Source organism: Vigna unguiculata, chromosome 6 (assembly GCF_037176805.1).
Source record: "Vigna unguiculata cultivar grain cowpea cultivar isolate G323 ecotype 2 chromosome 6, ASM3717680v1, whole genome shotgun sequence".
NCBI classification, from domain to species: domain Eukaryota; kingdom Viridiplantae; phylum Streptophyta; class Magnoliopsida; order Fabales; family Fabaceae; genus Vigna; species Vigna unguiculata.
Window position 1 is genome coordinate 47847472 of NC_140797.1, and position 136024 is coordinate 47983495.

The window sequence follows — 136024 nt, forward strand, 5'->3', positions numbered from 1 at the left end:
TATCCTTGTTTCTTACCTATATGGTTCATCCATCTATATATTTATCATATATGTGAAGATAATACTATAAAAAGAAAGTGACAATTGTTAACAGCTAAAATGTGAATGTCAGAGAATTAAGTGTATTGAAAAAAAAAAAAAAAAAAACCAACCATGAACTGTCTCTACAATTTCTTAGTGATTACCTATTTGTACTTTGTGGGCTTGGTGGAGACAGAACATATTAAAAGGAAAAAGAAAAAATCATATTATACTCCTCTGTTCTAGTGATTAAGGCCTTAGTAGGTAACCTTGTTATTTGACTGAGAATGCCATAACAGTTTAGTGTGCTGGTTTCTTAGAGCCAATCTTAAGTAATATATGACATATTAACTAATATGCGAAATTGTAGATCTTTTTGTTTCGATCGAAATATATTTAGTCTTGAAATATAATGATTTTTTATATTAGTTTTTATTTAAATTTTGTTTATTTTAATCCTTAAAACTTTAAAAAAACCTGTATACATCTAGGTTTTAATAGAAATTTATCATTTTTTTATTAAATGTTAAATATAAAGACTAAAATAAATAAACTAAAAAAAATCTGTATTTTTAAATACAACACATATAATAAAATCATTTTATAGGAATTAGAAATGGACAAGATTTATAGTCTTCAGTAACTAATGACTTCTGGACACAGTTAGCATCTTCTATTGAGAATTGACAATGCCATTTAACACACTGATTCATGCGTGGTTTAGTATCATTTGGTTTTGACAGAAAATATGGCTGGCTATACTACACTCTTACTAATAATACAATCATGGATGTAATGGATTTTAATGTAATGAAGAAAAAAAAAAGTTATGTAGAGATTTTCACTGCTGACAGTGATTACAGAGATATCATTAATGTTTAAAATAAAAACTAAATTGTTATTAAATATAGTTTATTTATTTTTTAATGGTTAAAATAATTTTCTTACTTCAAATTGATATTCTAAATCAGAGAGAGAGTAAGAGAGCAACAAGTAATTTTATAATCTGATCGAATGTTTCATGCATGTTACTTAATACAGATGGTGGTGAATTTTTGAACCGTTCCAACCAACAAATTAAACTAGTCCTATATGCCATTTATAATATCTTGCAACAAATCCTTGGTTTGTTGAATTTCAAGTTTTTCACCATCTCTGTCCTGAACAATATGGAAATCACAGTTAAATAATTGAAGTGAATATTATATCATTGTCAAGATTTGGAAGGTACATGTGAAATATTTACAGATGAACCAAAGTTCATCTTCAAGTATCTTATTCTACCTATGATGAAATCATATTCATTGAGAATCAAAATAGTAGTTTGAGTCATATCTTATCACCTGTATACAACTTGTAATAAGAAAGGCTCCTTTTGTGGTTGTGAGATTGGTGTCTATGAGTTCAATGCTGAAATTATTGAGAGCTTCCATCAATTTTCTGAATCTTCCTTTTCTCTTCTCAATGATGATCTTAACCCACAGTTTATTACCGTCTATCTGTGCCACTCTAACTTCTTCCTGCAGAAACTAACAAAACAACATTAGTAACTAATAGTTGTACAGGTTTTTTTTTCAATCAAATCATATATGACCTGTATCCCCAAATCCTTCATATCTTGTGCAGCATCAATTTCATCTATTTTTGTCTCTGCTGTTTCCTCTGAAGTTGCTTCTATTTGGTGAAGCTCTTGGCTGAGACTCTGGACTTTGTCTTGAAGCTTCTCAATGTAAGTGATAGCATCTTCAATGATTGTGGCTTTGTTCATCTAAAACCAAAATTAGAGTCTATAATCAGGTTACATTGCATCCCTAAAATTGAATGAACAATGAGATCAAGAAGAAGGATCATGATATAAGAAAGTGAAGAGTTTAGGTAGTTGCATTTGTGATGATAGGCACTATAGCACGCAGCATCAAGAGTCTGCTACTGAGCTTCTCCCTCCTCCTCCTTTCAGTCTCAAGATTCTTTGATTTGAACTCTCTGGTCTCATCATCATAGTTCCTCTTCCTACCCATCCCTTGCTTGCTAGAACCATTTTCAGTAGCAAGAGAAAACTCTTCCATAGTAACACATAACCAATCCTCATCTTCATACTCCATTTGTGGGGGTGGAGGGTGGGTTTTGATCTGAGGAAAGGGATGTGTTTGAAGGCTTTGTAAAGTGAGCATTTGTTTGTGGCTATATAAGTGGTTCTCATAGAGGCATCATGTCAGAGGAACAGAAGAGAAAGAAAGTACATTGATGCATGTTTTGAGGGTATTCTTTGGGTGTGGTCCCAAGTTAGTTCTGGTATGTTTCTTATCACACATATTTGTGTTAGGCTGTTTAAATGTTTTTTCTGCTTTTTAGAATCTTTCTAACTGATTTTCTTTTTCTACAATCTTCCTAACAGAGTGTGAAAATGCCACTACAAATGACATAGAAAGTCTTCCTAATTTTTTTCGTTGATTTTCACTTCTTATTTATACTGTGGTGGAATCCAAAATGCTTAAATTGGTTAAAAATAATAATTTAAGCATGTTCTGCCAAATAACAAATAAATTTGGGTATATAACTTTTCTTTTGCGATTTGTAAGGCCTTTTGAAGTTGGGCTTTCTGACAGAAAATGAAATATCACGAGACATGTTTAATTATTTAGGACTAATTTTATATCCTTGATTGAATTGAAGTAAAGTATATTAAGTTTTTCAAAATGATAGTTTTGAGAACCAACGCAATACACAATGTGATGTTTTTATGATTAATACTTTATTCATTCTAACTTTTGTATTTATTGCTGTCCTCATTCCATAGATATTGTATCTTTTTTCTTTGTTTTCAATTCTCTCCTCTTTATTAGATAACTTTACTCCGCACTTACTAATTTTCTCACCATAAGGGTGATATAAAAATTTACCTCAATAGTTTAGTCTAGTTCTTCTATTAATTAAAGTGATAGTTATTGACTAAAGTAAATTCTGCCCATTCGATAAGAATTTTTTGTACAGAAATAAAAAAAATACAATCTTAAAAGAAATGATGTGACATGCAAGATGAATCCGACAAACTAAAATAGAATAAATTGAGTATTACCGATCTTTTCAATGTATCTATTGGGGAATCAATGTCTTTTATAGACCTTTTCGGCAAAATTATTGGTGATGTCCAAAAGAACACTTAGACATGAAATGAGAGAAACCAATTATTTACAAGCATAAAAATGGAATGTCACAAGAGTGGTACATACTAAAATCTAACAGCTTATCCACTAAAACCTTTTTGCTGTTATTTCTTTCTCGACAAATTCCTCGATAAAATTATTAGTATGATAGAAGAAAATAAAGAGATGAAATAAAATATTTTTTCTTACATGTTAAAATAAATGAGGTTTATAATTGGTTCTGAATTATTAAAACAGACCGACTCTTTTTTACTAATATTGTGAAGAATATACAAAGAATTAATAAAGAAAGTTATATATGAAAATAATGATAAAAGAAAAATAAGACGATTCAGAAAAACACATATAAATTAGTTAGGTAGATAGAGAGTGTTAAATATCTACATTTTGAAAATTTTGAAATTTTTTTAAATTTTTTAAATTATAGGTAGTATATTTTATAAACGGATGAAAATTAAATTATTTGTCTTTTTATTTCTTTTATAAAATACAACCAATTAATGTTAATAGATAATAAAACATAAAATTAAATATATAAAGAATAAAAATATTTAGGTTTAATTAATATTTTAGTCACTATTTTCATCTAAAAATATCAAGTTGGTTCTCAAGTTTTTTCTAGTCTCAATTTGGTTCATACTTTTAAAAAATTGATGCAATTTGGTCATTTTTCTTAAATTTATTAGAGCGGATCAAGGATTTTCATCAAGATTGATATTGAGATTATGTTAATTACACAAACAAAACAAACTATCTTTATTTACAACTTTTAAGTTTAATGAAAGAACATTTATGTGTTTCAAGAAATTTAATGAATATAATCAAATTGTATCAGTTTTTCAAAATTCAAAACCAAATTGAAACTAAACAAAATTGGAGGACCAACTTAACATTTTTGAACTAAAACAATAATCAAAAGAATAATTAAACCAAATATTTATTATGATATTTTTTATGTCATTTCTTGTTGTCTTGTTAGTTTTACAAAAATTGTACATCATTTCTCACTCTCATATATATATTTTTTTTAAGAAAAAAGATAATTATTTTTTCTTTTATTTCTCATTTGTCTTATTTCTTTTTTGAAGAAAAGAAAAGTAATTCTCTTTTATCTTACTTAATAATGAAATATTAATTTAATAGTTAATATTGTTTTTTTTATCAGCCTTTGGTATATTCATTTTTTTTATGAATATAGAAGAAAAAATAATGTATTATGTGTTTTTTCATAATCAATTTTTAATTGTGACTTAACTATACTTTTTTTTTTCTTTAATATTTATGCTTCTCAATTTTTTTAGTAAGGTATGATAAATTATTTTTAAAATAGGTATATTGATGAAGAATAAAAGAATAGATTCATTATTCAAAAACGATAAAAGTGAAATTATTCGTGAAGATGGAAACAAGATAGATTATATTTCTTACAACATTAAACTAAATATTAAATTATTCAGTTAGAGGAACCAATTTTTAAAACATTATAGTAATGATCCAACAATTTAATGATCAAAGAATTATACTATTTGACCCCTCCAAAACTTGTGGTTAAGATCCGCCACTAATTATGAGATTCCAAATTAATGGAGATATCTACTAATTTAAGGCATTATATAAATTGATATTAAACATAAAACTACATAAGAAGAATGATCAAATTATATTACACTATTCCTCTAAAGTATGATTTGAAAGTATTTTCTAAATATAATGTTTATCAAAATCAAGATACGAAGAATCATATGTAATTTAAAACAAGTTATAAAAACTAGTTGTCTACACCTACTCTATTCCTGACCATGTCTCTGTTAGGTTCCTCACCTGCCGTATTCTCTGTTTCCGTGTACACACACAATCATAGCAAAAGAAACACATTAACAAACAAGAGCAAACTAGTGTATTTAAAAAGAAGCAATGTAATTAAATTCAATAGTTAAAATAAACAAGTAATGTATAACAAATTCATTAATCCAATCCCATAAAAATATTAAAACATAATTACTAACTCTGAAATTTTTTATGTATAGAGTCAAACCCAAAGATTTTGCCATGTCATAAGGATACCAACAACATTTTAGCTTACCGAGCCATGGCTCTACCAAACTTCCTAAATGAGAGAGTTGGTTCACCTATGTCAATAAAAAATGTTTTCAAAACAATTTTCGTCACAGGAACCTCCATTGACTCTCGTTAACTAGATATATTACGCAAGTAGACTACTTTCACTGTTGAAAGCATTTCCACTATCATCATACCACGCCCATATCATCATATATTCTCATATCAAATTACAACAACCAACACATCTCTATATCCGTCTAATTTATCTTAAAAAGAATTTCATAATTCATACAATTAAATAACCTAAATAATCTATTTCTTGTTGGATGACATTATGGCTCGTCCAGCGAGCAAACACCGGAAGTAACTACTTCAAATATTCGCTTAGGAAGGGGTTGGTTGGCTCAGCGAATAAGACCATGGGAAGGAATTCACATAAATTTGTCTAGTAAATCCTATCTTGCTCAACAAATAATGTTCTTCATGTTCTCCTATATTTCTAACTTTCAGAAAAATATCTCTCGCATAGTGATGAGTCACTCGCGCAATGACCCATGTCATTAAAATGCATTAGAAGATCATAAATGAATGGATGAGCATAAAAAAACTAGGGTACATGAATAATTTTATATATGGTATAATTTGTTTTTCTCACCATTTCTCACCATTTTATATATGTAAATAACATTTACTTTTGTTTTTGTGTGAACAGTCAATAGTGCAACACAAACATAAGTAAAAAAAATCGCAAAATACAAGTTTTGATACACAAAATTGATTTATTTTTGGGAATTATTTTTCTTACTTATTATGCCGAAAATACTGTTTATTTGTTATAATTATGTTTTCTAGTAATGTTGTGAAGAGTGTATAAAAAGACATTCTTATTCATTTTTACAGGCATGTTATAATGGAATAATTAACAGTGTCTTAAAATCAATTCCTTTTCAATTATTGGTGGGAAGAATGAAAGTAAAAACATAATGTAAGAATGCCTATTGGGATGGATCACATAGTAGATAGTCTATCATTTAACAATTAAATCAAACAGTTTATAAGGAGGAAGAATTGATAAAGTTGGAATTGACATGACCCGAGATATACCTAGCGATGAGAAACAAAATGACATTCAATGTAATTAAACTTATCTAACAACAATACATTTAACAAACTTATGTAGTTTCTTCCTAATCAACCACAAACAACAGTTATGGCATCTCTAATTATTGGTGAAGCAAAGGATGACCATAGATATTACATATGGCCAGAATCCACATTATGCACCATTTTTATTTGTTCCCTTAGTACGGAGAGACATGGATTATTGGTGGTGTAATGATACATCAAAGGTACCATTCTAGCTGCATTTAGACAGAAATTGGTAAATGATGATGGCAATTCATTTTGGGTCAGAACTTGTTCATTGAGACGTTTCCATTCAGATGAAATCAAGTGGCAAACATGGCTTTGTACATCTTCAGCAGAAACGTGTTGGTGCTCATTCATGTAGCAATCAAGGTATGATCCATCAACTCCCTTCTGATCTTGTTTCTACATTTTTTTTCAAATCTTTAGTTAGGATGTCACATGTTTAGAATATAAAATAAATACAAACACTTTCTTGCGTCTTTACCTTGAATCCTTCCAAATCATCAGATAGACGAAGAATTTTCGCCACTGAGTAAACAATCTGCGGAAAGTTATCCATGACAGCAACAGTTTCCAGATTTATAGAGTGATCGAAGAGGAAGAATGCATGGAGAAGAACCACAGGCACTCCTGTGCTCACGATTCCGATGTTCAAGTACTCCTCTGACCTTGGCAAATCACCACTCCTCAACCAATGTGCCTCTTCTGTGAACGCGTTCAACAACCGCACCCACTGTTTCATACATATAAATATTTCATTTTTACATTTACTGCTACTTTAAGCAAAAAAAAACTTGATGTGACATGCAAGATGAAATCCGCCAAATTAAAATAGAGTAAATTGATTATTACCGATCGTTTTAGGGTATCGATTGGGTTTAATCCATGTCTTTTGTAGACCTTTTCGGCGAAATCATTGGTGATGTCGAAAAGAACACGTAGACACATTTTCATGAAATCTGGAAGCTGCTCTGTATCAGCCAATTCCCATCTGAAATGAGAGAAACTAATTATTTTCAAGCATAAGAATGAAATATCAAAAGAATGGGACATGCTAAAATCTAACCTCTCATCCACTAAAACCTTTTTTTTGTTATATCTCTCGATAAAATTATCAATATAATAGGAGAGAATAGAGAGATAAAATAAAATATTTTTTCTCTTACAAGTTAAAGTAAATGAGGTTCATAAATTGATTTTGAATTATTAAAAAAAAATCTGATTACTTTTTACTAATATTTGTATACACATAAGTCGTATCATTAAACGAGAACAAAAGGAATAGAGTGAAAATTAATATAGATTAAGAAATTTTTATGTGGGAATAATGATAAAAGAAATAAGATGATGCAGAAAAAACAAATGAGTGAGGTAAATATTTCGTGAAATATACTTCTAGAACATATTAAATGGAAAATTATTTTTTTAAAATGTTTTTTTGACAAACTTTGATAATGTTGAGTTGGAGGAAAGAAAGATTTAGTGTAGTTTAAAAACGAAGAGAAAAATTTGGTATAACTTGAAAAGAAAAATTTTAACAAAATTTATTAAAAAAATTATCAAAATATCATAGTAATATTAAAAAATATCTTATTAAAATATATATGACCGTCAATGTCAGCATCAAAGTTTTGTGTATTGTTTTGTGAACTATAGTCAGAGTTGTGTCTAGTCAATTGTAGCATAAAAGTAGATTCCTTCTCTTGCTGGTTTTATTGTGCAGAACCTCACTAGTTATAGTTTATGTGGGCAGAGAGATCATTGCAAAAATAATTTAATTTGATCAAATGTTTAAAATATAAAATTATAAGAAAGATACGCATCACTAATTAAAAATAAGTAATAAAAATAGTAGTCAAGAGTTATGGGGAGAAGATTAAATTTAAAAAGAAAAATACTCATGTTGTAGCTGATTAAGATTTGAAATAAAAATATATAAATAACCTAAAAATTAGCCAAGTAAAAGTTATAATTTAAGATGAAAAATATTTATAATATACAAAATGAATTTTTAGAAATATTTATTGGTTTGATATTTTAAAAAATATAAATAAAAAAAAGTAATTTAAGAAAAGTCATAATGACTTTCTTTGTAAAGGAAGTTTTGGTCCTATACGAAATTAGAATACCTGTTGACAGCATCTCTAAATAAAGTAAGTTGGTCTAATGTCCCATAAACGTCGAAGATGTCATCGATAATGTAGATTAGAGAGATGGATTTGGTGAGTTCTATCCTTTGATCTGAAAAGCTTGGATCTGTGAAGCATGCCATTGGCCAAATGTACCATTTCAGGGGTTGATACTTTGCGAACTTCTCCTCCTTCACCATTCCAAGATCTTTCCACCATCTGTTAATGCAAAATGCTGATTACTATATATTGCTAAAATGAACATTCAAAGTGTGGGATTATAAGTTATAACACTCACTTGTAAACTTGAACGATTTCATTCTGGTTCATCATCCTAACTATGCAGGAATTTATCTCAGCAAGTTTCTCTAAGCATGTCCATTCTTTCTTGGTCTTGTAATAATCACTTACAACTACACTTGCGTCCCTGAATCTTGATAAGCCATAGTGAAGTGGATCCTCAAGAGTGCTAGCAACATGTATAGCTTCATGATGTTCTCTATGTCTTTTCAACCATGCATGAAGAAGTTGGCAGCTGAGGTACCCTGCATCATCAAGACTATCTTCTCCTTCAATACTTAGCTGGGTTGCTTCATGCAGGGCAATAAGACTCTTCACATCTTCACCATATTTAGCTATGAACTCTCTTTTATTACTCTTCAAACACTCAAATACATCTGCACAGTTAATATGTACACAGTGAGGATAAAAATAGATACTTTATGATAACAAAAAAAAGAAGATAAAGATGAATAAAGAATGTGAATTAAATATGTACAGAGTGAAGATAATTTGAACCTGGTGGAACGTGATGACCTCTTTGTCTGAGTAAACGGAATGTAAGTGCAAGTTCATAAAGTTTATGGCCATTCACAAAATCACTTAGATGACTGCTAAATACGGAGTGTTGCTTCCGAAGAAGGGCTTCAATTTCGTGTTCAAAATGGTGTGCGATGCCAAGCCTCTGGATAATGTCAGTGACATATAAACTCTCCATGGAATCTTCACCGACAAGTTTCTGGAATGCATGCTTAACTTCCTTCAACACCAGAGCTTGTTCGATATAAATATCATCCTGAAAATGTCAATGAAAGTGTCAGTTTCTAAAAAACCTTGGTGGGATGAGAAGATGATTAAGAGAATTAGAATTTTAGATGTGTACGTACAGAAAAATCCATTTTTACAGTGGATTTGCCTAAGAGTCTTGGTTTGGCTTCTATCTGTAAATGTGAAGAAAGGAATAAAGAAGAGTGTATTTATACCCCCAACAAGAGCGTTGCTTTGGTTTGTTCTCTATAATGGCTTACGCGAAGTCAAAGATGGCAGGTGACGAGGTAGCGTGTTTCACGATTTTTTCATTGTCTAATAAGCCTTTAAAAATATGTTTGCTTCACACTCCTTGTAAAACAACATTCATTTCAGAACATTCTGTTTTGCAAAGTATCACTGCTTGCGTTAAGAACAAAAGTATGAAGGTTAGTATTTGTAACCGTATCTACCATAAGAGTGTGAAAATCAAATTCAGATTCTTTACTGATTTTTTTTATTGTCTTTTACTGATTTTTTTTAATGTCTTTTTTGCTGTGCATTAAAAACAAACTGTATTGATATTTTAAATATTTATTTAATATATTTTAAAATATCAAAATTAATGATAATCAGTGTATTATAAAAATACAGTAAAAAAAAATCTTAAAAAAAATCTAAATTCAAGAAAATGCCATAACACAATAAAGTAGAGATTCCACACATCATGTTCTTCTCCACATGGCTTACCGTGTGACCACTTCCAGGTACAATTCTAAAATCTTTCTACATCACAATTATCAAAAACTCTAATCTCTAATCTTAGCTGGTAGAGTAATCTAATAGCAACTAAAAATATAAATAAATAAATAAATTTATAAAAACTGAAACAATAGAATTTTTTTCATTATTTCTCGTAAACTGAGTATTATGAAAAATAAATTAACAATTTTTAATCATCTATAATTGTGCTAAATAAATTAAATTAGAATGCATTGAAAAAATCACTGTTATATAGTCCGTTTACATTGCATAAACAATATTAGTTCTCTAAGTCAAAGAAATGAAGTGTGAATAAGGGATTAAATAGACAACAACCATCTTTTTGTTGGTTTTTGGTTTATGAAAAGTTAAAGCTGAAATTTTTTCTTCAACATATGTACTAATCTCAATCTCGTAGTCAAAATTTCCACCTTAGTAGGAATCTCCCAACATATATTTTGAACCACAAATATTTTATCATGCAATACTAGAATATCTTGGGTTTTTTATTCACAACTAAAGCAATTATTGACGAAAATAATATATGGAGACAACTACCAAATAATTCTTATAAAAGAAAAAATAGGAAGAAGAGAGAGTAGCGAATATCAAAACATGAGATTGATAATTTTTGTGTCTATTTAGTTTTTAAGTGTTGCTATATTTTGAGCCTTAAATAGTTTGTCATGCAACACTGGTTTTTTTTATTTTTTTTAATAAAATGGTATAGTTTAGGAGAGATATTATGGAAATGGTTGTCTTACTTGAAGTGGTGCTTTCCAACCACATTTTTAACCTTTTCTTCTTCTTATTTTTTTTCTCGAAATCGTGCTTGATAATATGATTTAGCTTTTTTTTTTAGAAATCGTGGTATCTAGCACTTTTTCTGTCTTTTTAATTTTTTTTATTTCTATTGGTGATTTTTTAGAGAATGAAACAATGATTTTGTGTTTTTTATGTTTTTATGAATTAAGACAATTTAATAAATATTTATTTATTCGTTAGTTGAATAATTTAAAATACTAATGTATAAAATATATTTAATTGAATTTATTTAAAAAGTAGTTAAATATATAACTCTATTAGAAGGTAGGGAGCAATTACATCAAGGGAACAGGCCCCCACCTTTTCTGGTTTGCAAACTAACTGCAGATATTCTAAAACTATTTGTGGGCAGCATCTTCCATTTGAGTATTTTTTTTAAAATAAAATATTATTTTATTGTAAATTTTATATATATATATATATATATATATATATATATATATATATATATATTATGGAAAAATATAAATAATACTCTTCAACTAAAAAAAATCATGTTTACAGAATTCATATTAAAATAGTATTTTTATTAGTAATAGTCATTTTATAAAAAATATGATGATTGTTAACATATACACGTAAACCGGTGTACGGAAGGTAAAGAGGGATATCTAGAATTGTGTGGTTTATACTGACTATGTTTTTCACATACCTCTGTGGCCACAGAAGATAATGGAATATCTCAACTAGGCTAGAGATAAAAAAAAATTATTCCCCAATAATATTAATTTATATTTAGATCCATAAAATTATTATTTTTAAATATTTATTGTTTTATTACAATACAACTTATCTAAGTTTAACTTTAGGAAGATTTTATTACAGTAATGTTTTATTATAAAATTTTATTTAAATTAAACTTTAAAATTATTTTTATTTAAAAATAAAAAAGAAAAAGATAATAGGTATCTACAATCTATGATGTATCAATTATAAATCTCAGAAATGAGACAGGTGAAGATTTTTTTAGACAAAGAATATGTTACTAATAGACACTTCTCATCCTTACATAAGTTTTTGTTCAAAAGTCATTTTTACTTAATATTTAAATAAAATTTTCTTGTTATTGTTTTAAAATATAAAATATTAAAATTATTTTATAAATTATACTAAAAATTAATATAAAATAGCTTTCCTAGATTAGTTTGAGTATTAACTAGAGCTGACAGGTAATCCGGCCCAACCCGGCTCGATCCATCACGGGTTGATGATTTAGTGAGTCAACCCAACTCGGTTCATTTTTTAGTGAGCTAAAAAAATTCGAATCCGGCACAGCCCACCACGGGTTGGCTCACGGGTTCACTTAATTAAAAAAAATTATTTTTTTTATTTTTTCAGTCAAAACTAAATTGTAATTCTAATTAAAATCTAAATAAACTTTAATATAATTCAAATACAAACCAAAATAAAAAAATACAAATTATTTATGTGTTGGATAAAAAAATAGCCTAACATGACCCAAATGTAAAGCTCAACTTAATAAAAAAAATAAAAAAACACTTGTGTGACCCTTTTATCTGCGGGTTAGTTCAACCCAACCCGGCTCGAACCCGTGATGAGCCGGGTTGGCTCGCGGGTTCCAACCCATTTTGACAACTCTAACATTAACCTTAGTATATACAATTACTAATTTATTTTAACTGAGTATTTATGAAAAAATTAATTATATCTATAATAATTTAAAAGGTAATAATATTTAGTTGAATATATTAGGTTTCTTCTTCAAAATAGTTTTCTTTAAAGAGGAAGATCTTATCCATATACCTTTAAAACCACATCCATGAATGCCAATTAGTTGGAAAATTAGGAAAAAGTTGGAATAGTTGTGTTTAATGATGATAAGGGAATTATATATTGTTTGTATGATTCAACAGAATTTGGATTAATATTAAAAATTATCTAATTTTATAATAATAAACTTAAAATAAATGATTGGTATGAATTGGTATGAAATGAGATTAAATAAAGAGAATTTAAAATATGTTAATATTAAATACAATATTTTTGAAATAAGAAAATTAGACTTTACTTCTTGTTTCATTAAATTTTTTCTTTTATTTATCGTCAAAGATTTTTATAATTTGAAAATTTATATTATATCATATTGACATGGAACTTAATAGGATAAACTAGTATTAAGTTTAAGATTTTAAAATTGTTATAACTTAAATAGATTTTTCATTCTTCTATTAATTTATCGTTGATTAAGTCATAAGAAACAATCAACATAAAAAGTTAATCAGTTATGGAGAAAAGAAATACAGAACTATAAATAAATCAAAATCTATGATTTTGGTGATTTCATCTAATTGAGGAGTTATAAAACAATTATTAATGTAGAATATTTTAAAGTTCATAGGAATATTTTTAAATTCATATGTATAGTGTCTTGTTCACCATAAAAAAAAAAAAAAAATCATATTTTTGTCCTATTTACATACATTAGTAATTCAACGTTTATGCGGGGTGTTGTAAATTTACGTTGAGGATTGTATCTCAAGTACCTAACGTAAATTTATGTTGGACCTTATAATAGTTTACATAAAATTTTCTTTTTCTTTATAAAATAATTGGTTTGGGCATAAAAGTTGAACTTGAAATGAAAAAAAAAAAAAATTGTAATGATTTTGTTAAACACAAAGGACAATAGACAAAGAGATAATTACAAAAGAAACAATCATGCATTCTCATTATTAAGATTCTAAAAACAACTACGAAGATTTAGAACACATCAATAATGCACATGACTCACAAAACTCCAATGTAATTGGAGCAACAACCACAAAACACTCACAACACCATGATGAGAAACACATCAACAATAAAGGGAAACATCATTGAGTTCTTCAAAAATAATCATGATTTCAATGTAAGCAAAGAAGATTTTAAACAACTAAGATCGGTACAAAATACAATGCAGTCAAACATAACCATTCCCCACAAAAAATTATACACAAAGATGAAGAAATGGAGTTTTTACCATATCCATGGTCGCCATTAGAGAAGAGAGAAATTGCGTGCTTTAATTTTTGGAAAGAAGAAATGAGAAAAAAAAATTACACACAAGCTTGATCTCTTTGTGATTAGACTCTAAATTTAGAGTGGACTCTTGTAGTCAAACATAAATAAGACTTTTTACATGTGACCTATAGTTGAACGAAAAATGTTGTTCTTATTCTGATCACAAATACATTATGGAGTAATATATATAAATTTTTATGTCACAATATATTTATTTTTTCATCTATTGTTTCAAAATATTTCTTAAGATGATAACTAATAAAATAATTTTTTAAAATTTTCTTGATATTCCAAATTTTCCGAGTGTTAAGGATTATTCTTGTGAAATTAACCCTCACGTCATTTGAGACTAATTATAAACACATAAAGTCGTTTACTACATATGTAGGAATCACAAATATGTATCGATTTATTTCATTTATATTATTTAATTTGTCTCACTGTAATATTTTACATTATTACTATTTACTAAATTTTATTAATTAGTTTTTTATATTATTAGACGAATTACTTCTTCATCAAATTAAAATATTGTTGGAAATAGTCCAAGTGTGAGTCATAGTCTCACATTGGATAGAAAAGATAAAGTTAAACACTATATAAGAATAATAGCCCATAACATCATTATCTTTAAGGTTTTTGTGTAAAAGTGGTGTCAGATGTCTTATATATGTAAGACTAATGTAATATAATCATATAGAACCACAATCTCTCAATGACCATAAATCATATATATATGTGAAAAAATATAACCCAACAAATATGTCATCTTTGAGTACGTGTGATAGTGAAATAATATATATTTTTAGTTACGAAAATATGTCCACTAAAATATCATAAAGAAAAAAGTAATTTTTTATATTTAAAAAATAATTAAGTTCCAAAATACCATTTTAGTTCATATACATGAAGAATTTGAAAGGAAATATAAAAAGAGAGATGATACATTGACAAAGTTTTTTTGACAAACTTTTTGACAAATAACTATTTTTAGTAAAAAAACCCTAAAATTTTATTATTTTATTATCTTAACTTCCATTAAAAAATAAAAAACTTACTTTATTTGATAAGTTTGTCAATTTTGTCAATCAAATCTTTGTCAAAAAATTATTTTCCATATAAAAATAAACTGTGATCTGTCATATCTCAGCACGAACATTATGAAGCAGTGTCTTGGCCTGTTCCTGCATTATTGGTGGTGTAATGATACATGAAATGTACCATTCTAGCTGCATTCAAACAGAAAATGATGATGGCAAATCATTTTGGGTTAGAATTTGTCCTCTGACCTTGGCAAATCACATGCACTCAACCAACCATGAAAGCATTCAGCAATCGCACCCACTGTTTCATATATTTAAATACTTCGTTTTTACATTTACTGCTACGTACTTTCACAAACTTTCTGCTACTTATTGAACCAAAAAAGTTGATGCCACATGCAAGATGAAATCCACCAAATAGAATAAATTGAGTATTACCGATCTTTTTAGGGTATCTATAGGTTTAATTCATGTCTTTTGTAGACCTTTGCGGAAAAATCATTGGTGATGTCGAAAAGAACACTCGGACAGACACATTTTCATGAAGTCTGGAAGCTGCTCTGTACCACTCAATTCCCATCTAAAACGGCAGAAATCAATTCGTTGTGAGAATATATATATAACTTGAATTATAAATCAAATAATTGTAAAATGCCAATTTTTGAAGCAGTAGAAGTTGAAGTTTGAGGGAAAAAATCTACATAGAAAAGAAAATTTTAAATTTGAGGCTCTTTAAAATTAGGACAATGATATTTTGACTACTAAATTTTGACAACTTTCTCTTACAACGTGATGTGTCATCTTCTAAGTGATTTTTGAATATTGAGAATGAGAAAAAAAAAACGACTTATTAGAAGTTAACACCTGAGACTGTAAAATAAAGTTGTCAAGATTTAGTGATAAAAAATCATTTTTCTATATAAAAGAACCTAATAATAGCATCTATAAATAAGGTAATTTGGTCTAATGTCCCATAAACATCGAAAATGTCATCAACAATATAGATTAGAGATATAAATTTAGTGAGCTCAATCCTTTGTTCTGAAAGGCATGGATTTGTGAAGCACGCCATGGCCACATATGTATCATTTAAGAGGTTGATAACAATGGAATTTCTCCTCTTCGTCATTTCAAGGGTTTTCCACCATCTGTTAACGTTAAAAAGTTACTGTTTACTGTCAGATCTATACAAGAAGTTTAGGGTTTAGGGTTTTCCACCATTTCATTAAGAAGATATAATACTAATGAGACATGAGTTCAACTACATAAGACATTGACATCATTTTCAACTCAAAATCTTAAAATGATTGATTTATAGATCTTTAGCTCATGCTCAAATTTCTCATTTTTACAGTATGAAACTATGACATATTTAGATTCCCAAACATTCATAAGTATTTAAACAGCCAACGAAAAGTCAACACGTTACTTCTAAAGGGATCGATAGCTACGAAACTTACAAACTTCAATGATTTCTTTTTGGTTCATCAACCTAACCAAGCAGGAATCGATTTCAGCAAGTTCCTCTAAGCAGATGATCCATTCATTATTGGTGTTGAACTCAATTGGAAAAATGTTTCCATCCCTGAATCTTGATAATCCATGATGAAGAGGACAGTGAAGAGTATTTGTAACTTATATTAGCTTCAGGATGTTCTTCATGTCTTGTAAACCATGCATGAATTGCAATTCTGCCTTGAATCGAAATAATTACCAATTTGGAAGAATGGATCGAGTATCAACCAAGTGAATGTAAACTTTGTCTTCTTATATGAAACTAATGAACATATATATATATATATATATATATATATATCTCAATTCCTAGGTTTTAACTTCAAAGTTAAGTCAAAGTATTTAAATTAGAGATATTAAAACAGACCAGGCTTGCTAGCCCGTCAAGAAAAGTGTGGGGGTTTGAATTTTCAATCCGTCAACTTGCTGTAATCCGGCCCGCCTAACCCGCCAGTTTAGCGGGCCTAAACGGCCAGCTCGCTCTAGACCGTCAACCCTTTTTTTATTTATTTTTTATGTTTAAAATTAAAAATAATTAAAAATTAATATTTTTTTATATTATATTATATATATATATATATATAATAGATTTATAAACAAAAATTTTTAAAAAGTCAAGAAAAAATTATAAAAAAATACAAAAAGAGGCGGGCTAGCCTGCGGACCTGCCTGGTCCGGCCCGTTTTTGGCGAGCCACGGTGGGCCGAGCCAAAACAGGTCAGGCTGACCCGTTTTGTCACCCCTAATCTATAACAATATATAATGAGGATTCTTTCTTTTGTGTCCACATTTCAAAATACCAATTTTACCTTTTAAAATATAATTATTTATAAAAATTTTGAAAATTAACCGTTACTTTTTTTACAAACTTTTTTTTATAAAATCGTCTATCTCTACTTTTCTCTTTTTCTCTATTTATCAACAGTTATTCTCTCATCTTTTTTGATATATTTCACTTTATTTTTAATAAATATAATTTTATTTTATATATTAACTTAATAACATTACATTATCATTACTTATTAATATAATATCACGTATATTTAAAAAATGCGTATAAACTAGTTTAAACTAAAGAATGTTCTTTATTTGTTTGTAGATTTTTTTTCTTATGTATTACTTAACTTATTTCTTTTATTTTCCTATTAACAATTATATTTTTATGTAAAACAAGATGATTTTATCTTATTATTGAATATGATTACTATTTTTTTTCATTTCTATTAAAAATTTAATTAAATATGATAATTTAATATTTCTCTATTAAAAAAAGTTGTTATTTAATTATTTAAAAAAATGTTTTCAATATATATATACATATAAGTGTGTGTATGTATATATACTTTTATTTATTTTCATATACATTATTGGTATTTGATTATATATACGAGTTTATTTATTTTAATTTCAATATTTACATATTTTAATCACAAGTTAAAAATGAATAAAAACGTTTAAAAAAGGCAAAGGGATGATCAAGTAGACTCTAAACTCAAAGCTTAGCAATTGTGTCATCCAAGTAAAAGTAAATTAACATAACCCCTTACAGAAACAATTTAATGAATATAATTGGAGTAATAGATTAAAAGTGAGTAAAAAAAATGAGTTAAAATATAATTATTCGTTACTAAATATGCTTATAAACAGTAAATTCACTTGACATTTCTTCCCTCCAAAGATAGCAAAAATAACGTTTTAGTTTGTCAAAGTTGATGATATTATTGAAGACAGGGACTTCCGATTTGATTACTGATTAGTCTCACTACCATCATCATCTTTAGACGTTTCCATTCACATGAAATAGTTAATGTAAAACAAAAGAAAGGATCATTATTTTTGAAGAACCAATTAACAAATCATTAAAAAGAGAATTTGGGTAAGAAAATTAGGAGTTTCTGATTGCAATTATGGGATACCGAATTTACTGGCATGTACGCGTCGAGTATTTTTCCTTTTAGCATAAACTAGTTCATGTTCTCAACTTTTATCAGTATATACCTTTTTTTCCATTTCAGGATACATTTAATTGAAGGAATCTAAAACGTGTTCTTCGTGTTTGTTTCATTTCCTGTACATATATTAAAGGTGTTTTATTAGGGGCATTTCTGGACATTCATATGACTCAGCAGACAGTTATTATGGACCCTAGAATCGGTTCCAGATATTTATGACATGTAGGGTACCAACTATGAAAAACTCTCACAATTATTCAAGGAATTTCCGTGACCCATTCTACCCAAAATATTGAAACATTAATAAGAGGCTAAAACATTATCAGATGATTTAATAGCCCAAAACATAATTGAAGTCGTAAATTTTTAATAAGATTGATTGATGCATGTAATTTTTCCAAATTTCTCTATTATAATAATTTCGTGGAATAATTGAACTAGGATGATAATTTTTTGTCCAATTCGACTCCCAGGGACCTTATAATAACACTCACTACTCGTTACTTTCTTCATTCTCATAATGTTTTTTTGTTACGCTTACAGCAGTTGAGTACTATGTCCAGTTGTAGTGTTTCTGACACATTCAAAATAACAATGACTACTCTTTACTCCTTTTAAGATACTCAAATACTTTTCAAATTATATCTTTTGAATAGCTTTTGAAACCGTTTTTATATGAAATTTGTAGTTTTCTAAAAATTATATTTCATGTTAAATATTCTGTTATATTTTTAGACAATGACCTTTTAAATTAAATAAATTTAAAATAGAGTTGTACATTTTTATAATTAAAAATATTTTAAAATAGATAACTCCGAAAAATAGAAAAATTATATAAGATATTATAGTTTTTATATTTTTATTTTATTGGATAGTAGAAAAAATATAAAAGTTCATTATATGAAACCATACACGGACAAAAAAGGAGTAAGTAGGGTCTATTTACTTTTTGTATGATTGGTTTGAGAAGGAGGGGTACATGAATTTTTAGAATAAATTATCAGTTTTTCTTTTTAAGAGAATTAAAGATATTATTAATTATTAATTGAATTGATGTGATAAATTAAAAAAATATTTTAATATATATAAAATTAAGATTACAAAATTATCCTGTAAAAGGTAATAAAAAGTAATATTTAAATAAGCTATATTTATTTTACAAAATTTATCTTAAATACTGAAATTAAAAAAAATATGTATAATAAATAAATAATACAATATATTTTTGATAATGAATTATATTTATGCATTAAGAATGAATTTTACTTGTTGTAATCGATTATCAAATAGATATAATCGATTACATAAACTTAAGATTATAAAATATATATCAGTAGTCGATTACAACACATTATAATCGATTATAAAAGAACAAATCTCTCTACACGATTTTAAATCTAAAAACGTGTATCATCTACACAGTTTTTTCAATTAAACGTTTAACCATCCAAATTTAAGAAAAATATCATGACAATATAAATTTATTTATACAAAAATGTGTAGAACTACACGATTTACCTACTATTATAATTATTTTAAAATGTGCCTATCTTCTTAATAAAAGAATTAGATTTGTATATTGTGGGAAAAAACCCAAATCCACCTGTATGAACATCCTATGAAGATCCACGTGTATGAACACAAATCTCACCCCTAATAAACCATCATCATATCCCACTCAATAATTACTCACTCGCAAGTGAACACGAGTCGTAGAATAATATGTTGTAGACATTTTCTCAATTGAGGATTGTATGACACACAAATTTGTTTTCCCCTCCCAAATCATTGGGTCGACTTTTCTCTCCCAAACAAAGTAGTTTGAATTTTCTGTAGTTCATTTTATAAAAACATAATCATAACATCTTTTAAATATTAAAATTGCATTTTTATTTTTAAATATTAGAAAAATAAGGACCCAAAAATAATATACAAAAATTAACATCGAGCATGTGAGTATCTGCTTGTGAGAATTTGACATTTAGTAAATATTTTTTTACCTTAAATATTTTATTAATATTTTTTAGTTTTGACTCTCTTCCTTCCTGTCATATTCTCTCTCTGTATAACTAAAATAGTTTATAAGGTCATATGAGTCTTTCAGTTAGTTTTCTACATATAATTAAATTTACGTTGTTTACACACATTACCAGCAAATAAAAAATAGTTGATAAATGTCTGGCAGCTCTAAACTAAAATATATGAGATTAATTATCTACATTAAAATAGTAACTAACTAATTTTGATATTGTTTTCATATATTATGAATAATAAATTTATTTTACTAGTTTAATTAATTATTAATTTTTCACAAAACAATATTATTTAAATAAGGTAATTACATATATTTTTTATTTAATGTTCAAAATAAATTATATGTATTAATCATTTCATACTTAGATCTATATTTTTTTTCCATTAGTTACTCTTTAAACTTAATTTATTGTGAAAGTTGTTAATAGGACATTCGATCATTTTATATACAAGTCGATTTATTAATTGTTCTATCATTTAAAAAAATATGTAATTAAAGATTTCATGAATTGCTTATCACAAAATAATATGCATTTATTCATGGATCATAATTTCTTTTTTAATAAAAAAAAATGTACAATCTTGTTAGTGAATGATTTAACAAGGTTAAATAAAAAAAATTAAATGTTTTTATTTATACAAATGTGGAATGTTTTTTAGTGCCTATAAGATATTTAATTTAACTTTATTAGTATTTAAGTTTAAAATTAATTGTTATATATATATATATATATATATATATATATATATATATATATATATATATATATATATATATATATATATAAACTAATGTAAGGGCGAAGTGATTGCACAGTGAAAACCCATAAAGAGTGGGCTTATATTTGTTGCACCGAGTACAATTAAAAAGACCTATGGCTTCCTGCACCTCACAAAAATAGGAAAAGACTTACATTTTTTATCACCGGACCATATCACTGTTGTCACGGTTGCTACCTTTATCGCCTTTTTTAGAAGGAAAATTATACTATCATAATTAAATTTTTACAATTTTTTCTTATAATTTGAATTGTCTATTTTTAAATGATTTTTCATTTTTTTTATATTTCAAATTCACTTAAAGTATATCAATTTAGATTATAAGAAAAAATTATTAAAATTTAATTGTTATAATATTATTATCCTTTTCATAATCACCGCTTCCTTACAGAAAGAAGAAGGGAAAAATACTAAATAGGTAGAAGAATTAAGAAAATGCGAAACAAAAACTAGTTCTGAAAACCTTTTCTGGAACTCATTTCATGTAGCTGAAAGTCTATTTCAAAACATATTTTACGTAAGAGTATTTCGAAAAACTCATTATATACGTTCAAAATTGTTTATTCAGCAAATTCTTTTATGGAAAACCTGTTCTAAAATTCCAGAAATTTTATTGCGAGAATTTTGTTCTAGAAAATTTGTTTAAAAAATTTTATTTAATAAATTCTGAAAAACTTGTTCCAGAAAAACACGTGATAAGAAAATCACTTTTACTTGAAAATGTGGGCGTACACAAAGAAATTATGAGGCTGCAGGAAGTAAAAGCTTTAAAGAGAATTACTCTTCGGCCCAAATAAAAAAACAAGTAAGTGGGTAAATTAATCTAATTTAATTGTCTTAAATTTGAGATCCCATGAATAAAAAAAAAACTCAGGAAATACTTTATCACCTAATATTTTTTTTTCCTTTTAAGGTTTGCAAAGAAATTACACTATTATTTATCTGTAAATTATTTACTAGCCCTACCATTTTAATATATCTATGTAAAAGCTACCTAATTCCATAATTGGAAGGGTTAAAGTGTCACTCTGGCCTAAATGTCTGTCTCACCAAACAAATCCTTGATCCGACCAACCCAGTTTTTCGTGGTTGCATTGCATGACATCTCAAATCCTATACTCTATATGCATTAGTTATTTACAGAAAAAAAAAATCTATTTTTAATTTATTTTTTCAATCAAACAAATTCTTACTCTATATTTCATATTTTTTCTTATTTAAAAAAATCTTATTTACCTTCTCCTTCTCTTCGTTTTCTCTTAATGAAAGTATAAGAAACATCTTATATTTTTAATAAGTACATGTATGTAGAACAGTACGTAGAAGTCTCTGGATTGGTTATAGAGATCACATTATAAACCTTTCAGAACACGCAAAAGAAATAATCTAAGGTAGATTTTGTTGCAACTTGCACTTTACAAGCTGTTAGTATTATTAGTATTTGTTCTAAAGCGAATTCCAAGGATTGCTGCATGGAGAAATGACTAATTAGCACAAAAATTTGTTGTTAAGTTAAAATGTAGCAAACAAGTGATGATGCTGAAGTGACAGTAGGAGTATTGTAGTTAGGTTGACACCACAATCATTCCTCGTAGCTGCACAAAGCAAACAACTGACATATTTTCTTGTATAAAAAATCATAGGTGAAATCTGTTACATAGAATATCATATCTGTACATGATTTGCATAACTTTACTCCTTCAGTATTTGAAGACTACTACATACATACACAGAGATGAACACAAAATTCAGGGTCAAATGTGAAACAAAACATCATGAACAGAGTTTTGGCAGGTACATAGCATTGCTCATAATATGAGTCCCTGACCTCTTTAGTTGGGTCCCATTCTGAATTCCTTCTGAATCTCCTCTGAGCTCTTCGCCATCATAGCTTCTGTTTTCAACATCCTCTCTCACCTCTATGTTCTTGAAGCTTTTACGAAATACGGATTCAAAAAAGTTTTTCAAGTGATCATTTTCCTGGAGCAAGGTTTTCATTCGGCCTTGTTTAGTAACGTAAGCTCTGGGTTTTGCCTCTGAAGGAAACACCAAGTTTCGAGTAAGATTTCTCAAAAGTTCTGCTGACAGCTTCTCGTGGTTCAGTGTACGACAGATACTTATCTTCTCTTTCTCACTTAATCCTGCATGGACCTATGAATCTATATCAATGAATGAAACACACTACTACACATTGATAAAAAAAAAGAAAAAAAATAGTTGCAGCAATGATCAATTAGAAGATGCAAGCTTTCTAAAGTGAAAAGTTGCATTCAACTATCATGTCTTGCAATCATAGAACAATGCAAAGTGGTAGTTTACCTTGAGATACATGTCCATGGCTAGGTATAATTGATCATGAGATTCCCTTGCAGTATCTGGGAGCATGGTAATCAATGCTTCGAACTCACAAGGTTTGAGATGGGGATCTGGAGCAACTTCCACAAGGAACAAATCCATCATTTTCGCAACTCTCTTCAGTCGATTTGAATTTACCTCAGAACTGTGTCCGAAGAAAAATATGCGTACGAGTCTAAGGACAAAACCAACATCATATGCTTGACCCCTCCCACGTGGAGATGGAAGAAGTAGATAATCAATTGTTGTTTGATCCAGAAGAGGACCTATAAGACTTTCTATCTTGTCTATGAATCCTGTGCTCATTTTCAAACCTACAGCCATTCGATTTAGATTGAACAAATCCTTGCAAGAAATTGAGCTCAAATCTAGCAGCAAAAGAAGATTGATAACAACCTCTGTAGTCTCAATCTTCTCATCCTGTACAGCACCAAGACAAGTTGAGTTGTGATAGTAGAACAGGAATCTAGAGACCACACCATGATCAAAATCATAAGATAGCATTGTCCTTGTGACCTTGTCCAACAAATCAATCTTCAAGAACAGAAGATGTTCAAACCACCATGTGACCCCAGAGCAGTTATTTCTCAGGCTGTTATTGCTGCTTGTATCACAAGAAAACTGAAAGCTGGATCTGTTGGAGGAACATGTATTAGGACTTGTAATGCCTGGTGATGCTAGCCTCTCTATCAAATGATCCATTATTCTGTCCAGAATAGCCAAATAACCTCTGAAAGACAATAAGTCTTGACACTGTTTCAATGCTTCAACGAGCTCAGTCCAAGTCCAGAAACGAATTCCTTCGAGAAACTTTTCAATGTGGGGTTTCAAGTTGGGTGTTTCAGGACCATCATCACATTCCATCTCCATGAAATGAGCAGCAGAACACAGCAGGGACATGTTTGATGGAGATGGAGTTGCCTCCATACTGCTGTAGTGTGTAGCAAAGTCGTGCTATGAGCTAAAAAGCATGTGTACCCATGGAAAGTCGCAAAATAGAACTTTCACTCCCACATTTATGACCAAGAGTAACCAAAAAAGTTGCTAAATTCACGGCAGAAAGGTGAAAGAATATTCTGCAAAGTAGAAGCAGAAGTATTGAACACTATTTGATTTCTTTACCAAAGAAAGTAAAATAGTGTGCAGTGTATGAAAGTCACAAAATAAGGCATACAATTTTCAGGAAAACAAACACAATAAGCTTTTTCAGAGAACATGTGTATGTTCTGTGCTATATTAGATTAGAAAAATGATTCTTTGTGTGACAAATTGACAATGATAATTTTTCTTTATTTTTCTCTTGGTGTGACATTCTGTGACTCGTAATAGGAAAGAGCAAATATACCCACAGAAGAATACATAAAAAAGGGTGAAACAGAAGATATTTTAAGAAAATATATGATGGGTGTCATGTTTGTAAGAAGGGAAAGACATAGGTGATGATGCAGTTCGTGCAGAGCATGATGACAGAAAGGGTGAAGCTAGCAGGTCCACATGTCTGCCACACTTTAAGGTGTAATTAAATGTTAAGTGTTTATTTCTCATGCTGTTGGGATTAAAGACCATGCGCATGCTACTTAGTCACCAACCCTTCCACTCAAAATTACTTCAAAATATAGAATAAAATATAGAGTTTTTTCACCTTGTTCATCATCATGAAAGTTTTATCTCCATTGTGGTATTCACTTCAAGATCACAGCCACTGCAAGCTCCCATTAATGAGTGTGCATGCCAAAGATTCATTTGAGGATTATGAAGTTTGGGTGGCATGGCATGTCTGTAATGTAAATGACAAAAGACCAATCCGAACAGGGAACTTCATGGGAACAAAAGAATCATTAGTAAAAAAAAAAAAAACAGAGACCGATTATGTGAATAGAAAATGCTAAAAGGTTGTTTTTTTCTGATCATAGTCAACAAAGGAAGCGAGCATGTTGGTGTTTTTTGAAAAAGTAAAAATAAAGGGAAATATTGGTAACATTAGAGAAAAAAAAAGTTGATGACACTGGACGAAAATAATAAAAGTCAACGCAATAAATAGTGTAAAGGTTTGATTAATTCATTTATAAATAATAGTATAATAGCAAAGGAGAGATTTTACTACATTAAAATTGAATCTGCTAGCACCACTTTTCATACCAAAGAATCTAGTTTAGCGATTTGGGTGTAATAAGTTATTATAAACTTTTTTTGTTATCTAATTTCAGTATGTATGAATGGTTAAACAAAAGACTTTTAACAAGTTGTGTTTGGCCACCGAATAAAAAATGGAGACATGTTTGGAAGAAACACAGAACACAGAAACAAAGAAGATATAATGGTAATTAAAGTGAGCCAGAATTCAAATTGAAGAATGTGTCGTTAACGTGGCACTTTCCTTTTTCCGTTACTCATGCCACCAATTTTTAGGGTTGTAACTTCCTTTGACCAAAATGGATCCCACTCTTGAGGTTCAACAATGGCAAAATCAACGCAATTCACAGATCTATTGACTTGGTTCACTGTTTTGGAAAAATAAAATTATAACTTAACTGTCAATTTTCTAGTTACTTTTTTTTTTTTTTAATTTCATCACAAATAATAATAATAATAACATAACTTGTGCCTTAAATTACTTGATTTCGATGTCTATGGGGTATCATCATTTTCAACACCATTATTAGTACTAGGACGTGAATACCAACTCACGCCATTGATATGGATTATCTTACTATTAATTTTTTCTTTGTTCTCAATCAATCCATGCATGATTTGGCATACCATAACAAATACAAGGAGTAGTACTCTGGATCTTGCTTTAAAATATGAATTGAAAGACGAATTTATTCTATTTTATGACATGTTAGGTCATCTTCAATCTATTGATCATTTCAAATTCTCAAATGGATCTTATATTATACACATCACTTGTTTTTACTGATTAATAAGAACTACAAAGAAAGCAACGAACTCAATCAGCACACGGGTAATCATGTGTATGCCTCATGTTTCTAGGATCAGAATAATGGTCCTCACTTTATGTTCATCAAATTAAAAAGAAAAAAAAAATCTTTTTTCTTTTACTAACTTTCTTTGTGTTGAGATATTAATATTTTTTTTTATTGGAAGAATATATGAAGAGCGAAGACCGAAGTAGACAAAAAGTTATTTAGTTTGAGAATAAAAATGGCTTGTGAAGTATCCCTCTACCTTCCAAGAGTGTTGTTTGTCTAATGATGTACAGACAAATATATAGTAAGAAATTATGTGAAACGCGTCGTTTCTATTTAAAAATAAATAAAAGGGAAATGATGTTGGCTTACGAATCTTAGGCCCCCTCCCCAAAGCATTAAAAAATAACACATCAGAAAATTTTATCAATTTTATCTCAATATACCAAAACTTAGATATCAGAAATACCATGTGATGCCTTTGATAACGTCAATGGGCTTACTTTATTATGAAATTACTCAAGTTCTTCAGATTTTAGATTATGTTTAGATTAAAGTTGAAAAACCATTTTAAAAATTGGAATGTTCAAAATAAAATAGAAAAAGAAAATGATGTTTTGAATACAACAAGAAATATGTTTGAGTGTGGGAATAGAATGGAATAATTGAATCTTAGAAAAGAGATGATAGTTAATATCCCTTTATAATACTTTTCTAATAAAGTACCAAAAATTAAGAACCGCTCTACACAGTAACACAGTACAATATATAACAATTCGTAATGTTATTTTTTTATTTATCTATTTTATTCTCGAGCTTCTTTTTTCTCTGTATTTTTTTTTTTTGTGGTTTAAAGCAAAAAGGTTATACAGATAATTCAGTCTAGTAAATATGGCGGAATTTGATTTTTTTTTTTGTTAGAACAGAAGAGCGTGGGCATTAATGATGATGATGGGAGTGTTTAATTTGATTAATAGGTGGCTAAATTATTCTCACTCATTTCCACAACAACATCACTTTCCTCTTAATCACACCGGCCACCACTCTTGTCGGCCTACACCCCATAAATCATAACAGGCCCTAGTTTTTACCCTTTTTTTATATTTTTTATTTTTACCATAAATAGATTTCAATTGCAACTAAAGAAAAATCATTTTTTGAATAGACACATGGAACAAAGTTTCCGTCACAATATCTTAACAGTATGTAATGTGTTACTTTGATTGGATGCACCTCACCAGTGTAGTTCTTAACTTCCCCTCCAGTTTTATATTCAGTGGGGATTCATTCCCACCATATTTCTTTCCTTCACTATACCACCTTATAAAATAACATTTTATTAAAAAAAATATATTTTATTAAAAATGTAATTATATAATATATGTATTTAATGAATACTGATGTCAAGATATATTTTTTCATTCAGCCTCAAGATTCAAAATCACGTATAAACTGTTCCAAATTTTTATTTTAGCTTTAATGCTAGTCTTTGGAAATACTAATGTATTGTGCATAATTTTCTGATACAACAATCTTGTGTCGATAACTGAAATTTCAATATTTCACCATTATTTTAAGAAAATAAAAGAAACTTTATAACTAAATTTTAATTTGTTTGATACATCAACTGAAAATTAGCACATCTAGATTTCTTTCGGTAAAAAAACTAGTTTCGTAAAACTAAAAACATGTACTCTGTAACTGTTAGTTTGTTTACTCAGAACCCCTTGTTCGATTCGAAAAACTAAATTTTTGTTAAACATTAATATCTTAAAATCATTCCGCAAATTGAGCCAAACAAAACTAATTAATTATTGAAACATATTCAGCAGTTGTTCAAACCCACCCCCCTTTTTCTTATAATGTTAATAATAATAATAATATTCTGAACCTTTACCTTTTTGGCAATAGGTTAAAAAAAATGCAGTTTCTGCGGTAATGATAAACACATATGATATGACTAACAAAATTTAATATGAATTCAGTCAAATATAACAAATATGAGGGTTCGAGCCGGCCATAATTCACGCATACGCAGTTTCAAACTTCATTTACCAACTACGATGCCCTAAAGTTTAGGTCAATAAAGCAATTACTAAAATCAACATATAACATATCTAAGAAATTGCTTTCTACATGTATTCTACATTTTGACTCACAAATACCAAGATAAATAGTATGTATACATATCAACCACACTAATACTGCAGCCGGAGACCGTAATTGGATTTCATGTCACCTATACTCGGGAAAAAGTCAAGAAAAAAAAATATTCCATTATAATTATATTTTGAAATATCAAAGAATTTTCAGTTTACCCTTGGCCACAGAATCCTTAACAAGTTCCATATGGCAAGAAGCTTTCTGAGCTCCAGTCAAACCAGAACAGGTGCCGCTGGCCCCCAAAGTAACAGCAAAGTAAAGATAAACAGTACAGAGAAGAGTTAGCAGAACAAGAGCAGATAAGAGGAAGCGATGCCTCTGCACAAGTGTGGACCAACTACCCAGTTCATCCTTTGTAAACTGCCTCCTGAAAGAGGGAGACTTCAGTCGAGGAGAAGACAGTATGGAGTCAAGAACCATGGCTTCAATATCAACCTTTCCAAATCCCTGAAGCTGCACGTCATGCAAAAACACCAGTAAAATTGTTACTCCATGTAAGTGCAATGTAATATAAGGCTTAAAAAATGACATCAGTATAGCAATCCAGTGCGTTTTTTTTTCCCTGTTCTACACAATCACGCATACATGCTAACATATTTTTTGGCTTCTAGAAAATATTCGATGGGTTTTTGATGTAAATTAACAGCTAAACGTGACTAGAAGAGAAAACTTCCTGAAATCATGGTCAAATATCAGTTCAGAGTCTTCCGTGAAACAAAATTTAGACCCTCACGGCTAATAATCCTTCAAAAGGAAAACGTGTCATAAAACAGCACCCTCGCCAAATCAAGCCACGACCGCAAATTCAAAGATCCAAAAGGAAAAGCTACCTAGGTTTTAAATAACAATCCGCAAGCATGGCTTTGGCTACGGCATCTAAGGTTCTTGTACTATCTGCAAGAGCATCGCTAATTGCGGCCACATTTATCGCCAATTTTTAACAATATCCAAGATCGCAACAAACAGTGACTGTACTCGCCATTTAAAACCCTAAACACTGATAACCTCACAAACAAGGGCACGTTCATGATTTCGCTCTGACTACAGATGAAACGAAAAGAGAATAACAACCGTCGACAAAAACAGCAAAACTCCGAGAGCAGAACAAAACAAGATGAGCCCCTTTACTCCTATTTCAGCATGCAACCCCACTTAACAACTAAAAGAAACGTAGATCTTTCTTCTTTCCCAATTCTGACAACACAAAACTACTACACAAATATCTACAAGAGTGACATCTACTCAGCAGCAAGGAAATCAGAGAGTATAATTGTCAATTTCAAGAAGGTATCATTGATAGGGTTGCATGATAGTTAAGTCAGTCCGAAATCGATCGAATCGTAAGAAAACCGAAGCAGATTCAAAAGAAAGAGTGACACGACAGCAATACGGCGAGGGAGGTGGTGAATCTGAATGGGTTAAGTTTCAATCAACAACAGTAGCAACCAATAGACAGTTCAGTGGAATCGAGAAGTAACAAGAATTAATGATAGTACGCAATCAAAGGAATAAATTGATGTAGCGAAAGATGAAAGAAAACTCAGATCTAACGATATAGTAAAAGAAAAAGACAGAGCAATACATACCTTTCCCCTTCAGCTTAGAAGAGGTGCCTTGGATTTGAGAGAAGAGAGGAGATGAGATAAGACAGTTGCCGCAGAATTTGCAAAATAATGTGTGAATCGCACGCCATTTCCTCTTCTTATATATACAACTCCAGAACAACTATAAAGGTGCCTAAAATACGCGTATACAACTCACACTCTTCTTATCCTACTAATCTCTATTTTCTTTTCCAATAATTCTAATTTGTCCTTTGGATTTTCAAAAAGTCACACAAACATAGGTTTTTTACTTTTTATTTGTTAGGTTGAAATTAGCAGGTCCAGTTGCCGATTTTTTTGTTGAAAGACATTGATACATGTATTGATTTGGGAACACTTTTTGGGCACCGCCCATTCAAGTCTAACAACTACTCTCTTGTCATGGTCAACAAAACAAAGATACCGGGAGCTCCGTCTCATTAATTGAATCGATGGGCTTCACTACCTAACACTCCTTGAGCCCACTTACTCACCCCTCTAGCCCAATTTCATCCGTATACTGCCTCCAATTCAACTCCCAATGTGGGCCTTTCAATAACAATCACCTCTTAATGGACCCAAAAAACCTATAAACCATTTTTGGTAACAGATAACACCGACCACCTCGTATGTGAAGGGACCCGTTGGTACAGAATTTGGCACCCGTGCTTTGCGGGGATGTTTTCATGAAAAATAAGAGAGATGAAAAAGAAGAAAATTAATATAATTGAAAATAGCTTTTAAGTAGGTTAAAATATTAATTGCTGAGGAAAGCTTTTACTATCGAAGATTATGATGAGTCGAGATTCAAAGTATAATAAAATTTGATAGGAACGGGTTCAAGAGTTAATACTAAATTTTCAAAATAAATATTTATGAAAAATTAAAGGTTTTTATGGAACGTGAAATGATGGACAATAAATTTTTTAATATGTTCAGAATTTTGTCCGTTTTTAGTATATAAAGGTCAAAGTATGGATAACTTCTGTGAAGATAATATAGATTTTTTCATAATAGATTTTTTTTTTACTATATTTGCCACGTAATTTTATCATGGTGTGATGTATTTTTCGTACTTTTTTTTTCTTTTTAATAAAATCTTCGTACAATATTTAATATGAGTTTATTTTGAGAAAAAAAATAAAAAAATAAATTTAAATTGGGTAGTAAATAAGTGAGAAATAAGGTAATTTTGTTTATATTTTTTAGTAGTTTACTATTGTTATTATAAAATAATTATTTTAAAATATTTTCAATATAATTTATTATAGTGAAAAAAGATTCAAAGTGGGTTATTTTTCAGTAAAGCCTTTTAATTGATCATGTTTTATTAATACCTATTATTTTTAAATCAATTCATCTCATATTATATATATAATTAAAATAGTAAATGAAGTCATGAGAACTAAACCTACACCCTAAAATTATACGAGTTTTTTTAATTAAATTTTCTGTAAAAAATAATATTTTACGTTATAATAATATGAATTTATGATTAATGAAATTAATTACATTTAAATACTATTACTCTTTTTCTATATTTATGTTGATTTATATACAAAAGGAGGAAATAAATAAGAAAGGTCTACCTAAAATAAGTTTGAAGAATGACTTAGAAGAATCACTACTGAAACAGGTGAAGGTTGTTGGTGTTAAAAGCTACCTATCCTTAAGCTTGGCCCAACCCTTCTAAACTTTGCTGTTTGCTGTTTGTAGATTACCACAAAGCAAGGTAGAAGGGCTCTGGGATTTAACACGTACAGTTCCTCAACATCTGAATGCCCATTTATCTTTTCTGCCAATGAATCAAACTCTGAATCAGCCCTTTCTTCAATCCCTTCAAGAGGGCTGCAAATTCTCCCAGCTATTACTCTGCACACTATGATGGATTTTCTCGAAAATGGTCTCTCATGGGATGTCATAATGGAAATGGATTCAAAGGCTTTCCCACTTGTGGAAGTTGTGTAAACCCCCAATGCACCTTTGAATTCCTTGTTGCTCGAGAACCCGTGTCTCAGAATTTGACATATACCACAATAGTCTAAAGTGCACAGCCTGTAACAGCTGTTTATGCCCAGAGAGCATGCAATGGTTGTGCCGTGGAACCTTAAAAGTTCGTTTCCATCAGCCACACAACGAGGGTGTTTCTTCTTTTGTTTCTCGGCCTTTTCCTTCACCTTTTCTCTGTACTCCTCAAAGCAAGCAAAGGTTTTTGGTATATTCACAACCTTTAAGATGCAGTCAATCTCACCCAACATGCTTTCGGAGTAAACCGAGTTTGTTCCGCATATTGTTTCTATGATCTGTCTCGACGAATCTTCCTCAAGCTCAATCACTGGAAAAACAGAGTACATGTTGATGAACTATGTATGTTTTAAGACTAAATTCATTGATCATTTTATTCAGCAAAGAAATGGCAAAAGAGTTTATGGCAACTAACTGAACCATAACATGAATAAAACAAAAACAAAAACACAAGATTTAGAAAGAAGCAGCTCCGTAAATTCTTGACCCTTCAATTCAATTTAGGAAATATTAGTCTGTTATTACCTGAATGATTGGAGACATTGTGTGCTTCTACAGCAACAGGGTTTTTTAATTTCTCGCCACATTTATCACATGTCAATGATGAAAAAACATCAGAATCCATCTGAACCAACGTTCTTGTGTTCGAGGGCACATTTGCTTCATTGTGATCTAGAGGATATGCTATCCTTGAAGATGTCTCTGACCTTCGTGTTCTGCGAGAAGCTTTATTGCTGCTATTGCTTTGAGGACAAGGAAAACGTCGACTAGTTTCATGGTTTGAGCTATCAAGAGTAATTTCGTCGATTATGGGACCAGTGATCTCAATGTCCCCTTTGAAACTTAGGGGATTTTTGGAGTGCCTCTTGCTTCCTTGGATGAAATCTTTGGTATTTGAATTCTCAAGATTGCCCAACTTTGTTCTCTGGTTACCTTTTTGCTGCCTAATAGTCTTTGGATCATGAACATGATTCGGGTGTGGTTTGCACTGAAGGGTCTTCTTGAGAGAAAGCCAAGCCTCAAACATTCTCTCTCTTTTTTCGTTATGCTCTTAAAGGATCAACATTCAAAAGGCTTTTGGAGAAGAAATGTGTAGAATATTTCCACGTACCAATAACCTCCAATTCCAAAAGAAAGAAAACAATCAAGGAATCTTGTCCCTCAACTACACAGTTCCTTCATATGCAAGCTGTTTTTTCCTTTTCAGTAGAACGTTAAAATATTCCATGTGCAACACAATACGCATTATAACGATTTCAGTAATTGAATTGCCATAAACATGGTAGTTTGATTTTGAAGCCTTATAATAACTTCAGAATCTCCATTTATTATTCATGATTCAAGCAATCTCCAACAAATTTATATCATTTAAGGTTATCTGATCTTTGAACAATCAACGGACGAGGAAGCACTAACAGGGATCACAACCATCCAATCATTTTTTATTTCAAATAAAATATTGCTCTGTGGAATTGAATTTATCAACAAGGAAATATATATATAAGGAGGTGACAACGTCATATAATAAGATAAACAACTTTAAAAGGTGCTTTCAGAACTCTTAAGAAATTTATCAACAGTTTTATCTCAAAAGTCAGTAATGTGTACATGAGCTTCACGCAAACAGTTTGAATTCTTGGGACCATTTCCTTCTTTAATTAATTATTTGTGTCACAATGATTAGGACTGATTAATTTATTCTTTCAATAATTATAAACTTGTAGACCAACCACAGGAGCTCTTGGAGATGTCCATATTGTAGATTGTCTTTGGTTTCATCAGTATTCAGTGATTTCTAGCTGTGAAAACCCAAGGTAGTACGATTTGTAATATTGTTAATATATAATAACTATAATCACTCCAAGAGCCGTTGCTCATCCTCGTGCAAGGTTTTTGAATTTCAAAATCCGATAAAAACCGGTTTGAAAGGTAAGGTTTGCAACCACACATATATACTTTAAATTAGGTATGTTGAGATTTGCATACTCTAAATATAGAGCGTACTCTAATATGTTAAAGGTGGGATTTAAGTCTAACTCAAACCCCACTAACCAGCTTGTCATAATAGGTTTTACCTTTACATATATACTCTAAACTTGTTTTGTATGTGGGGCTTCAACATAAAGTTTAAATGCATTTATATTAATTACCTTTTACCAAAACTATTGCCAAAGAATAAGTTATCGTAAGGAAGGAAATAGTTTTGAAGTAAAAGTAAAGAGATTGGTTTGGAATACTTGTTGGCTGCTTTCCTTGCCCCCAATGGAACGAATCATAGAAAGGAAAAGACAATTAAACGAAGAATAAAGTAAATTGTAATGAAAAATTTGCAGCTTTAATTCATTTCACGAATCACGATCACACTTAATATTACATAGTTCTTTTGCAGACATGTATCATTCACTAATGACAGTTACGTTAAAATCAGGTAAACTCCCAACATATAACGAATGTCCTCTAAGTGTTTAATGCAATTACATATTTACAACGTCAACTTAAAACTAGCGGTTAAACTTGTACAATTTTATATATGATCTCATATATGTCTATATATATATATATATATATATATATATATATATATAGTGTAGTGCAATAAAACATGCATAGCCCTACTTCATCTTCTTCTTCTCTAGAGCTTCTACTGTATTAGAATCATGACCAAAAACTATGGCTTCCTTATCTGCATACTTGTGATGGTGTTGGATGTTGTTGCTGGCATACTTGGAATTGAGGCAGAAATAGCTCAAAACAAGGTACTCTAACTAGAAAGACCCTTCTGCTTCATAAAAGTTGAGAAAAACTGAAGGGTTTAACACGATTCTCTGATCCTTTTGGGATGAATTAACAGGAGAAGCACATGAAGGTGTGGATATTTGAGTGTAGGTACCCAAGCTATCATGCTTTCAAGCTAGGTTTGGCAGCTGCCACTCTCTTGACACTTGCCCATGTCATTGCTCACTTGCTTGGTGGCTGCATTTGTGTTTGGTCCAGAGAACAGTATCGATCAGCTTCAGCAAACAGACAATTAGCAGTGGCTTTTCTCATTTTCTCTTGGTAAACTCACTCTTTCACGCATCCTTCTTAATTTGTTTTTTTCTTTTACAGTTTCTCACTATTAACTTTTGCAGGATTGTGGTAGCTGTTGGGATGTCGATGCTGATCATAGGCACATTAGCAAACTCAAGATCACGAAAATCTTGTGCCATGTTCAGCCATCGGTTTCTAACCATAGGAGGCATTATGTGTTTCATCCATGGATTGTTCACTGTTCCCTATTACGTTTCTGCCACGGCCACCAGAAAGGAGGAAGAAAAGATGAAAGAAAACGCCACCCAAAGCGTGAGACGCACTTGATCATCTTTTGTTACCAAAACCAGAAGCGATTACACCTAGTGTTTTACAAAGTGTACATTTTTTTTTTTTTGTGTGTCCTTATGTGTTTCAATGCTTACACAAATTGCTTGATTTTCAACGGATGCATATATAAACAATTGTATGATTAACTGCAAATGCACAACAAAGTGTAGGAACTGCATAATTTGAGAGTGAGAGAGAAGTAATTTCTCTGATTTTTACCTAAACTCTACAACTTAAGATACAGTACCTAATAAAACAACATATCTTTTTTGAACAATGCTAAAGTAAAAGCGACATTTACGAGCGAAATCATAAAATCAGATTTATTTATAAGAGTAAAACAGGGATGGATAAAGAAAATCTACTGCGTGTCTGTTCGGCTTCGAAATTGATTATGGGAAGGTACCACTTTTTAAATATATTAAATGCTTAAACATTCGTCTATAAATAAAATCATGTTTTATCACATCACAGTATTTCATCTTAGATAAAGATATACAGAACTTTTCTAAATGTATTCTTTTATGTTCAAAGAAAATGTGTTAATTTATGCTTTTAATAACTCTAATTTTTATAGTGATGATAATAATAACATGATAGCAACAATTGTGTCTCAGAAAAAGTTCATAATTGATTTTCAGCTTATTATTACAAACAAATATTATACAAAACTTATTATTCCTCCGTAGCAAGTATATTTTATTAGGGTTTACCAAACCTTCTCGATGACCGAGGGGAGCCATGCCCCAGTTTATTTTTTAAATTTTATATATTAATAAGTTTTAGAGTTTTTTAAAAAATTTAAATTAATATACAACATATATTAAAAATTGATATAAATTAAATTATGTATATTTTTGTTTATTTTATAAAGCATAACGTTTATAATAAAATATAAAATTAAATATATTAAAGAATAAAAATATTTACTAACATTTTTTTTCATTGTTTTTTTAACTTTTTTTATCTATTGTACTCATATTTCACTTTTAATTTTTTTGGTTTTTGAACAAAAAAAATTAGACACAAACTCACTATTTTTGTTCTCATCTCTCATGTTTTATTCTATTCTTGAAAAATATATCTTTATTTTGTCTTATTTAATCGTGAAATATTAGTTTAATAATTAGTATTTTTTTATTTCATGAGTCTTTGCATATTTATTTGTTATGAATATAGGAAAAAAATAATATATTTCATGTGTTTTTTCACAACTAATTTTTAATTGTGCTGTGATTACTAGAGTTTTCTTTGTAATTATTTCTCTAAATTTTTATTAGATTATGATCAATTTTTTTTTTCAAAATATAGGTATGTTGATGGTGAATAAAAGAATGAATTTATTTTTTTTAAGTAATAAAAAGGAAGTTTCATATAAAAATAAAAACAAACATATTCAACTTTCTTACATCTTTGAAAACATGATATTAAAGATCTAATTAAAAAAATTAGAGGTGAGAAATTTGATAAATTGTTTGGAACATGATACAAAAAACATTCTCACATATGAGAATATCCAATGAATGAAAAATATCAAATTAGAAAAATTTATTTAAAATAAAACATATATCAAATACAACTTAAAAATTATAAATATTAAGTTTATTATTTGACCCCTTAAAATCATAGGTCAATATCCTTCGGTGCTAAAAGTCTATGTTTGTTTCCAATATGGAAATTTCATAAGTAAAGAAAATGCAATAATATTTCAAAATCCAATGCAATAAATTGCAACCAAAAAAAAAATAGACCTCCATTTTTGGTTGTTCCATGTGAAAAAAAAGCACATAAAGTTATTTTTTCTAATAGATTGAGATACACTAAGTAGTCCACTACTTATGTTCTATCCCTTGTTCTTCGCGGCTCATAGACTTCTTGGTATTACCTGGAGGCAAATACCTACAAAAAATATTATAATACTCAAGTTAGTGTTTACTTCGGACAGTTTCGGACAATAGCTTAATGGAAAATTATCTTTTGACAAGAAATTTTTTGACAAAGTTACTATAAATGGAATTAAAATAGATTTTTATTTTACTTTTTAACCAAAATAAAATAATAAAATAATATTTTTTTACTTAAAATGGTAATTTGTCAAAAGTTTGTTAAAAAGAACTTTGTTAAAGTATCACTTCCCATGGCTTAATAGTATATTGTAGAAAAACTCACCTTTTGTCATTACTATTACTATTACTTACTTGTGTTCATAGGTCGGTCCAAGTATATTTTAATCATGTTTTAGCACTAATTATCTCATGATGATTGTTTTTCCGTAATTATTCAATTAGAAAAATATTCTTATTTATAAATAGGATGACAAAGATGAGACTAGTATGGATTTGATTATGTCATCCTCATTTTCAATTAAAATCCATATTCATTTTTGTCTTGTCATCATATTTAATGGGTGTGAATTATTTGTGTTGCATCCCCATTTTCATCATAAATCAGTAGTCCATGTTTGTAATTGTCTATTAATCTTTTTAGAAAAACAAAAATAATAAATGTCTTTAGTTTCAAATATCAATATAAAAATTAATTATATAAATACCAAATTATCAAAAGAATTATAAAAAAAATTATTAGTATATTAAATATGTTTTGAAAGTTTAAAATAGAAACATAGAAAAAGACAAACTTATACGAAAAACCGGAGAAATGTCTACGTATTTTTTCTTAAATGAAGGCAATAAGGTGAGAGGGACTAATAAATAGTAACCGAGGGAGGAATAAATTTTGTCTCCTTACCCCAAGTGTTTTTGCATACATATTAACTAATAAATCACACTGACATTTTTCAAATTAAACAAAGATTTCTGTCTATCTTTTTAATTCTACACAAATTTCTTCTTTATTTTTAAATATATATTATATTGGTATTCGTTTAGAGAAAAGGAGACATGACGGCCTTTATACATTTTGAAAGATAAATTAAAAAAAAATGGAAACTAAATTATAAATAGTAAATAGTTTGTGGTATATTATTAAAAAAAAAGAAATAAAATATAATGGTGATTAAATAATAAAGGATGTGAAAATGTAAAATTTTTCAGAGAACAAAATAAATGACGATGAATATAAGGAAGTAAAGAAATAGAAAACTAAAAACTAAATAGATAAGTATATTTATTTACAAGTAAGATCAATGAATAAATAATTTTTTTAAAATGATCTTCTCTGACCAAATTTTCAAAAACCGGTTTGAAAGGTAAGGTTTGCAACCACACATATAAACTTTAAATTAGGTATGTTGAGGTTTGTATACTCAAAATAATATGTTAAAGGATGGATTTAAACCTAACTCAAGCCTCACAAACCAACTTGTCATAATAGGTTTTGCTTTTACATATATACTCTAAACTTGTCTTGTATCTAATTAATGTGGGATTTCCAACATAAAGTTAAAATGTATTTATATTAATTACCTTTTACCAAAACTATTGCCAAAAGAATAAGTCATAGTAAGGAACGAAATAGTTTTGAAGTAAAAGTAGAGAGATTGGTTTGGAATACTTGTTGGCCACTTTCCTTGCCCCCAATGGAACGAACCATAGAGAGGGAAAGACAATTAAACGAAGAATAAAGTAAATTGTAACGAAAAATTTGCAGCTTTAATTCATCTCACGAATCACGATCACACTTAATATTACATAGTTCTTTTGCAGACATATGTATCATTCACTAATGACAGTTACGTTAAAATCAGGTAAACTCCCAACATATAACGAATGTCCTCTATGTATTTAATGTAATTGCATATTTAGAACTTTAACTTAATACTACTGTTCCCTATTACGTTTCTGCCACGGCCACCAGAAATGAGAAGAAAAAATGAAAGAAAACGACACCGAAAGCGTAAGACGCACTTGATCATCTTTTGTTACCAAAACCAGAAGCGATTACAACTAGTGTTTTATCAAATGTACAATTTATTTTATTTCATTTTTTTGCGTCCTTTTGTGTTTCACTGATTACACAAATTGCTTGATTTTCAATGGATGCATAAACAATTGTATGATCAATAGTATATCACTGAAAATGCACAACAAAGTAAAGGAACTGCATAATTTGAGAGTGAGAGAGAAGTAAATTTCTCTGATTTTACCTAAAGTCCACCTCTACAACGTAAGATAGAGGTGTTACCTAATAACATAATAGCAATAATTATGTCTCACAGAGAAAAAAAAATTAATAATTGATTTTAAAATTACGAAAAATGTATTATACAAAACTAATTATTCCTCCTCAGCAACTATATTTTATTAGGGTTTACTATACGAACCTTAAATATATGTTTCCTTGTATGACACTTATTAAGCAAATAAATTTGATGATATTTCAAAAAACAAGGCAATAAATTGCGAAAAATTTAAAAAAGAAAAAGTACACCTCCATCTTTGGTTGTTTCATGTGAAGAAAAGCATAAAGTTCCTTATTCTAACTGTTTTCGATATATAGGAATAACAAAGAGACAAGACTAGTGTAAATTTGACTATGTCATTTTTATCATCAAAGTAAAAATGCATCTCATTTCATCTTGTCATCATATTTAATTTATTTAACGGGTATAAAATTCTTGTATCTCATCTCCATTCTCATTAAAAATCAGTTAAGTTATAGTTTACGTATGTAATTTTGTCTATTTTCTATATCAAAAATAATTAAATAATATTTTAGAAAAACAAAAAAATTAAATGTCTTTAGTTTCAAATGTCACCAAGAAAATTAATTATATAAATATTAAATAAAAATATCAAAAGAAAAGTAAAAATCAATAATAAAATTGGACTAATATATTGAATATATTTTGAAATTTTAAAGAGACATGGAGAAAGACATAAACTTATATGAAAAACTGGAAAAATATCTGCATATCTTTCTTAAATGAAGCTAATTTGGTGAGAGGGACAAATAAATAGTAACCGAGGGAGGAATAAATGCTGTCTCCTAACCTAAGTGTTTCTGAATACATATTAACTTATAAAATAAATCACATTAACATTCCTAGCCTTTCTCAAGTTAAACAAAGATTTCAGTTTTTCTTTTTTAAATTCTACACAATTTTTTTAAATATATAGTATATTGGTATTCGTTTAGAGAAAAGGAGATACCACAGCCTCTTGAAAGATGAAAAATGGAAATAAATAATTGGTTTGTGGAATAGAGAGAAAGAATAATATATGGGTGATTAAATAATCTATAATAATATATAAATATATAAAGAGATTTTCTTTTTTTTCTTTTGTGTCGATATTTTATATTTTTATTTTTATCTTTAATTATTATTTTAAAAATTAATTATTTTATAAATAATTTATTCTTAATTGTTATTTAAAAAGAAAATTTAATCGTTATTTTAAAAACTTATTTTATCTTTAATAATTATTTTAAAAACATTTTATTTATATATTTTTTATTTTATTAATTAAAATCTAATAATTATTTTAAAAATTAATTATATATTATTTATTAATTATTAAAAAAATTAAAAAAATGCGAACACATGACAGTGTTATTCACTGATAAATTATAAATAATATAGTTTGTGGTATATTATTAAAGAAGAAGAACATATGGATGATTAAATAATGAAGGATGTGAAAAGGTTATAATTTTTCAGATAACAAAATAAGTGATATAAGTAAAGAACTAAAAAATTAAAAACTAAATAGATAAAAGTAGTTATTTACACGGAAGATCAATAATAATAATAAAAAAAAATGAGAGGTGGTTGTGTCATGTGTTTGGGTTTGTGTGGTCTCATTTCGCAGAGGCTTCCCCAAGCGCTAAAAGTTGTGGCTATGAGTTTGTTTTGTTTAGTTTGTCGTACGAATTTTCCACGCAAGTCATTCAAACCCCAGTGTTTCTTTCTCACCAGAGGCGCCACCAACATCAAGATAGAAACTTTGGACTTTTCTTGGTTTCAGAGTCCCTATTTATCACTCCTCCCTCTTCACTTCACCAATTCATTCTTTCTCTCTCGGTCCTCTCACTGCAATTCTGTTCTATCATTTCATCCCTTCTCAGTTACCACCTCATACGCACCAACCATCTTCAATTCAACGCTACTTTCCAATCGGGTTTGTTAAACTACTTCTTTTTTCTTTTCCAAAACTCCATTTATCACTGTAAAATTACAATTTATCCCTCTCAAGCCGGGAGATCTTAAAATCTACTGCCTGCATGACAAATTTTTTATTTGCCAGCGTCTTTTGGTTTATGAAATTGAATTCGTTAGCATGTATGTAGGTCAGAGACTGAAAACTAGAACTGTTGAAGTATATTAATGTGGTGAGTTGCAATAGCATTTAAGGATGAAATTTGTTTTTAAGAAAGTGGAGAAATATTAGTGAAAGGATGTTTCTGAGCGTAAGTGGAAGAATAAGAAGGTAATAGAATGTGGTTTTTATTGTTGTCATGGTGTTCTACCAACATTTACAGCAGTTAACTTTTCCACGTAGTTGGTGTTTTGATGATGGAGAAATCCAAATTAAGCTCGATTGAATTCCATTTTTGTCAGAAAGTAAAGGTCTATGTTGGTGTTGATGCAGGAGGAGTTCCTAACATGACAACTGTACCTACTGCTGATCTAACTGATGCAAATACAGCACATGTAGGAAGTGGTGATTTGAGGGTGCTGCATCCAGTGTTCAGGGTTTATGGTCAGATCACGTCGTTCTCTGGTCCCATTGTAACTGTGAAGGTGTTTGAAGACAACGTGTTGGTGAGGGAAGTTCTTGAGACGAAAGGGGAAGGAAGAGTGTTGGTGGTTGATGGAGGGGGAAGCTTGAGGTGTGCTTTGGTGGGAGGGAATTTGGCACAGATAGCATATAGCAACGGGTGGGCTGGAATTGTGGTGAATGGATGCGTTAGAGATGTAGATGAGATCAATGCATGTGGCATTGGCGTAAGAGCCTTGGCTTCTAATCCACTCAAATCCAACAAAAAACGCACTGGCGAAAAGAATGTCCCTGTTTACGTTGGGGGAACATTTATTCGGGAAGGAGAATGGTTGTATGCAGACAATGACGGCATCCTCATATCAAGATTTGAGTTGTCAAACTAAAAACGAGGTTAAATATTGTTGCCATTGGGATGCTTTATCATGATAAGTTTGGTTTAATTTATGATGGTAGGTGGAAATGCTGTGTGTGGATAGTATAAAACTTAATTTATTGCGTGAACTGTTTATCTCTTCATTGTTTGGAGTTATATTTCTTACTGAAGGGTGGAAAAAAAAATATTACTTTGGGGCAGAATCAAGAGAGTGAGTTCAATAGTATGTGTAAATAATATCATTACTCTTAATGAAACAGCAACTGCTATTTCAAATTACAACGATTACAACATACAGCAGTGACAGGTAGAACACTTAATCTAAACATTACGAGTCTTTCTGGTAGAACACTTAATCTAAACATTACGAATCTTTCTCCCTATTTTCTGGCAGATGTTGCTGCTAAGGAGCATGCATGCCCTTCAAAGACTTTTGCGTTATATCAACAATAAATTCTAACCGCTTTTTGGTTCATAAAAAGATCTTCATCCTTTATTGGTGATTCCAGAATTTGAACAGATAAACTCAGTCCAACACTAAGGAGGCTACCAGTCGTTTTATAAAGGGTTCACAAGGAAGAGAGATAACACCTGTGTAGCCACACAACCACCACTTCAAAATCTGATAGAAGTCATCCCTTTTAACCTTCAAGTGGTCTGTTCATCGCAGCATGCAACTCTCTATCCACAACCTTCTTGAAGGATTGCAATGAAATTTAAATCTTCATAAATCTATTCAAACCACTCACCCCTAGCCCAATCTTAGTGGGATTTAAGGCAGCCCTCTATACAATCAAACCCAGAATGCTAAATTTATATCATGTAACTAAGGCGTTGAATTAAAAAAAATAATTAATATTTTCTTCATTTAATCTATGAAAGGCAATACATAAATTCAGCAGCAGCTCAGTGCTAAAAAGAAAATTTCTCCAAGGACGGCAGTGACGATATTGAAATAAAATGCCTGTCCCCTTTCAACATGTTAAAACACCTATCCAAAAAAGTTGTGCTTAAAGAGATAAAAGGGTTTTGAATTCTTGTTCTGGCTCCCCGATATTGAATAAGAAAGTTGGAAACAGAGAAATGTTAAAGAGAAATAATGCAGGAACCAAACTCAGACACCGATCAGTTCTGAAAGAGTACTTCATGCAAATTTCTAAAATCATACTGAAGATTTTCACAGCAAAGAATATAATGTTAGCAGGAAACAATCATATTACTGCACTCATTAAGGAAACAGCTCTGCACTTAGACAACTCTTCAACATCAATAGCCATTAAAAATTAGAAATTTATAAGTTAGACAAGTTTTCTGGGTTGATAGCTTTTCGATTGAAGATTGTAATTATTGATAATAGGATTGAAAATGATCAACTCAAAATAACGATGCTCGGCTGCTGTAATAAGATTTTCACTTTGATAAAAGCATTATCACAGAAGGAGGATTGTCCTTATCATCCAATGGAATTTAAAAAACAGACTTCATCACGACAGAGGACATAACTAATGAATCGATGATCAACATAGAAAATACATAACAAGTACAACAGCAAATCATTTAACTAACGTTATGAATATAAAACACATCATACCTTCCTGAACATACAGGTATTAAAAAACTGCCTTTGGCTGTTTGTTTAGCCGCTAACACGCGTTCCAAAGCCATGTTTATGTTGAAACAACACTATGTGCATGAGTGGCGTTGTAAGCTGTAACATCAGGGATAACAGTCTCCTAACGCAAAATGAACATCATGTCTTGAGCCACATTGGCACGTCACCAACAGGAATATAAAGATAATATCGTAGTCAATCTAGAATTACTTAAGAATTTAGAGTAGACTAAATTCCCAAAAGATCATGCTACAATAAAAGATCCGATAGAAAATAAACTTCGTTAAACAAGAGAATCGATTGTCACAAAATATGCAGAGAACTTAAGAAGAACACTTTCATATAGCCAAAATAACTAAACAACATACTATACTACCGAATCAAGACTATACCATAGTCACAAAATTATAATGCATAGCAGATAGATCCCCAAAACATGTGACAAAGTACCAAAAAAAGACAGCAAACAACATTGACAATCCTAATGGTTGGACGACCGAAGTGCCTCAACTATCAATTTAGTCTGCTCCCCAATCAGTTCAGAGCGATTAGCAAACAGTTCCAATTCAGTACGTTGTAATTTCTTCCACTTTGCCCTCAACTCTGTCCTCTTCGATTCACCAATCAATTCCAACCCCTTCTTCACATCCTCCTCGTCCAACCCACAAACACCCAGACCCTCTTTAAAGTGGGACAATGCATTCAAAAACATACTCACTTCACAATGAACAGGCTTTTGATCAATGTTCATCTTTTCAGATTCCTTCAACTCAATGCGCGTCGCTGGCACCGTCTCCTGTTTCGGTTCAGGTTTAGCTTTCTTGGCAGAAGCCACATTCCGGCTACCGGTTTCCTTCTTCTTCGGACTCTTAGCAGCATTCCCGTTAGCCTTGGGCTTTTCCACTGTCCCATTGGCCACTCCACCATCTTGCTCACTTCCCCAAACTTTTTTCGACAATTCAAACGTTTTCTGATCGTGCGGCTTTGCAAATGTAAGGCCATCAGCGCTATTCCCTCTCACTGCAGCGGTCTCATACTTCTTCTTCAGTCTCCGCGCCTTCTCCTTCAGCTGGTTGCTGGTAACTTCCACATGCAGCGACTTCTTCAAGAAATCATGGAAAGCATTGCCACCCGCAAACTTGAGAGGGTCGTGCCCTGTTTTTGAGGTGAACTCAGCCAAGCCCTTCAGAATGGCGAGTTCGTCCTCCTCGCTCCACAGCCTCTGAAACTTCTTCATTTGATCGCCGGACTTCTTCCCGTCCTCCATCTCTTCGTCGGAAGCGGCAGGGGAAGAAGAAGAATCGCCGGATTTCTTCTTTTTCTTCGCGACGTGGGCGTTGCTGTTCTCGGCGGGGCGTTTCAGAGCCGGTTTAGGCGGCGCCGGAGAAGGTAGCGCCTTGAGCTTTTGGGCCTGGTCCATGGGCTTGGTCGCGAGAGGCTTTACCGCCTTCGCAGGAGTGGATTCAGTTTCTGACTCGGTCTCTGATTCGGATTCTGTTTCGGAATCAGAAGATGAGGGTTGGGGGTGAGGGTTGGTGGGAGGGGGTGGAGGGTTGGTTTTGGTGATGGGTGGTGGAAGATCGTCATCTTCTGCCTCTTCTCCGGATGATTCATCTTCCTCTTCTCCCGACGAAGCTTCTTCCTCTTCTTTTCCATGCCGCAGAGAAGATGGTCCTTGTGTTTCTTCTTCCTCGGAATCTGAAGAAGAAGCCGTTGGTGGCTCATCGAGAGGGGAAGGACGCTTCTGCTTTTGCGCCATGGACGAGAAGAATTAGGGTTAGTGAATATTTGATTAGGGTTTTGAAAACAGGCAGTGAGAAATATAAAACTAAATAAAACTCGGTACAGAACTTAATATGAATATATAAATGACAAAAAGAAAGAAAGGGTAAAAAGGTATAAGTGAGAGGAAAAGGTCAACCGTTCAGCACACCAATGAAATTTGGCCATATTTACTTTATTCAAACCACCATTGATATCTTTCTCTCGCTACTTCTCAACATTTCAATTATTAAATTTATTTTTTCTCCATATTATATTATAATCAATATAATTCATGAAAAAAAATACAATCATAGTTATCCTATGTGGAATAATAAGATTATTTTTAATTATTGAAAGTTTAAAAAATATATACATTTAAATATAAAAAGTGATAGAAGAAAAAAGACATAAGTAATTAAAAATTAAACATATGAACAATAACCAAAAATAATTTAATAAGAATCCAGATTTATAATATAGTGCTAATAAATAAGTCTCTTATGTCGTATGTGGTGAGACCAGTAGTATATCCTAATCTTATAATGTATTAGACTTAAAGTGTGAGTAAAGGTAATTAATTTTGTGTGTAATCGAGTTATAACTCTTTGAGACTAGACTCTAATGTGTGTTCTTTTGAGATAAAGGATTAGAAAAAGAGTGAGAGAAAGAGATTGAAAATATTGAGGGTGAAGTTGGTGTTGTTTCTTTTAAGTGATTCAAAGGTAATTTTAGAATGGATTAGAGAGTGAAGTTTGTGAAAGTGTGTAATGTATTGACTTATGTGATATATTAAAAAAAATTAACAAAAAAAAAGTTAGATTACCAAAATGATCATATTGTTATAGGTGATATGAAATTATATATAAATAATTTAAAATTATTTCATAAATTTTATTGAATGATTAAAAATATAAAAAAAATATTTATAAAAAATGAATGATACAATATATTTTGTATAAAAATAAATATAATATATAAGATGGAAAATAATTAATGTATACGAAAACTTTTTTTTCTTTTTAATAGTAATTGTAGAAGTAATAATTTTTTATTATAACCATAATAAATTATTATTATCTTTAACATAGAATTAAGAAAGTAAACTAATATCATGTGTATTGATTTTAACTGCTAAATCACATTTAACAGAAATTAAATAATGAAAGGTAATTTGGTAAATTCAGTTGTGTCACCCTCTAATATCACTATAAATGGTGAGATTGAATTTTCAGTCAATTCCTCTAATCATCTCCTCCCATCACCTTGTATCACCTCCAAAAGAACACGCTACTCACTTCTTAATAATCTCGTACCATTCATTGTGAATAGTACATCAATTCAAAAAAACATAGCCTAAGAGTTTAGGAACCATCATAGGTGCACACCTCTAGTGTACCTTATGTTGTAGACATGTATCCTGATAATTTAGTCTAGTGTAAATTGTTTGTGTGATTATTTTGTGTGATTATAGACTTAAATATGTTTTATACAATGTTTTATATATGAATATTTTTTTTGTATACTAACTTATCATATATTGTGTTTTTTGGTTGTTCGTCTCTTTTTTTGCACAATGATCACCTATTTGGTGGGAACAAATGAAGTTGTAGGTATAGAGACACCTCTAAAAAATAAGGAGTTATTATCAGTTAGAGTAGTAGAAAGTCTCAAAGAGATTTAGTAAGTGATTAGTTTTGTATAGGATTTGTTAGTTTAACTTTGAGTGTATAAATGATAGTGATATTAGTTTAGTAACTTTTTTTTATAATCTTATCCTTTCAAGATTGGATTAATATATTGTATACTTTGAATTAAATATTGAGCGTTTTGAATACTTTTTAAATATTATGATGAAACTTATTATTTTATTTAATTTTAAAATACTAAAATGAAGTGTTACATCATTTAATATACATGAATAGAAACTATGTTATGGATTTCTTCACGTATAAATTCTATTTATGGATTCAAACCTTCATCTATACATTGTATATATTTTGGAATGTTCATGTTGTTAGACCTTCGAATCATGTATCTAATAATTTGAAAATATAATAGTAACTGTATGATTTTGTTCATCTTGTGTGTGTTGATTTTAGGTGTTACAAGATGTATTCTTATATGCACAAAACACATACATCATCAATCCGGAATACTGCATGGTAAAATACATACATCTTCCTGTACTTTCACTTTCTCAATAAATCTTTAAATGGAACCCTACCAAATATTTGTTTTATTGATCGAATCTACGTGACCCGTAAATATTTGTTTGTCATGGAATCCAAAGATTTAGGGTCTCTTTACTTGAAGAGATAAATTTGGAGAGATAGTAGATGGATGTGATAAGATATCCGAGTGAATTATGCGTTGTTTTTTTTTAAAAGATTTGGAGATAATGGTAAATGAATTTAAAAATAAAGTTTTTAAGTAATTTGATTGATGTGATAGATAAAAAATATTTTAATAAATATAAAAGATAATCTTTTATGTAATTAATATTTGTATAAGTTTATATTATTATTATTATTTTATTATTATTATTATTATTATTAAACTGTTTTCTACTAATTATTTTTATATTTTTATAATGGCTTAAATAGTCATTTGGTCCTAGTTTTGGTCGACTTTTTTCACTTTGGTCTTATTTTTGAAAATGTTTTCAATTTGGTCCTACCTTTCGTAATTTTTTTTTCAATCAACTCATTTTCGTTAACTCCGTCTAAATCGTTAACGGAACAGTGCCAGTGTGGTGATTTTGTGTGACGTGGATACTATTCAGTGACATGTCCGTTTGCACTATGCTGACCATTTAATTGAAATTGCATATTCATTTTAGGGTTTAAGTTGAATTAAATTGGGTTTGGGTTTAGGGTTGTTTATGTCGAATTGGGGATTTGGGGTGGAATTGGGGATTTTTTCGTCGCTCTGTGAAATTCTGGAATTTCGCTGTTGAGATCAATTTCTGGCATCCAACTAAACCCATGTGAAATTCTGGATTTTTTCTGGCATAAACAAAACCCTAATCATTAACACTAAACCCAATCAATACTGAGCAAAAATGAAACCCTAAAGCAGGACATACCTCCGCGATGAACACGTTTTTCCCTCCGCAACGATTGTACAAAGATGAGCGTAAACCTTGGATGCCAAAAATTGATCTCAACGGCAAAATTACAGAATTTCACGGAGCGACGAAAAAATCCCCAATTCCACCCCTAAATCCCCAATTCGACATAAACAACCCTAAACCCAATTTAATTCAACTTAAACCCTAAAATGAATCTGCAATTTCAATTAAATGGTCAGCACAGTGCAAACGGACATGTTACTGAACAATATCCACGTCACACAAAATCACCATGCTGGCACTGTTCCGTTAACGATTTAGACGGAGTTAGCGAAAAGGAGTTGATTGAAAAAAAATTACGAAAGGTAGGACCAAATTGAAAACATTTTCAAAAGTAGGACCAAAGTGAAAAAAGTCGATCAAAACTAGGATCAAATGACTATTTAAACCTTTTATAATTTTTTTTCTTTACTTCATCCTCTTTACATGTAACTCCAATATAATTTCAAATAATAACAAAGTATTTAAGTAAAATAGATTTTATGAACTATAAATATCATCCAATATATGTATTTGGACAATGATTCATGTATTTTCAATTTCTTAAATCCATTTTTTCAAACTTTCACAAATTAACATAAATGAATAAAGAAAATCATCTTCGTTCGATCAACTAATTCTTGAAAGTAAAGAATGAACCAAGAAAATCATCTTCCTTCGATCAACTAATTCTTGAAAGTAAAGATACCCTTAAGATAAATTTAGCAAAACTTACGGTAGAAAACCCTTAATTAGCGAGGTTCATGCAAAGAGATAGAAAATATTCGTAATGTTTTTGAACCTTGGTTTTGTCCATTCATACACAGTAATAACGTCAGAAAGATAAGTAGTACAGTCCAGAACACACTTTTCTCCATTGAAAAATATGGTAGTAAACTTCAACGAGGGAACCTTTTTTCCTTAATTATATAACCAATAAGTAGACAAGGCAATACAATTGGTAGTCGATTAACATCATAAGTCTGACAAGACAGACAAGAGAATGTTCTGGAACTGTTTTTTTTATAAGGAAATAGAATAAAATTTTATACAAGTTAAGAAACTATAGTTCTTTTTATTTATTTACATTTCTCTCACTTTTTTTTTTCTCTGGGAAAACAAGAAGAAGGAAAGAATCAGATTTTGTTGTTTGATGTATCAGCCGTCCAACCAAAAACAGGGGACCCCATATGTTGATGAAATGATGAATTATCAATTGAATTTTCTATATAAAATAGATTCTCCAAATTTTTTCTTTAATCTCTTTTATTGCTTTTCTTGAAAGCATTTCTTTTCCATCTATATTTTTCATTTTGTACTTTTATGCTCTCAGTATATAAAAATTATATTGATAAATAAAAAAACATAATGATTTTTCTTCATCTCTATCCCTGATAAAGGAACTGTATTAGAACTTTTTTTTTTCTATCTTTTTGCATGAAATTTTTTATGATACATTATATTAATTATTTTTAACCAAAATACTCTTTATTAATTTAGTTTACAAATAAAAAATCCTATAAATTATTTATTTTATAAAAGTTGAAAAAGATTAATCTTTTCTCATACATTATAAGAATAACTAAATAAATTACAAATACGCATGAATTCAATGTTATTAAATAACCCTTATTAATAAATATGAATTATTTATACATGTCATATATTCAGTCTGCAATTTTAAAAAAATATTTTAATTAAATAAATACTTTTTTTAATATGTCTGTTTGTATTATTTTTTTGTAAAAAAGTGTTTTTTTATAAAATAAATAGATTTATATTTTTAGAGTTAGTTTATAAACCTATTTTAACAAGAAAAATTAGTTTGAGCATTGTTTAAAAACTACTTATTTTAGTTCTAAACAAATTCTCATTGTTTAGACAAGAGGTGTGTCTTATGATAGAAGATTTTAGTTTGAATTAATCATATTAATACTTTGTTTTGTCACCGAAGATCCTTGTCTTGTAAATCAAGTTGGGGTGAAAAGAGTACTTGGTGGGTCTTCCTAATCCATTGAAGATAAATTATTAAAAGCCAATCTTATCTTAAAATAACCCTTCTTGTACAGACAGATTAATATATTTATTCTTCAACTGAACCGAGGAATCTGCAAAGTTCCCTCCTTTGGAGCACAGTCAATTGGGTGAGAGAATGGAAGCCTCAGAGCAGAACAAACCAAGGGTGGTGGTGATTGATTCTTTGCAGTCATGGGATTTCTATGTCACCCAGGCCACTACTCAGAATTGTCCTGTAAGATACTCATTATTTTGCCAAAATTGGGATCTTTTGATTTTTTTATTTATCGTCCTGGTCTGGGAAGAGTGAGCCAAAGGGGTATTTGGGGTTTAAGTTAATTAGAAAGTTCACTTTGGTTTTTCGATTTTGATTTTCTAGGTTTGTTTTAATTTGGGTTGCTGGCTTTCTTTATTGCTCACCCTGGTAGATAGAAAACTAGAATATAATAATTTACTTATGACTTTATATGTATTTTGTGGGATTGATCGACATAGGTTGTTGTTCACTTCACTGCTTCATGGTGCATACCCTCGGTGGCTATGGGTCCTGTTTTTGAAGAAGTGGCTTCAAGCTATCCGGAGCTTCTGTTTCTCACAGTTGATGTTGATGAAGTCAAGGTAAAACCCCCTCCCCCCTTTAACCTGATGCTTGTGGACCTTGGATTCCTCGTTAAATGTTTCTAGGTACATATTTTTGTAGATGCATACTCTCTTTCAGCTTACATATTTGACCACGTCAACATTGGTTCAATAACTAGACAACAGTTCATGCAAATAAGATAGGAAGAAAATGGAGAACAATCTGTTATAAGACGAGTTGTTATAAAAAGAAAAAGGTTAAATTGTATCTCTTAGTTAATTACTACTTTCTGTTTCTGGTACGTTTTTATGCCTGGATGAATGTGATGTGGGATGTAATCTCTTTTGAGATTGATATCAAGAATTTTCTTATCAGTGTGAATTGAAGTATTTATGAGCATTCCTCTCCATTCACACTCACTAAAGAAATGCAGAAATTGAATGACAACCACCACATCTAAGCCTTTCTTCATTTGGTAGGTCAGCATCAATGATGCCGTAATGTGGGGATTTTATTTTTCCATGTTATATTTTTAAATGGATAATCGTTGGTTGGGATAGGACAGTAAATGGAGGAACGTGTTCAAGGTTAGTATAACTTATGGACCGCCATGTGATTCTTGTAAAATGTTTGTTGAATGGGGTTGTTCAACCTACTTCATGTAAAAATGGAGTCGAACAATCCTGTAGAAGATGATAGCTGCTATTAAGAAAATTGTGCCATCATTAATAATAATGTACATAATTAATTGTACCAATAATCTTGTACGGGGTTGTTTAACCCCATTATTGGTTGGGGCAAGTTGACAACAACTTATTGAATAGTGTAATATATGCAATATGCATTAGGAATCCAAGTATGTTTAAAGTTCCTCGATGAGTAAAAATGAAAAAGTTGAGTGACATACAAGAAAAAATAAAACTTACAATCATAGAGTCTTAAAGTTTTATGTGGCGGGTGGTATTAGGTTTTTTATGAGAAATTCATTTCTTTGGTAAAAAAGTTCCAACAATATGCATCCTAAAAAATTTATCTAGTGCCATATGGATCAGGAATATGGTTCAACAATTGGTTCTGTTAATGAGCATTGTGTGCTTTTAGCTTTTAGCTTCAGCTTCGAGTAAGATCAAAAGGGTAGAATTCTACCTGCCTTGTACGTTCTATTTGCTCTCGTAATCCTTAAGATAGATTTTGATTACTGACATGTATTTGAAGCACTGTTTAACATTTGGGGTTTTGCTACTCAACAAACAACTGTATATATATTCTGCTGATCAAAATGTTAAGCCTATGTCATTCATGTTGGTAATTGACTGATTAGATATCATAGCATACTTTTGGCATTATCATATTGATGCTTGGAGAATTGAAACAAGAAGTGAAGTGTTGTGTGATTTTCTCTAATGGTTTTGTTATTGTTTGATTATGGTAATTAAAATACATTGAATTTGTTTGTGGGGGGTCAGGAAGTGGCCACCAAAATGGATGTAAAGGCAATGCCAACATTTTTGCTGCTGAAGAACGGTGATGTTGTGGACAAGTTGGTTGGTGCGAATCCAGAAGAGATAAAGAAAAGGATAGACGGGTTTGCTCAGTCCAATGGTGCCTCACTGGCATAGTTAACATCTGTGTGATATTCTATATTCTGCTGTTGCAAATTGCTAAATATGCACTTGTGGTCCTGCACTGCCACATGGAACCCGAGTCAAAGCCTTTTGTGATGTTGTATTTTGAATACCAGTTCAAGTGTAATTTGGTTAATGCTTTTATATCCACAGCTTTTTGTATCAGCCAAATTTTACTTTCTGTACTTTCGGTTGTTGTGGTTTCATGCTGCTCTTCCCTTGTATGTTGTGAATTCACTGGTTCCTTTGCTAATGAAATATACATATTAATATTTTCAAGGTATTCTTTGTGTGAAATTGCGTCTTAATCGTTGAGTGGGTAGGATTATCTTTAAAACAGTTTAATCACAATCTTTAGTTTTTACACTAAAAAGTTATGTTTCTTAGTTTGTATTTGTATATTTTTTAACCCGTTTTTAGTCAATGTAATCTAAGATTGTAGACTAAACTCAATTAATATGTAAGTGTATGTGTAGTCACAGATTAAAGAGTGTGAGACTTATGTGAGACTAAAATATGCTGATTCTGTAATACAGGGATCAAAATATCATGAACCAGAACTTGTTTGCAAACGAGCCAATTTCTTTGCAAAATAAACTTACCTCCACCAAAACTGAACACTTGTTTCGAGTCATTGCTTGAATTTTATGTTTACAAAGGAAGTGTAAAGTTCGTAATTCCTGTGTTATGATGGGGCCAGTGAAATTGGAAGGCCCAATACATATTATTATGCATATTTTTGAGGGAAATATATATAAAATAAAAGAGAATGTGAGTTTGTGGTGGGAAGTGATAGTTGGATGGGTATTGATGTCGCAATGTGAGTCTCTCGTATCAAACACCACCTTCTTCCATATATTTTTGTTTTCTCTGTTTACCCAAAATCGCTCGTCACATCTTTATTTGTTCTTAACTCCGGCAACCCTTTTGGGCGGAGATGAGTAACAGTGATTGGGTGTTGGATTATGATTATCTAGACAACATTTCTTTCCCCACTCTTCACCCACCCAATTTCTCTTGGTCTTCTTCCTCTCCTCCTCCCACCTTCAGGTTACTCCATACTTCAACCATTTATGCTTCTCTTTTCTATCAACAACTTTTTTGCAAAGCCTGCACTTGCTTTTCACATTTACACCACTGCCTACATTACAATTCTAACAGTCTTTTTGGGAAGCAACAACCTTTTACTCATCCTAAAAAAACATAACCTTGTTTTCTCTCTGTTTTAAGATGATACATTTGCCTCTTACTTTTCTCATTGTCCTTAAAAATTTCCTTTCCAAAACAAGTGAGTTTTTTAATGGTCATTTTGCAGTGCGGAGGTAGATGACCCATTGGGAATTTCGGATGGTTTCAAGGAAAACGGGTCAAAGAAACGGTGTGCTATTTAAGATAAGAGTTTTTAGTGACTTTGATTTAAATCGTTATTTTGGCTTTGCTCTGACTTCATCTTATCAGTTGAAGAATTTGTTTGTTTCCATAAGCTTTGGATAGTCGCTTTTATTTTCATATTATACTATTAACTTGTTTGGTTATTTCATGCTACAATTGTTCTCGGTTTTTATTTCATGCTTTTAGCTAGACCCTATTAGACATTTGGACATGTAAGTCAGAACTCAAGGTTTTACCCAAAACTTATATGAAAAATTTGTGTTTTTATATGCTTAAATTTTAAAGTTGCATGGCTTTTGAAATCGACCCTAGTTGACATGATTTTCTTAGTCAAAAATTGAAATATTAATATTAATATTTTTTTTATTCTGATAATTTACAGTGCTTTCTTTTTTAAGTGTTTACACAGTTAACATTTATGAAATTCTATAGTTACTAACAAATGTTTCGTGTATCATTAAATGAATATATTTAAATTTTAAATAAACTTCGAACATATAAATAAAATAAAAACATACAAAGGAAAAATATCATCCTGATGAAAGCATTTTATTTTTATATATTTTTCTTAATGATAATAAAATAAGGAATTATACTTTTTCAAAATTGATTTTGAGTGTTTGTAAGATTGAAATCTTTTAAGTAAAATGATTCATGTTTGGACAGTAAGTTTGTTCTAAAATTTAGGTGTAAATTTTTCACTTCCATACTTAAAAGTTACCTTTTATCATTTGAGATTTTGGAACAAAACCAATTTACATGGGTTAATAACCAAAAACATCTACATCTTTATAAAATCAAATTTACTTACTGTCAAAATCTATTCTGATTATTATTAGCATCAAACCAAACACAATTTTCTGTTCCTTATATATGTATCTATCTTTCATTCATGAGAGATCATTTGGTTCTTCAATCATCTCAAGTTTGTCTTTAAAATCTTATTACAGTTTGAGGTCACCTGGTTCCAAAGCATGTAAAGAGAAAATGAGAAGGGATAGACTCAATGACAGGCATCTCTACTCTACTACATTTTTTCATTCATCCTCCTCTTATCTGCATTTTTCTTATGTATGTTTCTTATTTGATCTATAACTCTGATGTGACTTGTTCTGAACACTGTTTAAAGGTTTTTGGAACTGGGGTCTATCCTGGACCCTGCAAGGCCTCTCAAAATGGAAAAGGCTGTTATATTAAGTGATGCAGTTCGAACGGTGTCTCAGTTACGAGAGGAAGCTCAGAAGCTACAAGAGTCCATTAAGAATCTACAAGGGAAAATCAATGAATTGAAGGTGTGTAAGTGTAACTGCATAACATGGTACTTCATACTGGCCATGAACATTTACTTGATAAATGATAGCAACACTCTTTGTCTGATTCTATCACATTAATTTGAACACATTTTGTTTAACAAGTTTTCACTTATAATTTTTATATTTTTAGATAAAATTTAATTAATGGTACCCGAGTGTTTTGCTGTATACCACGATGGTTAACCTTACCTATGACTATAAACTTTTGGTGTTTGTATAGGCTGAGAAGAATGAGCTTCGTGAGGAGAAGCAGCAACTAAAAACAGAAAAAGATAACCTTGAGCAGAAGATTGAGGCCTTTAACTCAAAACCTAGCTTTCTTTCTGCAGTTCCTGCACCAGGACAAGTTGTTGGTAGAAAGTTGGTGCCCTTCATGGGCTACCCAGGAGTTGCCATGTGGCAGTTTTTACCACCTGCTGCTGTTGACACCTCACAGGACCATGTACTCCGTCCACCGGTTGCATAACTTGTCAAAGTCACTGTTTTTTTGGAGAAATGGAATTTATCTTCACTTTTTGTGTATTGCTTTTGCATTTGTGAAATGTAGAAGAAAAAGTCTTACTGATTATAGAGGCAACTTTATGATAACTAATCAGCTTTCGGTGAATGCTCTGTTTAAATAAATTTCTCTTTAAAAGATGAACCTAAAGATTTAAAATGAATTAAATCTTATTAATCAACCTATGTACTCTAGCTACTATAAAAAAATCAACTTATTAATCATGAGAAAGTGTTCGATTAAAATACAAAGACCAGTAGCTATACAAATAAGGATCTATATATTCCCTTGATTTATAGTCTGAACAAAAACTTTATGCTCCAAAATTAGAACATTGCTTGCAAACATCACTAAAGTTAGACTTGAAGTTCATTTATAAGATTAGCCGTATCCACCAGTTACTTTACTTTTGTATTGTTTTTTGCTTTAATGAAATGGAGAAAAACGTGTTCTTGATTGTAAAGGCTATGATAATTTCGGTAACAAAAGTTCAAGCATGTCCCGAATTCCAACATTAGTTATGAATACCCTAGTGATAAGCATGTGGTCATACAAAATAAGGATTTGGATCCTCTCTGGTTACTTTGTCAAGTAGCACATTTGTCCAAGGTTATTCTCGATTCATGACTACCTATGATATTGATGACATGAAAGGATTCAGAAACCGGTCTAACAAAACTGTTTTCAACAGGGTAGTTTGAACCCCATATATTCCCCTGATTCATAGTCTGTCCAAACCTTTATGGCTCCAAAGCTAGTCATTAGAACATTGCTCACAAACATCACTGTACTAACCGAGAAAACTATTATAGAGGCTCTTCCATACTTCCGAATTGCTCTCTGTACCACTAATAACCCCAGAAGTGATGCAACAAAACACATTGTGGCCAAGATTAGTGCAGCTTCTACATGTTCCATTCCCAGCAGCAGATATTGCAATGCTGACATGGTAGCAGAAAAGAGAACCATGAAAGAACATGTTGCTGCTGTTACCTACACACAAAATTTGCTTGGTAAATACTAGTAACTAGTTTACTTGACAGTGTAAATGACATTTAACAAAGCTTGTGAACTTACCTCAGGTTTTATTCCAACCTGAAGAAGAAGTGGACTAATCAGCATTCCACCACCAATTCCAAAGACACCACCCAATATCCCTGCTAATAGTGCCATTGATGGAAAAAGAAGTATATTTGATGGTCTATTTTTGGTGAGTGCTGGCACCTTCACATCAGTTATCTGTAAGAAGAATGAAGATGAAAGAGTGTGTAAGCAAGTGAAGATTAGTAAAGAAAAAACTACTTTTTCAAGCTATGGTGCTTAAGAACCTCTTGCATAAGAGTTCGGTCTCTAAGGCTTTCTTTTCTAAATACAATCCACGCAGTGAAAACCACAGCAAGAGGTATTTGAACCGATGACAGAATCCAGTATCCCACACCGCATGGCTCCATTTGAATGATTCCCTGCATAGTTTGAACAACTATGAATTTTTATAATCATTGCTTTAAAATTATATCAAGTGTGCTTAATTTATTCTCAATGTAATTAGTGTATCAAAATTAAGCTCCATTTAAGAATTTACACAGATCTGAGGATATGTAAGTATCAAAAGTAGATGAAATGGAATCACTCTTAAGAGAATGAAGTCCAAGTTGATCTATGCTTGTCAGGAACTAAGAAAGAAAATAAAAAATAAAAAAGAAGTTTGAAATTTAAATTAAAAAAAAAGTATTTACTTTTAGAACTCAAATTTTTCCCTTAATTGCTACGAGAAAAATTATCAGTGTGTTGCTCGTCTTATTATCTGATAAGTAAAACTACAGTCTCGACTCTTCCATCATGGAAGGGACGTTGAAACTAAAGAAAAGACAAGAAAATAGCACATACGAAGACCAAACTTTGATTTGGTAAACTTGGTGAGATACTTCTTCTGTACCTAACCACACCTTTACAATAATCACTACTCCATATTAGTGCAAGTTTAAGAAATTTATTATTTTATTAAGAAAACAAGCAGTCTTCGAGCAACCCAATTTAGCAGATAAATAAATAATCTCAGTTTAATAGTTCTTACAATTTACAAATATATCAAAATATCATCAATTAATATTTTTTACCAATAACTAAAAATATTTATTTTACTATTGTAAACTTTAGAATCAGTGAAGAAAAAAGAAAGACACTTCACCTGTCCATATCTGTTGCCACGGAGAAGATAGACAGAGAAAAAAGAGAACCAGATCAGAAGTAAGACCACCAATTTCAACCAAGGGATCCTCACTTTCCTATTTCCTTGAGGAGACAGAAGAGGCACAGCCACCTCAACATTTTTTGGCTCATTATTTTCTTTGTACACTTTTCTTTCTTCAACAGTCTCGTTTTCTAGCAGCCCCTTCTCAAGTTCGTCAACTCCAATTTTCTTTATCTCATCCGATTCAGCCTTCCAAAGCATTAACCCACTTCTGCAAGTTTTTGAGGTAGACCATGCAAGAAAGATGGCAAACAGTACTGTGATCAACCACTCTGGGAATACAAGGTTACAGATAACTCCAAGACTCACTCCCAACAACATGCATGGCTCTGATGAAAGAGCTATGTCATAGTCAATCAATGACTTGCCACCAAATTTAAGACTTGTGATGCACATATTGCACATAACGTTGGCGATTGACCCTCCTGTGACCATGAAAGCTGAGAGACTTGAAGCAGTTTTCAAGTCTAAACCTGCTATAATAGATAGTATAGGTATAAAAAGACCACCCCCACCTATTCCACCAGCACTAGATATAGCTGAGGCTATGAAGCACAGAACTCCAGCCAGTACCAGAGGGCCTGAAATAAGTATCTGGGATTGTGCTTCACCTCCCCACAGATAAATTTTGTCCAGAAAATTATCAATATTGATCGAAAAGGGTTGTTCTTGTTTTGCATTTGAAGGATTGAAGGCAATGAAGCTCAGAACTAGAAATATTAAACTTCGAGTATTCATTTGATGAGAGTTTGTTTCAGCTATGGTGAGTACTGAGGGATATATCTGTGCTTAGCTGAATGACTTAATGACTTTATATAGAGACATGCATGAACTGTGTTAACAATGCTTGTTGGTGGAAAGCAAAATGCATGACATTTATTTTTTTTGTATACTAAAGCTATCATATATCATCTTACCTATTTTCTCATTCAAGAGAGAAAAGTATACAATAAAACGTGATTTATTGCTGAAGTGTAATAATAGTATTATATAAGTAACATTGTTAGTAACATCATGTTCGACAGTGAAACGCACAAAAAGGGTGTGAGGAAAGGACAAGATTTTAATTTAAAGTAGTGCTAATGCAAAACAAACAACAAAAAATTTAAATTGGATACTAAAGCTCTCATTTTTTATGCGAAAGACAAAGCTCTTTATATAGTTAGTCATACATGTAAATAATAAACTACTACACCTTTTAGTATAGTAGTTACAATTATTTTCTCCGTGAGAGTTCATATTGCGTGTAATCCATCTCCTATTTTTGGTTCCTACCAGCACTTTCTGTGGTCGTGCTTACAAGATTAAGAGATAATAATATAAGTTTTTCATATGAAGATTATTATATGAAATGTTTTTTAGGTTTAATTTGTGGTTTGTAGTAGTACTGCTCATCCCACAAAACAAGACACAACTTAAAAAGAAGGTGGCTCATGGAAATTGAAACGTGGCACAAAGACAAAATTTCAGATGTTCGTTCTCACAGCTCATCATCTGTGTCGGGGATTCGGATGAAAACATGTAAGAGTTTTATGGTATTTCTCAGAAGCAGTTCTGCATCGCTGAATCTGACTGTTGAAAATAATTACTGAATCTGATACAAATGTTTGGCTTAATTTGGGAAAAATCAAGATCACGTTCTCTTTCCCAATAACTCTTCGTTTCCTGTTCCTGTCTTTGGTCTATTATATTCTCACGCATGCTACTTCTGCAGTCAACAGTGTTTCCCACTGCAAATGTTCATCTTATTAACACCCTAAATTAAACTCTGTCAGGGTTTCAAATCTATAAATCCTGTCTCAAATCTAAATGTCACTGTAAAATATAATATAATTATTGAAATCTATTTTAATAATTAATAATTAAAGCGAGGATTAAAAATGTATATTACTTATTTTTTTGGTACACTTTCTTTTGGGTATATACATATTGAAAGATAACACAACTCTGTTATTTGTTTTTCATTGGCTTTTTGTAGACACACTAGATTCAAAGTTTTCTTTTTGAAAAGAATAAAGAAAGATGTGGATAAGATTTGAGCTGTTAGCTTCTTTCATTCTTCTGCTTATCCTAGACATCATGATTTAATCATCTGTTCGTTAAAAAATTATTAAATGAAAATTAGGGGTGACAAAACGGACCAGTTCAACTCGCATGTGACTTGTCAAAACGGGTTGGATTGGACTAGTCCGCTACCAATAAACAAGTTGGATACTGTAACCCGTCCGTCTTAGAACAGATTGACGGCCAACAGGCTGGCTCGCCTCTTTTTTGTATATATATTTTTAATATTTTCTAATTTTTTGTTTATAAATATATTGTATATATAAATTTATTTATATAATATAAAAAATATTATTTTTTAATTATTTTTAATTTTAAACATAAAAAAATTAGAAAAAAAAACGAGTTGGCGAATCAGGACAGACTGACCCGTTTTGACCCGCTAAACTAACGGGTTAGGTAGACCAGATTACGGCGGACGGGTTGAAAATTTCAACCCGACCTGCTTTTTTCTTGACAGGTTGGTAGACCAACCTGACAAACCTAACCCACTTTAACATCCTTAATAAAAACTCGTTATCAGGTAATTATAATCCATCAAAACAAGATTATATTTTATAAACTTGTCCATAAAAAGTCACAGACGAATTTTATAAATTTAATTAGTTCTTTTGAGTGTGCAGCTATTTGTATGACATTGATGTATGGCCATATAGGAACTTTATTGTTTTAATATTTCCATGGCTAAAGCTTTTGTCACACTGGAGAAAAAGATGACAACAAAAACTTTTCAAATAATAACTTTACTAAGATGGAATATTTGTTCAGTTTCAACTTAATGTAAATAATCATTCATTAATTCTATTGAGAATATACTCCTGAGTAGTTGAAAAGAACCCAAAAGAAAGCTTAAATATATCAAGTTGCAAATATATATTTTTTTAACCAAAGCAGATATCATTTTATGTTCCATGTTAGTTGAATACTTGTGTTTGTGTCTGATAGTATAGTATGAAAGTTATCCACACGTATATATATATATATATATATATATATATATATATATATATATATATATATATATATATATATATATATATATATATATATATATATACTGTATCTTTCTATGATTACTTGTATTATTTTTTATAAAGTAATCTTAAATGAAAAAGCCTTAAATACATTTATGATAATCCTTGGAATATCAAGGATTTTCATTTTATTTATTAAGAAAACGTAAACTGATATTTTCACTTTTTATTATCATCACAATCATTATTTACTTCTATATTTAACAAAGGGTTATCATTCGAGATGATGCTCACAGACATCTATAACTATATAACACTTTTTAAAAAACCAAAAAATTAAAATTTTAGATTTTAGAAAAAAAAATATTTAAAAAATTAAACCCATTCATTTTGTACTAAAAAGTACTTACGAAAACATAGAAGGTAAAAATTACTAATTGAAATACGTTTATTCTATAAAGAATACAGATATATTTGTACTTCATCTAGAAACTTAGATGGATTTAAACTTAGGCAAAAAGATAAATGCTGGTAACCGAAGAATGGGTCAAAGTTAGGTTTAACAATCTTTGGAGGGGTGCTAGTAGAATTTCCACACCCAACTTTCTATTAAAGTTTTAAACTTCCAAAAAAGTTGAAAGCAAAGTTCATGACCGATATTTTTACAGAGGAAATGATATTTTGATTTCATTATTTGGCTTATTTTTGACCTCACACGTATTTTTATTTTAAAACAGTTTTAATTTTTATTTTTAATTATGATACTAACCAATTTCAACACATAAAAATCGGAAAGGAAGAGAGATATCACTTCATTTGAACTAAAAAACACAAAAAAAAAACTTATTTTTACAAAAGTAATTAATTGAATCACGACCCAGTTAATTATTTTATATCATCTCTGACATATATTTAGAAAATTAGGTTTTTTTCGTGTTTTGAGTTCAAATGAATTAATGTCTCTTTTCGTTTCCCATTCTTATATGTCAAAATTGGACACTCTCAATAATTAAAAAAAAATCAAAATTGTTTTAAAATAAAAAATAAATTATCCATTAACATTTCTTTATCTAAAATAGACTCTTAAGTTTAGATGTATATACAATCTAATCAACCCATCCATATTATAATATAATAATATATGCTTAACAAAATGATTGGTGTGAATTTCCATACATTTTTACATTGCTTGGTGACTCGACAGTTTTTGTTCTTGTTTGACAAATGTCTTATACTTATAGATTGTCCTTATATAATCACCATCATACTTTGATCTCGAAATTTAGAAAGTAACAATATCTTAATCACATGATGCCAAATATTGGAAAACCAGAACCATCCTACTTTAATCATCAACATCATATATCAACATCACTTAACTTAAATAACTAAAAAGTAATCTTTATCTTATATAAAATTTGAGGTTTGAACTTTATAGATTAAAGATAGTAACTAAAGGAAACTTATCTGAATTAATTAACTGAGACTTATTGTTATGAACTACCAAAACCATGAATTAATTTTATTTTAAGACTCCAATTAAGTTCAAGCAACAATGAATAGGAAATTTAATTAAAAAATAGACACCGATATTCTTACATATTTTTTTTATTATTATTTGACATTATCTTTTATAATTATTTACTTTCTTTTTTTCTAAAAATATAAAAATTAACTTTTGTTAAAATTATTTCAAATATCGTCACTAAACAATTTTTTTTCTTTAAAAAAATATTCACCGTACTCCGAATATTAATACATATATACTTCCAAAACAAAACTGTAACAGGTGCCGAGAATCTGATAAGATCAAAGAATGTTGGTTGATCACATCATGTTGCAGTAATTAAACTGTTTATTTCCTTTGCATAGTTCGAGTCTATCCCTGTCTTTATCATCAATATATTTCAAATCGCATCCAATTCTTCACCCACATCAAATCAATAACAATTCAAATATTTTTGGTGTCATATGTGAATGATAGAATTTATACTTTATAAAACTTTAAAATCTATAAACACGTTTTGAAGATTGCAATCGAGGTTCTATATATACACTTTTTCATTTTTTTACTATAATTTTATTTTGTATCTGTTAAAAAGTAATGAGTTTATGGATTTTTATTCTTATATGATATGCTCCACTTTCTCATTTTTAGTCCATATATGACTTAGACATACATCAGAAATAAAAATACTTTCTAATATAATCGTGAATGTAGACATATACATTATACGCCATAACAAGTCAAATTTCCTGTGTCTATTTTTCTCGTATTTATTACTTTATTCCTACCCTTATTTGCAGCCAATATAACAAAAAACTTTCTCAACAAATGTTCTGGCCATTATTCCTCATGAAACATACTTTATATAGCAACAGGCTATGGTGTTCCTTCCGAATGAAACCTAATTCGTCGTGATCGACAAAGAATGGTAATAGAGTTTTGTTCTGAGTACTATACATTCTCTCATTAATCAATTAAGATACGTGTTAACATATCAGTAGCTGTTTGTTAGTGTGAAACCTCTTCATGCAGATAGTGACTTTAAACTCTTTAACATAATTTGTTTTCTTTCAAATATTCACGATTTGATCAAAAGAATAACAAGATTTGATCTTCGCTAAAAAGAAAGGCAAGATTTGATCTTCATTTTTTATTATCTATGTTTTATCCCCTGCTGTTATTATATTGCACTGTATAATCTCACAACTTCAACACTAATTTTTTCTTAAACTATGGGGACCCACTACTAATACTGTAATATAAGTAAGCAATTCCCAACAATTTTTGTGATTTTAAACCGAGAAAAAGTGTTAGCTTGTTTTAAAACTTCTATAAATAAATTCAAGTAAATTCTTTGAAATAATGTTAATTTGTTGTGGTAGTGTTTCCTTAATTGTGGTAGTATTACAGGAAAAATATTGCATAATTCATATTGTGAAACCTTTGGGGCCTTTGGAGCAAAGGTGAGACCTTTTTGGGCTTTTAGACAGAGTAATCGAACCCACAAAAACGAAAGCTACATAGATTGTACAACAAACAATCACATTTTACATTGTTTTATCTTTCTCATTGTAATAAGACCTGTTATACACTTTATTATATAAATAATAAACAGTTCTCTTTAATAATATCGAAAGTGGATTATGTGGTTGACAATGTTGTATCTAATTACTTTCCGTCAACCCAAAAATAAAAATTGACGAGCGTGCCGTTGCACATCTTTTCATTATCTAATGAGTTTTAGGAAAGAAATCTCATTGTGACCCTATTGATTAGAAATCGGAACTATTACTCATTAGAGTCACCAATAACATCATTTCTAGCCAAAGTGGAATGCTCCTTTTCACAATGTTTATCCAAATGCTAATGTTTTATACATGTAAAAAGTTTCATACAATATTTACCTTGTTAGAACAAATTATTGCTCTAATTAACATGAGAAAACACTAATGTTAATTCCACTAGTACTTTTAACAAATAATATCTCTCCCAAATTCTGGAACTTAGTGCCAAAGTTACCAACTCCACTGAAAATTCTACACGAATCAAGACATATGGTTCAAGAATTAGCTTGTTTGTGACTTGTTTGAGGCTCTTGATTGTAATAATCTAATCTGAATGGATATCCACCACAAATTCAACCACTTAATTAACGTTTAGTTTGTGTTTCCGAGGTTCATAAGTATAGATTAGTTAATCACTAAACAAAGGTTTAAGAAATTATTGACTTGTAATAAATTGTCGCGTACAACTTTATACATGATCATTTGCTTGTCACTCAAGAGTTGACTTTGCACACTTGCACTTAAAAAAACTGTTTATTAAAAGGTCAATATTGTGGCAACGGATAAAAGTTCAATATTTTGCAAGGTTGGTGACACACTCTCATTACTTCTGATCATCCTCGTCTGCCACAGAAAAAAGGATTACAAAGAGATGCATACATTGTACTTGGTTGTGGCATGTGCTATCTTCCATCTTTTTCTCTTTCCAAATACCTTTTGCCTTGCTGATACCAACATGAAATCAGGTTCTCAATGCTCAGAAGCTGATTATTCTGACAGTGATAGCACATTCCAGACCAATCTGAGGAGTTTGTTGGATTCCCTTGTATCTAACGTAGTGGAACACCATGGTTTTTACCAAAACGTTGTAGGAAAAAAGGCCAACAGGGTTTATGGTACAGTGTTATGCAGAGGGGACATATCTGCTACCAATTGTTCTGATTGCACCCTTAATTCGACCAGAGAAGCCACAAATGATTGTCCTATGAGGAATGATGTTACAATTTGGTTTAGATGGTGTTTCCTACGGTACTCAAATGAGAGCTTCTTTGGAGATATGCAACAGAGAGCTATGACAGTGACGAATGAAACCGACTTTGATGAGCCGTCAGTGGTCTCAGAAGGCCTTCCCTTCATGAGTAGAGTGGCGGCTGAGGCTGCAGACAAGTCATTCATGTTCCACACAGCAGTACTGAATACAAGTAAAAGTGGGAAGAGGTATGGCATGGCTCAATGCACCAGAGATATCAATAGGGAGGATTGCAGAAGGTGCTTGGATGCTCAGTTGCTCACTTTCAGAACTGTCATTGGAAACAAAAGAAGATGGGAAATTTATGGATCTAATTGCTTTATGTGGTACAATGACTATCAGTTTTATTCTAATGCCTCTACACTTCTGAGTGGTGAGTCCTTTGCCACTTCTTTACTTTTTTAGCCATTGAAATTAGAACAGAACTACTCAAGAATTTTGTTTTGTTCTTTCATAAGAATTGAAGTTTTACTTAGATGATCTATAATGCCATTTATGGATATGTTTTCTTAGGTAGATGAGTGATATGAAACTATAATTCTTGTTGGAGACAACACTAGAAACACCTGAAATATATCTCAGGTTTTGTGTTTGAAGTTGTTTCACTACTAAAACCGTTTATCCTACTGATTATCTTGCTTTGTGGTACAGCTGCTTGGAGGCCCTCTTCTTGCACATCATTAATGATTGGCTTGACTCTTGCTGTCTCGGCTGCCCTTTTGGTGTTTTTTTAAGTATCATGTGATCCTTATTTTACAAGTTCTTTTAGAATGTCAAGAATTTGCAACGGGTGATTATTTAATTCAATTTTCATTACTTCTTCTGTGGGATTTGGTTTTTTGAGAGATGATTTAGGACTGCAGATGCATATATGTGCTGCAAAACTTCTCTTATTCTGTATGCCTTCCTTATTATTATTATTTTATTTGTTTGTCTCTTTATTTGAGGGCTTTGTGATTAATATGGCGATCATTCATTTCCATTATCACAAACTCCCCCCTTTTTTTTTCGATTTACAGATTAGCTAATTTGCGTTCTTCGCATAACATGCAGCAAAATTTCTATCTGACAATATGAATTTGTAATATCATCACTACTCTTTTCTAAAATAGACAAGAACGCAATATAGTGATATAATCAAGTCTCTAAGAACTTTCATTATAAGAACCGTTTTCTAAGCCATGGTGCTGGATAGGAAATTAATAATGCACTCAGTTTTAGAGTAACAAATGATGCGTAGGCTCCATCAGTAATCTTCACCAACCCACCGTGTTTTTCCTTTTAGATAACTCCTATTTTTCATTACAGCTATTACATCAGCACCTTTGATTGTTGTAATACTGAGCTACTACTACAGTACTTCTTCTATTCACACTCATTCTATCTAGATCTCTTCAACTTCATTTGCTACCTCAACCAGCTTATGGTCAAAACTGTTCTATATCCACTCTTTCTAAGAGGCTGGTCACTGTTGATTTTCCACTGCCACTTTCTCCAACTAAACAATGTAACTACACCACATGTTCTCAAAGAAAGTTTATCTGTACAGCCCAAAAAGCTTAATTGAGGTCTAGTTGGGTAATTGAAACTGATGTTTTAAAGTTCAATAAACTGATGTTTATACCCTCATTGCTGCTGGAGTCAGTGGTAGGTGTAGTGTCAAGAATGTTAAATATTGAAGCTGCGGAATCTTTGGCTTTATTAGTGTCTGGGGCAAAGGCACTAGTCTTGTTAAACAAAAAAAACCTGCTCAAATTTGTGGTGAGAACTAGATCAAATGAAACAACATATAAAGAGGGAGCATAAGGTTTTGGTTGACCTATTTCACCTTGAAAACCTCTGGAAAAGTTGGTTTCCCATGTTGCACGAGAGCCGATCCAAGACAGAAAAAGGTAGCATTACTGCATTACAGAGCCAGAACAGAGAAACCAAATCCTGCACCACTCACAAGCCCCAACTGAACACCTTGTTTTTCCGGCTCTAGACATTTCTTCCTGTGCACGTCCAAATGTTAGGGAATGAATTTCTTGATGCACAACCTTTTCAAATGTTAGGGAATGAATTCTTTCTACTAATTTTGCCGCGGCAGCAATGCTAAAGAAGTAATTTTGCACAATCATGGCCACGACAGAGTAACTGAACTCAAACCCACGTGTAGAATGTCCAGAACCTAGAATCTTTGCACTGTTTTTCTGGAGGTTCAAAGAACATAGATATTGCTGAGGAGAACAAGAAGACAAACATAGGGAACACAAGACCTTGTATTATCGCAGCAATGTGACTATCAAATTACTTGACTTCTCTGCTTCAGAATTGTGTCTATCTTCTGCTTTCTTATCTCCTGGGTCGTTAGTTAATGATTGAATTGCCAAGTCAATACTTGGTCGTTAATTTCTAGGCTAATAACTGGGTCGACCTCTGTTCCAACTACCCGGTCTTAAACCGTCAATGTACTAGAATTTCGGTACAAAATGGAGGACAACGTTTTTTTTAAATAAAAAAAAAATAAAGGATCAGTCCACAAACCCAACCTCTAACGAGACAACATTTCTAATCCGTCGTCTAGTTATGACCAGCCAGTTTGTTCGGTCATGTTTTAGGTGGGTCAACGGCATCCGCACCAAAACAGGCCCAATTCACCGTTTTATCAAATTTGAATGAGATTGAAATCTTAATCGATTAACCAGTAACGTTAATTAGGTTATCACCCTCAATGTTATAAATATATTATGGCATGCATGTAAAAAATAACAAACAAATATTAATTTAATTGGCTTAGTGCTATATTTTTTGATTTCTTACTCGGTTTTAACAGCCAAAATATCTAAATTATCGCGATGACCGGTTCATAGTTTTGATTTTTCTTTACTTAATAAAATTACTGGATAAAGACTCGTACCAATTTTCTAGAACTTCAATTTGAATTTTCGCCATGCTGGCCCACTCAATGGCTACCCACTGCCAAAGTTGTTTTCTTTAAAATTAGTTATCTCTATCATCGAGGCTGCTTAATTAACATTTTATTAGCGGTTTTAATTTGTTTACTATTTCTATAGTAGTAGTAGACATGCTAAACTAGTTGTAACTTTAAAAATATAAAAGACTTATACAATTTACGTCAACAATAAAAAGTCATCTTAGTTTTCCGTCATCTCTCCTTTATGGATTTATTTGGGATCTTACGTATCTGATTATAAGAACTGAGACTACTCTGTATTAGAAAGTGTGTGTTGATTTCTTGATAAAAAGACAAATGACCTATTTAGTTTATAGCAAAGCTTTTATAAGTCTGGAACAATCTTTTCCACTGCAGTGTGAAGTTGCTTCTGTCAACTTTGGATGGGACTTAATTCATAACAAACTCGTCAATCTCATCATTTATGCGGACAAACAAAGAAACAAACATATGCAGAACTGCCATGGATACATTTATTTTATTCCGACAACGTGGTTTCGTAGCTTCACATGTTAGTTATCATCGACAGCATTATTAAAGGTCAATGGTAGTTGGAAGGCACTGATATCGAAAGGCCTCTGATCAATATAGTTCCCTGGTGGATCATAGTTGCAGCTGATGATGGTACTACGACCATCGTTGCAGCGCACTTTAGCACAGCCAAGGCGCACCGAGTTGCGCCACACCACCTGGGTGTAGTGTCTGCACTCTCCACCAACGCATTTGTTGGAGTTGTAATCATACTTTGGCTTCTCTCCCACCCACAAGTTCACAGCAGCTGTGGCAGTTAGGTCACCACTGCTCCACGCAAGGTTCTCCCCGTAAGGACCCCCAGAGTGTACCATGTTGCAGTTACCCTTCAGTTTGTTCACGTAGTTTTGTGCAAAAGAAGCCACTGTCGAGTCCCATTTCATTGGGCCTACCCCAACTTGGGAACGCGCAGTGTTGTGAGCGTTGAGGTAGTCTTGGGGTGAGTTTTGAGCATCACAAATTTGAGATAGTGATGATGTGGCTAAGAGAATGGCCACGAGAGGAAGCATTGGGATCATAGCCAAACACATGTTTGGTTTTTATCAATATATCACTACCTCATAATAAACCAGTATTTATACGATGTTTAGGGTTGGATAAACATGGTGGATGCAAATGGAATTAACTAACAGGGCTGCTATGTTAGATAAGAAGAAATATTTCTTTGTGGGACAGGGGCTGCTGCCTACCACTGCTGTCAACTTTCTTGCAGATAACTACGTGATTTGTGAAAAAGAAACTGACCATATATATATGTTTGCATTGACTAATGACTTTTCTAAGTCAAGTACAAGGATATATTTAGGAGAGGGCGTCCTTTCAAGCACGTACGTATTTTGTTATTATACATATTTTGTTCTTGTAAATACACAGAGAATTTTATTCAATTTTGCTGATACAGGTTATATGGTCAGCACAATCCATAGACAGTTTCAGATTTTCAGAATGAAAGCAGGGTTTGTAGCCCTCCCACATAGCTCTTATAGTTTGGTGCATGTCAACCATCCTTGGCCTTTGCTTTAAAGATGTCTTAACACAGTCACATGCAACTTCAAGAAGACCAAGAATTTTATCATCAAAACCCTTCCCCATTATAGAATCGTCAATGGCGTCATGAAAGTCAGCAGGACCAGTGAACAAGTTCTTACTGATATAGTTCATCAAATGCCCATTAATGCTGTCATAAGAATCAGTCGATGGACTTAGTCTTTTCCCCGTTAAAAGTTCAAAAAGGATTATTCCAAAATCATAGACATCCTTCTCAGCATCACCCCTCACTCCAACTCCATCAACCAAAAACAATTTCATCCTCACATGATCTTCAACCGTCTGGTTTACAAATTTTGCCTTGCCAAAATTGGAAATTTTTGGCTCAAAATTCTTGTCCAGCAAGACACACTCCGAATCTAAATTGAGGTGGACTATGTTGCACGTTTTGTGGAGCCAAGATAAACCTCTTGCAAGACCAAGTGCAATGTGAATCCTCTCAGGCCATTCCAATTTTATCGGTTGATGCCCCTCGTCAGATTGTAACCAATCACTGAGTCTTCCATTAGAAATGTACTTATACACCAAAACCCTTTCATGTTTCTGTATGCAGAATCCATGCAGTGGAACTATGTTTCTGTGTCTGTGTCTTCCCGGAATCATTATTTCAAGTAAGAATCTCCACCTGTACTTATCACCATCATACAGTCTCTTAACTGCAAGAAAACAGCTTTTGGATACCTTTGCCTTGTACATAATCCCTGTCTTTCCTATCCCCAACACGTTATCTGTGCAAAAGTAATCAGTTGCCTTGCATAATTCCATGAAGCTCATTCTAGTAATAAATCTCTCCAACAATATTGGTAGCTGTAGATGATGGAATGAAATTAATGTAACATGCATGACAGTTAAATTTTGAAGGTAAATATGTAATACATATATACTACTTGATATATATGAAAACTGCAACTAGAATTTCTTAATTAATAAGAAAAGTGGTGTGACACAACAGTTAAAAGAGAGAAAACCTCTTTGCTTCCTTGCTCTTGCAAGACAAGTGGTAGCAATTCAGCTTCATGTTCAGTGTTCTGCTTCTTGATTAAGGGATGAATAGCGTTACTCCTTCTCCTCTTTTTGAATTCTGTCCAAGTTGGATAATAGTACATGACAGATACTAGAACAGAAGTAGCTGAACAAGCAAAACCAACAATAAAACTATACCAGAACGATCTACCAAACAAGCTCTCATCACAGTTTCCTAGTATTCCCCCACAGAGTCCACTATTATTTGCATAGCTCAAACTCACATTAAGATTGCTCACAAAAACGGGCACTGACCCTTCCAACAAGTTGTTCGCAACACTAAAATTTCTCAGCCTGGGAAGCAACCCAAGATCTTGTGGGATTTGGCCTGTTAACTGGTTGCCATCAAGTAGAAGGGTAATTAAGCCTGACAAATTTGCAATACCCTTTGGAATTTCACCAGAGAAATAGTTATTTGAGAGATCAAGTGTGGTCAGATATGGCAGCTTGGCTGATATATCGTTTGGGATATATCCAGAAAGCTCGTTGTGTGAGAGGATCAGAGTCTGCAACCATGTGAAATCTTCAACGCAACCAGGAAACTGGCCCTTCAGCCCCATGTTAAATAGCCAGAGACTGATTACTCTATCTTCCACATAGTTGCTGCTGCATTCAACACCGCTGAATCTGCATATGCCACCCTCAGTGTTGCTCTCGAAATCCCAGCTAGATAAAAGATTAGAAGTGTCCATGTTCTTGATTGTTTGCAAGCAATAGATGTCACTTTCAGCACCAAAACTCCCCATAAAGAGACAGAATAATGACCCAAATAAAACAAGAGGATAATAATTTCTTGAGGTAGGCTTCATTTTTGTAGACATATAAGAGTACAACAGAACTAGTAAAATGGACAAATTGAAGCATGGTTCATATTTAAGTGTTCACTTTCTGCCGAAGTTTGCCTCCATTGAAATCACAAAGATCAAAGAGTTAAATGATGACGTGCATGCCAAAAACATGGGAATAGAATAGTTTATGTCTATTGTATTTTCCTAGTAAAGTGTTTATCATCAGAACGAAGACTTTCCAAACGCCTTGACTGCGTCAGAATTTCAGTTTTGCGTTACAGAAATAAACTCATTCATGCATTGAAATTTCCCAGAAGTATATTTGATTTTTCTCATAAAAACTTTGACTCTATAACATTAATTAATTATACTGCTATATTTGTACATTCTAAGTTAAAAATGTATAATTAGAGCCAGATTTCTCATATGAAAATTATAGATGTCACTGTTTCTCTTATCCTTTTATTTTGTTTTTCTAAGTGGTTTTACTAATCCGGGGATTGTATGACCAAGTAAGGCTAACCAATCAAATGAGCTTTGTACAACTCACTCCTATATAATATAGTAGACAAAAATATTTTAATATTTAATTTTTATTCTTTGTTCTCACAGTATATTTAAAAGCATTTATATTTTGACACATATTCATATTTTAATCATGTATTTTTATTTTTTTTCCACGTTTTCAATTCCAAACATAAACGTTAAGTAATTAATTTTACACGTCTGTTCATAAACGAAATCTTTTCCACGAGTTTAAGAAACTAAATTAAAATACGAAAGATGAAACAAAATCAAAACCACTTAGGAACGAAAATATAATTAATCTTAATTTCTATTAGTGTATAAAAAATATTTTATTGGAATTTTCAGAAATAAAAGATTTAAAATATTTATAGACTTGAACACTTGTTTTTTATAAATTTTTAAAAATAGATTTTAATTTAATTACCTTTGTTTATAAAAATAATAAATATTTTAATTTTTATGAAAGTTTATTTAATATCGTAATTTAAAATATGTATAGTTATAATTTATTTTTAATTTTAGAAAAAAAATATTCTATTTAATATTTAATATTTGATAATATCAAATTTTTTATCATAAATTTTATTTTTTATAAAAAAAAATTAATATTGAAAAAATAAAGATAATTCTATTTTAATTAATATTAATTAATAGTAAAAGAGAGGTGTTTGATGAATAAGGTCTGAGGTGATGAGTGGCCTTTATAGGGATTTTAACATGGAAATTTTGTTATTAGAAAGTGTAGTTTGTGGACTAGAACCGTAGAATTTTAAAAATCATAACATTGTGTGTGGATGACTTAAGACTAGATAGCTTGTTTGACGTCATGTAGATGACGTCTATGTATTCTATAATAATAATAATAATAATAATAATAATAATAATAATAATAATAATAATATAATATTATTATTATTATTATATTCAAATTTAAATAAAAATTCACAAAAATAAGTAAAAGACATTTCTCAATTATAATGGAACCACATATCGTTCACAAGTTATTTTTATCTTTCTTTTAAAAACAGCTGGCAAGCAAAAAGCTATGCGTCTACGAGATGGTAAAAAGGATAATAGTATTTTAATTTTTTTTATCTGTTTTTAATTCATCATTTTAATTATTTTTAAATTATCACAATAAATAGTTGAAATGATAAATTAAAAATAATTAAAATATCTTTACTATCTAAAAAAATTAAATTATAAAGAGACGATTAACCTTCATTTCTCTCTTCTTCTTCTTTTACCTTTATTTCTTCTCATCACATGTTGTATTTATCATTTTTTTTTTCATTTATCTCTCTCCTCTTTCGAAAATGATGTGGATGTTTGAAATTTCCCCTTTATAATAATATTATGCGTATGAACATTTTCATCTCAAAATTTTTTTCCCAAATCATTTCAAGAATTACATTTTTTTTATATGAAAACAATATTTTCAAACTTTAATAGTTTTTAAGAAATAGTTTATTTTTATTTTTTCAGCTAGTACTTTTTTAACCCAATGTTTATATTTTGAAAAATATAGCTAAGAACAATTATTATGTAGAACATGTTCATAAATTGTCATATTTTTTTTGGTATGTCTCGCATTTAGATTTTTAAAATAATTCTATTTATTAGGATTTCCATTCATTTTCTTTTATAATTATTATTGTTAAATTAAAAATAATATTTTTTAAATTTAAGTTTCTAAGAGATAGTTTATTGTTATTTTTTCAACTATTACTTTTTTAACCAAATGTTTATATTTTAAAAAGTATATCTAAGACTAATTATTACATTATACTAAAAATAAATTACTTACTTTCATTAGTTTAATTAAATAAATCAAATTAGACTTTTTAAGAAACCAGCCACCTTTTTATTAAATGAGACGACTTCATTTTCATTCATTGATGAATTTTTCACTTTTCACATCCCAACCAAACAAGTGTTAGTTTCTTAAGTCCTATGTTAATCACACAAAATATATATATATATATATATATATATATATATATATATATATATATATATATATATATAATAATAATAATAATAATAATAATAATAATAAAGCGAGTGATTTTGATTTGATCCTTGCACTGTTATTTTTTATTTTTTATTTTACAGATGTCGCTTTATGGCTTCTTAAAAATGGCCTGGTGGTTTTTCTATGCTTGCCCAACTGAAGGAAAAATGCAGTACCCGATAATGTTCAAATGTAAGAAAATAAAATAAAAAGATATATAGAAGCACACCCTCATTATTATAACACTTTTTTATTATTATTATTTCAATACAAGTTACTCCATGAATTTAATAATAAGGTGGACGCGAACACCTTAAATTCATGCACGATGGATGCAGTAGTACTTGCATGTTATAGTGATTTATTCGAAAGTGGTAGCTTTTATCTTAGAGAAGTAAATGCTTAGTAGGGTCTTTGACCTTGATAGTTGCCAGGGGGATCATAGTTGCAACCGATGAAAGTGCCTCCATTGTTGCATCTTACTTTCGCACATCCAACGCGCACAGAGTTTTTCCAAACAACCTGAGTGTAGTGTCTGCACTCTCCACCAACACAAGTGTTGGAACCGTAGTCATACTTTGGTTTCTCATCCACCCACAATTTCACTGCATCTTTCCCACTTAGGTCACCACTGCTTCCTGCAAGATTTTCCCCATATTTCCCATCACCACCAGAGTGGATCAGATTGCAGTCACCTCTGCGTTGGTTTGCGTAGTTTTGTGCGAAAGCAGCAACTGTGTTGTCCCAAACAATGTTCGGAACACCAACCTGCGACCTTGCGGCGTTGTGTTCGTTCAAGTAGTCAGCTTCTGAGTCTTGACCGTAGGCTACATCACCCACGCTCACAAACCCTAACACACACAACATCAGAAATGAGATCTTGCACAACTCCATTTTGTTTGATGAATCAGCTTGGAGCTCTTGCGAGGTATTTATAGGGTTTTAACATGGAATTTTTTGGATAGGAAGGTTCAGTAAGCAAGCATATGTGGTAGAATTTTCAAAATGGAAATGCGTGGATGACCAAGAAACTAAATTACTTGCTGCTGAGGTTGTGGTCTATGTTTTTTTTTTAATCACACAATAAAAAATATATTAATCGGAAACATTTGAGTTGTTCTAACAAAAATATAGGCTCAAAAACACTAATATTTAACACAAAGAAGCTGAGGATAGAAATGTAAAGAAGCTGATTTCGTATACAAAGGTTTCGGCCTAACTATTATTAATGGATTACACTACGGACACTCTGCTTAACACCATTTTTTATTGAAAATAATAAGTTCAACAGAGAAATAAGTTGAATAGAATTATCTTTAACATCGTTGTGGAATTACATAAACATGTTTTTTATATCTATCAGTCTTTCACTACATGTGTATCAGTTGAACGGGAAAATCACAAATTTTAATTAAAGAAAAGTTAATAAAGGATGGTGGATATATATGATGGTAGATGATAAATATACACTAAATTGTTATAAATAAGTATTATTAAAACTTTCATTTTACACTAAATAAAATAATAAATAGTTTAAATTTTACAATAAGATCATACAGGTTTACAAGATATCAAATTTATTCTTATAAAATAAATTATGTTTGCAAATTTTTTTGTGAAAATATTAAAATAATACACAAACTTGAAGCTATCCACAATTTGGAATTACTTAACTAAATTTAATTATATACTAAGTTCTCTATTTTAATATATATATATATATATATATATATATATATATATATATATATATATATATATATATATATATATATAATATGAAAAAAAAAATCGTTATCAAGACAATGGATGGATGGAAAAATATCCACTGTAGTATAATTTTCTCGATATATATGAAAAAAAAATCGTTATCAAGACAATGGATGGAAAAATATCCACTCTAGTCTAATTTTCTCGAGATATATAGATATATACTAAAAATACAAATTTCATTACAATAATAACATTAAATAAACATTATATATCATATTTAAAATTTTAAACTTGTTAAAAAATGAATTTTAATACAACTCAATCTTACAATAGTTTGTATAAGATAAGGTTTGCAATTTGTCTTATGTATAGTAGATGTAAATCTTTAACAAAACTCTTTATAGTTTAATATGGTGAGTATTAAGACAAATACATTTACAAATTTATGTAGAAATACAAAAAATACACTTGTTTTTATTTCTGTAAAGATAAAGTGTTGTGAAAGAATATTTTGAAAACTATCATGTAGGTGAACTTATTAGAAAGGAGTAAAAGCCAAGAAGATCAAGATTAAACATCAAACAAAACATTATTGGTAAACTTAAATGAAATGCTAATAAGAACTCTTTGTAACAAGGTCTGACTATTCTAAAATGTTCTATAAATCTAAAAGTTTGAACAAATATGTAGAGAACATGAAGATTGAAGACTACTCTTTTGAATCATTACATGTATGAACTTTTTAAATATGGGATGATTTACTAATTATAATCGAGAATCATAATGGTATTAAACTGTTCATTTGTAGTGTAAATCGTAATCGAACATCATAGTGATATTAAAATACATTGCTCATGTCAATGTAATATGGTACTCATTATATATGATAAAAAACAAATTTATGTATAATAAAAATATATTTATTTATTAAATATTTAATATTATATATGAATCAGTTCATGCTGGTAAAAAATAAAATAAAATGCATTACCCGTATACACACGAAAAATAATATTTTAGTGTCTGAAAGACTGAAATAGTATTACAGTATCGTTGTTCTGCAAAACTTAACACGTATAATAGCGTGGTGATGTGTGCTTGTTTTTTGAGTATGACACGTTCTCAATTGAAATTAGGTTCGGATTAAGTCAACAATGTTTAATTAGCTTTAGTGGTGTTGAGTCTATATACTACTTCCACAACGTTCATTAAACGTGTGTTAGGACGATAGCTTTGTATTTTGTAGGTGTAGTTTTTCTATTACCTTTTGTTGTAGCTATGTAACTAAAATTTTAATCAATATTTCTTTACTCTGGTACATATTTTTTGCAAGACATAAATTTGACCGAGTCAGCAAAACTTTTAATAATTAATTAACTGTATTACAAATTTATTTTAAGAAAAATGTGATTTTTTCCCTTAATAAAAACAAAAAAGATTATCTAAATTTTTAAGTTTTTGTGGTCTATACGTACCTATTTTGTATTATTAGATGAGTCATGAGTCGACATTTTTAGTCTAAATAAAATTGGAATATTAGTTTATTTCACATTATAAGATTAGGAAAAGTAAAATAACCATAAAAATGAATGAGTTTTCTCTACATTTGTCATTGTTTCCACTATGTATGGGATTTGAATGTGATTGGATGACATAATGTGGACTATGATGTGCGGTGGTCACCATGACCATGGCCATACAATAATGATAATACCGCCGTGTAAAAGAAGGCAGATGGAAACAAAAGTTGGAAGATTTCTAAGATGCATCCCTTCTGGTTGGTAATTGGTGCATGCATGTGCCAAACCCTAGTTAGCTACAAAATAATAATATTATTATTTTTTATGGAAAAGTCTTTGGAATTTTTATAGAAAATTACTACAAGCAATTGTAGCAACGAAAAAACATGCAAAGACGACCTGTGATTCATTAAACACGACCAACTTGTTACATAAAACTTAGACTGAATTTTCTTCTCTTGAAAGGAAATTTTTGGCTTTAATTTTGTCACTCAGCTTCAATCAAGGCGGATCAAATGTTTTGATGATGAATTTAACAGGAAAGAAAAGTTAATCCGTGCAACACCATTCTTCTGCCTTTTTTTTCCCTTGGTCAATGGATATGCACCACAAATAAATTTCCTCATATTTTCTAATACAAGAAGAGGATATCAAATAATTATTATTAGAATTTTAATCGTGTACATGAATGGAATAACTTTTTGTATTTGATCATATATACAAATTAGTATAATTTTCTTATTCTTTCAATAAATCAAACCGATGTCAAAATTTAAAATAGAAAATTTGAATTAAATTTTCAGAGTGCACTGTTGAATGTTTCAATGAAAAATTTGGTAGAAAATTCAATGAGGAGAAACATATAGTAAACCACAAGTACGTTATCAGACAAATCAATCTTTAACGTCTGATGATATGGTATAATTAATCTTTATATTATTGGGAAGATATAATTAAGATATATAGGAAGACTTAAGGAAAAGATAAAATAAATAAATGGTATAATTTTAGAAAACTTAGGGGATGAGCAGAAGGATTTTTTTTTTTCAGAATTCGATAATTCTAAATTATTAATTTTAGAAATAACTAGTATTTTAGTCGAAAAGAAAAAACATTTACATAAGTTTCATAAAAATCATAGAAAAGATGTTTTCACTATATTTGATATCTCCTATACTTGGTCCGGAAAAAGTGGGTAAGGTCGACTTGTTCCACATGAAAAACACAAATTAATTTATTTGTCGATTCATTTTACATGATATTTATGTGGATCGGTCCTGTTCGCATAAAAAAAATCATTTGTTTTATAATTTTTTCTTTCAGGTAATATGTAAATATTTGAGTATAAGATTTTAATAACATTATTTTTTTATTAAATTTGTAAAAATAATAAATTCTATAAACTTATTTTGTAATATAAGTAATATTCACAATTTTTATAATTTTTAATTTTTAACTAAAAGCTTTTTAGAAATTTTATAGCAAATGTATATAATTAAAACAAATGAAAACTAAATTTCAAATAAGTTATCAAATAGAATTAAGAACTTGTTAAAACTTTTATCAAAAATAAATTTAATTAATAATAAATATATTTAATACTCATATAAGTGAACACATCATAAACTATAAATATATTTTGAGAAAAAGTATATATGTTTTGGGTGTAGATCAAATGTTCACTTAAACAATTTTTAAGTTTTTCACGTCTCCTGTTGTCCATTCAATGTGTATGTTCATATACTGATTGGTGTGTACTTTTTAAAAGTGCTATGATATTAAAGTCAGTGTAAAATCTTTCAATTAAAATAATAAAGGGTGTAATTAATTTGATATAAAAATTCCAATAACCTGTATGTATAATTTTTCTTATGTACTTGTGATTAGGATCAACTTAATTATAGTCAAATCATTTTTAATCAACCTTGTCCTATATATATATTTGCCCACGCAGACAACAAATATTAAAAATAGGTCTAAGTGGACGAGCGAACCAAAATAATTAACTTATTTTATCTTATTAATATCAAAGTAAGAACCAACATAAAAGAATTAGCGGTCCACATAATCTACCTGTAGTGATATTCCTAAACCGAAAGACAAGTTAAACTCAAAAAAAGATAATTTGACTATAAGATTGAGGGCTTCCGTTCATAACCTATCTTTTTTGCTCTATTAAAGTACGATGTGTTCGATCCTTCTCATTTTACTGTTTTATCTTAATTAATTATTTCTTGTGTTACCCTCTACAATGTTTATTTTCTTTCTATGAATATGAATTGTACATCTTTATGAGATATAAATCTAATTTTGATAAAGTAGATTAATATTTTATAGTTTTCTTTCTTTATTTTTATATAATTCTTCTTTTTCTTTTATGTAATAGGTTTGTTTTGTTACCCTGACTAATGAGTGGACAAGGAAGGGAAGAGAATATAATTATTAATCTATTAACATTAACTATTAATATGACATGTGAATAATAAATATTTTGGAATAACATTATTAGTTTTTTTTAAATATTAATTCTAAAGTTTCAGTTTTTTGGAATAACTAATATTTAAGTTGGACAGAAGTATTCACATAAATTTTAATCATTTCATTAATATGTTTCTCCAAACATACCATGCCATTAATTAAATTTAAAGAGAAAAGAAATTAAAGAAAAAACACAAGCGAACAAAAGACATCAAATACTCGCAACACTGACGACAAGCATTATTAACTACGTGAGTTACAAACTCACATATGAATTCTGCTACAATGAAAAACATGACGAGATCAATGAAAACTCATATAGATCACAGTGATGTTATACTTCATAGTCTTAATATGTAATAGATCTGAAATGCATGGTTGGTGTAGCAGCTACGATGGAGGAAGTTAATAGGGTCTTTCGCCGACGTAGTTGCCGGGAGGAGAATAGTTGCAGGTGACGAAGGTGCCTCCATTGTTGCAACTTACTTTGGCACATCCAAGATACACCGATTTTCTCCAAACAACCTGAGTGTAGTGCAGACACTCCCCACCAATACAAGAGTTGGAAGTGTAGTCGTAGAAGGGTTTCTCATCCACCCACAATTTCACCGCCTCTGCAACACTCATCTCACCGGAGCTCATTGCAATATTCTCCCCGTAGATGCCACCGCCACCTGAATGAATCAGTTGGCAATCTTTACGCTCATTAGCATAGTTCTTTGCAAAAGCAGCAACTGTGTCATTCCAAACTATGTTCTCGACACCAACCTCTGATCGTGCAGTGTTTTGTGCATTCAGATAATCTGCCGCTGAATCTTGAGCGTTGGCAACATCACCCACAATCGCCAACCCCAATACACTCAGTACACAAAACCAAACCTTAATGCATAGCCCCATTTTGTTTGATTGCAGAAAGTAATACTGAGAGAGAGGTGTTTGATGAATACGATTAAGGCTCTGGTGAGGTATTTATAGGGCTTAATGGAAGGTTGGTTGTTAAAAAAGGTGGAGCTAAAGAAAACTACAATTTTCAAAGTCATCTCGGTTTACTGGAAAAGTAGATAACTAGCTTACGAGCAACTAAACCTTTTTTTTTAATTATATTTTAAAGGATTTAATTAATTCATCATAACCATCATCGAAACTTCAACTTTATTACAATTTACAAACACATCTTCTCTTCATAATCAATTTCAACACTCAAATATTGTGACATTTTTTTTATAGGTTAACGTAACATAAAATTTAAAAATTTAAGACTTACATTAAATCTTTAATTATGAAAAGAATATTTATCTTAAATGCATGTATATTTATTTGAATGACTAAATAAAACATTAATTAAAATATGAATTTTGTAAAATGTTACATTGACTTCATAAGTTCATTTTAAAGATGATCTAAATATATGATATTACTGTTGCCAAAATAATGTCGTACTACATTGACAACATTATGTCGACCTCATGTAATACAACTTGGTATATTTATTTTTTTATCAGCAATAAATAAATGAATATAAAAATAAAATATCTGGAATGAAACATAAAAAAAATGTGTAAGGTATCCCATAGTACAAGTATTGATGGGTCCGGAATTTCCCACCATTAGCTCCTATTTATGTAACAAAGACATAACTAAATGCTTGTTGATGAATAACATATCCAATATTCAAAAGTCAGCTTGAAAACAAATACAGTGATTGGAAATTATCACAGCCACATGCTTGTAATGATGAACTGTATAAAGTAACTTAATCTACCAATGTTTTTATAAATATATCAATAATATTTTTATTTAATATTAACTATTGTATTTATTAAATATACTAAATTTAATTGAATCTGATATAAATTTTTAACATGTTTATATAAAGGATACTTGAACGTATTATAACCGTTATAGCAATAGCAGTTGCATCTATAATAACTTTAATGACATTTAACGAAGTATTAAATACTTTACAATAATATTCACATTTTAAAGATGCCGAATAAAATGATATATTTTTAACAAAAAGACAATTTTTTATTCCTTTAATTCAAGATATTATTTAAAACTTGATTATTTGTTATATTAGTATATTATATATAACGGTAAGGTCTTATGATCTATTATATGACTCATACAACGCATGTGGATATTCTTAGAATTATAAATTTTTATACTATTCTCAGTGAATTTGTACTTTGGATCTTGAGAATAAATATTCATATTAGTTTTAGTATTTAATTAATCATTTTATACTATCAGTAACAATAAAATTACGATATACATAAACTTTTATCAGTATATATGTCAATACCTATAATTAATTGTTAGTTACAAATAAAAAAAATTTGATTATATATATGTATATATATATATATATATATATATATATATATATATATATATATATATATATATATATATATATATATATATATCTGTAAAGTGACTTTAATGAACTCTTATTCTTGCATGCATCAACGTCATTAAGTTCATTTTGAAGGTTTACGAACATAAAAAAAAAAAAAAACCTTTTTAAATTGTATTTTATATTATTGAATTTTAATTAGTTTTATTACTTTTTAATAACAATGAAGGTGTAATGTTATAAAAAGTGTTTAACGAAATTAAGTAATTACTAAGCATATTTTGTACATTAATTATGTAAGAAAACAATATTGGAAAATCAACTTTTTTTTTATACTGACCATTTAAAATGCTAAATGGGGGCTAAGCGATAAAACACCCCACACTCACCTAAGATGTTTGATTTAAACCATAGGTTCTGCTGTGAGGGTAGGTGCATGTACATTTATGTGAATGACTAAATAAAACATTAATTAAAATATGAATTTTGTAAAATCTTTACATTGGAGTAAAGATTAATACGTTGTTTATATTTAATAAATTATTAAATATTCACATTAATTATATTTATTACTTAATTATAAAGAGACATTTCACATTAAATATTTACATTAATTATATTTATTACTTAATTGTAAAGGGACATTTCACATTAAATATTCACATTAATTATATTTATAGGACTTAATGGAAGGTTGGTTGTTAGAAAAGGTGGAACTAAAGAAAACTACAAATTTCAAAGTCATCTCGATTGACTGGAAAAGTAAATAACTAGAGCTTACGAAGCAACTAAACCTTTTTTGTTTTTAATTATATTTTAAAGGAAATATTTAATGCCAAAGAAACGTTGCCATTACTGTTTAATGCTGACAATTACAAGATGTTATAAAAGAAAATGTTTTTTTAACATCATCTGCGTTGACAATTTACTTTTAAGAATACTTTATTAAAACGATGAATTTTTATCGAGTTTGCACCATGTTTTAATTATCATTATTGTCAAAATGCATCAAATTTGTACCACTTGAATGGAAGTGATTGTTTCTCTGATACATGCTCCCTGCACCAGACCCCATTAATAAAATATTCTTTTGAAAAACAATGCCATCAACTTCTTACTTCAAAACATGCACACACCCCAAATAACAAAGTATAATAGCAAAAATAAGAAAACTAATATAATTACGATTGTACTGATAAATGTCTTCATATGATAGCTAAATATATTTGAATGTTACACATGGTGATTTCCAAACAAAGACATAAAAACAGGAAACTCTACGAGGTACCACATATTTTATTTTTTATTAGTGATAAGAAAGAGAATGAATAAGGTCGTTCTCCTTCCTAGTTCCCCGGTGGAGAATAGCTACAGATGACAAACATCAAACCATTGTTGTTACACTTAACTATTGCGCACCCGAGATGAATACAATTGCGGCACACAATCTGAGCATAATGCCTACACTCACCGTGAACACAACTATTGGAACCAGGATCATAGTTAGGCTTTTCAGTGAGCCAGTATTTCACATAATCTGAACCCTTCGTGCCGTACCCTTCTGCGAGATTCTCGCCATAGGGTCCCATAGAGTGTTCAAGCTTGCATTCAGGGATCCTGCCATTGGCATAGCTTTGAGCATAGGCTTCAAGGGTGTGGTTCCATGACATTGGACCAACGCCAACCTCGGCTCGAGCCTGGTTGTGCACCTCAAGAAAGTCTTGGGGAGTGCTCTGAGACAGGCTCAGTGTTGTTGTACACACCAAGAGAACAATGGATAGGATCACATGGCATGGGGACATCATTATTTTTGTTGTTCTTTGTTTCGGAGAATGAATGTGAGTGAAGGAGGTGTTGTTTAAAGAGGTATTTATAGGAGAGTGGAGCACTTGAGGCCACACAAACCAAAACAAAATTATGTTTTTTAATCAAATGGGTGGATTCACTGCATGTCCAACCCGAGCATGTCTAGGGCCACACTGTTTGGGTCATGTAATGATACTCTAAAGTCAAATATACATCTGTAAACAAGCAATTAATGTATTAAAAAATACATAAATATTATCTCATTAACAATTATATTTATAGTATTATTATGGATTTTTTTTCTTGTGGTCTAGATTACATAGGTCAAGACCTAAATAATCTCAATATTTAACTAAAATTACTTGTTTACTTAATCTTTGATTAGTTGTTTTAATCCTATTACGAGAAATCAATATGACCTAGATATATGGTATTATTACTGCTAAGATAATGTTATATTACATTAAAAACTTTATTTCAGCATCATATACAACTTGGTATTTTTATTTTTCTTTATCTACAATAAATAAATAAATAAATATAAAAAATAAAGTACTTAGAATGCTCTATTCTACATAAAATGTATAAGGTACCATTGTATTGATGGTCCTGGTATTTCTCAACATTAACTAGAGTTGTCAAATTAGTTCAACCCAAAAGATTTGGTCCTGACTCATATGGATTGGGACCAAAAACATTCACGGAACCAAAAAACCTCCAATTAAAAAAATTGATAGGGTCAAAAAATTCACAAAAGCCTTCTGGGTTAAGACCATCCCACAAACTTTCTTTTTAAACATAAAAAATATATATATTTTTTAAATAGATTATTAAACTTTCTTAACATTACTTGCTCTCTTTCTTTTTTCTTCAATACAGTTAAGGTTAAAATACTTCATTGGTCCACGCTTTTTACCAAAATCTCAAATAGGTTCTAAGATTTTTTTTTAGTCTCAATTAGATTCACATTTTTGTAAATGTGTAACAATTAGGTTCATTCCGTTAGTACGATGTTAACGGGGTTAAGGATGTGGCACATGTCAATTCCTCATTTTTTATTTATTTTTTATTTTTTATTTTTTTAATTTTTTTTGAAAATTATTTATGTCACGTGTCACGTCAATATTGTGCCACGTGTCAAGTCAGTATGACGACATATGTCAAGTCATTGTCTAAATCTCAATTTGGTCCATATATTTGTTATTTTGATTCCATTTCAGTTCATAATTTTTTAAAACTTTTCTAATTTCATCCCGTCCAAATTGAGATCAAATTTAACTTTTATATAAATGTTATAGTGATATTTTTATTAAATATTTTAATAATATTAAGTTTATTTAAATTTATATTTTACATTAAACTTTACCTATATTTTGTTTTAAAGTTTTAAATATATTTCTTTGAACTTGTTACAAAATTGTTTTAAATAATTTATATATTTATTAAAGTTGGTTTAAAAATAAAAATTTTATAAATGAGAAACTGACACGTAGCGCATTCTTAACATCGTTAACACCATACTAACAGAATGACTTAATTGTTACGCATCTTCAAAAATATGGACCTAATTGAAACAAAAAAAAAATCTTAGGACCTATTTGAGATTTTGACACAAAAACATGGACCAATGAAGTATTTTAACCTACATTTAAATAAAGTAAGAGCTTTAATCGCGCTTTTTAAATAAATACCATAAGTGAGGTGGATGTTGTGTAGGGACGTGGCTTAAATTTAAAAAAAAAAATTAAATTGTTAATATATATTATATTAGTGAAAATTAAGTTAGGTAAATTTTTATTTCTTTTATAAAATATAACATTTAGTGTTGATAAATAATAAAACATAAAATTAAATACAACAAAAAATAAACAATTTTTTTAGATATTTTTTATGTTTTTTTTATTATCTTTTTTGTTGCTCACAACATTTTCACTCACATGTTTTTTTGGTTTATGAAAAAAATAGGAAGTTGGACATAAACTCACACTTTCTATTCTTATTTCTCATATAATTATTGAAAATAAAAAGTAACTCACTTGAATACTAATTTAATAGATAGTATTTCTCATCTTATGATAATTTAATATATAATTTAATAAATATTTTTCTGTATATTTATTATTTTATGAATTTTTAAAAAAAATTATATATTATATATATATATATATATTTTTTTTTTAATTATGATTTAATTATCATATATTTTAATATGTAGTCTCTCAATTTTTATTAGATTTTAATAAATTATTTGGTGAAATCCACGAATTTGGGAGCATCAAAATTTCGTAGAAGTCATGTTTATTTCTATTTCTTCTTCGAATAAACGTAACCAAGGAAAAAGTTCTCGTAGAAATCATCAGCTATTTCTATTTCCCCTGCAACTAAAGGTAACGACAGAAAACACTGAGTTTCTGCCATAACATTTTCTTTATCCTCGTATGAGGTTGTTGTATTTCTTGTTGTCTTTGTTTTATTTTTGTTGTGGTATTTCTCTAGCCGCGTTCTTTAAATAAACACACCATAACACTTTCTTACTCCTCGTTTAAGGTTGTTGTATTTCTTGTTGTCTTTGTTTTGTTTTTTTTTTTCTCTATGAATGTTGTGGAATTTTCTCTAATCGCGTTCTTTAAATAAACACTGGATTTTAGATCATTCAACAAACGGTAACGTGTATACATAAGATAAACAAAAGTATTGTACTAGATCTTGATAAGAAAATTAAACCATCATCATTTAAATTATATATCGAAACTAAAATAATAAGACTCTCAAATATTAATGTCCATTAAAATTAAAGAAGGTTTCTATAATTTTACATAAGCTCAAAACTTTATATTGATATCAGAAATAATTTATTCATAATGAAGGTTTATATTGATATTTTTCATATGCAATTAATCCACAAAGTAACTCAATGTAATTTTGATAAACATACCTTATAATAAAAATAACACTTAAAATAACAATGTATGTATACTTTTTTTATTAAATGTTGTAAGTTTGACCTTTTTAATAAGATACAAACTTGATTTCCTATTTGGTGGTTAACAAAATTATATATTTTTAATAAAAAAACAATGTTTTATTTTTATAATTTAGGTTATTATTTAAAACTTGAGTTTTTCAGTTAATCAAATAAACAAAGCGAAGAAGAGCTTTAAAGCTCCAAGACTTTAGTTTTGATGATGTCCAAGGGAAGAATAATCACATGTAGTAGTATCATAGTTAAAATTGTTGTGTGATTGAGTCTAAAGACGTTGTGAGTCAAGCTAGATGTCTTAATACCATATTAATCATAACAAAATTGATTTGAAGTATCCTTGGCACTAAAGGAATACTAAACTCTGATAAACTGTTATATTAATCAATTAGAGCTACTAATGTAATCAATTGTGTAAGTCTGCTCAATGGGCAATGAATTCAGTATTGAATTAATCGATTACATTAAAATGATGTAATCAATTAATTGCGACAGAAAAATAGTTTTAAGAACCCAATGTCTCTCTAAATTGAACAAACCTAATTTTCATAATTCTAAAAGTGAAAAAGAGTGATCAGAGAGTTCTTGGAACGTTCTTGAGTGAACACTAATCAATTTCAACTACTTCATCAAGATTTGTTCAAAGATTGATTGGTGGGATGATGTTCTTGCTTGGCTTAGGATGATCATGTAAATTCAGCTTGATTTACAGGTGTATCCGTTCCTTAGCCTATTTTATTGATTTACATTTTTGTGTAGGTGCTGATGTTCTTGATGCAATTGTGTGTAGCATTGCATTAGGAAGTAATTCTTGATAGGATTATCAAGATCTTGATATCTTAGGATTTAGAATTATTGATGAGTACTTGTAATTCTTGTAAAACCCATTGATATAGTGGAAACCTTCTAGCTCGAGTTGCTAGAAGAAGACTGGATGTAGATTCGTGTAGACTCGAACCAGTATAAAATCTATTGTCTTTCTTTTCTTATCTTCTTTACGGATATTCAAGGATTAAAGGGTCATAAGCTAAGCATCATATTAATTCATTTTTTAATTGATTAGAGAAAGTTTTTAAAGTTATTCTTGAATCAAAAAGAAGTAAATTTTTGTTACAATCAATCCACCCCTCTTGTTTGTGAGTATTAGTCTCATCTATTTTAACATTTTTATGTCATATGAACGGAAATATCTTAATATAAACTTTAGGATTTTAATATTTTAACAAATTAAATGGAATTTTATTAGTATTCATCAATATTTTCTAATAACATTTTATATGTTTAAGAAAATAATAAATATTTTAAGTTATTCTTTTAAGAAAAAGTTTAAAACAAACATATAGACTTGCCTGCAAGTTTTGGTTGCTTCCTTAAAAAGCAGTTTGAAAATTCTCTCTCTCCTTTTTTTTTTTTTCTTTTGTTCATGTTTATGCTTTTAAGTCTTGCACCACCACAAATTAAGCAGTAAATTCTGCCTATTAACCTCACTGGACCCACCATTCGTGTCCATTTAGTTTTGGATTTTTTATTAAACCATTCAGCAAATTAATAATATATACTCTAGTTGATTTAGTTTCATCACCTACTATAAAAGCAATTGAGATTTTAGAATTTTAAATTTTAATTAAAGTTTTCAAATATTTTTTGTTTGATACTACAAATATTAAAAGGTATTTAGTCTAAATATATTATTAATAATAATATTTTACATTCATGAACTTTGTTTTAATTTATGTAAATCAACCTTAAACATCTGAAAACATGGAGACGTGTACTTCTTAATGAAAAATAGTAGCAGCACATTAATTCTTTTAAATATAATTTCTTATTATTATTTTCTTTTTTCTGAATCACAATTTCATATGAGCCTCACATCCGATTTGGTGATCTTCTTTCATGATCCTATAAATTATTGGTGATTATAACACTTGAATTATAAACCTTGTCACACTAAGTTGTATTTCGTATGCACCAATATTTTAATTTTAATTATCTTTTTTTTTTTGTGTGTGGTTTGAACACAGCATTTCCTTCAATTTTTTGACTCACACAAACCTCAGAACCACAATATCAAATATAAACAAAATATTAAACTAATATTTTAATTAAAGACTAAATTAATATTTTAATTAAGCATGTATGTATTAAGAGTATATCAAACATTCACATTTCACAATAAACTTGATTGTTTATGAAAGGCTATTACGTTTGGATACTAAAGACTAAACATACGTCACTAATGTTTAAAAAAATACGATGTTGGAAAAAAATGTGGTATTGAAAAATTGTACTATGGTGGACTCAACGATAGGGTTGGTTTGTGAGCCGTTCACAAAGAGAATGAAATGGAACATGTGTTTGCTTCACACAAAAGTGATCCGTGAACAAATTTTGGCATCACTCTAACTTCCTTATACCAAATGTCAATATCATAAAAGATAAAATAAACATTGTATTAAATAAATCAATCATATAGTGGATGCAACGTGAAATCAACAAAAACAGGGATTAATTTGAAACTTACAACAACAATAATAATAATAATAATAAAATATTTTACCAGTCAATCATGTTAATAAATATTGGTAAAACAAAACTAATACAACCATTCAATGTTACTGTGAATATTATCTTTTCATTAATTTTTTTCCATCATCTTCATCCTATGACATTCATTACATTATTTTGTCTTATTTTATTTATTACTCTATATTTTTAAGTTTCGTTTAACGTTATTTTTGAAAAAAATAAATAAATAACTATCTAAGTAAAATATTAATAAACAAATATTATTTTATCATTTTCATTACACCATAATAAATAAAAAAATAAATTATATGTAATATTATTTTCATTTAAGAAAATAATTAAAGAAAAAAATATGTTCAGAAATTCAATCATTAAATATTTATTTTAAGATAGAATGGTGAACCATAACTTAATTAATTATAATTGCTATTTAAAAGAGCATTGCAAAATTAAATTTATAATATCTTGATTTGATTTAGTTTTGCATTGCAAAATTATTTTTTATTAATATTTTATTTGGTGGTTAATATAAATATATATTTGTAAAGTTAAAAAACAAAATCATTATTTTAAATTTTTTATATCATATTTATATGGCAGTAGAAAAGTCTTGTAAAATTCTTGATCTTATAACCCACTGCATACCTTTGAAAAAATAATCTTATACGAGCATTTTGGACCCGCAAAAGTCACCTAAATGCAAAGTTGGTGAGTAATTTTGAATTTATTCACACTTTCAACAGTGTGACATTTATCTTATATTTATTTCTGGCATGTGTAGGTAATAACAGTTACAAAATTACAAAATTGATATAACTGTCCATAACAGAAGCTGTCATTAATGTTTAATGCTGACATTTTTTTTTTCTCGTGCATCTGACAACATATTTTTATGAATATTTAATTTATTAGAAAAATAGATTTTTATATTTGTAAAAAAGGAAAGAAATTAAAAAAAAAAAGGTAAGATAATAAATAAAAAGTGTTTGTAAAATTTGTTGAGTAAAACATGTTTTAATTATCATTACTGTCAAAATCATGCATCAAATCTGTGCCACATGAATGCAAGTGATTGTTTCTCTGATACATATGCTCCTTGCACCACACCCCATCAATCAAATATTCTTTTGAAAAGCAATGTCATCAACTTACTTTAAAGCAGCAAACTAAAAAAAAAAAAACTAATTATACTGATAAATGTCTTCATATGATAGCTAAATATATTTGAATATTACACATGGTGATTTCCAGACAGAGACATAAAAACAGGACACTCTACGAGGTACCACATATTTTTTTTATTAGTGATAAGAAAGAGAATCAATAAGGTCGTTCTCCTTCGTAGTTCCCCGGTGGAGAATAGCTGCAGATGACAAACATCCAACCATTGTTGCACTTAGCTCGTGCGCACCCGAGATGAAGAGAATTGCGCCACACAATCTGAGTATAGTGGCCACACTCATCGTGAACACAACTATTGGAACCGTAATCATAGTCAGGTTTCTCAGTGAGCCAGAATTTGACAGCATCAGAACCCTTCATTTCGCCGTACCCTTCTGCGAGATTCTCGCCATAGGGTCCCATAGAGTGTTCGAGGTTGCAGTCAGGGATCCTGGCATTGGCGTACCTCTGAGCATAGGCTTGAAGGGTGTGGTTCCATGAGAGTGGACCAACACCAACCTCGGCTCGAGCCTGGTTGTGCACCTCAAGGTAGTCTTGTGGAGTGTTCTGAGCCAGGCTCAGTGTTGTTGTACACACCAAGAGAACAATGGGTAGGATCACATGCATTCGGGACATCATTATTTTTGTTTTGTTCTTTGTTTTGGGAGAATGAATGTGACTCAAAGAGGTGTTCTTTAAACAAGTATTTATACGAGAGTGGAGCACTTGAGACCACACAAACCAAAACAAAATTATGTTTTTTAATCAATTGGGTGGGGAACGCTTTTCTCCGAGAAAAAATTGTTGATAAAATTCTTTTTTATCATTGTTGGTATTCAGTGATTTCAATTTTTTTGAGTTCAACTATTTTGATTTAATACATATTCAATATATATAAGGTTTCCACACTGTTGATTAATTAATAATAACCTTGATATGTGACTTTAAATTAATTATTTCAAAATCAGATTTCTATATTTCAATCTTCAAATTCAAATTCAATAACTAATTATCTCTGTCAAGTAGTTCGGGAAAACACGTAACCGGTAAAAACAAACCATTTACTGAATTGTTGAAAATTAATAATCAACACGATTAAACTAAATCGAGTTAAATACTTACTCAAATGATAAAGAGTTCCAATACATTTTTCCCACTTACTATATTTGTTCACAATATTATTGTATCACTGTAGAACATTTTTATTCAAGAATGAAAATATGGATAGAAATATCTTAAAATATTTCTTACTCAAAAAATAATGTACAAATTTATATTTACATCATTAAATAAAGTAAATATCAGTGTAGATAAAAATTGTATAGGTATTATTAATTGATCTTCTTTAATTTGCGACAAAAAAAAAGAAGAAAATGAGCTGAAAAAAAGTAAAAGGGGAAACCTGAAAAGATAAGCACCGAATACAAACAAAACGCGCGTGTGATTCTGTATGGCTTAAGTAAAAAAGTAAAGTGTGAAATTAAAAGGATTAATATTCTTTATTGTCACTAGTATTATTTATACCATAGTTATCACTTTTGCTGGATTCCACTGTGCCTACCATTTCTTTACTAATTATTTGGATTAACTATATTTACCCTATTGTCTAATTATAAAGTCTTATCTTTTTTGGGGGAAAGCAATATGTTAAATTACAATTCTGCTAATTATGTTATAACAATCTTTTTACTTTCACAATAATATTATTTATTGTTACTCTAAGGAAGGTTTTAAATGTATTTATGTGTTTTCATGATATCGACTTTTTCTTATGAAATATGCTTTATGTGATCATAATTGTTTGAAAATCTTGTAAGCAAACATGATCCTTTTCCATTATGTGTATAGCTTAGAACTCAATAAATTATATAAAAGAAAAACTTGTTGTTGCGTGATTACATTTTGCATTTTTTTAATAATGATATTATATTTTTTGGTTATTTATTGAAGCAACCGTTTAACAGTAAAGTGATGCATGTGAGGAAAGTGAGTTGGTACTATTGAAAGTGTGAGTGAAACACATCACAATCACTATATTTGCATAATTGATTTAAGTTCACATGTTATGAATCTCGCAGTGATGTGAGGAGAGGACCCAACCCAAGACTTCAATCACTTCTTCTTACCATAAATTTCGGAACTCTTACACCATCAAAATTTGGTGTCACATGTCCTGTGAACTTTCTTCTTCCCTCTTTGCTTTTCGATTATACTTTATCTTTCAGCTATATTATATTTACATGTTGTATGAATCTTCATTCTCGATACACATGAAGATGAAATAGAAATAGTTATAACTTAAGCTTTAAATATCTCATAAAAAGATTTTTACTAAAACTACTAAGTGTCTGGAGGATTTTTATATAGTTATCAATTAATTTACTACTTTATTCTTTAATTACTTTTAACTTATTACTGAACTCATTCATACTTCAAAAGAAAATGAGAAAGTAAATTAAAAAACAACAAAACATCAACAAATTTAAAATAAAAAAAAAAAGGAAAAGAAAAGATCACCGCGTCACATCTTATTACCAATAAAATTATTTGAATAAAATATAAAAATATTTTAAACATTCAATATAATAAATTTTCTAATAGAACCTCATTAAAACATAAGCCTGTCAACTATTAGGTCTCTATTATGTCTCTTGAAAGATGAAATTTACATCCATTTATATACTCTTAAATCATTTTATCTTTACCAAATTTAAGACTTCCAACATAAAGATTTGTTGAATATCATGTAATGGCGATGATTAATTTGGATATAATTTATGGTAAGAGAAATTAAGATAAAGTTCACATACACAATGTATTAACAACTAAAATATTTTATTTACATGGTGTTGTTACTCCTTTTCTCGACTATTATAACTTTTAAACTTTCGGAGAACTATTCATGATAAATTAAAAATTATATATATATATATATATATATATATATATATATATATATATATATATATATATATAACACATTACTATTTTAATCATACAAAAATTTTGTGATCTATAAACTACAAAGTTGGTCATAAACCTTCGGTGACAACAAACTCTACATAGAAGTAAAACTAGATACACAGAATTTTTTTCTGAAAAGAGAAACGAATATGTTTATCCCTGTCACATATTATAGAAGAATAAAATAATACAACTTTTGCTAATAAAGTAAAATTATCTGTAATAGCCATAAATGCGTCAAGTCAGTGAATTTCCTAAACAGTACATACTTTACCGAAGAAACAAAGAGCATTTGTGAACAGAAAACATGTGGAATACTATGAAGACAAAAATAGTTTACAATGGATTGGCAATAAAATACATCATAATTGAATCTAACATATATGTGGTCACCATGGGACTATAATTTAATAGAATAATGTATGGAACTTTACCCTTCGGGTGCTCAAGATGGCCATCTCAACAGCATAGCTTGTAAGCATTAATTAAGTGGAGTATAAAAATAAGAGAGTGAAGTTTCAAGGGAATGATTTCAGGTGAAAAACTTGGCATGCTGATTTGTATGCCTTCTTCACTGAAGCCTGTTCAAACTTCTTTCCAGCAGTTTCATTTTCATCTAAACCAGTCTGAACAAAAAATCTTATCCACCAAGACGAACTGCGCAATTTGGCCTTCATAAAAACAACCAAAAGGAATTAATGACAATTTTTTGGTGATACTTAACACTAGTCAATAATTACCGCTATTTACCATGGCATGTGCAATATGCTTTGGTTTTTTGAGGTAACATAACTAGATTTGTTCTAAATTTCAGGAACTAAACATAATTAAACTTTCCAATGCATTGTGATAATTTGACATTCTCTTTCTACTCATCTAAGCTTCCTTCACTTCAATCTAGGACTAGAATTTTCTATGTCCTCTCTGTACTTTCTTTCCTGTCCTTCTAATAAAATTATTTTTGTAACCCTTTCCATCTTTGAATTTATACTAACCAACCAGCACCTATAGATTTCTCGTATGTAGTATCCCAAAAAATTGCAGAATGGGCAAGTTTGCAATCAAGTTGATAGTGAACATCAGTCATTAGCGTAAATTACAATGTTGTCAAGAAAGCATCAAGTTCAATAAAATACAGTCACTTACTGGACGACCAAATTTGGCCACTTCTTCACCCCTAGTTCTCTGCTGACCTGGGTAACCTATGCACGAAAATGAGATTCAGGAGAAAGAAATCAGAAGTGAATTGATACTCAATTTTCTATCACAGCCAACATGAGTTGTTGTTGTCTTGTGAATGATAAAAGTAAAAGAGCATGATTTGAAGACAATAAAAAACTTGAAAGATCATCAGTTTATTATGACTGGAATAGCTTAGGTCTTGGCAAATATGAACCTCATCGGCCAAATAATATGCCAAATCCAGTTCTATATTAAGTTTCAATGTACCTGCAAAGATAACAACGCCATCAGCAGATACCCTTGCCAACTCAGGCAGGGTTTTATTCAGGTATTTTGGAGATAAGTAATCCAATACATCTGACACAAGGACCAGAGAAAATGACTTTGCTCGATAAGGTAGAGGAAACTTTATATCAGCCACTCGCACAATGCCCTTGCGTACAAGACTTTTACACTTAGCACCAGCATCATCTAACTCATAAGGTTCTATTCCCCAAGCCTCAGTATCCTCTTCTTCTAACAAACTAGATACCACAAGACAAGAGTCAGGGCCAACATGCAAAACCTTATGCATGCTGTCTCCATATGCTTTCTTCAAAACGGGCAATGCCTGTAGGACTTCTGATGAGCATGATGCACCACCTGCATATGCACACCAGAGGTGTTGAATTGAAAATAATTGCTTAAAATTTGAAATCTACAATTCTATATACTAAATGTCAATGAATGAGCACATACTTAAAGTACAAAAAGATGTTGATAATGTCTAACGTTCCCATTATCATACCAGAATCATATAGCTCAGTAAGAGAGTAAAATCAGTCATAAGATATAATAAAGTACCATCAATTAGTCAAGTCTTTATTTTCGCATACATTTAGAGCAATAATATAAGAGTCTATTTGGTTTCTGCATTTTCTGTTCCATTTTCGTTAAATATAGAAAATTTTAACAAAATTAGTTAAATTGAGTTTAAGAGAAAAAAATATAAAGAAAGGAATTTCTATCTTTTATTGGAAACGGGAAAAACAAAATTTCTTGCCACTTGCTCTTTGTAGGCTTTTCTCAATGCTGACAAAGACTCACATTTATATATTATCCACTTTTCTCTTTCTGATGATAGACACTACCTCAATCCAGTCAGCCAAACCACAAGGCCCATTTCTATGCTTGACTTTACTGGGAACAGCCACTGCAAAATTGCAAGGCTTTAAAGTTTTTTATCTGATCAAAATAGTTCTTGGTAAAGCCCAAACAGTCGCAATTTCTTATGTTTGAGCATGAGCTATTCCATTCCGATGGTGTAGACAGATATTATAAACATGATTAATAAAACTATTCTAGTTGAGAAGATTTGAAAACAGAAAATAGAAAACAGTTATTAATTTCACAACACACATTTTAGAACATGAAAATGGATACAAACTTAAGGAAGTGATAATTGAGGATGTTTCCAAAAAAACGGTAGAAGTTATTAACAAATTGAAAATCTGAAGGTAAACTACGATGTATAATTTGATAATCCTATCTATAGTTTTATACTTGTATGTCAATAGTGATACCAAAACAAACAACAACTTTCTAGTTTTAAAGCAAACTATCCACCCTCAATCAAGAGCAAGCTATGGGATGAAACCACAAGGTCAAAAATAAAAATGTGCATCTTTTAGAGAGACACACAAATGAATTGAAAAAATAAAAGGAGACACAAATGATTTGAAAAATAAAAGGAGACACACAAAGGACTAACTAAATTAAAGGAAATGAATCATTTCAAACATTATTTACTTTAGTTTCATATAAACACTCCTAAGCTTCCTTACAGGGGAAATTCTATGCGAGTAGAACATTTTCAAACATAAAACAGGATAAAGTTAGTTTTGTTTACCTTCAAGTTTACTAAAATCTTTAATATCACTGCTAGCTCCACCTAAACAAATGAAAGTCAATATCAGTATCAATAGAATTTTATAGCACGCGCAGGTTCATGAAACAGAATATCTTCTTGTTAGTTTATGCAGTGATGTTAGCCACTTTTCTTTCTGTTTTACAGAAAAAAGAAAAAAAAAATTCTAGCTAAAATTCATAATTGAGTTGATAGAATGATCAGTGAGAGAATGACTAGGATCTATGAGGCTGGTATAATATGTATGAATCAACATGCTGAACGAACTTGTATTTGTTTAGTTTACAATGAAGACTGAACCGACATTAAAGCTATTCACTGCATTTTAAACGATGAAAGAGGTATTAAAATAGTTCCATTAATGAATTTGATTAATTCACCAAATCTGATAGATATAAATTCAAAGAAATTAAGAAATTAGCCCAGTTCAGAAGAAAATTTGTGTTCTCTTCTAAACTTGACTACCGTGCCCTTTTAGCTACCTCAAAATTCTTTCCAAATATGACTGTTTACAAAGAAATTTTCTTAATTTTTACTTTTAAAGCATGACCTCCACAAATCTCTACATATTTTTCCTCTAGCTCTCTCTGCTACCGCTTGGACAACTTATTACATTTATACTCCATGTTGTACATCAGTTGCAATGTTAGATCAATCGCTCCTTAACCACATTTTTTTTAATGACCAAAAAGTCACGATCCAAACTTAATAAACCCAAGGAAGTTGTACAGTAATCAGGTCTAAATGACTGTATCCAAAATAAAAAGTTCACTCTGGTGGGTAGCTTGGCATTTGGAACACAATATTTGGAGGACGATAAATTCAAAATCCTTTTATTATTTCTCCAGACTTCAATTGACCAGATTGGTGACAGAGTACAAACCTGAACTGCTGTAAAAGTAACCAATCAACAAGATTGCACCCTGAAAATTTGTAAATGTCAACTTATCAAATATAATGTATTGACATCAAGCTGACGAATATAGTAAATTGAGAAAACTGTATATTGATTTAGGTACAGGGGGAAGAAGTAGAAAATACCACAGATGCAGGATCGGGATTGGGGCACTCATGGTATATCAAACAGAAACATTGCAAATCAAATCAAATGAATCAGACTATTTCCGTATTAAGATACATCTTTCAAAGAAAACATACCACAATCACAAGCCCAATAGATAGGAGGGGAGAGTTTTGAGATTTGGACTGGATAGATGCCACAAATGGTATACTTCCTTCATCAGCAAACCGACGTGAAGGATTTCCTGGCCTCCTTGACATGATAATGGCAATGAGCCTTCAGACCTGCCACAAGTTATGGAAACAAGATCGGTTGTATGTTTCGAATAAGTAAAGTTGCAAGTATCTGCTACCTATGCTGCTTTCTCCAAGAGATAAACTTTTCTTGAAGCCAAGGCCACCCATCTAGCTTTAGTTGAGAAATAAATAATACAAAATGCATAACAAATGCTAAAAGGCTCCACATAGTATGGTCATTTATTAATACAATCAGGATACAGTACACTTGCAACAAGGATCTCGTGCATATCTCAATAGTTTTTATTTCCAATTAAACCAATGCAGTGACCATAAGAAAACAGTGCATTCTGCAGTGTCAAGTACCAAAGTTACACAGAAAAATTCACCTAACAATCCCATCAAACTCAGTACGGCAAAACTCCTTTCTAGAAGTTTCATATCACTTTCTAAAAGTGAGAAGTTGAAAGTTCTACTTAACAAACACATCAACATAATTGATTCCAAAAAATTCCAATACATTAAGAAAACTATGCTTCAAAGGACCGAATACACTAAAGCTTAAGCTCAAATAGACAACACCCGTTTCAGAACATAAACAATGAAGCATCAACAAATAAAAGCAAATCGATCCAGTGGAACTAAACCCGAAAAAGGGGGTTAACTTAAAATGGAGTACAAGTACGAAACAGATCGAATTGAGTGAGGGATATACCTGTGAAGGTAGTAAAGAATGAAAATGATAAAGGTTAAGTTGAGAATTGAAAGTGTTATTTGTACCACATAGAATGCATGAGAAGCAAAATGGGTAAAAGGGAAAATTAGGAAAAAGGCTTACCCAACAATAGTGATGAGAAATGAAAGAGGGTAGATCCCTTCGGTCACCACCCAGATCTGTGCAGTGTGCTCTTCGTCTGTGTGCTGTGACTTGTGACTGAAAGAGACTCACAATTCAAAGCGGTGGATTCGGGTTCATGCATTAATATATTCTTCTTATTTATTTTACTTGTTTTGGATTAATTTTTGTATTATTATTCATTATTTTTATTACAGTATTGATTTCTCTGTTCAGTTGGGTTAGTTATTTGTGCACTCACTCACTAGTCAATCACTACCTTCCCAAAATTACTTTTTTTTTTATATATATATTCCAAAATTCCGTTTGATATTTTTGAGTTATAGGAAAATGAAAAGAAAAGTATAAAATTCAAAATCAAATTAATTTGCCTATAAATTATTTTATAAATATCTGTGGCCCTTTAGTTTATCATAAAGAAATGTTCAATTACGTTACTGGCTTTTAAAAATATGCAGTAAATTATTAAATTTAATCTATGTGGATTAAATGTTTATTTTTCACTTAACGTGGATCTAAACCATAGTTTTTGTATGTTTTGGTGGTAAAACGATAGAATTTTTTTGTACTAGAGGGAATGGAGTTTTTAGTATGAGAAGAGATAATATTGGGATATTTTATCGAATTGAAGTAAGTTTAACAGTGGATCATGACAATGTGTTAGGATGACTTTTGATGCTAATAAGGATTGAATGGATCAAAGTTAATGTAATATGGATGGGTCTCTCTAAGGAAATTGGGCTGACTGTGGTGGTGTGGTTGGGATAATTTTCTCAAAAAACATAAAAGAAAAACAAAGAAGAAATAAATGTTTAATATATTTTTAGTCTTTAACTTTTAATTTACAACATGGATTATTTCTGTTTCCTTAAATCAGGAAAATCAAATGCTGCACTTAAACACAAATTTAAAAGAAAAAACTAAACCCATTTTAAAATATAATAAAAGACCAGCACTATTTAACATAAAAAACAAAAACAAAAGCAAAACATATTATACACAAGTTAGTTGTCTTAAAAATTTAAGACTAGAAAATTATATTTTTTATATAGTCAGAGAGTGGGCTATAATATAAGTTTAATTCAAATGTGACTAGTCATGTTATAAAATAGATTTTAGATTTAATTCAATCTCATAAAATTAATTGAGGTGAAATTTATATTTTATTTATATACAATGAAATTGTTTTAATTTAATTAATATGGAACTTTCAATATATATTTAATTTATTTATTAAGAAGAATATTTTATTAGAATGATTATTATGTAAGTTATATTTATTTGAGTTGAAATATAAAAAAAAACATAATAAAAAATATCATATGATTTTTATCTAATTATCTACAAAATGACATATAATTCTTTTGTTATCTAATTTTTTGAAAAATATTCAATGTAGCGCTTTTATATGATTTGAATAACATTAAAATTGGAAGATTAAATTGATTTTTTTATATTATTAAATGGAGCATTTTAAAATTACGAAAATACTAAATTGAACGACTAAAAGAAAATAGGATAAAAAAATAATTATATATATTATATACATATATCAAATCATAACTATAATTCTTATATAATTAATAACTTCATATACAAAAAATAAATTGTGTTAATCTAACTATTGAATTACAGTTTTATATATTAATTATTTATTTGCATAATAATAATAATAATAATAATAATAGTAAATTATATGGTTGGAAATGTAGTAGGATCTAAAATTATATCATACATCCATTTTTATTTACACTAGTGATGAAATATTGAATAATTTTAAATTGATACAATTTTTTATATGCATTATGTTTTTGAAAAAAAAATTAATGTAATAAAGATAAATTGTAAAAATATATTATCAAAATAAATGTTGCTTACATGATAATAATTGAAAAAAAAAATTGAATTCTACAGTTCGTCCTCCCACCCAATCGGAGTTCAAACTGACTTAATTAGTTATTAATCATGAGATGATAGTTTTCTTCTTCATCTTTTCTCCTTTCTTGAGAGTAGCAGTTAAGAAATCAATGAAGCACAAGCACATCAAAGAATAAATAAATTCAAATCCTACCAACTTGAGCTAGTGCTCATCCACCAAAATAAGGGTTAAATTCTTTTCAAAATTTATTGCTAGATTACAAAAATTCAAAGTATATATACTATTACTTTGTCAAATAGTATATTACTGTCTAGAAGTATTTATACTCTATATTTAAATTATGTATACTTTAAAATTTATAAAAACAAAATTCATTTGATTATATTTTCCTAATTTCGACAAATCGGATATAAACAAACAAGAAAAATATATAATTCAACAATAGTGTAAATAAAAACATTTTTACACAAATTATTGGTAATTATTTTAGAGATTATATACGGAAGTTGATGGTGATGTAACATTGTAGAATTTCTTGTTGTCGTTTAATTTATTTTCTTGGCCTATGTGTAGATTTGATTCAAAGGATGAAACATACGTTGTTAATTAAATCATTATTTTGAATAGGGATGGCTCTACCTCTTTCATCTTACCTCATCTTTCATGCACATTTATTGTTTTTTGAAAAAACAAATAACCTCATCTTTCACATTTAATAATTGTTAGCGGAAAGTAAAGAAATATTTACACTTGGGTGAAATATATGTAATCTTAAAAAAGTGTAACGATTAATTTTAATAATAAACAACATTTTTAACATCATTTAAATTGGTCTATAGAAACATGATTTAAAAGATTCACTTTCTATTTAAACGTTCTTTTCTAGAAAATGTCTAGATCAATTGTAATTGTAAATTAAATTAATAAAGAAAGTGATTTTTTTTTATAATTTTGTCACTTCCAATATATATTTTTTTAATTTCTTTAATATATGTGTGTGGTTGTTTTAGTATTATTTTCTAGTTCTTTCAATGTCATTGTCAATGTTCTAATAACACCTTCCTTCTGCATTCCTCCATCAATGACATTTTTCTCTTTCATGTTAATCAATGATGTCTTTTGCCTCTGTGTGTTTGTCAGTATCGTCTTCCTCCTCTGTGCTTCCATCATCAACACTTCCTTCCACTCCTTCCCTTCATCACTCTGAAATGTGTTATATTGACGATAAAATTGTTCTGAATAAGTATGCTTTTTGGATGATAGTGCTCTTGATTATATGATAAACATATTGATGGTAGTTGATGATTTTCTTAAGAAGTAATTTTATATTTGTATTATTCATACATTACTAGTTTTTAAAGGGTATGATTAATTTTTGACACTCATGCCAATTTGGGGGTATTCATCTATTATTTTTATATTGATGACTAATTTAGATATACTTTATGTTATGAGAAATTGAGATAAGATTTATTTACATATATAATTTATCCTTTATTATAATACAAGACATAATTATTAATCTTAATTAAGTTAACAGCAGACGCATAAGTTATGAATATAATTAAGAATGACCAGTTTATCAATATTGTTAAGAATAATATTTTTAACCATAATGTGAATTGTTTTATGTCACCGCAGAAAAATTCTTTAGAATAAGTTATATGTATTTTTCACAATTATATTGGACTTAAATAGTATAAGTTATATGTTTGAAATAAATAACTCTGTATCCACCCCTTATGTATATCACCAAGAAACATTTCAATTTCAAACACATGTTTTAAAGTAGAAAAAGGAAAAACATTCTTTTTAAAGAGCACGTACAAAAGAAAGAAGCATCCCCTCTTTCTTGTTTCACTGTTGGAAATGTGTGTTCACCAGTTCTCTTTATTACATCTTCTTTCCAACGAGTAGTAGTGGGAAGAGGAACATTAATTTACCAAAAAGGAAACAGAACAAGAATCAGAACCAGGAACAATCTCGTATTTGTGTTGTTCGTGTCTGCATGAGTAGTAAAGGGGCATTATCCAACGCAAGAACACATGGCATCTTTATTAAAATGCCAACTTGTGCTGTGTGGGTCCCTTCTTTCGCAAGCTAAATAACGATTCGATGACTATGATCTCTCACCGACCTACCCACATAGAGTGTTGTGTTTCAGCAACTCTAGTACTCATTTTGGCAACAGTCTTCTTTCGGGAAAAAAACACTCTCAAACAAACCCAACATTCGTCTACCTTCTATCGCATTCCATTTATTAAACAAAACCATCTTTTCAACATAACTACGACACCCTTTAAAGCTATGGAGGTGTTGCTGTAACTCTTGCTAGGATTGAGACACAACCACATCATCATCAACAACAAGTTGGAGAGTGGTTTCAATGGCGGTGGAATACAAGTGCTGTGAAACTCAGTTTTTCATGCGGTTACTGATAATTGTGCTGCTTGTGTTGTTTGCTGGATTGATGTCAGGGCTCACTTTAGGACTCATGTCCTTGAGTCTTGTTGATCTTGAGGTTCTTGCCAAGTCTGGCACCCCTCAGGATCGCAAACATGCCGGTATTTTCTCATCGTAATCATCAGTTCTGAGATTTTTGTTTTTGTTTAAAAAGTTCAAACCATCTACTTGAATCAAAGAATCAAAGTTAGAATATTTCAACTTTAGTTCTTTACTGAATTGAAAAACTGAAGCAAGGTCGGTTTATCCGGTTTCTTTTGACACTTTGGGAATGAAGAATAGTAATCAAGGGTGCTGCGGTGATTTTTAGTTTTAATCATAGTGTTAAGTCTTTCCCCTCCTAAGCTACTAGGATACTGAGTGTCATTCCTAATCTGTGAAAGCTTTGTCACCGAAGAAATAGAAATAAAATTGTTATAGACGTTATTATTGAATCTAGAGCTGTTTTAACTTGTGTTTTTCTTGTCTTTTACAGCGAAGATATTGCCTGTTGTCAGAAATCAACATTTGCTGCTTTGCACCCTTCTAATTTGCAACGCTGCAGCTATGGAGGTAGAACAAAAATCATGTTTTAGTGTGTATTTAATCAAATGTTTGACCCCTTTGATCACACATACACGAAAAAGAATTCAAATATTATGCCAAAAGATTCAGCTAATCTTGGATGTGGGTGTTTCTTTTGTCAGGCACTTCCTATCTTTCTTGATAGTCTTGTTGTTGCATGGGGTGCTGTTCTGATTTCAGTAACATTAATTCTCCTGTTTGGCGAGGTGAGAAACTTTTCTTCTCCTTGTATGTTACATATAACACATGAATCTGGTTAGGAAAATCAGAAGCTCATGTTCCATCACGATTCCTTCATCAGTGGAAATAATTCAGACCAGATCATTAGAAGAAGTCGATGTTTTTGATTTGTAAATCGGACTTGTTATGTTCCCAACTCCTAGAATGCTGCATTTACAGCATATATTTACTAAACATGTAACTGTCTTAAGAATATCTTTGGACTTGGCTACTCTGCTTGCAATGTAAAATTGTTCTGACATGTGTTGAATTGTATGTAGATTATACCACAATCAATTTGTTCTCGGTATGGTTTAGCAATTGGAGCAACAGTGGCTCCAGTTGTCCGTGTCCTTGTGTGGATATGTTTTCCTGTTGCCTATCCAATTAGCAAGGTGACATACAATTGTTAGTACTTTTTTAGTTAGTTTTGTTCTAATAAACATGGATCCGATTTAATTCGTTAATGATTGATGTTCTTTATGTTCTTGACTTTCTTTTGTTCCCTTTATTTGGTTTTCCAGTTGTTGGACTATTTGCTGGGGCATCGACATGAAGCACTTTTCCGTAGAGCTGAGTTGAAAACACTTGTAAATCTGCATGGAAATGAGGTCTGTATCAGAGCTTTTCGATGTTTTTGACTGAACATGAATCTACTCATTCTAAATACATTGATTCATTTTCTTTTGAAGTTGAAGGCTTGTAGTTTTCTGTGCTTATCTTGTTACTTCATTAGTATGCTGCAATTTACCACCTTTTACTTCCAAATTCCTATACTGTGAATAATGTCACCAAGGATTACCCTATATTCTTTTGTGGCTATATATATTTAGATTCTTTCACTTGGACACTCATGCCTCTTCCTTTTGTTGTTGTTGTTGTTGTTCCATGATGAATTTTATTATATTAGGCTGGAAAAGGTGGGGAACTGACACATGATGAAACAACAATCATTGCTGGAGCACTTGAACTCACTGAGAAGACAGCCAGTGACGCCATGACTCCCATAACTGAAATATTTTCCATTGATATTAATTCAAAGCTTGATAGGTAAATGTGACTCAAAAGCTTATAAATTCCAAACTACCTTTTGTATCTTATAGAGCATTTTGTCACCAATGCTTGTTTTAAGCAGGGAATTGATGAATCTAATATTGGAGAAAGGGCATAGCAGAGTCCCTGTCTACTACGAGGAGACAACAAATATTATTGGACTTATCTTGGTATGAATTGAGTCTCTTGTTTTCCTTCAATCCTTCATTAAACAGTCATTTTCAATTATGGGAAATTTGCTGCAGAAACTACACTCGGTTTTGCACCAATTTCTGAGCTTCAGTCTATAATTTTGTTTCCAAGAGGATTATTACGAACTTAATAGGATTCATTGCAGCATTTTTGCTTTAACTTTAAGCATGCAAACCTCTAACTTTCAGGTCAAGAATTTACTGAGAATTGACCCAGAAGAAGGGATACCGGTGAAAAATGTGACCATACGGAGAATACCAAGGTACTCTGTTTATGCTTTGCAAGTTTTAAGAAGGACTATTACAACCACTGAAACTACATTACATATAATTACAGGGTTCCAGAAACAATGCCACTGTATGATATTTTGAACGAGTTCCAGAAGGGCCATAGCCACATGGCTGTTGTTATCAGAAACACTGACAAGACAGGTCAAGACTCGTCTAACAATAATGCCAATGGTAATCACATTCTCAAATTAGGTTAAACTATTTATCTATACATAATGCAATCACAACCAGTGATTATCAAATGCTTAATATTAAGAACTCGTTTTCATGTTGTTTCAAATTGAGAAATTTCTTTCACATCATAATAAATGCACCCTTTCTCTGTAATGCATGTGAAATGAGTTCAGTGAGAGATGTGAAGGTAGATATTGATGGCGAGAAGACTCCCCAAGAGAATAATAATAATAATATGTTGAAAAGCAAGAGATCACTCCAAAAGTGGAAGAGCTTTCCAAACTCGAATAATTCGAACAGGGGAAGTTACAGGAGCAGAAAATGGTCAAAAAATATGTATTCAGATATTTTGGAAATAGATGGAAACACACTTCCAACGCCACCAGAAAAAGAAGAAGCTGTTGGAATTATCACCATGGAAGATGTCATTGAAGAGCTTTTACAGGTACTAAGTTCATTAAATCCACTCTGAGTGAACAATTTTCTTTGCCCTTGAAATCTTGTATATATTAACATCAGTTTCTCTTTGTAGGAGGAGATCTTTGATGAGACCGATCATCACTTTGAAGACTCATGACAAAGACCTTAATTTCACATACTTAGATTCATAGATGATTACATTAGATAATCAGAAAAACTGTTTGGGGGAGGTGAATAATTGATGTGATAAGAACGTGAGAAGCCCTTATCCATGGTAGAATCTATTTTTGTTAATACGTTTACATCAGAATTATTTTCCTTTTTCTTGATGTTATGTGTATCAACATCATTGTATTTTGTTGGAAGACAGTGGAGAATGACAACAAATGCAGTACGCGACATACATACATATACGTACGTTGCTTGCATTGATTTGGGCTTAGAATAATTCATTTGGGCTCATGCTATTTATGGTGTTTAGTTTAAAAATTAGAATCTTGATCTGTATATTCAAAGATGAAAATTTTTTAAAGTATCAATAATTTTGACCAATATCATGAATCTATGACGTGGTTCAACGTACTTTAATCAGAATGTAACAAATTTTGGTGTTGTGATTAAAGCTACTATACTTTCTAAAATAATTATATTATCTTAAAATTATTGAATTGCATTTGTCTTCTCCTTTTGTTTGTAATATTACTATGAGTATCAGGCCTGACGTTTTCAAATATTACTAATTGTAAATATCAGTTATTGAATACAGTAGTTGAATTCAACATTTTAAAATGAAATAAATTAGAAAGCATGTACCAAAAGACAAAGACACACGTTCTATAAATTTAAAATATTAATCTTAAAATAGAAGAATGTAATTTTTCAAACTGAAAGTTGAATTCAACATAATTATAAAAATTTATTAAGGAAGTCTAATTTATTAAAAAAATAATAAAATAGAGTAGGGATCTATTTATTCCCAGATTTAAGTATAGAATAACTTGCTCTTGATTTTCTTTTTTTCATTTTATTTTATATTGATTGTTGAGATTAATTATATAATAGATGTATTGAATTTCTTCCAAGAAAATCTTAATGTATTTTTTTTTCTCTCCACTTTATTAATATATATTTAATAGTTATTTTGTGATGAAGAGAATATTATGAAAAAAAAAATAGTAAAGAAATTATACTCCAAACAAAAATTCATCTTTTTCTAAAATGATCTCTCTTTATTTTATAAATATTACAAATAGGTAGATTCAAATATATTTAAATATAATATTATTATAATTAAGTTTTAAAATAACTGTAACGTAATTATATTTAATATATATCTATAATAAAATATAGTAAATAATGATTGATATTAATAAAGAAGGAAGAGAAATATTTATTCTCATAAATTTCATATTTGAAATATTTCTTTGTGGGTAAAAGAAAGTGTGTGAGATTTTACATTTAGTAGTAATATAATCAAATTAAGATATATCAATAGAAGACATATTTATCTTAAAATTTAACTTTGAGATTAAATTAGCAGCAGCCAAAATGTTAAAAAAAAGTACATAACAGTATACAAGGATAGTTTCTTATTTAAGCCAACGTTAATTACAAACTCTGACACAGTGTTCTCTATTTTAATAGTCGAAGAAACCACTTGATAATTTGATGCTTTAAGCCCATAATTAAAAAGGAGTTAAACAACTATCATGATTTTTGAAACATTGGATACGTCTTAGTAAAACACGTAACCATATTTGGAATGTCCTGTTTGAAAAAACAAGAACTGGTTGGCGCGAGTAGCATTAATATGTTTAACAGAAGGGAAGCAGAATAAGAATCAAGAAATACCATTCCACAGAACAATTCTTGTGCTTGCATGGGCATATCCAAGGCAAAAACACTTGGTTGGTTGGTTTGGTGTTTGTCCCTACCCTGTGAAGCTACATTATCGATGACCAATTAACCATGACAGTGATCATCATCATGATCATGGCCATCATCATGATTCCTCTCTCCCAACACAAACATATAACCAGACATTTGACGACAACAACAACAAGGAGTGTGTGTTTTTGTGTAGAGTGGCTTCAATGGCGGTGCAGTATGAGTGCTGTGATGTGGAGTTTTCAAAACGCGTACTGATAATTGTGGTGCTCGTGATGTTCGCTGGATTGATGTCAGGGCTCACTTTAGGCCTCATGTCCTTGAGTCTCGTTGATCTTGAGGTCCTTGCAAAGTCTGGAACCCCTCACGATCGCTACAATGCTGGTGAAATTTCTCTCCTTGCCTTATGGAAACTCAACATAAAGTTTCTTTCAATGTTGGGACAAGTTTGTTTTTGGTTTTTGAATTTGTGTTTTGTCATCACAGCAAGGATATTGCCTGTTGTCAGGAATCAACATTTGTTGCTTTGCACCCTTCTAATTTGCAATGCGGTAGCCATGGAGGTACAACTAAAATCATGTGTTAGTGTGTGCTTAATCACACGAATACACAGAAAGATCCAGCCAATTGTATATAATGGTGTTGGTTTTGTCAGGCCCTTCCAGTTTTTCTGCATAGTCTCGTTGTTTGGTGGGGTGCTATACTGATTTCGGTGACGTTAATTCTTCTGTTCGGTGAGGTGAGAATTTTTTTCTGATATCTTAAAACAAATGCAATGCACACATATATCACAGGTTTAAAGCCATCCCTTTTGACAAAACGTGTCTGTGAAAGTCAGAAGCTCATCTTCGAGAACCATGATTCCTTCAAGTAAAAAAGAACTCAGACCAAATCGTGAGAAGTAGTTAATTTTTGTAAATCAGACTTTGTACAAGCACATTCAATCTTTTGGCGCATATTTTTACTGAATATTAGGAAATCTTGGCATGCAGTTATTCAACTTGTTACGTAATATTCTCTAACATCTGCTTACTTCTGAGAAGATTATACCCCAATCAATCTGTTCTCGGTATGGTTTAGCAATTGGTGCAACAGTGGCTCCAGCTGTTCGTGTTCTTGTGTGGATATGTTTTCCTGTTGCTTATCCAATTAGCAAGGTGACACAAATTAAGCAGACTTTTTATTCATACTTCTTCAGTTTTATCTCAGTAACCACGAACGAATTTCATTTGTTATCCATGGTCTTTCTTTTCTTTCTTGACTTTTTTCACATTCAGTTGCTGGACTTTTTGCTGGGGACTCGACATAAAGCCCTTTTCCACAGAGCTGAGTTGAAGACACTTGTAAATCTGCATGGCCATGAGGTCTGTATCAGAGCTACATGATGCTTTGGATTGAAACAAGGCATGCACTTATGATTTATGAGTCTGTTTGTTCATTTTTTCTTGAAATTGAAGACTTGTCCCCAGTGCTCTTCATTTATTTCAACAGTATGCTGCAGTTCTAAACCATTTATTTTCCAATCTGAATAATGTAACTGCCGATTATCTTCTTCTCTTCTAGTTGTTTAGACTCCATTTGAACACTCATGATGATTTGTGTCAGGCTGGAAAAGGTGGGGAATTGACACATCATGAAACAACAATCATTGCTGGAGCACTTGAACTCTCTGAGAAGATAGCTAGTGATGCCATGACTCTCTTAACCGAAACATTTTGTGTTGATATTAATTCAAAGCTTGATAGGTAAGGACAAAAGGTGTCTCAAAAGCTTTTGTACTTTTTATTTTCTGTAATTAAGGGTTATTATTATAATTTTCTGTAACTAAGGTATCTGATGAATCTGATAATGGAGAATGGGCATAGCAGAGTCCCTGTATATTATGAGCAGCCTACAAATATTATTGGACTTGTCCTGGTATGCATGAAGTCTGTTGTTTTTCTTTAACCTATCGATAACATCTATTTTGCATTGCCAGCGTAAAATCCACATAATAGTTTTGCATCAATTTCATTGAGATTCAACTTGTATATCGACTTTCTTCCAAGAAGACTATTTATGATTTTACATTAAGTTTGATTTTAACTCTAAACAGATACATTATGGACTTTCAGGTAAAGAATTTATTGACAGTTGACCCAGAAGATGAAGCACCAGTGAAAAGTGTGACTTTACGGAGAATTCCAAGGTATTTTTGTTGTATATTTTGCAAATTTACTGTAACTTAAAAAACACAAGCACTGGCATTATATTATATTAAAATACGTTCATATATGAAAGTTTACTTGATTAACAGGATTCCAGAATCGATGCCATTGTATGATATTTTGAATGAGTTCCAAAAAGGTCACAGCCACATGGCTGTCGTTGTTAAAAACTGGGACAAGGCTGAGCAACAACCTTCCAACAATAGCGGCTATGGTAAGTACATGCTATAATCAAATTAAACTATACTAACATTTTATTTAGATTTCCTCTTTAAAACTGAAAAAAACTTTATCACCTCACAACAAGTTCTCCTTATCTCTAATAATAATGGCTTGAAATGCACTCAGTGAGAGATGTGAAGGTGAATATTGACGGTGATAAGCCTCACCAAGAGAATAGTCTAAGAGCCAAATTGTCACACCATAAATGGAAAAGCTTTTCAAACTCAAATAATTCGAACAGGGGTGGTTCCAAGAGCAGAAAGTGGTCAAAAAATGTGTACTCCGATATTTTGGATATAGATGGAAATTCTCTTCAAAAGCTGCCAGAAAAAGAAGAGGCTGTCGGAATAATTACAATGGAAGATGTCATCGAAGAGCTTTTACAGGTACTAAATTCATTGAGGTCACTTTGAGCAGATAAATTTGCTCACGGAATCTTGAATTGACATCAATATTTCTTTGTAGGAGGAGATATTTGATGAGACGGATCATGATTTTGAAGACTTGTGACAGTGATCCTTCCATATGATAATGTAGATTAGTCTTAGAGTTTAATAGCTAAGATTACTATTCCTTCTCATCCTTTTTACAGAAAACAAGTGACAATATCACTTCCTTTTTTATATAAAAAAAAAACTGTCTATACACGTATTTAAAAAGTATATAACAGACAAGTATACATTTGCAATGTGTTTGAATTGAAGAACTATTTCTGCATATGCGGTCCCCTTTACTACATATCGTTACTTATCAAGTACTTAAATTGAACAAATAATCTTGTTAGTATTGGGAAGCCTAATGAGGCCGTGGCTAAACCTTGAAATGTCATCAACAATTTCAATTATAGTCTTAAAGGACTGTTAAAGGACTTTGGACCTTTTCTTCCCGTCAGGGTGTATATTATTGAAACGAAGTTTACTCCTTTGGTATGAGTGTTAAAATAATTTTCTAGATAGGACCACAACACAAAAGTTGATATTTGTGCCATCATACAGTTAAAAAAAGTGCCATCATTGAATTTTCTGCATGTTACATATTTTCTGGTTTGTCCTTTTGGAAAAATTCCGTGACTCAGGATGGTATGGAAGGAATGCCACCAACGAAGTGGGTGGTGCTGTAATTTTCAAGAGGTTGACGAAGATAAGATATAATGTTTATAATAACACAAGATAAGAAAATCTCCATGATATTCATGACAGTGAGATTGACCAGATGATGATGAAACACAAGGTGAATTGCTCCAAACAAGCTAATGAGGTCAAGACAAGCAACTGATGAAGGATTAAGAAACCTAATCGCTTGCAAGAGACCTACGTCTCCAAACTGAAGTTTAAAAGGTTTGATAGTTGTCTAAGTAACCTTTTCTGTGGCCAAACAAGTTCGATTTGCATTTGATGTTACAGAAAATCATCTGTGCTAAGTACAAACACGAGTTTCATCCAAATTGACTGTATCCGCAAGTTTACCTTCGTCTGATCTCAAGTTACGTAAGAGCCTTAGTGATGATGTTTACTTCTTTTCTCCTCCCTTTTCTTTTTCTTATGCTTAGATTTATCTTTAGACTTGTGCCTCTTAGAATGCTCCTTGTCCGCGCTCCTAGAGTGAGACTTTTTACTCTTTTTCCGCTTTTCTTCATGAAGCTCCTCCTCATCAGAAGTATCATATGACCTCAATGACAAGGGCTTCTCCGGACCAAGAATAACACGGCGATGCCTTACATTCGGACTAGTACCAGGCTCCCCATCTGAATCAGGAGGAAGGTAAGGTCCAGTATCGTCCATCCTCGGACCAACAGCACCTCTGCCTCGTTTGGTCCTAATACAAAAATGGAGTTTCTTTAGTTCTAAAAAATATTAGAGATATTATACTATAGTAAGCACACACAAAAACAACAAAAGCCATAAGAGAGATATAATACCTTGAGTGCAGAAACTCTTCAAGCTCTTCATCCTTTAAACCTTCCACACCATGTTCATGTTCTCTTTCACTCGGGTATGAAGTATAGACACTAGAGCTTTTATCCACTACAGCATGTCTTCCTGGGCTTCTTGATGAGTTATCATCCTTATGATTTCTTTCACTGCTGCTTTTATCATTTTTATCCAGCTCATATTCTCTATGACTTGAACGTGAGGCAGAGGTTCTAGTGCTGTTATCAATACCAAAATGTCTTCCCGTGCCTCTTGATAAGTTATCATCCCTATGACTTCTGTCTTTACTTCTTTTATCAATTGATTTTTCTTTAATCCGTTTATCAAGCTCAATTTCTTTTTGCCGCAATCGCCACATTTCATTCACTTCCACTGCTCTATTTGCTGTAGAGAATACCAAAAGAAATTCAATATGATTAATAATAAACTAACAGCTCAACATATAGACATCATCTTGGATGAAAAACATTCAGAACCAGAGGAGAAGGATGGTGATTTGTCAGTCACAAACAATCAAAAGAAATGAAAGTAATTCCAGTATTCAACTTGGGTAAAGTAGTCATGACTCATGAGACCCAGTGTCATGCTAGTCAAAACTTGAGGCATACCCTTTGATCAAGGTTATCAATGATAGAATGCTGAAGGCCATAATTCTGCCATATAAACATTTTGAGGTTTTCAATATAGCCGAGGGAATGCTATGGCAATGCTGTAATGGTTATTTAACAACTTTGTCCAAAATCCAATTCAATTCACCAAAAATTGTCATCCAAATAAAAACTGCACTATCATTCAATCATCAGTGAGTTTGACCATTGAAATAAATATTATGGTACTCTGCCTATTTCGACAAAGTAAGAACATTTCATTAAATCTTTATCTTAAAGAAGAACTATACTAAATATATGGATATATGGATAGATGAGTTATGATATACAAATTCTGTAAATGATTTTTTCTCGTTTTATTTTTCATGTACCTTTTAACACTCAGCAAATGAACAATATTGGGTATTTTTTGCATTCTTTTCTATTTTTCTTATGTGTTCATGCAAAGAAAAAGGAGAATATATGGAGTCAGCCAATGCTAACAATAACTTCTATAATCTGCACGGTTGTCTTTTACACTTTACGTTAATAGTTTTGATTATCCCCAAGTCATATTATTATAATGTATTAGTAGGTATGATAATGAGGCAGCTGAAGATGACATCTACCGCTCCACCATTACCTTGTCATTTTTTCTGTGACTTTTCTTATTTCTCTCGGACAATTTCTTTTTAATGCACAAGTTCTCCAAAAAAAAAAAAAAAAAAAAACTATACCACGTTCACTATCTTAAAAGTGTTCACCATTTTCTTCTTTCTCCAATTGCATTTCCCAGTTCAAAAATGCTATGCAGTACTATTTCCTGCCGAAAATTTTCTGCACTACTCAGTGACCAAACTCTGGTAGGTTCCATTCTAGCCTCTCCAGTTTATGCAAATCTTATTTTTTTAAGTTAGCAAATTACAGAATATTTATTAGAAATAAAATATTTCCTCCCTTCCCTTTCCTTCCAAAAAATCAACTTCCAAACATACCTACCCCAATCTATCTAACAAATCTGCATGTCCAATTCCCATATAAAGCCATTAGCATTCTTCTTAAATGGTGGTGCCATGGACAACATGGCAGATTTTTGGCCAACCGCCATAGGCAATTTGTTGCTAATGGCACCATCGGCCACAATGGTGTGCTTATACTAAGGACTTTTAGCCTTCCGCCATTGATAACACTGGCCACGAGCCACCACAAAAGAGTAAGTTGTTTCCCTCCTTCTACTTCCCACCCACCATCCCCCCAAAAATTAAAGTTGAATAAGAATTGTTTTAAACTCATGGGTACACTCAGCATCCACACAAAATCAATTGTAAGACAGGCTATTAATACAATCATCAAACAGTGAAACTAATATAAATATCATTTCCTAATTCGAACACAACTGACAACTTTTCTCAGAAGCACAGCCATATAACACAAGCCAATAGGGCAGTAGTAATGAAGCTCTGTCTAAATATACGACTAAAAATAACCTTGTTGAACTCCACGTACAGTAGCAGTGAGGAATCGCGAATTTGGCCGAGTCCGTACGTCAGGCTTTCGAAGATAAGCTAGAACACCTTCCCTTTCAGACTGCCGCCGTAATTCTGCTGCTTCCTTCATAAGGAGAGCAGCTAATCTATTTTCAGTCTCCAAATCCATTTGAGTGTCTGACCATATTATCCAAAAACAAAACAGAAAAACAAAAGAAATCAGACTTTAATTGAACAAACAACCTTAAAAAAGAATTAAACAACTCCAGAATGCTGCGCTGCTGCTTTGTGTCGGCAAGGGGAAAGAACCAAAATATGCAGTAAAAAGCCAAAAATAAAAATATGATTTCACATATCACAGACATTGCTAAGTTCCCAACGCCCTCTCGATGAAAAAATGAATCAAATAACCTAAAATCATGTGGTCACAACAACAAACACCATCAAGTGTTTTTTGTTCAATTGTACTTCAAAAGTGAAAAACCCTGCAAAAAATATTTCAGAATTTCAAATTGAATCCCAAATTCCCAATCCCAGAGAAACTTTATGGCATGAAAAGTAACGATCAAGACTTAAATCCCTAAAACGCACAAAAACATGTAGATGGTAGGATTTCAATCACAGTTCAGAAGATGATGATGGTAATGATGGATGCAGCAGAAAGTACCGATTTTTAGCTGAAAGAGGGTTGAAGTGAAGGGTGACCAATTGAAACGTTGGTGGTGGCAGTGGCAGGCTCCGTCACCGAAGTTTCTTTTCGATCAGTGACGGTGGTGCTGGAAGTCGGGATCCCTGTCTTGGGGTGGAAGACGAGGGAGAGAGAGGCGATGGAATTTTGTGTTGGTGTAGGTGTCAAGAACAACCAGATTCTATTCTTTATCCTCAGTTGAGTTGGGATTAAACGTATGCTTTTCCTATCTAATTAAAATTATTATTTAACTTGTACACTGTACAAAATAAATAATTAACTTTATGCGATTAAAATTTAGAATAACAAATATTTTTGTGTATAAATTATTTTATAGTCAACTTTATAATAAATAGACATATCCTAGTAGAAAAACTTAAATCCCGGTAAAAAAAAACATAAAATGTGATATAAAATTGTTTTTAACCATTCAACATTTTTCTAAATTATTAAAATTTAATTTAAGGATAGAAATAATAAAATGTCTAATTTTGAATTATTTGTAAAAAAATGAAAATAAGAATGTAATACTCCAAAATTTTATATAAACTTACGAAATACTTTTGATCATTTTTTATCATCCGAAAAATAGCACTTTTCTAAAGTATAAAAATAAAAAATTAATTAAAATTTGATGTTATTTAATTATATTCATTTAAGTCAATATTTTGATCTCGATGCAGATTTAATTACACACAATAAAAATCATATAAATCATATAATTATAATATAATTATAATATGAAATATTAAAGATAATATAATTACATTCATATATTATATATTATAATAAAATGTAATAGAATATACAGTATTTAAACTATTTCAATTTTCATTTGTTAATTCTAAAACAATAATTAAATATCTTCATTTATTAATTCTAAAACAATAACTAATTTTTATAGTTAAAAAAATTTTAAAATATAAATATTTCCTAAAAAACTAATTTAATTAAATATATATATATATATATATATATATATATATATATATTAAGTAAATATTTTCAATGAAACAACGGTTAATTTTTGCGATTTTTAATGAAATTTGTAACACAATGTGAAGTAAATACGGTTGCTGAAGTAAATACTCTTGACGTTGGATGAAAAGAAAAGATTTATTAGTGAGAATTTGAAAAGATTTATATAAAAAATAGAATATAACTCTTACTTGTTCATTATCTCTCACATATGTTTCACAACCATATATGGATACTTGTTAGTCCCAAGAAGGAATTCAACGCCGTGAAATACACCTTGGCAATAACTAAATAAATAAAAAATCACATTTTGTATATTAAAGGAGAATAGAACGACCATAAACTTTTTTTTTTTCGTTGCCGATTGTAGATGTGAGGTAGGTATTTTAGGAGATTCAAAAGTCACAATGCAGCACAGAAATGGATGGGACACACAACCAAATGAAAGACGCATATGGAAAGTCACAGCGACTCGGTATCAAGTACCAAGTGCCTTTCAAAACCATTGTGAAAAAATGAAACCCTAGTTAGCATCAAAAAATAAAATATCATTTCTGAAAATAAAAACTTCACAGTCACGCTTCATTATCTCATCACATTTTAATTTTTTATTTATATGAAAGTACAAATCAGTGGATATACTAACCAACAAAGCGTAACATTTTGTCCTCTTTTGCATGGAAGATTGATCTTGGAAATTTGGTATTGTACTGAAGTAGACACAATACATTTGAAAATTGTATTCATAAAAAACATGTATATTGCAGACAGACAAAACCAGTGCCCTAATATATGGAGCCTTCATTCTCTTCTAGGCTCACTTATTTATCCTTTTTGGTTGGTATAATCACAGTTACACAGAATGCAGGCACAGGTTATATGTTCATGCATGTATTTTCTTCCAAGATCTGTATTTAATCATGCAAATTGGAAGGAGGTGTTCTGTAATATGCTGGCACAGTCACAGGGAAGAACACTTGTCTAATTCCTTCAGCCCTGATAATGGGAAAAATGATAGCAGAGGCACCCTGCAAATCTCAACAACAAAACTTATTCAAAATCATAAGTTTTAAGGTACCATTAACTAATATATAATGTTGCAGCAAGGGACATGGTTGATATGTGAAAGATGGTGCATGTTTAACTGTTAAGAAATGCAAAAAGTACTCACAGAAATAATTCTAGCTCCAATCCACAAGCGATTTGGAGAAGGAAATGGTATGAGTAAGCGAGCAACACTGTATATAGCCACAGCAAAGAAATGAAGAACCAAGCTTAATGGACGAGGATTTAGACCTGAGAGTAGAGATATTGGTCCATCTGAGAAAACCCCTCCAAGGCTTAAATAATCAAAACAAGCCTGGCGCATTTCCTTACTAGCTGGGTCAGGAGATGCACAAAACACCTTGTATAATGCCCCAGCTAAAGTGTTTATTGTAGATGCCATTGGCTGCAAACACAATCATGAACCACCTATATCACATTTTCTCAAACCAATACTCGTATTTCATTAACGAAAAGTTTAACTGTTGGTTATTATTCACGAAGATTAGTCATTCAGGAGGAAGTAATGTATATTAACCTTGCGTAGGGTGTAGAATGATTCAAGATATTTGCAAAGAGCATTAGCATCATGCAGATCATGGAGGGGTCTAAGAAGGTTCCTCAGCAAAACAATGTCAGACAAAGCCACAGTCATTCCTCCTCCGGTTAAAGGGTGACGCATGTTGAAGGCATCTCCCATTAGAAGGGCACCAGGTGTAGGGTACGGAGATGCAGGCATGCTTCTGTTTGGCATGCTTCTTATGTTTCCTTTGTCAACTGCTGCTATAAAAGAAGCATGCAACTCTGGGGGAACCTGAAACACTCAAATTTGTGTTAGTTGAGGAATATGTTCGTTGATAGTTTGTATGTAATGTTATGTCAAGCCAAAGACAAGAGTGTTTGTTTGTACCTGTGGAGCTACAACTGTTTTCAAATAACGAGCCATTTCACCATTACCAAGGGAAGGTAATTTTTTGCCAGCAGGCACATCAACCAGACACCGAATCTCAGTGCTACTTATGGGATAAAACAAAATGGGAGAAGGATCACCTAAGATAACGTGTCCGTGGTTTGCATATGGAAGATTGCAGTTCTCTAGGACCAGACCAACAAAATGAGATGCTACATCAACCTGCATAAATAAATAAACAAACCCATTTCACTACTAGGTAAGTTAAGTAGAAAACACCACTGTTAAATTATCTTAACCATTACTAGTGATGCACAGGTATGTTTTGAATATAGGATACAATGTGTGTCTTAATACAGTTATCTTAGAGATAACAAGATAGATACAATGTGTATTAAGAGCAAAATCTTTATTATTAAAAGTGTTTGATCAAGTTCTTCAATTGATCATCGATAAAACTAATGAATACTTTGGGTTGGTGATATGATAAAGAAAGAGAAAAACTTGGTGTGTTTACCTGTGGGTTGCAAAGAGAACGTCTCAAGTTGGAAAAACAACCATCACATACTATAGTGAGTGGAGCCTTAGCTGTGACCTCTTGTCCGTTTCTGGTTTTGTAGTTTACCCCTTTGACGATTCCATTTTCTTCTAGCAGAGATGTGACAGTCCCTTGTTCTAATTTTACACTGCACAGAATTTGGAACAATTAGGGCATGCAAAGGAAGGAAATGACTCAATAAAAATAAAATCCATTTCAGAAACATTTTTTTCATGTACTACTTTGGAAGAGTTGAAGCCTTTTCTCGCATTCTCTGTATGAAACGGCCATTGTGGAAGCTTCTTCCGGAAACATCAGAGTCAAACTTTTCCAAGGGATAAGAAAGTTTAGTATTTTTCCCATCCTTGTAAAGAGCATAACCAAAGACTTGTTGAGCATCAATCTCACCCACACAATCTGCAACAACTCACAACATTCATCAGTTAATAAGATTCTTGAATTTGACCAACAGAGGAAAATGGATTCTTTACACCTAAAAATGATTGATTACACAATTCTCATACAATTTTTCATCCATCTATAGTTTGGTACAAAAATGGTGCTTGGTTACCTTGGAGATCCAATTCAATTAGTTTGAGATAACCTCCAGGTTGTAGCAATTCCCCCACAATCCTGTCTTGTTCAGTCAAGTCCCTTTCGATAACATGCACTCTTCTTCCTTCCTGAAACAACAACCATATATCAACATCGTTCATATCCTCTTACAACAATAACTGTAATTAAAAATCTTTTAGTCCATCCAAAAATATGACCCAGAACATGCACAACTATACATATGAATCTGACTACATATGTTTTGTGGTGTGGTTCTAAGAACATTCAGAGGAATACAAAATATTCAATTCTTTTTAACTTTTTATGTTTTTTTTTTCTGGTTGTAAGAAAAAGCATTCAAGAAAAGTAGAAGTATATGAGATATAATCTTTAGAAGAAATGTTTTATGAAGTTTGTATAAATTAAACTTGTAGAGTATTCTTCTTTCTTTCTTCCGACCTCTTGAACCTTTCTTGCTCTCAAACATGTGTGTGTGTGTGTCAAAAAGATTTTGGCAAAAGACATTACACATATGAAAAGAAAAGGTTTCCACTTTGTTCTACCTTGCCAAGTGTGTAAGCAAGGGCTGCGCCAGCAACTCCAGCACCGACAATGATGATGTCGGTGGTTGGTGAAATTTCTTGATGTTGGTTTCCGGTTTCTGCTTTTGCTGTTGTTATCATACTGCTACCATTGTTTTCTGCATGTACTAAAGCTTTGGCCTCCTTCTTTGATGCGGAACTGAATAGAACAAACAGAAGAACCATAGTAGAAGCTGTAATTCCCCCCAAAATATATTCAAAATCCATCTCCAGTAAATCCGTGGAACTAAGCCTGAAAGGTCAGGAAAAAACAAATAAAAAGGAGAAAGATGATGGAAAGAGTTGAAGGTGGAAAAACTAAGTGTGGATTTTAGAGTGAGGTTTTACATGTTAGATTGTGCAACTTTAATGCAAACTAAATATTATAAGGACCATTAATTCTTCCACTCTTCATCTTATTTTATATATAATTTTCCTTTCTCATATGTTAGGAAAAGTAATAAATAAGAAAATTTTACTAAAATGTTTACCAAACAAAACGTACGAGAATTGTATAGAAATGATGTGATACAGTGAAATTATTTGAATAAAACGTGCTTTTTTTTAACTCTCCCTTTTCTTTCATATTTTTTTTATTTGTCAGGGGGGTATTTCATTTTGCTTAATAGGGCAATTCTAATGTGAAATTAATTTTTTTTAAATAAGATCTTGAGTTTAATTTTGTACATGAAAGATATAATCAAAGAACTTCACAGGATAATTAGATTAATAATAACATAATTATAAAAGAGTTAAATTACTAACAACATGATTATAAAAGGATTTTTTTTGTAATTCTAATCAAGTAAAAATTAACAATGAACAATTCTTCAAACGTGCCTTTTTTTTTAAAATGGACAGTAATCTTATATTAAGGATAGCTTTTAATCTATTATTAATAGATAATAATTGATAACATTTTTTAAATACATTTTATATAATTCATTATTATTACAAAAAAGAAGAATAAAAATATAATGATTTACACCAGAGACGTAATCCAACCGATTGGTAATTAAATAAACAATTATAAATGTTTAAAACTAATAGAAAAACTAAATTATAGTTACACAAAAATATATCATATAAGAAATATTTTTATTTTCATTAAATTAGTTTAACCATTTCAAATTTTAAATAAGAATTTTAACTATCAACAAAACGTTTAATTTTCACTTAATTTTATTTTTAAATTCACTTTAATTAATATAATAATAATAATAATAGTTGTTGGCATGCTATTTTTTTTGTTTGAATTTTTTTTTTTCTGTTTTCCTTTAAAAATATTAAATTTTCCTTCCACCTTTTATGATTTTAATTTATTTTTTTTATTAAATTTTTTAAAACGATTAAAAAAATTTCATAAAAATTAACATTAAAACTATATTAATTATTCAAATCAAACAAATTTGATTTAAAAAATTTAAAAAATATATATAAAATTACTTAAATCAGAATTAAGACTTAAAAAAATAGAAAAAAAAAGTTAAATTAAAAATATAAGAATGGATCGATCTTGTAAACTTTCTCTGTTGGATAATAAGTAAGTAGCATCTCATCAATAGGTTTGACTGAAAATTCTTGATATGAATATGACAGTTAGTTGTGAATCGATTAATGACTTATCTAATACCAACCACCATGTTCAAGGCTAACTGTCTCCCAATCATCATTTATTAATATATTAAAACTATTCTTGGAACCTAACTTCAATTAATTAAGCTTATATAAAAAAAATTAATTATTCTTGTCGTTTCTGCCTTCAAATATAAGTTGGGGTTTCTATTCTTTTTACTTTTAATTTGATTTTAATTTTTTTTTAAATTGATGTAATTTAGTTTTCTTTATTAAATTTCTTAGAAGGATACAGAATTTTTCAACCCGATTCTAATTTTGATGAATTTTTTTTTAATTCATTTCAAAAAATGTAATAAAAGAATTAATTTTTTATCAAATTTTCAAACATTAAGATAAAATTAAAATTAAAAAATTAAAAGAGAAATTTAACAGAATAAAACGGAGAAAATAGTAATTAAACCTATATTCTTTATCCATCCCCAATCCTTTATTTGTTTTTCTTCAATTCAAAACCTCGTCTTCAAGAAGTCTAATTCCAAGTTGGTTTGTGTTGTGTCAGCGGAGCTCACATCCCAATTAGGCTAGTTTTTCCTTTATTTTTCTAAAGAAAATAATGTTTAGAGTTAGAATTTTTTAAAGATATATTTATAATTAATAAATTGAAATTTAAATATTTTATATAATAAAGCAATTTTAGTACTATATTAAAAATATTATTATTTTTAATTAAAATAATATTTTAAAGTTACTATTATTAATAATTTAAGTTTGTGTCAGAATAAAATTAATAAGTTTTAACTTTAAATAATTTAAAAAAAAAAACAAATACTATAAGTTAATATAAAAGCTTTAATTTATATTAAAATTAATTTTATTTCTTTATGTATTATTAATTTAAATTATGTTTATATATTTATTTTAAATGTAAAATATTGATCATAAATATCAATTTAAAAAAACTGAATTATTATTTTCAGTGATAATAGGTTGAATTCTTATTAATAAGAAATCTTATTGTCTTGAATATTTTCACAAATTATTTTAAATTAGTTGATTAAAAGAATTTTTTAAACCTATTTGTCGAGATGTAGAATTTATTTATTATTATCATATTATTTAGGTCACTTAATATATATACCAATTAGAGGTTTATTATTTATAATTTATTTACAAAATAAGATTCTGAAATATACAAAATAAATAAACAGATTTGTTCTAAGAAATATTTCATAAAAGATTTAGTTTTTTTTTTAAATAAATCTTCGTACAATTAAATAAAAATTATCGTGGCAAATGCAAAGCCATTAATTTTGCATGGCATGGCATTCAATGTAGGCAAGTAGAGAGAAGACAGACACCTTTATTGTTTTTATTAGCATTGCATTGCCTTTGTGATGGGACAAAAACACTTCTATTTACTTTTGCACCTAAATTTGGTTTCTCTCTTTATCTGCTTCTTAACACTTTCTTGTTTTGTTCCATGTTCCTTATTTAACCCCTTTAATATCTTTATTTCAAAAATTAAATTAGGATTACCTAACATCACACTTTGAATCTATTTCTTTTAGTTTTTTACATTCTTAAAAATTATAGAAATAATAAAATCATATGAAAACGTAAATAAATATAATATAAATGAAATTAACATTTATAATCTTTAATACAGTGTTATTCTTTAAACTAGACAGATAAAAATAAAAGTAATATTAAATACATTTCTTGGAGTGCCTACAAACTAGTTATATACAATTTTACTACATCGTATAAAATTCAGTGTAACCAATGTATATCATATAAACTAGTTATATACAATTTTTCTTACCCATCTATTTAAGACAAAAAAATTATATTTTATATCTTTTAAAATAAAAATAACATTAATTAACATCTTTTTTTTTTATTTATATAGTTACATGCTATCAGTTCCTAATATTTGATAAAATCATTATAAATTATAGAATATATATATATATATATATATATATATATATAATTAGGAAAATAATTTTTTGACAATTAAATTTAACATTTTTTTCTTACAACATTACTCCTAAGTAGCTATTTATTCTTTCACTTTTTATTTTCTCATTTCTCTATGTTATAAAACTTTTAGAAGATGACGCATCAAATTGTAAGAAAAAATTGTTAAAATATAATAGTCAAAATATTATTCTCGATATAATTAATTAAGGACAAGTTAAAAGTTTAGAATAACCTATAACATAAGGATTGATCCCTTAAAGAAACAACATGCACAATCTCCATTACCTTTACCTTTATAATAAGCATCTATGATCCTCATTCCAATAGCAAGAGTGTTTATCATAAGTATTTATGGTATAAAGTGGTTCATTATTTTTGTTGTATATATAATATTTGGTGGAAGAGAAATATTTGCATGACACAAAGAATGAATATGAAGGATTGTATAACCCATGCTGTGAAACAAGTTGCTGCTGTTGAATCAAGTCAGACTCAAAAGAGTACTTCTATATATAATTTTTTTTCTTCTCTCGTGTCATGTATTATTTTAAACTATCTTAAACGTTTCATAAATAATAGAACCAACACAATTAAAAAAAAAATGATAATAAAGATGGATCGATGCAGCAGCACGTACCTTTTTTTTGGTTTTTTTTTTCAGCTGAAAGAGGTTGAAGAAACGTTGATGATGATGGAGTTGCAGATTGGGGTAGGCGATGAGAGAGAAGATGAGAGAGAAGCAATAAACTACAATGGATTCTATTATATATCCCCAGTTGAGATGGCTATAATTTTATATATTTTTTATTTAATTAAAATTAGTATCTACCTTATACACTCTACAAATAAATAGTAAATTTTATGGGATTAAAATTTATATTAATACATATTTTTGTATATAAATTATAATTTTGATGATGAATGATTAATATGTTTTTAATAAATATTATACCTAATATAATTTAAAATACATAGACATATTTTATTGTGAAACTTATATTTTAAATTCCCAGCAAAAATTTAAAAGTTGATATTAAATTTTTTCAACCATTTTAAAATTTAATTTTAAATCATACAAAAATGTATATATTTAAATTATCTTTAAGGAAATAAAAAAAATTAGTCACTTTTACACATTTGAGAAAATAACACCTTCACCAAATATAAAAATTAATTGGAACTCATTTTTATTCAATTAAGAATACTTAGTATAAAGAAATATTTATAATTTACCATTAAAAATTATGACTCACGATCTATCAACCAAGTTATCTAACCAATTAATCTTACAAAAAATAGCTATATTAGAAATACCTTAGAATTTAAATCTCTAGAAACCAAAATATGAAATAAAAATTTTGGATTTTTAAGAAAAGATTTTGAAGTGTAATTTTGGATCTTACAAAGGGTAATTTTGGATTTTAAGAAAAAATGTTAGGGGTGCAGGAAGAAAACTCCATGGGACCCCTTTGATGCCGTTTCTCTAACCCGCTGTTGAAATCATAACGGCTAGTTACTGACAATTTTTATTTAAAAGCGCGCCTAGAGGACCAACCTCTCATCTTATTACAATCCCACGATATTCGCAACAGAGAGAAAGCAAGACGAAAGACAAAAGCAAGACGAAAGAGAAGAAAGAAGAAAGAAGAAAGAAGAAAGAAGAGTTATGGCAGATACTCTATCGTACTTACGTTTATTCGAAGGAGAATTGGAAATTGGTGATGATTTCTACGAAAGCTTCGAAGCTCCTAAGTACGTAGATTTCACCAAACCGGATTCTTGCCGTCCCGGCGAGGACCGCCACTGGTTCTGCTCACGTGTTGGTAACTTCTCATCTGATCTTATATCAAATCTTTTACCTCTTCTTTATTACCAATGACATGACTTTTTCTAATAGGGTGCGATCTAAAGCATGAGCAAGAATTGGATCCTGAGACAGTTGAGAAGAATTTTGTTCTTCGGGTTAGTTCGTCTTTTTTTCTTCATCTTTGTTTCGTTCACTCTACGTATGAACGTAAATATGATGGTGATTGGATGAATGGATCTTGGATTTTCAGGTTATGGCTGCAAGAAGTCCCAATGTACGACTCAGAAAAGCTTTGAATAAAAAAGAAACAAGGTAGTAGCCATCCTTCAACCAAGATCAATGTTGAACTTGTAACAAGATTTATTTTCCTTCTTTAAAATCTTCAAGAAAGTTGTATTCATTATGAGTGAGTGACATTTTGTTGTTTTTTCAGCGCAAAGTTGAAATGCCCCCTTACAGCTCCTGCAAAGTCAAGGGTTTCAAGGATGGACTATATTCCCTCGTTATCACACAAGATGACCGACAAGAATGTCAAAGTTAAACCTCTTTCTAAGGTTGCAGCAACCCCCATTGCTAAAGTGAGGCCATCACCTTCGGTGGCCAAGGCTTTGACCACTCCAAGGAATCATCAAAAGAAGGTTTCCGATGCAGAATCGTTTAGGAGTGTTCAGAGCAAGAAAGTCTTGACTGTTGGTGATCCTAAGAGCAGAGTGGTGTCTAAGCCTCTTGTTTTTCAGTCGCCCAAGAAGGTCATAAAGATCAAGAGTTCTATGGAATTAAAAACACCAATGAGAGCACTGTGTTCAGCAATGAAAAAGCTTGAACTCGATGGAGTGAAGAAGAATGAAGAAGGAGGAAACAAGTCATTGCCAGTGACTGCCTCAAAGAAGCAATTGAAGGGAAGAGAGGTTAAAAGCCGTGTGTTTGATTCCTTGTGTTCTAATAAGCGTAAGGAACAAGAAACTAAAGCAATGTCAAGTTTGAAGGAGAAGAAAGTGAAGAAAGGCACTCAGAAACGACAGGTTCATCAAAATGAGTCTAGTGATATGGAGATAGATGAGAAATCTAGATGTGGCTCTCTAGGAGTATGCCTTGAATCAGAAATTTCATCTCTTGGAGATGAAATTTCCCAAGAACCAAAAAGAGGGGAGGAGAGCTTAGTTATGGTTCAAGTTTTGTCAGAGGCTTCGAAATGTGACACTACCTCACTGTCAAAGGGAAAAGTTTCTGAGAAGGCTGAAGAAAATTCATTGGTTTCTTCTGATGACAAAGAAAATAGGAGGCAGCTCACTGATGACAAGGAAAATGCTTCAATCTTTCATGAAAATATGTAAGGAATTTGATTTGTCTCAAAATGTCTGTTTCTCCATTGTTTTCTTAAATTTGGTGAAATCAATGAATTCTTGTTGGCTGCAGAGAGATGAGTACTGACGTGCCCAAAAGAAAGGCTATTCTTGAGAGCAAGCATGAGGATGATTCGAGAAGAACACAAAAGGTTTGGTCTTAGTTATAGATTAATGATTACTTTCAGTCCCACTTTATTGAATAATTTGACTGTCTGTATAACGTTTATGATTTTGACCTTGAAGCAGAAATCTTCATCGACCACAAATGCTTCTCCAGTTGTGAAGCACAGAAAACTAAAGCCCACAAACCCTAAGCCTTTTAAGCTGAGAACTGATGTAAGTAAGGGAAGGGGATTTTTAAGCTTGTTTAGTTGTCAAGAAACAATTTTTTTTAATCAAGTGTGATTCATGTTATTTTTTTATGCTGCAGGAAAGGGGAATTCTTAAAGAAGCAACCTTGGATAGAAAAATTCTCTCACCTTTGAAAGAAACTGCAATTAAAGTTGGTGGGACGGCAATGAGGAAACATCAGATTGTAAACCAAGTGAGTTCAGTTCCATTGTGAACCTTTCGTTATTATTGAATATTAAAAATTTGACCTTTCTCTTTATTTTCTTTCAGAAAAGTGAAACTTATGAACCAGACACTGATTATTATAGCAGTTGTGATGAGAAATCACGCCCAAAAGCACAGGAAAACCAATCTGTAAGTTCATGCACTTATGTTCACCTATAAATATTTTAGCAAAAACAGTATTTTAGACAGTGACTGAGACTTCCCAAAATGTTACGTAGGGTGGCACTCAAATTGACAACTCCAGCTGCAAGGTGCAACGAAAGTTATCTGCTACAACACCTTATAATGTGAATGATAAATTCAAAAGAAAATCCGAAATGACGCAGCGTAAAGATCTGAGGCCTCTGAGGTAAGTAATCGTGAGATTGTAAAATACGTTGTTGTGTTTGTTTGTTGTTGTAAACAACTTTGATTCCAATGAAATACGTTGTTTATTGCAGTGGTTTACGAAGGAAGAAAGAAAAGGTTGTCATTGCAACAAAGCTTAGTGCTATTATCGAAAAGCCATCAGATATTGTGAAGCCAAAGGCAGCAAAGCCTAGGAAGGCATTGACTGTTCCTATTGAACCAAACTTTCACCGTTTACATGTGCCAAAGAATTGCTCCAGCAGGAAACGCACTATTGGGGACTGAGTGGCATCATTGAATTTATAGTTTAGAAAATAGTGTATTCTATTCTTTTTTTTCTTTTAATCTTGTAAATGTGGTAAATTCCAAGTTCAGAGAACTTTTTTTTGTTTACCACATCATAGAAAATAGTGTATTCTATTCTTTTTTTTTTCTTTTAATCTTGTAAATGTGGTAAATTCCAAGTTCAGAGAACTTTTTTTTGTTTACCACATCATAGAATTAAAAGTTGTGTTTATTGTAAATGTGTTCATTTGTACTATTTGTTTTGAATTATGAATAACATTAATTCCTTTTGGTGCAACTTGATTTCTTTTATAAAGCAGCCCTCTCAAGATAGGTCTTGCTTATACAATTTTTTTTAATAAACACTTACAATGAAAGAATATAGAGTAAGAAGATAAAATATTAAAGTCCCCTTGACATATATCTTGTGTTTAATTTTGTAATTGACTATGTTCCTGAACTAGAGAAAGGTTTCTTGTTTATGTGTAAACAAGATGACGTTAATCTGTTAACAACCATACATTTATTGACCATACATGTTTATATGTAAACAAGATGATGTTGAAAAGCTTAAAGATGGAGCTGATGCAATAAAAAATCCCAACTGGAATATGGGGAAAAAGGTAACTGTGGACTCTGCTACACTCTTTAACAAGGTTTCTTTCTCTTTTATGTCAACATATCTGATGAAAAAAACCTTTTTATAAATCTGTTTGATTATGTAGTATGAATTTCCTAGGTAAAAGTTAAATTTGTTTTAATTCTTTGCAGATCCTCTATACATTATCATGGCCTGACAGGGTTTATTATTCTGAAATTACTTGGCCTCGCCTTGATCTTTGCAAGTACTATACTTTTTCCCTGCTGCTTACTTATTTCAACTCAATCAAATTTTATTTTCCATCCATACTAAAAGAAAATAGACACTTTTAAAGCTATAAATTGCAGGGCTTACAGTGCTTCATTGACGGATTTTGGTGGTCTTGGAGATGGAAAAACATCAAACACAAAGGCCTTTAAATCTGAAATCAGTCATCTGAGTGAGTATGCTTCAAAAGGGGGGTCTCAGCTCTATGTTCCTACTGGAAAATGGCTTACTGGGAGTTTTAGTGTTATCAGTCATTTCACTCTCTATCTCCACAAAGATGCTGTTCTCCTTGCATCTCAGGTATCTCTCTCATTTTGGTTCATTCTTTGATGAAAATGTTATCACAAATATGAGATTCATGACCTGGTCAACGTTGAATTTCTTGATTTGCGGCTACTATAGTCCTGTTTTACTTGCTGAGATCAGTTACATAGATTACTTGACACCATCAGTTTCAGTTAAAAATCAAATCCTCACAAATATTGCTTAAGATCCTTTTTAATACAATGCTTTTCTTAGTCTTCTTCTAAAGTTTTACACAAAAATCTTGCAATATATACTTTTTATTAGTGTTTCTATAACCTTCTGTTCACATGTCCAGATAATGTTAACTGGTTTTCTGACCAAACCACAAATATCAGTTTCTTTGTATGTTCTCAAGGTGTTATATTGGTACTGTATAGTTGAAAGAACTATTCTACTGATTCTGGTATTTGAACTATCTTTTTTTCACCTAGTTACTTCTTTTTCCCTTTCTTGCACCTTTCCTTGTGGCAGCACTTTGGGAGAACTATCTTCCAAATCTGGTCAAAAAAATCAATAAATAAGTCAAGGAAGTGGTGCTTATTAAACTTTGTTTCGGTGCATGGGAAAATAAGTTATGTTAGTGGACTTCACTCATGGAAAATTAGTAATATGTTCTTAGTTTCATTTGAAAACTAAATGAAAAACAGAACTAGTTTGTTATTTATCGCTGTCATAGTGTCATAGACTCGTGACTTACTGTTGGATAAATGAAATTCAAACGTGTCACAAGGTTCTTCACTTTCTACTAGAAAAAGGCTATCAAATGTTGTCAAAGTAATTCGTGCAAGCAATTTACAAACTCCCAAACCTTTGATCAACAAAAACTGTTCACAATGGAGATTGGGGTGACTACTTCTACTATGGTGGTCGGGGTAGAAGCCCCAATTGCCCTTGATCATTCATTTTAAGCAAAGAAAACTGAAAAGAAAAAAAAAAAACAAAAAACGGGGCGGGAAGTAGGTGTTCTTTTTGGAGAGTTGTGGTGTATGAAGCTCTTGATCCTTCAAAGTCTCCAAAAATTTGTTGGAGAAAAAGGCTGTGAGGGTTTCTTAGATTTACAACAAACAAGTTTCTTCATTGGTTTCCCTTTTTATATAAATATATATTTTGTTGTTTTTGTTTGCTCCTCTCTCTGGAGCTGTGAATGTGAACAGAATATACTGTTATGTTTCATGGAGACTATTTTTTTTATTTCACAACCCATGTTTCATCAGTGAAAAGCTGTCTCAATAAGGACATTTGTTTATGTTTATCAATCGTTTAAAATATTTAAACGATTTAAATATTAACATATTTATCAATCCTATTATGTCACCCTTTATTGGATAATCAAGTAAAGTTAATAGATTTAAAAAAAAAAAACAGTGAACCTGAAGAAAACAATCCCATGTGTCATTATGCCTACGTAACCATGACAATTTATTCCCATGATGTAACACAAACAAGAAATTGGGTTGATCTGGGTGTTTTTGTTATGACAATGACAAAGACAACCCGAGTTTACAAGATATACTAAAGATTTTGAATACATGGCCACTTGAAATGTTTTGCTTGTAGACATCAAAGTCGTAGATTTTGCAGCATTCACTTCATTCCCCTTTGTTCTTGATTATGTTCTTTAATTTCTCATTTGCAGCCACAAGTTCAGCAGTTATGCCTGGTTCATTGGCTGAATGCCCTGCATCTGGAACCACCTGTTTCATCGTATGATTTATTAACTTGACCATGCTATGCATATGATTGTGTGGAAAAAACTTCTTAGTTCCTAATTGCCAGTGAGTTTCTAGATAAGAAGAAACCAAATCTAAGAAAATATCACTTTAAGATCTCTATCCTGAAACTTCATTGGTAATTAGCATAGCATGCAGAAAAAACAGAACACAAAAGAGCAAATGATCAAAAGCAACATTTTAGTCTCACCCTAAAATCTGCCTCTGGCCAAGCTTTATGAAGATCCCAGGCTGACATCATAGGACAGCAGATATCATATCTTCCCTACAAAGTTAAGAAAGAAATACATCAAGAATCTACATTTTAGAGGCAACAGTATTAAGGTTATTTTACCTGCACGATTGTGGTGTTGATATGCCTAATTTTATCAATTCTGTTCAACAGGTATGAATCAGTGGGGAAGAATCCCTTGTTCACAAAATAGTGGTTTTCAATCCTTGCAAAAGCCTGATAGAAAAACATATTTGTTATCACTCATCAGCAAATGTTAAAGAATCTCAACCACAAACAACTATAAAACACAAATGTAAATTAATCCTAAACTAAAGAGAAAAAGGTTTGTAGACTCCTTTGTTTATTATTTTCTTGTATGTATATACAAAAAGCAACTCTAATTGACTAGGGATTGTCTGACTTTACAAATTTTGACAAGAGAGAAAACAAGTATAAAGTGCCTAAGGAAGAAAAGGCAGTGCTCGTCAAAAACACCAGTTTGTCACTCTGTCCACTTATTTTCCTCCTTTCAGACTGCAAAAATTATTAACTAATTTTCTACAAGAGAAAAATGTTTTCCATAAACTAATAACGGAATTCAAGAATACCCAAAAGGCCAATAGCAACATCTATATGGAACAGAGATTTGTAAAGTTGTGCACTTCAAACTTTAAAAAACACAAAATATCCATATAATTGGTATATGTTAGTGTTTTTACACAAACAATGGCATATTATGTAAGTTACACAGCACAGTGGGATGGGATTTGGAAAGTGAATAGCAAACACTTTTCAGACAACAACCAGATTCTTAACGTGATGAACTTACCAATGAAAAGTAATCATCATCCCCTTTTTTGATGTTATCTTCATTTGGGAGAAGATGAGCAGTCATCATTTCCCATTTAGTCCATGCTCTAGCAGCTGCATACTAAGAACAAAGACATAGATAAGTAAGCAAGAAAAAATCTTGAATTCATTCATAAATCACATTCAAACAAGTACTGTTCTAGAAAGGGGTTGATATCTTTTGTCAGCAATTGGACAGCGGAAGAGAAAAGAAAAGTTTAGGGCTGTCCCTTATACATTTAACAAAGAAACTGTGCCCCAAACCTCCTCAATCAAATAGAAAACCCCGTGTGCGGTGGCATTGAACGTTTCAATATATGCAAAAAAGCCACTCTAGACAATCCAGTCAGGTAACATACTCATAGGTAAGCTCATTATTCCTCGTTTCATATACGAGGATATGTTTGTAAAGGATAGATTTCTAAACTAGTTCTAAGAAGAGTTAAGGCCAAAAAGAGGGAGCAGCAGCTCTGAAACCAAACTAGTATGTAAAGAAGTCTTGTTATGATTATGGGAGGACAAGATTCAGAAAGGCATGCTGAGATAAGAAAACCACAGAGACACTAACCTGAGTTTCGATATCATTGGAGTTCAATCTCTTATTATAGGCATCAACGAAACATCCTCTCTCACTTTCAGGAATAAGATCTCTAAATGGCTCCCAAGCTGACATGAGACAAAATGCTTAAAAGTCAAGATTCTAATGAGCAGAAAGCCAGAAATCACAATCAAATCAAATATGAGATTATGCTACAACGGAAAACATCAAATTATTATACATCATTTCATACATCAAATAAGTCAAACCTCTTCAAATCATTAAAAGGAAAACTTATTATGCATGGAAAATATTCAAACTTAATGCACCAGAAAATTAGATGAAAAGACAGCTCCATACCATCAGGATATATTGCAGCAGCGCCACCCTCATAAAACCAATCAATTTCTTTCTTCCTTAGGAGGAAAATTCCCCTGAGGATCATGCCAGTAACCTTGTAACAAAATGATAATAAGGTATTTTAAAAAGTGAACAACATAGCATGAAATAAACTCCTTAATTATATAGAGTACACAATCTTGAGCAGTACAGGAAAAATAATAGTAATAATAGAAATATAACAATAATAATAGTAAAAGAAGACATCATTATGACATAGTAAAAAAGAAACCAATCATAATGAAGAACTGAGTTAAACACCTTGTCTGGGTGAGATTGGCTATATGCAAGGGAAAGGGTGCTTCCCCACGATCCACCAAATACCTGCAAATCATACAGGTCAGAAGATCATATCTAATTACATAAGAATATTGAATCACAAAATGCCTACTGAACACAACCGATGGTGTAAAATAACCTGCCATTCTGGAATTTCCAAATGTTCTCTTAGCTTTTCAATGTCATCAATGAGATCCCATGTGGTGTTTTGCTCTAAGCACGCATGTGGTGTGCTTTTCCCTGCACCTCGCTGATAAAGATAATAATTGTCAATTTGTGTCATAGCACAAAAGCATGGGAGACCATTATTGCAGAAACTAACCTGATCAAATAGAACGATACGATAGAAGTCCGGATCAAAAAATCTTCGGTTGCTCGGGGAAGTTCCTCCTCCAGGACCTCCATGAATGAAGACAACCGGCTGTCATAAAATGCTTAGAAAATGATGAACCAAATTTCTTTTTTACCGTTATTTACACTTTCTCCTCAAATTAAATAAATATAAAACAACCAGAGTGTTAATGCTCATAATTTAGCTTTCCCAAATGATGTAAAATGCTTAGATTCATCCGACCACACATGCATGTGTAAAGATAGGTTTTAGCATTACAGTTCATACAGCTGCATTAATACTTAGAACCACTAAAAAACGGTCTATTGCCTTCCATTCCAATCTTGATCCTAATATAAACATATAAGCCTAATGCATGTATAGAAAAGATAAAAAATTTAAAAACGCATATTCATTCCATTGTTGGAGGCGAGTCAATTGCTACTCACATGGCCACTGGGGTTTCCAGATTGCTCCCAGTAGATTGTGTGAAGATCTGAAACCTTCAAAAATCCTGTACTGTAGGGTTCTATTTGCGGGTAGAGATTTCTGACAAGTTTTTCGGATTCCTTTTCTGAAGCCATCAAATTACTAGAAATTGGTTCAATTCTATGATCAATGCTTTGAATGCGAATAACTAAGCTCTTTCTGCCTGCGCATCACACCAAAACCGCAAATTTTAGAAGAGCCTTGTGAAGATATAAATTTATTCAATATAATAATGCAGAAACAGATTCAACAGTAATGAAACACAAACATACATTTGACGAGACAAGTGACCCACATAACTCTATCATTGTATCACATAATTAATAAACTATCTAAACAAATCTGGAAAGTGGAGGAAGAGAGAAAGAGAGAGGGAACCTGAAGAAGGGATTCCTGGGTGAGAGAATGGAAGTGAAATGGGAAATTTGAAAATTAGGGAAGGTAAGAACGAGGTGACGAGGGTGTTTGGAAAAGAACCCAACTTCATTCTGTTGGGTTTATTAAGAACATGTGACAGTGATTATGTTATCCAATCAACACTTGCCAACGTAAAGATCGTGTGCGCTTCCACTCACTGAATTGTGTCACCTCGTAATTGGTGATCTTGTCGTGTCTTTTGTTTGTTATCATCCGTTAATTGCATCTAAAGTCACCTGTTCGATGCAAACGAGGCAGTTATAATTACAGATTTTTTTTTCGTTTTTTATATTTATTATTAATCAATCTTCCCTGTTTTTGAAATGGGTTTTAATAGGCATAGGAGAAAAAAAAACTGTACATAAAATTCAAGTAAATGAATACAAATATAAATTCCTTAAACCGAAAAGGATAGTAAAATTTTAAAAGTAATTTGCCACCATAAATACATCAGATTTAAGATGCAAAAATAAATTTTAATATAAAAATAAAAATTAATGTGATTAAGTAGATTTATGGGGGAAAAAAGAAACTTTAACATAATTTTTTAAAAATAATTAATGGCTTAAGATCTTTTAAAAGAATACATAGATAATTGCTAAGTATACAATAAGAATTTATGTGTCATAAATGAGATAATAAAATAGGAAAGATCATTTTGTCAAATGGAGACTTAGATTCCATACTTAAGTCCATTACATACAATATTCAAATAGCACTAACAGAGTGTTCATTGATTT

General features: G+C 30.6%; 24 protein-coding genes and 2 pseudogenes across 32 annotated transcripts in view; 8 read left to right on the forward strand and 18 right to left on the reverse strand.

The window, feature by feature from the left end:
• Nucleotides 1–1001: 1001 nt before the first annotated feature.
• On the reverse strand, nucleotides 1002–2276 carry LOC114186874 (transcription factor DYT1). Its single transcript, XM_085675161.1, has 4 exons — nucleotides 1905–2276; nucleotides 1616–1789; nucleotides 1365–1541; nucleotides 1002–1181 (listed from the first exon to the last, which is right to left on the reverse strand). The coding sequence occupies exons 1-4, from the start codon at nucleotides 2190–2192 to the stop codon at nucleotides 1110–1112; spliced, it is 711 nt and encodes a 236-aa protein (XP_085531287.1). The 5' UTR covers nucleotides 2193–2276; the 3' UTR covers nucleotides 1002–1109.
• Nucleotides 2277–6347: 4071 nt separating this feature from the next.
• Nucleotides 6348–9831, reverse strand: LOC114187267 (neryl diphosphate diphosphatase, chloroplastic-like). The gene is made up of 7 exons (XM_028075468.2): nucleotides 9691–9831; nucleotides 9323–9599; nucleotides 8823–9201; nucleotides 8525–8743; nucleotides 7248–7386; nucleotides 6880–7128; nucleotides 6348–6797 (listed from the first exon to the last, which is right to left on the reverse strand). The coding sequence occupies exons 1-7, from the start codon at nucleotides 9700–9702 to the stop codon at nucleotides 6501–6503; spliced, it is 1572 nt and encodes a 523-aa protein (XP_027931269.2). The 5' UTR covers nucleotides 9703–9831; the 3' UTR covers nucleotides 6348–6500.
• Nucleotides 9832–23047: 13216 nt separating this feature from the next.
• LOC114188902 (BTB/POZ domain-containing protein At3g22104-like) lies at nucleotides 23048–25196 on the reverse strand. The gene is made up of 2 exons (XM_028077568.2): nucleotides 23802–25196; nucleotides 23048–23633 (listed from the first exon to the last, which is right to left on the reverse strand). Exons 1-2 carry the CDS (start codon nucleotides 24762–24764, stop codon nucleotides 23256–23258), a joined length of 1341 nt encoding a protein of 446 aa, XP_027933369.2. The 5' UTR covers nucleotides 24765–25196; the 3' UTR covers nucleotides 23048–23255.
• Nucleotides 25197–28859: 3663 nt separating this feature from the next.
• LOC114188789 (ephrin-A3 protein) lies at nucleotides 28860–30718 on the reverse strand. The gene is made up of 2 exons (XM_028077434.2): nucleotides 30517–30718; nucleotides 28860–29383 (listed from the first exon to the last, which is right to left on the reverse strand). Exon 2 carries the CDS (start codon nucleotides 29348–29350, stop codon nucleotides 29066–29068), a length of 285 nt encoding a protein of 94 aa, XP_027933235.1. The 5' UTR covers nucleotides 29351–29383; nucleotides 30517–30718; the 3' UTR covers nucleotides 28860–29065.
• Nucleotides 30719–32046: 1328 nt separating this feature from the next.
• LOC114188783 (uncharacterized) lies at nucleotides 32047–33798 on the reverse strand. The gene is made up of 2 exons (XM_028077422.2): nucleotides 33064–33798; nucleotides 32047–32848 (listed from the first exon to the last, which is right to left on the reverse strand). The coding sequence occupies exons 1-2, from the start codon at nucleotides 33563–33565 to the stop codon at nucleotides 32166–32168; spliced, it is 1185 nt and encodes a 394-aa protein (XP_027933223.2). The 5' UTR covers nucleotides 33566–33798; the 3' UTR covers nucleotides 32047–32165.
• Nucleotides 33799–35032: 1234 nt separating this feature from the next.
• LOC114189095 (protein DESIGUAL 2-like) lies at nucleotides 35033–36122 on the forward strand. Its single transcript, XM_028077804.2, has 3 exons — nucleotides 35033–35294; nucleotides 35390–35595; nucleotides 35670–36122. The coding sequence occupies exons 1-3, from the start codon at nucleotides 35196–35198 to the stop codon at nucleotides 35893–35895; spliced, it is 531 nt and encodes a 176-aa protein (XP_027933605.1). The 5' UTR covers nucleotides 35033–35195; the 3' UTR covers nucleotides 35896–36122.
• A 5589-nt stretch (nucleotides 36123–41711) lies between these two features.
• Nucleotides 41712–43097, forward strand: LOC114187181 (putative 4-hydroxy-4-methyl-2-oxoglutarate aldolase 3). 3 transcript variants are annotated; one of them, XM_085674718.1, is made up of 3 exons: nucleotides 41840–41978; nucleotides 42148–42287; nucleotides 42450–43097. In XM_085674718.1, the coding sequence occupies exon 3, from the start codon at nucleotides 42464–42466 to the stop codon at nucleotides 42962–42964; it is 501 nt and encodes a 166-aa protein (XP_085530844.1). In that variant the 5' UTR covers nucleotides 41840–41978; nucleotides 42148–42287; nucleotides 42450–42463; the 3' UTR covers nucleotides 42965–43097. The 3 variants fall into 3 exon arrangements, with proteins under 3 accessions (XP_027931146.2, XP_085530842.1, XP_085530844.1); XM_028075345.2 differs by lacking the exon at nucleotides 42148–42287 and having other exon boundaries at nucleotides 41712–41978; XM_085674716.1 differs by lacking the exon at nucleotides 42148–42287 and having other exon boundaries at nucleotides 41731–41978; nucleotides 42419–43097.
• A 1731-nt stretch (nucleotides 43098–44828) lies between these two features.
• On the reverse strand, nucleotides 44829–46396 carry LOC114187180 (GLABROUS1 enhancer-binding protein-like). The gene has a single exon (XM_028075344.2). The coding sequence runs from the start codon at nucleotides 46323–46325 to the stop codon at nucleotides 45048–45050; it is 1278 nt and encodes a 425-aa protein (XP_027931145.1). The 5' UTR covers nucleotides 46326–46396; the 3' UTR covers nucleotides 44829–45047.
• Nucleotides 46397–51409: 5013 nt separating this feature from the next.
• CXXS1 (thioredoxin family protein CXXS1) lies at nucleotides 51410–53943 on the forward strand. The gene is made up of 3 exons (XM_028077358.2): nucleotides 51410–51690; nucleotides 51951–52073; nucleotides 53502–53943. Exons 1-3 carry the CDS (start codon nucleotides 51592–51594, stop codon nucleotides 53652–53654), a joined length of 375 nt encoding a protein of 124 aa, XP_027933159.1. The 5' UTR covers nucleotides 51410–51591; the 3' UTR covers nucleotides 53655–53943.
• Nucleotides 53944–54447: 504 nt separating this feature from the next.
• On the forward strand, nucleotides 54448–56972 carry LOC114188728 (transcription factor ILR3-like). 2 transcript variants are annotated; one of them, XM_028077356.2, is made up of 5 exons: nucleotides 54448–54710; nucleotides 54976–55038; nucleotides 56003–56065; nucleotides 56182–56344; nucleotides 56586–56972. In XM_028077356.2, exons 1-5 carry the CDS (start codon nucleotides 54598–54600, stop codon nucleotides 56829–56831), a joined length of 648 nt encoding a protein of 215 aa, XP_027933157.2. In that variant the 5' UTR covers nucleotides 54448–54597; the 3' UTR covers nucleotides 56832–56972. The 2 variants fall into 2 exon arrangements, with proteins under 2 accessions (XP_027933157.2, XP_085530812.1); XM_085674686.1 differs by lacking the exon at nucleotides 54976–55038 and having other exon boundaries at nucleotides 54459–54710.
• Nucleotides 56973–57313: 341 nt separating this feature from the next.
• On the reverse strand, nucleotides 57314–59963 carry LOC114187344 (sulfite exporter TauE/SafE family protein 2-like). The gene is made up of 4 exons (XM_028075577.2): nucleotides 59053–59963; nucleotides 58193–58327; nucleotides 57942–58103; nucleotides 57314–57857 (listed from the first exon to the last, which is right to left on the reverse strand). The coding sequence occupies exons 1-4, from the start codon at nucleotides 59851–59853 to the stop codon at nucleotides 57549–57551; spliced, it is 1407 nt and encodes a 468-aa protein (XP_027931378.2). The 5' UTR covers nucleotides 59854–59963; the 3' UTR covers nucleotides 57314–57548.
• A 6046-nt stretch (nucleotides 59964–66009) lies between these two features.
• Nucleotides 66010–67770, forward strand: LOC114189099 (antimicrobial ginkbilobin-2-like protein). Its single transcript, XM_028077808.2, has 2 exons — nucleotides 66010–66847; nucleotides 67126–67770. The coding sequence occupies exons 1-2, from the start codon at nucleotides 66097–66099 to the stop codon at nucleotides 67206–67208; spliced, it is 834 nt and encodes a 277-aa protein (XP_027933609.2). The 5' UTR covers nucleotides 66010–66096; the 3' UTR covers nucleotides 67209–67770.
• Nucleotides 67771–69820: 2050 nt separating this feature from the next.
• LOC114189032 (pathogenesis-related protein 1-like) lies at nucleotides 69821–70672 on the reverse strand. The gene has a single exon (XM_028077730.2). The coding sequence runs from the start codon at nucleotides 70489–70491 to the stop codon at nucleotides 69943–69945; it is 549 nt and encodes a 182-aa protein (XP_027933531.2). The 5' UTR covers nucleotides 70492–70672; the 3' UTR covers nucleotides 69821–69942.
• On the reverse strand, nucleotides 69821–72867 carry LOC114189031 (probably inactive leucine-rich repeat receptor-like protein kinase At5g48380). The gene is made up of 2 exons (XM_028077729.2): nucleotides 71977–72867; nucleotides 69821–71815 (listed from the first exon to the last, which is right to left on the reverse strand). The coding sequence occupies exons 1-2, from the start codon at nucleotides 72850–72852 to the stop codon at nucleotides 70841–70843; spliced, it is 1851 nt and encodes a 616-aa protein (XP_027933530.2). The 5' UTR covers nucleotides 72853–72867; the 3' UTR covers nucleotides 69821–70840.
• A 2728-nt stretch (nucleotides 72868–75595) lies between these two features.
• On the reverse strand, nucleotides 75596–76277 carry LOC114189033 (pathogenesis-related protein 1-like). Its single transcript, XM_028077731.2, has one exon. The coding sequence runs from the start codon at nucleotides 76253–76255 to the stop codon at nucleotides 75764–75766; it is 492 nt and encodes a 163-aa protein (XP_027933532.1). The 5' UTR covers nucleotides 76256–76277; the 3' UTR covers nucleotides 75596–75763.
• A 4895-nt stretch (nucleotides 76278–81172) lies between these two features.
• LOC114189050 (basic form of pathogenesis-related protein 1-like) lies at nucleotides 81173–81997 on the reverse strand. Its single transcript, XM_028077747.2, has one exon. It carries the CDS (start codon nucleotides 81967–81969, stop codon nucleotides 81478–81480), a length of 492 nt encoding a protein of 163 aa, XP_027933548.1. The 5' UTR covers nucleotides 81970–81997; the 3' UTR covers nucleotides 81173–81477.
• A 2621-nt stretch (nucleotides 81998–84618) lies between these two features.
• Nucleotides 84619–85291, reverse strand: LOC114188869 (pathogenesis-related protein PRB1-3 pseudogene; annotated as a pseudogene).
• A 6640-nt stretch (nucleotides 85292–91931) lies between these two features.
• Nucleotides 91932–92594, reverse strand: LOC114187358 (basic form of pathogenesis-related protein 1-like). Its single transcript, XM_028075596.2, has one exon. The coding sequence runs from the start codon at nucleotides 92544–92546 to the stop codon at nucleotides 92067–92069; it is 480 nt and encodes a 159-aa protein (XP_027931397.2). The 5' UTR covers nucleotides 92547–92594; the 3' UTR covers nucleotides 91932–92066.
• Nucleotides 92595–95065: 2471 nt separating this feature from the next.
• LOC114188799 (putative pectin methylesterase CGR3) lies at nucleotides 95066–100211 on the reverse strand. Of its 3 annotated transcripts, none has more exons than XM_028077445.2 (7): nucleotides 100055–100211; nucleotides 99118–99264; nucleotides 98843–98882; nucleotides 97942–97983; nucleotides 96321–96695; nucleotides 96018–96073; nucleotides 95066–95542 (listed from the first exon to the last, which is right to left on the reverse strand). In XM_028077445.2, the coding sequence occupies exons 2-7, from the start codon at nucleotides 99238–99240 to the stop codon at nucleotides 95390–95392; spliced, it is 789 nt and encodes a 262-aa protein (XP_027933246.1). In that variant the 5' UTR covers nucleotides 99241–99264; nucleotides 100055–100211; the 3' UTR covers nucleotides 95066–95389. The 3 variants fall into 3 exon arrangements, with proteins under 3 accessions (XP_027933246.1, XP_027933247.1, XP_085531327.1); XM_028077446.2 differs by lacking the exon at nucleotides 100055–100211 and adding an exon at nucleotides 99932–100054; XM_085675201.1 differs by lacking the exon at nucleotides 100055–100211 and having other exon boundaries at nucleotides 99118–99283.
• Nucleotides 100212–104082: 3871 nt separating this feature from the next.
• LOC114186738 (DUF21 domain-containing protein At2g14520-like) lies at nucleotides 104083–107774 on the forward strand. Its single transcript, XM_028074726.2, has 11 exons — nucleotides 104083–104515; nucleotides 104890–104966; nucleotides 105101–105184; nucleotides 105479–105592; nucleotides 105722–105808; nucleotides 106108–106247; nucleotides 106333–106420; nucleotides 106631–106704; nucleotides 106779–106903; nucleotides 107080–107351; nucleotides 107439–107774. The coding sequence occupies exons 1-11, from the start codon at nucleotides 104338–104340 to the stop codon at nucleotides 107481–107483; spliced, it is 1284 nt and encodes a 427-aa protein (XP_027930527.2). The 5' UTR covers nucleotides 104083–104337; the 3' UTR covers nucleotides 107484–107774.
• Nucleotides 107775–109003: 1229 nt separating this feature from the next.
• Nucleotides 109004–112483, forward strand: LOC114189195 (DUF21 domain-containing protein At4g33700-like; annotated as a pseudogene).
• A 329-nt stretch (nucleotides 112484–112812) lies between these two features.
• Nucleotides 112813–116543, reverse strand: LOC114188186 (G patch domain protein). 3 transcript variants are annotated; one of them, XM_028076741.2, is made up of 5 exons: nucleotides 116315–116519; nucleotides 116059–116132; nucleotides 115648–115824; nucleotides 113561–113957; nucleotides 112813–113457 (listed from the first exon to the last, which is right to left on the reverse strand). In XM_028076741.2, the coding sequence occupies exons 2-5, from the start codon at nucleotides 116066–116068 to the stop codon at nucleotides 113139–113141; spliced, it is 903 nt and encodes a 300-aa protein (XP_027932542.2). In that variant the 5' UTR covers nucleotides 116069–116132; nucleotides 116315–116519; the 3' UTR covers nucleotides 112813–113138. The 3 variants fall into 3 exon arrangements, with proteins under 3 accessions (XP_027932542.2, XP_085531291.1, XP_085531290.1); XM_085675165.1 differs by having other exon boundaries at nucleotides 116011–116132; nucleotides 116315–116518; XM_085675164.1 differs by lacking the exon at nucleotides 116059–116132 and having other exon boundaries at nucleotides 116315–116543.
• A 1421-nt stretch (nucleotides 116544–117964) lies between these two features.
• Nucleotides 117965–121305, reverse strand: LOC114188185 (squalene monooxygenase SE1-like). The gene is made up of 9 exons (XM_028076739.2): nucleotides 121290–121305; nucleotides 120924–121194; nucleotides 120377–120488; nucleotides 120048–120222; nucleotides 119785–119953; nucleotides 119268–119489; nucleotides 118896–119171; nucleotides 118485–118763; nucleotides 117965–118341 (listed from the first exon to the last, which is right to left on the reverse strand). Coding segments are annotated over exons 1-9 (1620 nt in total). The 5' UTR covers nucleotides 121292–121305; the 3' UTR covers nucleotides 117965–118227.
• A 4758-nt stretch (nucleotides 121306–126063) lies between these two features.
• On the forward strand, nucleotides 126064–129103 carry LOC114187452 (neurofilament heavy protein). Its single transcript, XM_028075714.2, has 10 exons — nucleotides 126064–126325; nucleotides 126400–126464; nucleotides 126560–126621; nucleotides 126743–127639; nucleotides 127726–127804; nucleotides 127902–127991; nucleotides 128086–128199; nucleotides 128277–128360; nucleotides 128450–128580; nucleotides 128672–129103. The coding sequence occupies exons 1-10, from the start codon at nucleotides 126169–126171 to the stop codon at nucleotides 128862–128864; spliced, it is 1872 nt and encodes a 623-aa protein (XP_027931515.2). The 5' UTR covers nucleotides 126064–126168; the 3' UTR covers nucleotides 128865–129103.
• A 2306-nt stretch (nucleotides 129104–131409) lies between these two features.
• PIP (proline iminopeptidase) lies at nucleotides 131410–135500 on the reverse strand. Its single transcript, XM_028075082.2, has 11 exons — nucleotides 135246–135500; nucleotides 134828–135030; nucleotides 134370–134468; nucleotides 134187–134297; nucleotides 134030–134092; nucleotides 133730–133823; nucleotides 133400–133497; nucleotides 132812–132913; nucleotides 132103–132216; nucleotides 131959–132033; nucleotides 131410–131732 (listed from the first exon to the last, which is right to left on the reverse strand). Exons 1-11 carry the CDS (start codon nucleotides 135352–135354, stop codon nucleotides 131628–131630), a joined length of 1173 nt encoding a protein of 390 aa, XP_027930883.2. The 5' UTR covers nucleotides 135355–135500; the 3' UTR covers nucleotides 131410–131627.
• A 462-nt stretch (nucleotides 135501–135962) lies between these two features.
• LOC114188266 (receptor-like protein kinase 7) overlaps nucleotides 135963–136024 on the reverse strand; it is a 3569-nt gene continuing 3507 nt past the window's right edge. For both annotated transcript variants that reach the window (XM_085675247.1, XM_028076854.2), the window contains one exon: nucleotides 135963–136024. This exon is cut by the window's right edge and continues 738 nt beyond it. The gene's annotated coding sequence lies outside the window, so the exon portion shown is untranslated.

Excerpts from the sequence above, each read along its gene's own strand:
- LOC114186874 (XM_085675161.1), bottom strand. The coding sequence starts at position 2,192 with ATGCTCACTTTACAAAGCCTTCAAACACATCCCTTTCCTCAGATCAAA. Across the intron at positions 1,790-1,904 it reads TAGTGCCTATCATCACAAAT|ATGAACAAAGCCACAATCAT; the intron begins GCAACTACCTAA and ends TTTTGGTTTTAG. Across the intron at positions 1,182-1,364 it reads TTATTACAAGTTGTATACAG|GACAGAGATGGTGAAAAACT; the intron begins GTGATAAGATAT and ends CATATTGTTCAG.
- LOC114187267 (XM_028075468.2), bottom strand. Across the intron at positions 8,744-8,822 it reads GAAATCGTTCAAGTTTACAA|ATGGTGGAAAGATCTTGGAA; the intron begins GTGAGTGTTATA and ends TTGCATTAACAG. Across the intron at positions 7,387-8,524 it reads TTTAGAGATGCTGTCAACAG|ATGGGAATTGGCTGATACAG; the intron begins GTATTCTAATTT and ends CTCTCATTTCAG.
- LOC114188902 (XM_028077568.2), bottom strand. The coding sequence starts at position 24,764 with ATGGAGGCAACTCCATCTCCATCAAACATGTCCCTGCTGTGTTCTGCT. Across the intron at positions 23,634-23,801 it reads CCATGGACATGTATCTCAAG|GTCCATGCAGGATTAAGTGA; the intron begins GTAAACTACCAC and ends ATAGATTCATAG.
- LOC114188789 (XM_028077434.2), bottom strand. The coding sequence starts at position 29,350 with ATGGTTCTTGACTCCATACTGTCTTCTCCTCGACTGAAGTCTCCCTCT.
- LOC114188783 (XM_028077422.2), bottom strand. The coding sequence starts at position 33,565 with ATGTTTGAGGCTTGGCTTTCTCTCAAGAAGACCCTTCAGTGCAAACCA. Across the intron at positions 32,849-33,063 it reads CAATGTCTCCAATCATTCAG|TGATTGAGCTTGAGGAAGAT; the intron begins GTAATAACAGAC and ends CTGTTTTTCCAG.
- LOC114189095 (XM_028077804.2), top strand. The coding sequence starts at position 35,196 with ATGACCAAAAACTATGGCTTCCTTATCTGCATACTTGTGATGGTGTTG. Across the intron at positions 35,295-35,389 it reads CAGAAATAGCTCAAAACAAG|GAGAAGCACATGAAGGTGTG; the intron begins GTACTCTAACTA and ends ATGAATTAACAG. Across the intron at positions 35,596-35,669 it reads GCTTTTCTCATTTTCTCTTG|GATTGTGGTAGCTGTTGGGA; the intron begins GTAAACTCACTC and ends TAACTTTTGCAG.
- LOC114187181 (XM_028075345.2), top strand. The coding sequence starts at position 42,464 with ATGACAACTGTACCTACTGCTGATCTAACTGATGCAAATACAGCACAT.
- LOC114187180 (XM_028075344.2), bottom strand. The coding sequence starts at position 46,325 with ATGGCGCAAAAGCAGAAGCGTCCTTCCCCTCTCGATGAGCCACCAACG.
- CXXS1 (XM_028077358.2), top strand. The coding sequence starts at position 51,592 with ATGGAAGCCTCAGAGCAGAACAAACCAAGGGTGGTGGTGATTGATTCT. Across the intron at positions 51,691-51,950 it reads CCACTACTCAGAATTGTCCT|GTTGTTGTTCACTTCACTGC; the intron begins GTAAGATACTCA and ends TGATCGACATAG. Across the intron at positions 52,074-53,501 it reads TTGATGTTGATGAAGTCAAG|GAAGTGGCCACCAAAATGGA; the intron begins GTAAAACCCCCT and ends GTGGGGGGTCAG.
- LOC114188728 (XM_028077356.2), top strand. The coding sequence starts at position 54,598 with ATGAGTAACAGTGATTGGGTGTTGGATTATGATTATCTAGACAACATT. Across the intron at positions 56,066-56,181 it reads AGGGATAGACTCAATGACAG|GTTTTTGGAACTGGGGTCTA; the intron begins GCATCTCTACTC and ends CACTGTTTAAAG. Across the intron at positions 56,345-56,585 it reads GGAAAATCAATGAATTGAAG|GCTGAGAAGAATGAGCTTCG; the intron begins GTGTGTAAGTGT and ends GTGTTTGTATAG.
- LOC114187344 (XM_028075577.2), bottom strand. The coding sequence starts at position 59,853 with ATGAATACTCGAAGTTTAATATTTCTAGTTCTGAGCTTCATTGCCTTC. Across the intron at positions 58,104-58,192 it reads ACCGAACTCTTATGCAAGAG|ATAACTGATGTGAAGGTGCC; the intron begins GTTCTTAAGCAC and ends TTCTTCTTACAG. Across the intron at positions 57,858-57,941 it reads AGGTTGGAATAAAACCTGAG|GTAACAGCAGCAACATGTTC; the intron begins GTAAGTTCACAA and ends TTTTGTGTGTAG.
- LOC114189099 (XM_028077808.2), top strand. The coding sequence starts at position 66,097 with ATGCATACATTGTACTTGGTTGTGGCATGTGCTATCTTCCATCTTTTT. Across the intron at positions 66,848-67,125 it reads TGCCTCTACACTTCTGAGTG|CTGCTTGGAGGCCCTCTTCT; the intron begins GTGAGTCCTTTG and ends TTTGTGGTACAG.
- LOC114189032 (XM_028077730.2), bottom strand. The coding sequence starts at position 70,491 with ATGTGTTTGGCTATGATCCCAATGCTTCCTCTCGTGGCCATTCTCTTA.
- LOC114189031 (XM_028077729.2), bottom strand. The coding sequence starts at position 72,852 with ATGTCTACAAAAATGAAGCCTACCTCAAGAAATTATTATCCTCTTGTT. Across the intron at positions 71,816-71,976 it reads AAGAGCAAGGAAGCAAAGAG|CTACCAATATTGTTGGAGAG; the intron begins GTTTTCTCTCTT and ends CATCATCTACAG.
- LOC114189033 (XM_028077731.2), bottom strand. The coding sequence starts at position 76,255 with ATGGAGTTGTGCAAGATCTCATTTCTGATGTTGTGTGTGTTAGGGTTT.
- LOC114189050 (XM_028077747.2), bottom strand. The coding sequence starts at position 81,969 with ATGGGGCTATGCATTAAGGTTTGGTTTTGTGTACTGAGTGTATTGGGG.
- LOC114187358 (XM_028075596.2), bottom strand. The coding sequence starts at position 92,546 with ATGATGTCCCGAATGCATGTGATCCTACCCATTGTTCTCTTGGTGTGT.
- LOC114188799 (XM_028077445.2), bottom strand. The coding sequence starts at position 99,240 with ATGTCAAGGAGGCCAGGAAATCCTTCACGTCGGTTTGCTGATGAAGGA. Across the intron at positions 97,984-98,842 it reads TTACTTTTACAGCAGTTCAG|GTGGAGCTAGCAGTGATATT; the intron begins GTTTGTACTCTG and ends TCATTTGTTTAG. Across the intron at positions 96,696-97,941 it reads AGATTTTAGTAAACTTGAAG|GTGGTGCATCATGCTCATCA; the intron begins GTAAACAAAACT and ends GTGCATATGCAG.
- LOC114186738 (XM_028074726.2), top strand. The coding sequence starts at position 104,338 with ATGGCGGTGGAATACAAGTGCTGTGAAACTCAGTTTTTCATGCGGTTA. Across the intron at positions 106,248-106,332 it reads ATTAATTCAAAGCTTGATAG|GGAATTGATGAATCTAATAT; the intron begins GTAAATGTGACT and ends TGTTTTAAGCAG. Across the intron at positions 106,705-106,778 it reads ACCATACGGAGAATACCAAG|GGTTCCAGAAACAATGCCAC; the intron begins GTACTCTGTTTA and ends ATATAATTACAG.
- LOC114188186 (XM_028076741.2), bottom strand. Across the intron at positions 113,958-115,647 it reads TGTACGTGGAGTTCAACAAG|CAAATAGAGCAGTGGAAGTG; the intron begins GTTATTTTTAGT and ends TATTCTCTACAG. Across the intron at positions 113,458-113,560 it reads GAAGAGTTTCTGCACTCAAG|GACCAAACGAGGCAGAGGTG; the intron begins GTATTATATCTC and ends TTTTTGTATTAG.
- LOC114188185 (XM_028076739.2), bottom strand. Across the intron at positions 119,954-120,047 it reads AAGGCTTCAACTCTTCCAAA|TGTAAAATTAGAACAAGGGA; the intron begins GTAGTACATGAA and ends AATTCTGTGCAG. Across the intron at positions 119,172-119,267 it reads AAACAGTTGTAGCTCCACAG|GTTCCCCCAGAGTTGCATGC; the intron begins GTACAAACAAAC and ends TGAGTGTTTCAG.
- LOC114187452 (XM_028075714.2), top strand. The coding sequence starts at position 126,169 with ATGGCAGATACTCTATCGTACTTACGTTTATTCGAAGGAGAATTGGAA. Across the intron at positions 126,622-126,742 it reads TTGAATAAAAAAGAAACAAG|CGCAAAGTTGAAATGCCCCC; the intron begins GTAGTAGCCATC and ends TTGTTTTTTCAG. Across the intron at positions 128,361-128,449 it reads AAGCACAGGAAAACCAATCT|GGTGGCACTCAAATTGACAA; the intron begins GTAAGTTCATGC and ends AATGTTACGTAG.
- PIP (XM_028075082.2), bottom strand. The coding sequence starts at position 135,354 with ATGAAGTTGGGTTCTTTTCCAAACACCCTCGTCACCTCGTTCTTACCT. Across the intron at positions 134,093-134,186 it reads TGGAAATTCCAGAATGGCAG|GTATTTGGTGGATCGTGGGG; the intron begins GTTATTTTACAC and ends TATGATTTGCAG. Across the intron at positions 133,498-133,729 it reads TGCTGCAATATATCCTGATG|CTTGGGAGCCATTTAGAGAT; the intron begins GTATGGAGCTGT and ends GTCTCATGTCAG.